Source organism: Orussus abietinus, unplaced genomic scaffold (genome assembly GCF_000612105.2).
Source record: "Orussus abietinus isolate OABI.00-Male unplaced genomic scaffold, Oabi_2.0 scaffold319, whole genome shotgun sequence".
Lineage (NCBI taxonomy): Eukaryota > Metazoa > Arthropoda > Insecta > Hymenoptera > Orussidae > Orussus > Orussus abietinus.
In genome coordinates, this window is record NW_019394474.1 from 1 (window position 1) to 103,481 (window position 103,481).

At 44.7% G+C, this 103,481-nt stretch overlaps 13 protein-coding genes and 1 non-coding gene across 37 annotated transcripts; 5 read left to right on the top strand and 9 right to left on the bottom strand.

The window, feature by feature from the left end:
• Positions 1-3,016: 3,016 nt before the first annotated feature.
• LOC105694834 (nuclear factor NF-kappa-B p100 subunit) lies at positions 3,017-8,848 on the bottom strand. 3 transcript variants are annotated; one of them, XM_012415886.1, is made up of 18 exons: positions 8,703-8,848; positions 7,902-8,045; positions 7,671-7,816; positions 7,365-7,531; positions 7,146-7,287; positions 6,561-6,702; positions 6,291-6,395; positions 6,092-6,203; positions 5,863-5,987; positions 5,526-5,735; positions 5,349-5,410; positions 5,007-5,243; positions 4,731-4,854; positions 4,422-4,663; positions 4,148-4,303; positions 3,945-4,043; positions 3,611-3,865; positions 3,017-3,465 (listed from the first exon to the last, which is right to left on the bottom strand). In XM_012415886.1, the coding sequence occupies exons 2-18, from the start codon at positions 8,032-8,034 to the stop codon at positions 3,358-3,360; spliced, it is 2,565 nt and encodes an 854-aa protein (XP_012271309.1). In that variant the 5' UTR covers positions 8,035-8,045; positions 8,703-8,848; the 3' UTR covers positions 3,017-3,357. The 3 variants fall into 3 exon arrangements, with proteins under 3 accessions (XP_012271309.1, XP_012271307.1, XP_012271308.1); XM_012415884.1 differs by lacking the exon at positions 8,703-8,848 and adding an exon at positions 8,436-8,689; XM_012415885.1 differs by lacking the exon at positions 8,703-8,848 and adding an exon at positions 8,296-8,323.
• Positions 8,849-8,931: 83 nt separating this feature from the next.
• On the bottom strand, positions 8,932-13,887 carry LOC105694835. 6 transcript variants are annotated; one of them, XM_012415888.1, is made up of 10 exons: positions 13,766-13,846; positions 13,298-13,401; positions 12,981-13,062; positions 12,557-12,766; positions 12,083-12,469; positions 11,824-11,984; positions 10,845-11,648; positions 10,151-10,763; positions 9,776-10,006; positions 8,932-9,701 (listed from the first exon to the last, which is right to left on the bottom strand). In XM_012415888.1, exons 3-10 carry the CDS (start codon positions 13,018-13,020, stop codon positions 9,574-9,576), a joined length of 2,574 nt encoding a protein of 857 aa, XP_012271311.1. In that variant the 5' UTR covers positions 13,021-13,062; positions 13,298-13,401; positions 13,766-13,846; the 3' UTR covers positions 8,932-9,573. The 6 variants fall into 6 exon arrangements, with proteins under 6 accessions (XP_012271311.1, XP_012271313.1, XP_012271310.1 ...); XM_012415890.1 differs by lacking the exon at positions 13,766-13,846 and having other exon boundaries at positions 11,872-11,984; positions 13,298-13,691; XM_012415887.1 differs by lacking the exon at positions 13,766-13,846 and having other exon boundaries at positions 13,298-13,691.
• Positions 13,808-16,169, top strand: LOC105694837 (lambda-crystallin homolog). Its single transcript, XM_012415892.1, has 6 exons — positions 13,808-13,942; positions 14,665-14,852; positions 15,062-15,270; positions 15,341-15,498; positions 15,633-15,775; positions 15,867-16,169. The coding sequence occupies exons 1-6, from the start codon at positions 13,905-13,907 to the stop codon at positions 16,079-16,081; spliced, it is 951 nt and encodes a 316-aa protein (XP_012271315.1). The 5' UTR covers positions 13,808-13,904; the 3' UTR covers positions 16,082-16,169.
• Positions 16,170-16,291: 122 nt separating this feature from the next.
• On the bottom strand, positions 16,292-17,595 carry LOC105694838 (60S ribosomal protein L24). The gene is made up of 5 exons (XM_012415894.2): positions 17,455-17,595; positions 17,251-17,326; positions 17,006-17,091; positions 16,731-16,892; positions 16,292-16,479 (listed from the first exon to the last, which is right to left on the bottom strand). The coding sequence occupies exons 1-5, from the start codon at positions 17,457-17,459 to the stop codon at positions 16,344-16,346; spliced, it is 465 nt and encodes a 154-aa protein (XP_012271317.1). The 5' UTR covers positions 17,460-17,595; the 3' UTR covers positions 16,292-16,343.
• On the bottom strand, positions 16,553-16,685 carry LOC111673985. Its single transcript, XR_002762204.1, has one exon. It is a non-coding gene; the product is annotated as a small nucleolar RNA SNORA79 (small nucleolar RNA).
• A 1,206-nt stretch (positions 17,596-18,801) lies between the features above and the next one.
• LOC105694874 (BRISC and BRCA1-A complex member 2-like) lies at positions 18,802-20,601 on the top strand. The gene is made up of 4 exons (XM_012415973.1): positions 18,802-19,055; positions 19,197-19,498; positions 19,711-20,091; positions 20,183-20,601. The coding sequence occupies exons 1-4, from the start codon at positions 18,968-18,970 to the stop codon at positions 20,555-20,557; spliced, it is 1,146 nt and encodes a 381-aa protein (XP_012271396.1). The 5' UTR covers positions 18,802-18,967; the 3' UTR covers positions 20,558-20,601.
• A 131-nt stretch (positions 20,602-20,732) lies between these two features.
• Positions 20,733-26,537, bottom strand: LOC105694873 (wings apart-like protein homolog). Its single transcript, XM_012415972.1, has 11 exons — positions 25,886-26,537; positions 24,131-25,797; positions 23,785-24,033; positions 23,318-23,566; positions 22,899-23,123; positions 22,598-22,820; positions 22,268-22,483; positions 21,997-22,176; positions 21,826-21,914; positions 21,652-21,753; positions 20,733-21,585 (listed from the first exon to the last, which is right to left on the bottom strand). Exons 1-11 carry the CDS (start codon positions 26,067-26,069, stop codon positions 21,436-21,438), a joined length of 3,534 nt encoding a protein of 1,177 aa, XP_012271395.1. The 5' UTR covers positions 26,070-26,537; the 3' UTR covers positions 20,733-21,435.
• Positions 26,538-26,996: 459 nt separating this feature from the next.
• LOC105694809 (cleft lip and palate transmembrane protein 1 homolog) lies at positions 26,997-30,576 on the top strand. Its single transcript, XM_012415828.1, has 6 exons — positions 26,997-27,371; positions 27,572-28,132; positions 28,193-28,310; positions 28,391-28,594; positions 28,675-28,812; positions 28,896-30,576. The coding sequence occupies exons 1-6, from the start codon at positions 27,249-27,251 to the stop codon at positions 29,648-29,650; spliced, it is 1,899 nt and encodes a 632-aa protein (XP_012271251.1). The 5' UTR covers positions 26,997-27,248; the 3' UTR covers positions 29,651-30,576.
• Positions 30,577-30,722: 146 nt separating this feature from the next.
• Positions 30,723-50,813, bottom strand: LOC105694808 (multidrug resistance-associated protein 1). 3 transcript variants are annotated; one of them, XM_012415826.2, is made up of 21 exons: positions 50,589-50,813; positions 49,769-50,068; positions 49,475-49,609; positions 49,272-49,385; positions 48,994-49,193; positions 48,401-48,586; positions 47,491-48,130; positions 47,209-47,355; positions 46,940-47,024; positions 46,559-46,758; positions 45,512-46,013; positions 44,474-44,651; positions 44,198-44,324; positions 43,907-44,126; positions 36,235-36,455; positions 34,347-34,527; positions 34,164-34,272; positions 33,878-34,004; positions 33,284-33,806; positions 32,966-33,212; positions 30,723-32,781 (listed from the first exon to the last, which is right to left on the bottom strand). In XM_012415826.2, exons 1-21 carry the CDS (start codon positions 50,631-50,633, stop codon positions 32,667-32,669), a joined length of 4,602 nt encoding a protein of 1,533 aa, XP_012271249.1. In that variant the 5' UTR covers positions 50,634-50,813; the 3' UTR covers positions 30,723-32,666. The 3 variants fall into 3 exon arrangements, with proteins under 3 accessions (XP_012271249.1, XP_012271250.1, XP_012271248.1); XM_012415827.2 differs by lacking the exon at positions 36,235-36,455 and adding an exon at positions 40,041-40,261 and having other exon boundaries at positions 50,589-50,633; XM_012415825.2 differs by lacking the exon at positions 36,235-36,455 and adding an exon at positions 41,260-41,480 and having other exon boundaries at positions 50,589-50,633.
• A 1,072-nt stretch (positions 50,814-51,885) lies between these two features.
• Positions 51,886-54,446, top strand: LOC105694850 (cleavage and polyadenylation specificity factor 73). The gene has a single exon (XM_012415931.1). The coding sequence runs from the start codon at positions 52,180-52,182 to the stop codon at positions 54,235-54,237; it is 2,058 nt and encodes a 685-aa protein (XP_012271354.1). The 5' UTR covers positions 51,886-52,179; the 3' UTR covers positions 54,238-54,446.
• Positions 54,349-63,199, bottom strand: LOC105694849 (DNA polymerase theta). Its single transcript, XM_012415930.1, has 22 exons — positions 63,109-63,199; positions 62,199-63,000; positions 61,903-62,133; positions 61,585-61,838; positions 61,390-61,522; positions 61,121-61,322; positions 60,821-61,016; positions 60,589-60,758; positions 60,253-60,520; positions 59,798-60,131; positions 59,563-59,704; positions 59,244-59,487; positions 59,041-59,182; positions 56,956-58,972; positions 56,681-56,889; positions 56,403-56,607; positions 56,154-56,335; positions 55,961-56,080; positions 55,547-55,882; positions 55,202-55,466; positions 54,899-55,125; positions 54,349-54,823 (listed from the first exon to the last, which is right to left on the bottom strand). The coding sequence occupies exons 2-22, from the start codon at positions 62,940-62,942 to the stop codon at positions 54,665-54,667; spliced, it is 6,780 nt and encodes a 2,259-aa protein (XP_012271353.1). The 5' UTR covers positions 62,943-63,000; positions 63,109-63,199; the 3' UTR covers positions 54,349-54,664.
• A 581-nt stretch (positions 63,200-63,780) lies between these two features.
• On the top strand, positions 63,781-69,625 carry LOC105694832. Of its 2 annotated transcripts, none has more exons than XM_012415881.1 (11): positions 63,781-64,367; positions 64,541-64,673; positions 64,741-64,896; positions 64,968-65,093; positions 65,174-65,331; positions 65,387-65,500; positions 65,580-65,640; positions 65,716-66,008; positions 66,072-66,203; positions 66,301-66,522; positions 66,600-69,625. In XM_012415881.1, exons 3-11 carry the CDS (start codon positions 64,775-64,777, stop codon positions 67,697-67,699), a joined length of 2,328 nt encoding a protein of 775 aa, XP_012271304.1. In that variant the 5' UTR covers positions 63,781-64,367; positions 64,541-64,673; positions 64,741-64,774; the 3' UTR covers positions 67,700-69,625. The 2 variants fall into 2 exon arrangements, with proteins under 2 accessions (XP_012271304.1, XP_012271305.1); XM_012415882.1 differs by having other exon boundaries at positions 64,359-64,427.
• Positions 69,626-72,413: 2,788 nt separating this feature from the next.
• Positions 72,414-86,835, bottom strand: LOC105694831 (cubilin). Of its 10 annotated transcripts, XM_012415876.1 has the most exons (19): positions 86,167-86,451; positions 84,750-84,810; positions 84,421-84,519; positions 82,911-83,003; positions 82,220-82,397; positions 81,852-81,878; positions 81,286-81,497; positions 80,929-81,136; positions 80,611-80,819; positions 80,268-80,499; positions 80,013-80,195; positions 79,688-79,933; positions 79,330-79,550; positions 79,077-79,259; positions 78,862-78,991; positions 78,522-78,706; positions 78,036-78,226; positions 77,482-77,621; positions 75,947-76,062 (listed from the first exon to the last, which is right to left on the bottom strand). In XM_012415876.1, the coding sequence occupies exons 3-19, from the start codon at positions 84,509-84,511 to the stop codon at positions 76,059-76,061; spliced, it is 2,733 nt and encodes a 910-aa protein (XP_012271299.1). In that variant the 5' UTR covers positions 84,512-84,519; positions 84,750-84,810; positions 86,167-86,451; the 3' UTR covers positions 75,947-76,058. The 10 variants fall into 10 exon arrangements, 9 of the variants coding, with proteins under 9 accessions (XP_012271297.1, XP_012271295.1, XP_012271296.1 ...); XM_012415878.1 differs by lacking the exon at positions 77,482-77,621 and having other exon boundaries at positions 75,856-76,062; XR_001103559.1 differs by lacking the exon at positions 78,036-78,226.
• Positions 86,836-91,323: 4,488 nt separating this feature from the next.
• On the bottom strand, positions 91,324-101,959 carry LOC111673984 (heterogeneous nuclear ribonucleoprotein Q-like). Of its 5 annotated transcripts, none has more exons than XR_002762203.1 (3): positions 97,832-98,705; positions 96,703-96,868; positions 91,324-94,702 (listed from the first exon to the last, which is right to left on the bottom strand). XR_002762203.1 is itself a non-coding variant. In XM_023432486.1 (3 exons), exons 1-3 carry the CDS (start codon positions 101,410-101,412, stop codon positions 94,464-94,466), a joined length of 558 nt encoding a protein of 185 aa, XP_023288254.1. In that variant the 5' UTR covers positions 101,413-101,959; the 3' UTR covers positions 91,324-94,463. The 5 variants fall into 5 exon arrangements, 4 of the variants coding, with proteins under 4 accessions (XP_023288254.1, XP_023288253.1, XP_023288252.1 ...); XM_023432486.1 differs by lacking the exon at positions 97,832-98,705 and adding an exon at positions 101,248-101,959 and having other exon boundaries at positions 91,324-94,699; positions 96,712-96,868; XM_023432485.1 differs by lacking the exon at positions 97,832-98,705 and adding an exon at positions 101,248-101,959 and having other exon boundaries at positions 96,712-96,868.
• Positions 101,960-103,481: the final 1,522 nt, after the last annotated feature.

The following is a 103,481-nucleotide window of genomic DNA, read 5'->3' on the forward strand; positions in this document are numbered from 1 at the left end:
ACACTACGGCACTCTACGGGACTCTATGGGACTCTACGGGACTCTACGGGACTCTATGGGACTCTACGGGACTCTACGGGCACTCTATGGGCCTCTACGGGACTCTACGGGCACTCTATGGGCCTCTACGGGACTCTACGGGCACTCTATGGGCCTCTACGGGACTCTACGGGCACTCTATGGGAATCTACGGGACTCTACGGGACTCTACGGGACTCTACGGGCACTCTACGGGACTCTGCGGTACTCTACGGGACTCTACGGGCACTCTATGTGACTCTACGGAACTCTACTGCACTTGACAACACTCAACGGCACTGTACAGCTTGCGATAAGGCTCGGAAACATTTGAAAAACGCTCGATGACGCTTGAGGAACGCTCGAAACCGCACCAAAAAACTCTAAAAGCGCTCCAAAACACTCGGAAAACACTCGAAAAGCACTCGAAAACGGTCGAAAACGCTCTGAAAATGATCGAGAAACGCTCGAAAACTGTTGATTAACGCTCGATAACGCTTGTAGGGAAATCTAAAAATCATGCCGCATGGTATTACCATCACGAGTACGTGAGCCACCAACGGCGACTGGTAGATGGTACCGCCATCGCGAGAGCGCGAGCTCCTAACAGAGGTTCGCAGAGTTGAGTTGGGATATTGTTCAGGGGCAGGGTTGCGCGATCGCATCCTATGCTGCCCTCTGATTTTATTCGTCAGCTTTCACCGTTTTTTGCCCCCAAGGGCGACGCAACGAATTTTTGGCAGGGGCTCGCGCACTCGGGATGACGGTGCCACCTACTAGTAGCCATTGGCGACTTACGTACTCGTGATGGCTTACCTACGCTTACCGACCCTGCTCGCTTTTGATGATAAGGGAAGAGCACTCGTGGCGCCCTCTTTGACTTTACCCTTCACTTACCTTATTTAAATTACGGGAAGGTGAAAAATTTTATCTTAATTAAATTCTACTTCACAGCTAGTTCCCATAAGGATGATACCGATCCCCCAGGTCCCGCCACGAGGAGGCCGCTGTGATTGGGACCCGCCTAAGCATAGGCACCTGGTTCCGTTGAGTTCCCAGCGTCCCAGGAACTCGCAGAACCAGGATTTCATTACCCATACAGTACACCATTCGCATACCATACGCATCATCCGTCCATACAACACACCACTCTCATACCATACTCATCCGTCCATGCAACGCTCGCCGCAGAATACAGGGTAAGTCGCCGAGTATATTGCCAGTTGGCATCGAATTACGGATATAATTTGCCGGAAGGGCATACTACTTCTAACGCGAACGATCCAGCAGCTTCCACCGTCACCGACGACTAACCCGGCTCAGCTGTCGGCCCGCGAATACGAGTTTCAGTCGACGGGCTTGTCCCGACTTACAGCAGGCAGAGCCCCCGCGGGATGCCGCCAGAGCGAAACAACGCATCGCGCTACCGACAACCTGAGCCAGGTAGCCTTGCACGCCGTAGTTTAACTACGACGTACTAGGTGCCGACGGAAGCTGCCGGATACACTAAAGGTACGGCAATGCCGTACCTGCAAAAATCTACTTCGGTTAGCACGCAATTCCGAAATTACTAGCTGCATGGAAATGTACCCGACTACGTCCTGTCCGCACTTTACAATCGCGCACGCACGCAATGAGTGCTTCCACTTTTAACTACGTTAAGCTACTGTCATACAAAAAAAAAAACGCTAAGTGGAATCACTCGCGCAGCTATTTGCGGACCGGGGGTTTTCAACGATAGTTGGAAACCACCGGTTCCCCAGGCTCACCACGTGGCGGTTACTGCGCACCGAAGCCCTTTACAAACGTAATAAATTAAGTTAAATATATTAAGAAAGGGAACGGAAGGGAGGGTGATGTCTCCCATAAGGCCCGGTTTCACAACCCAAGTTAACCGAAGTTTGATTTTTTACTGTTAGGTTTAACCGCAGGTTAAAACTGGGGTTAACCGTTAGATTTAACCGTAGGTTAAAACTGGGGTTAACTGTTAGACTTAACCGTAGGTTAAAACTGGGGTTAACCGTTAGATTTAACCGTAGGATAAAACTGGGGTTAAACCAGTTACGGTACAAGCAGGTAACCCGATGTTTACCCTTCGGAAGACCAAAGGGTACTGATACTCCGAGCGCGCGCTCGGCCTTATATAGGGTCCCCGACCCCGGCACGCGCATGCGCAGTTCCTTATAACACCTTTGTATATTCCAATTTCGGAATTTCTTTATAATAACGGAATTTCATGGCTATGGAACCCTTTTCTTTAGGGTCTTTATACTCACGTTATAAAATTTCAAACGATTAGGTACACCTAGTTTTGTGAAAAATTTCCTTATCAACCGACCCCTCGGTTGCCTCTTTCTCGTCACCTTCACGGAAAATCCGTAATTATAAGATGACGCAATGGGAGTACAAGGGTACCTTTTTCAGGTATCTGCGGTCAGGTGTCGACCCGGAGAAGCGACGGTACGGTAATTGAGGACTCCCGATTATCACAAAATTCTAATCACCATAAAATCCCCAAATTTTAATAATCAATTTTGAAATTTATTAATCAAGTATGTATTAGACATTTTTGACGATCATCCAGTTTTCCAATTCATTTTCATCCCAAGATCTCTCCGAGATCTCAATCATGTGTTAATATTCATTTAACCCTTTGCCCTACAACCACATGTAAGACTCGTGGTCAGGTATTCGGGCCTCACAAGTTTCGGCCAATTTCACCTTCCCGTAATTTAAATAAGGTAAGTGAAGGGTAAAGTCAAAGAGGACGCCACGAGTGTTCTTCCCTTACCATCAAAAGCGTCGGTAAGCGTAGGTAAGCCACCACCGTCAACAGCTGCATGGTATTACCATCACGAGTACCGCATGCCCTACGTCTGTCTTGTCCGTCATATTTGATACGTTTTCTCCTGGTTTTCTACGGTAAACTACTTGTTTACGTAATATACGTCAAAAACCTCGAAAACCGTGAAATTACCCAACCCTGGTAACAAGCTCGTTCGCTGAACTTTTGCTCTTTAATTTACATACTCTTACATAAGAGATACCTCAAGTATATACATGATCGTAGGCATTGAGAAAACCGCTCAACTGCATGAGTACTAATTATGACCCGCATAATTTTATAGACCTTAAAATTATAATTAATAAAATGATCGAGTCGAATAATATCAGTTTGGTCATCTCTAAGCATACAGTTGAGTTTTATAAATAGAATGAAAACGTAAAATCACTGCACTTTATAAAAATTGTTAATATACCGTTTCCATATGAACTCGATTGAATAGTTATTCTATTCATTAAGAAAGAATCAGTATCACTTTACATAAATAAAAAACATTACTGTCTTAGTATCGATAGCATCTCGCTCAACATATCTGCAGCTTCGTCTTCGTGTGTTTGTGTCAGCACATCTTCCAGTTGTTCTGCAGACAACTCATTAGGCACCTATTAAACGAAATATAGAATTTAAATCATTTTTATTCTCATGGTGAACGATTTAATCGCGCACTTTAAACACAAAGTGGAATTTGAAACTAATTCTCATGCATTTCAGATCAAACTTTGCCACACTTTCACCAATGATACTCACGAGGTAATTCAAGAGTACCAAAGAAGGACTGGCAATCTTCGGATTTAACTCTTTCAGCAAAAAGTCGTATTTGAGGTGTTTAATAATTTTCTTCCACCCACCAGTTTTGTCAAGTATACTTGCCAATGCTATGACATTGGCAGAATCTAAAAGGCAGTTTACATCGCTGTTCTGTTCGGTAACCTCCTGCTTAATTTCTATCTCGGAGGAACCCATATTGTCTCTGACAGCAGTCGGAGAAAATAAACGTAAAATCTGAAAGTTGACAAAGAAAAAAAACATTCTAGCGCCCATAAAATCATCGACATCTTATAAAATACAATAATTAATTTACCGCAGGTTTATTCGAAGCCAGATCGTACGAAGTTTGACCCTCTTCGTCATCGGAGGTGACTTCGCGTTTAATTCCAATTTCATCATCGTCGTCTTCCTCCTGTTATGGAAAAAATAATATTAATAAAATTAACGTGATATGCATCGATGTTTGCCAGTGTAATAAATAAATATGTCAGTGATTTCAATTTACAACGAACTTACTTTAGTGGACAGTCTGTTATTATTTGGAATGTGTGGATCTGCCTTGTATTGCAACAACAGTTTGCAAAGTTCTTCGGCCCGTTGTCCAGTATTCACCACCGCACTGTGCAATGCTGTATTTCCACTAAAGTTTCTCTTATTCACGTTTATGTTGGTCTGCAGAGTACAACATTACAATTTGCAAGAACTCAGATTAAAATTAAATACAGATCGAATAAATTAAGTCATCGTAGAGTATTTCACAATTGCATCACAAAAGATTGCAATTACTAACCTCCTTGAGCAGGTATTCGACAATATTCAAATGGCCTCCTTCTACAGCAATATGTAATGCAGTACGACCACACGAAGTGTCTGTACAGTTTACATCTGCACCTGCTTCGACAAGATATTTTACAGCTTCAGCGGAACCAGCTTCGGCAGCAAGTTGCAGAGGTGTCCATCCAATATCATCCGGTGCATCTATCTTGACGATGCCAGGCAAAAGAGCTTTTACGCATTTGCCCGCGTTAGGCACTAAACAAGCGTATTATAATACTTAACCTCACTCTTTTATTGACACAATAAGCTAATGATGACTTACATTTAACTGCTGAATGTAAAGCAGAAGATCCACGGTCATCGCAGATATTTGCATCGGCCCCCAGTTCAAGCAATGTGTTGGTTATTTGAGGTTGATTTTGCAAAACGGCATAATGCAACGGTGTCTAAAAAGACCAAGCAAATTCTTTAACTTTCAGCAAATAAGATACAAAGAGGAAATTTTTATGGAAAGCTATTTTTTTTAAGCAAGGATACAGAATGTCCACCGTAAAGTCTAAACACTTTTGCTGTAAGGAACAATTATTTTAGTATGTACCTTTCCTGAACTGTTCTGAATGTTGACGATATGCTTATAATCTGGATCACTACCAAGGATAAGCAAAATATATTGCACCACATAATATTGTTCCATGCGAAGAGCCCAATGAAGTGGAGAATCTCCATACTTTGTCCTTTGAGTGAGTAATGATGGAATCTTTTCTTTTAATTTCGATGGTTCGCTTCGCATTATCTTCGCAGCATCGGATACTACATTTAACGCGAAGTTGTCATCCTGTTGAATTATTAAAGATACAAAACTTAGGACATCTTACCAGAAAGGAATACAGAAACATAAATATGGATATTACAATTGATCGGTTGTTCCACTATAACTTACCTGTTCTGATTTGCCATCAATAGCCAACATATTGTCGCGTTCGTCGAATGTGGTCATGAACTCTAGATATTTAATAAAAAGAAATGTTAGTAGTTTTATGGGGAAAATAAAATCTAACAGCTAAAATCTGATGTGCAAAAAAAATGAGGGGCGGCAAATTTTTCACACTATACGTACTGTCTTCATCGAGCGAGGATAAAAATTTCTTAAAATCGTCTGATGCACACTGATCTAACTGCAGCAACTGTTCCAAATTGATGGAGGAACTGCGGCTTTCGGCCGTACTAATGCCATACGACCTTTCCGATGACAGATTTCTTATCGAAGTGTTCCTACACCGAGCCAATTCTGAGCTGCCTGAATATGACATCCGTATACGTTTGCGACCTGAAAGACAAAAAAAAGGGCATGTAAGTGATCCTTTTATTATTTTACTACTATTTATTTTTTATTATTATACCAAGGTAATGCGAGATCCTAAAAGCATTCTGAAATTTTCTATTCGAATGCTTACCCAATTTGTCACTTGGTTTGTAGGTGAACTTTATTGGCAGGGAACAATCACCATCGGTAGGTCGCTCCAACTGTATAAAGACATCCTTTGGCTCCGTGATTTCTAAATCTTTATAAGGAGGTGTGCTATGACAAATACAATGTGAAATTAAACGTGGCACGAACAGATAATAAATTGGAAACTAATTTCTTTAATGAAAAAATTACTTTTATATTTTTGGTACACTCACCGAAAGACTATAGCATACTGATGATGCACGTCCAATTCAGAGAAACGTGCATAGGCAGACCAAATTTCCTGGTCGTCTTCGTTCTGTTCGAAAAACTTAATTTTTATGTTTTCTGGAATAAAAGGAAACAGTTAATACACACAGAACATATGTGTTAAGACTTAGCTCCAAAGATTCAAACTTTTACAAAGCTACAGACTTTTTCCGACTTTCTCCACGAGTATAAATACTTCGTCGGATCCTTCGCAACATCCACTGGTTCTGTCTACTCGACATATTTTCAATTCTCCTGTAAGAGCGCTTTCTGTAATGTAAATAAAAATCATAAATATAAATCACTCATGCCACATCCAGATTCAGATATTTAAGATGTTCGTTCATAAATACGAGAATATTGAATTAATCATACTTCAGATTTCAGTAAATTCCTTCACAGGTTTTATAAACTTAATTAATGCAATTAACTTACTTAAATTATTTATTGGATGCGAGTAAACTGGCTCGGTAAGTGGCATCAGATAGCCTTTCTGATTCTCCACGAATCCTTGAAAACACAACGCGACGCTGTTAAGGTTCATATGCTTTTGAGCACTTTCGGCTTGCATTCGGACCTGTAACACAATCAACAATTTACGTCACAATAACAAACGGTTAGAAACCATTTTTGCCTAATTTGCATATGAGCACGTAGAAATCTTCTACAGAACTTATTGCCTCTCATTTATGCCAGCTGGATGGTAACTGAGAACACTAAACAGTTATATCAAAATTTTAAGCCACTTTAATGATAACCGATTGGAAGCCCTATCAAGTTTCCTTGGAAGTTTACATTACAGTGGAATGTAAACAAAAGAAAGGTAAGATTACAAAACATAGATAAATGAACTAATCATAGAGACTCATTCAGCATATGAATTCATTTCAATAAGTCTTTCCAGGTTTTTTAATGCACCACTTAAATGCGTTAATTTTTTCCTACCGAAATTATGAAAACATTCATATATTTTATAACAAATAAATTACAAGTCATATTAGGAAAGCCGTACAATTTTACCTGTGTTTCTTCTCGAACCCCCAATTGTGTGATATTCATATTTTTCTGCCTCAATTTCTCCACAGCATCGAATTTCAGTTTCCTTAATAGTTCTTCCTTAATGTATTTCCTAGCTGTGTGTATTATACCCATTCCTTGAAATCTGGAGAACATTTTTGATTTTCGAGGTTTCTGTATATTCATAACATTGAATCGATATTAATCTTCTAAAATACTTACACTGCGAGATATCCGTTTTGTGCAGTGACCACAATCTCATGTGGATCATCTTGCTCCGTATTGCCATCTCTCCGTACCAATCGATGAGCATGGGGCAGTCGTCGATCAGGACTTACGGTGACTAGTCTACACCTTACTATAGCTTTTTCTCCAGAGTAATTTCGAATCTGAAATATTTAACTTTAATGTTAATAATAAAGGATTGGTCTATGACAACAGAAATTGATTCATTGGTTTTCCTATATTTTAATGATATGAACCAAGATACACAAACAACATAAAGTTTAATGAAATACAATAACTTACTTCAACCGATGGTGCGTTCTTTCTGCGTCCTGTACCATTTATATTTCCCATCAAGGTTCCATGTGTTCCCATCATTTCAGATCTGTACCGAAATCTGAATCTTTCTATTGGTTGTACCACTATTTTCAGCTGAGGTTTTTCATTAACTGCCAAAATGAAAACCAAGGTTAGATCAGTATCATACTAATTAAACATTTTTAATAATTTAAAAATATTCAAATCATAACCTACACATATTATTGGCACTTAGAAAGTTATTTGAATGAATCTGTGGAGATAGTACAGATGCTGGAGACTGTTCCGAATTACTGCTTCGTGAATCTACAGAACTTTCACAGGGACTAAATCCCCGGATGTCATCCATTGTTCTGGAATCTAGAAAAAAAAAAAGCGAGAACATTAATTTAACCAAGGTGCCAAATGATTAAAAGTCAAGTTATTGCTGCCCTTAATCACTCGCTAACATAAAACATCGTATACGATTTCATTATATATTGTTAGAACAAAAGAACATGGTAGCAAACCTTGAATGCATTCCGTAAAATTAAGCCACCACAGAAACATTAGACCCTTCCTAAATAATTATCAAAATACTAATACATTACAACCATTTCTTGTTTCTTACCGCAATGACACATTATAAAAACAAAATATTAAAGGAATAAATTCTTCCGTGCCAACTATTCACCGATTATTTTAGAACCAGAAATTCATACATAACCTATAATCACAAACAGAACCCTACTCATCGACGCATTATATTACCATCGTTGAAGGTGTGATAATTCTGCTCGCCCGTGGCAACATTTTGTAGCACGGAAAAATTCTCAAAAACCGCTGGCATTTTTTCGCATAGAAGAATTGCGCGTAAATCGGTATAGATAATCGTAAACTACATAAGCATCGTATGCACTGGCAGATGAAGAGAGACACGCTGCACGTCAATGTGTAAATATCGTAATTAATCTTTTCTTTTCACTTATGCGATGTAACTGCCATTAGGTATCGCCGACGACTGTATCGTGAACAAACCTTATCTCTCTGCGAAAAGGAATTTAACCTTGCTCACGAAGACAGGTTCTTCCCCGCATTCGAAAATGACGAACCACGCGACGAAGTGGCCTTCTACTGTTCATCTGATTTCCCGACGTGACGTCATCCACTCCATGGCAGCGTAGTGCGATTCAAGCAATAACCAATAAAACGATTAAATTTTACTAAAATATTGGAAAAAGGGCAGAAAATTCGCTTTACTCATTGGTTGCTACTTGCGACTTACAATAAATTTTTAATATGTTCATTAAAATTATATAATCCAAGTAGGCACAATGGTTCGTCCTTATTTTAAAAAGTAGAAACAGGTGTTCGTAAACATAATTACATTAACTTCAAATTTATATAAAATGTAAATGGATGTGGTTTCATTGCATTACTAAATAAATACATGTTTATATGAAGTGAAATTCCTGGATTCATCCTTATTCCTTTCACGCTGATATTTTAATGCATAGTGATTATCAATAGCGGAAATACAAATTTAACGTTGGTTGCAGACGATAATGAGACAGTATCGTCCCTAACTGGATATAATAAATTCGTTATGAATGATTTCTCAGAAAAGAATCCTCTGAACTACACTCTGACATGTATTGTGCATTTTCTACATTTTTTAAATTTCTATTAGTGTTCTGATTGAGTATTAAAATTGATCTTTATTTATAGTGATTCCATCTTCCCAGTTTGTGACCAGGATCCTTTTGCCTTGTGCTCAAACTGTACGTCCTCTTCAAGGTTTTGCAGAAGGGTTACAGCGAGATTCTTTATCCTTTATTTCTGTTCCTTTACTGTAGCATCGTATTCATCGATGTATTTTAAATGATTATTATGTTAAATCATTGTTACGTTAAACTACAGCTTTGGTGATTTGTCGATGTTTCCAACAGAAAGTCGGAAAGTTTGGAACTTTCAATACTGGCATGTATTTGCACCACACATTGAAAATGACCAAGGATATGCATATTGCCATGACCACTAGAAAAGTAATATGTAGAATGGAGAAAGTAAAAGTAAAGTCTATTTGTAAAATAAATAAATTTTCTGTTCACCATAAAATATTGAAAGATGAACAAGCTGATAGGATTTATCGGGTTGACTTTCCTCTGGAGTAAAGTGATCCGTTAAAACCAAGGAACTTTGCAGCTTTTCAGATTCCTTTCTAATTTTATTGGCTGCCTTGCGCATGTAAATGATATTTGATTTTTCTTTCAGAAAACTGTTATCTAATAGTTTACTGCTACTGGCATCGTCATTTGGCCACCATGATTCATCGTAGCGATCTGCAAAATATAACAGATGCGCAAATAAAATATTCAATTATCATGGATTGACAGAAATTAGCTACAGTGAAGAGAGAGTTTGTTATTCGTTGTACAATTTGTTTCACTGAGGTTACTGTATTTGACGAAGCAAAATATTCGTACCAACTAGATTCCCTTCCCAACGAAATTGAGACGTAGAAGAATCTGGAGTTTCTATTTCCACTTCCACGATTTCTGGTAATTTTCTAATATTATGTTCCTCCAGTAAAAGAACAGCATCGTCGCTAGCTCCTCCATAATCAAATAAGGATTCTCGTCTTTTTCCAAAGTCTTCCTCTATTTCAGGGAACTCTTCTTGGCTTTCTTTGAAGTATCCGAGACTTCCAATAATGTAAACGTTTTCAGGAGATGTGATGTTTTTCTTCTCACTTACATTTGACCTCGAGGCATTTTTTACAATAGTTAAAACATCATTATCGAAGTTAGTTTTATTCAAAGAAGTCTGACTAAAGTTATTAATTTTCGTCCCCTTTTTCATGCTCTCCAAGAACGATCGAATGGACGATTCATTACCCGTAACTGTTTTACTTTCAGAAACGATTACTTTACTTTTGTACGATTCATTATTTTGATTTCGTAGGTCAGGTTGTAGATTTATTTCTGTAAGCGTGCTGCCATTTTCAGTTCCAAATGCAGATTTTACATCTACGTAGCAATCTGAACCTGCAGGACAGGATTCGTTTTCTTTTTTGGGAACCTTTGACGAAACAGTATTCTGAAATAAAGTATCATCGAGTGAAGACTTTATAATACCACGAAATGAAACATCTTGGAAAATTACGCCTCGTATACTTACATCGGTATTATGATTTTCAGAAAAGCTTGGAGACTCTTCGAAACGTTGCACACGTGAGTTCGTTGGACAGTCTTCAGATTTTAATTTAGTCGACAGTGTCGATAAGCCTGAATCGTTAACACGTTCATAAAAGGGCACGTTGAAGGTTGAAATAAAATTAATATCTTTTTCAATTTCTTCCTTTTTCTCAGGCTTCAAACATTGCTTTGTAGATGAATGTTCGCTGTCCAGTTGATCACCAGTTGACATAACCGTTTGCTGAGACGCTGATATTTTTTGATTAGAAGAGTCTTGTTTCCAAGGTTCAAAGATATGACCCAGTTGATGTATTTGATCCTCATTTTCCATCGTGGATGTCTCACCTTCCTTAATTTTGTTGACCTTTTGGCGTAATTTTGTCGAAGCCCTTACACTGAAGGGAATATCTATTTTTAATGGTGTCTCTCCGTCGAGTTCAGAGACCTTCTCCGACAATCCTGAAATGCCCTTTTTATTATCGAAGTTGTCGTCTGTATCGTTCATCTGCATTTCTTTCTTCATAGTAGATCTCTCTCTGAGCTCTCGATTCAAAGTCAAGGTGTCATCTTCTCTCAACCAATCCATCGTTTCAAACATCATCGATGTAGTATTTGTATTAGTTGCAGGAATTTCCCAAAGTTTTGACGTTTTCAAGGAATCATCTATTGTCGGTATTCTATTAGACGCGCTTTTAACAAAGGATGAAGTAGACATTGGTTCTGCGGTACTAGAACTTAAAACTTCCTCAAAAACTTCTAAATTAGTTTCATTTCCTAAATTTTTGTCCTGAAAAAAAGAAATACTGTTAGAAGCACGAGTATTTTTTAATAGAATGTGTGTTGATTTATCGACTAGTTTTGGCTAAATTTGTATAATTGCAATCTGCTAAAAATCAATCGATAAAGCAATACATTCATATCGCACTTAAAAAATATCTTTAAATAGGAATGCATAATAATACAGTAGTCATATTGTCTGTTCTCTGCTGTAGTTTCATTAAAATCGTTACTTCATTAATCTCTTCAGTGCTTGTTGAAAGAAATGACGCAAAATCTGGGAAAGAGGAGTTTTCTTGTACAGATTCCATGTTTGATATAGAAGCAGCAGGTGATCTATTGGAATCTGCGACACAATTATTTCATGTTTCACTTTTAATTACATCTTTGATAAATTATGAATAAAAAATATTCCTTGATTCGGTATTTTCTGAACTAACTTACCCAAATTCAGTGAAGAGATAACAGGTTCAGTATTATTTACAATATTGTTGCTTGATTCTCTTCCAGAATGAATAACTGATTTCGACAACAATGCTGATGACGTCTGTGGTCTCGTAACAACTGAAGAGCTGGAAAATGCATCCAACAATTTTACAAAATCACTGTCTTTCAATTCAAAATTATGTGATTTGATGTCCTGGGCTTGTAACAAATGGGAAACACTGGATGTTGCATTTGAGGTTGCACCGAGACTTTTCAAAGGCCTCGTCGTTGCTGATCTCAGCTTTCCATGGAAATCCTTGCGAGGAACTTTAGTCCGATGAAAATGCCTTTTAGATCGGGCTGAATCTGTAGTAACGTTCCTTGTCAAGTTTCCAAGATTCTGTCCTGCAAATTCCAAAATATTATCTGACAAAACGAACCTTGAAAAACATTAATTCTAGGTTAACATTGAATTGTAATTGAAATTCATACCAGGTGCAATAATGCTTAAAGCAGATAAAATCATCGGTGTCGACAATTCATTGACAGAGGTCATAGTTAATTCGCTGGTTCCATTGAGCTTTACCTCGTCATTCTTCTTTCTGTAATCACTAGCTATGACGGGCGGTTCAGGTTTTTTAATTGATGCATACTTGCTGCGAAGATCTCCTTTCATTTGGAGAGTCTCATTGACCAAAAATCCTACAATTATGAAAATCACTGTCAATCAATACAATATTTATTAAACTACCGAGGAATTCATCAAAGAGAGTTAATTTCAATGTGACTTTTTATGAGAACAAACATGGGAGAATCCTACCTTTCATTGATGACAATATAAATCATGAAAAGATTAAAGTATGATCATTAGAATTTCATTAATATTAGTAATAATAAAAGTTCAGTAAGAACAAACCTAGCAATATACAAATCAGATACCAAGGCTGAGATTCCATGTTAAGTTCTCCGAAGTCTGATTTGCCCGAAACCTTCAAGCACTATTGGAAAATTACGGTATTCCAAAAAGATACCGATATCAGCTTTGGATTACACTATAAAAGCATATTTCGGGCATAGTTGAAACGAAAAACATCATAAAATAAAGTTTGTTTATAAAACAAATGTTCTCGAGGAATAAATAATTGACACGCGTCCGCTAAGGCTGATTCGAGGACGAGCTGATCGCCTTGCATTTCTCGTTTCAACCTTCAATTATTATAATATAATGATTACCTAGCAAGAAATTCATTGCCACTTAATTCCCCTCATTCTCTCCACTTTTAAACGTAAGTCTTCAAAAGTGTCTTGAAGCAGAGAACTAAAAATGTGGATAAGTACTAAAAAACAAAAAGAAAAAACGGTTAAATGCTATCTATCGGAAGATAGTAGTATTTATTATTCTTATCACAGGCGTCAAGAACTTGCACTTTGACTCGTAATCCACAGGGAAATAATTTCCTTACAAACGTCTCAACCACATTCAGTAGACAACGCGAATAAATAAATAATGATTGAGAGAGAATTCATTTTCAGAAATGCGTGTTTAGAATGACCGATTTGACGAAACAGTTTGGGCAGCGCTTCGGAACATTCGTATTTGGCGCCAAACTCAGCTGGCGCAATAGGATTACGTGAATCTACGCAAGACCGGCAGCCTTTCAACGGCTACAATCTGCGAAGGCTGAATGGAGATACCGTTACCATGAGATATGAGAATGGGGGATAGTTTTACGATATATTTACGACGCGTTGTCGTCGGGCGGGAGCAGTTATAGAGAGCGCGAGAGACTTTCAACTGTAGAAATATTCTTCATTGACAAGTGTGCACTTCTCTCCGATCATGGCTGCAAGTGTGGAGAAAATTGGCATCGTTGGAAGGTGACAGTTTTACCTTCTCTACCTTTAACTTACACCTGAAAAATAAATTTGATAAGCTAAAAAAAATTAGGTATCAAACTTGAACTTAAATATTGCAAATTAGGCAACGTGCCGAACAAACTATACGGCATGAAATGTCAAACCTGTACTGGTTTCTTATTAAGTTGTCCATAAAATTATTCCCATTTTTACATTTCTTATTAAGTTGTCCATATAATTATTGCAATTTTTTATGTCTATAATTTGTTGCTTTGTTCTCTGATAAAATGGATTTTCCTTTACGTTCCTCTTTAACATGCAGACTTCGTTCTACGTTTTGATAACAATAATTGTGTTTTAAGTATAGTCGATGTCACGTCGCATAGCTGACCAAGGCCTGACTACCAATGATTACTACAACTTCCAATTAGCCCACATTTTCCAAACGATCTGAAGGAATTAAAAAAAACTTGTGTTCTGTGAATAGAGAAATACAGTGTTATCATGTATGAGATTCTTATGATAATATGAGATTTCTACTGTTGACCGTACCCAGTGGTGGCGTTGAACCAAATCGAGATAACGTCAATTTCCTTGATTTCAGTGGAGTTGCTTAACATAGTTTTCATAGGTTCTACGAAAAATCTTTATGCTAGAGTCATGAATTTTCAAATAGTGATTACTATTAATGAGTTAAAAATTCCTGCTTTGGTTTTTTTCTCAAGATTTTGTTTTTATTGCAGCGGTTTAATAGGCCGTAGTTGGGCGATGCTGTTCGCAAGTGCAGGGTACAGCGTAGTACTATTTGACATTGTGGAAGAACAAACGAAGACAGCCTTAGATGATATTCAGCAACAGTTAAAACGACTCGAGAAAGACGGACTTCTACGCGGGAAACTTACTGCTGATCAACAGTACAATCTTATCAGTGGCAAGTGTTACATCACAGTAGATATGAAAAATTTATTTTTTTCCCATTATCGTCATAAAAATGGTGCGACTCGATAATATTTTATCTTGTTAAAGGGGAAGTACCTTACAATATGCAATACTATTAGAAAAATAACACGAACCATATACAACGTATGATGTTACGATCGGTCAGTTAATTTTGCAATCTGTTTCCCTCCGGTCATACAGGGTCTTCGAACTTAGCAGAGACTGCTAAAGGTGCTACGCTTATTCAAGAATGTACCCCAGAGAACTTGACACTCAAGATAAATGTTTTCACTGAACTGGATGAGGTTGTTGATGACAAAGTGATCTTGTCATCGTCGACCTCTACCTTACGTCCATCTCTCTTCAGTGAGAAGCTTAAGCACCGCCAGCAAGTTGTCGTGTCCCATCCTGTAGGTATTTTTATTCTTTCTTTACTCCGAGAATTCAAATTAAATTGTACCATTTTCTGCATATGCCTAGGTGAATCCTCCATATTATGTACCTCTCGTTGAAATTGTACCAGCTCCTTGGACACGACCCGAGATACCAGCAAAAGTGAAAGAAATTATGCTCAAAACAGGCCAAGCTCCTGTTACATTAAGCAGAGAAATCGATGGTTTTGTACTCAACCGAATACAGTATGCAATTACTTTCTATTGCTTTATAGCATATACTATATCTGTTATTACAGTATTATCCGACTCTGTTGGGTATTCGTTTCTAAGAACTTCAAAAATGAAACCAGAGGTTGATTATCGTTGATGTTAATTAGATATGCAATCCTTTGCGAAGTATGGAATTTGGTAGCAGATGATGTTGTGGATGTGAAGGACATAGACGTAGTAATGAGTGAAGGATTAGGAATGCGCTATGCTTTTCTCGGTGCTCTGGAAACAGCTCATCTCAATGCGGAAGGTAAGCCATTTCCCTTACCATACTATCCTATCATTAGCATTACAATTACTGATTTACTAATCCTTATGAAATGTGTTCTTTCCTACTACAGGTTTCAAAAAATACTGTGAGGTATACGGAAAGTCAATCCGTGGGACCAGCCTAAAATTAGGACCTGTTCCGACATTCGACCAAAAAACTGTAGATAAAATCAGTGACCAGTTGAATGAGATTACTCCACTGGAAAAACTTCAGGAGAGGCGTGCGTGGAGAGACACAGCCTTGACAAAACTTTCACAGTTGAAAAAGGAAATGAAGAACGTATAAAATGTGTATTATTTGTAAGTTTACCGACCACAACTTGCACTGTTATATTGATAAAGATTGATAAATAAATAAACCAAAATACAGCTTACGATGTTTCAGTTTCTCACTAACCTTTCAAATGTGAAGAACTGTCATGAGTATATAAACTAAACCCTCTGATGCAATGTTAAAACTAATATTGGGCAAAAGTGAAAGTTTTTATGATAAAGATGATATTCACCTTCTAAATAATTAGAAATTTATTTGTAAAGTTACAGCAAACTTATCGCTTTCCTCCAACTCGTGGTGCAGATTTTTGCGTCACTTTTGTAGCTTTTTGTTTTGGTGCTGCCTTCGCCTTAGGTGGAGCTGCTGCTTTCTTCGTAGCTTTAGCTGCTTTCTTCTGTTCCTTTGCAGCCCTGAAAGAAGTGTCAAAGAATCATTACAAATATCGGTATATAAGTAGATATCAAAGAAATTATATTTATCTATAACTGTATGAACCCGCAAAACCGAACAATGTAAGTTTTTTGTTTACAATTCCGGGTGAAGCAGCTCATGTTTGATCTAAGACATTCTGAAATCTGATAGACAATGAACGATGCTATCAGAGGAACAGATGTCTAAACTCATGTTATTACATTGCGTGAAAAATTAGAGAGGTTCTCACTTAATAGCTTGGTCTCTTTGAGCTTTTCTGATTTCAGGCTTCATATTCCGCTTAGCTAATATGTCAGAGAGGGAAGCACCGACGATAGCCCTCTGGAATTTCTGAGCGCGCCGCGTCCTCTTCTTTGCCTGTTCTTCTTCCTGACCTTTCTTGTGCTTTCGTCTAATTAAACAAAAGAGAGGAATCGGGTTAACATTCTTATCATCGATTTTAAATCGGAAAGTAAACGACTTAAGAAAATTTGACCAAAACATGGGTTAAAAATATACATGTACCTGTAAAGGACAGTCCATGTCACTTTTCTTGGATTGCGCTTCATCAAATGGGCCGACTCGCATTTTGAATTGAGGAAAGTGAAAGTCTGAAATGATTAATTGGAGGTTGTTTATCCACTTTACTAAATGGTCGAAAATACGTTAAATTCCCGGTATAAAATTCAAATCAAACAAGCGCCAATAACAATACAATTTATGCGTTTATCAGTAAGCAAAACAATATGAATATTGAATATGAACATTACCTTTCCGTCAACTTTGACCATAGTCTTTCCATGGCCTGGATATATTTTATATCCGCTATACGCGCAAAGACCGATCCTGAAAATAATACCGCCATATTATTCTACTATGACTTGCAAGCACGTTTCAAGTTACACTTCAACAGAAACTTATACGATCGATGGCAAATATTCAGATCCTATTACCGCGCTCAGACGACCACTTACTTCATTGTCGGTTACAAAGGAACAAGAATCCTGTTCCTGCACACGTGAAAAACAAAAATGGCCGACGAAAGGCCGATATTCTACGACATGAAGTTATTCTTCATCAGATAGTAACGGAGAGTGTTCTTCCTTGTAGCTATCCAAGGCCCTGCAACCTAGCGGCCATGGTTTAAATTTAAACTATTCTCCTAAGCATGGATTTACTAAAGATGTAGTGGACATGTGGCACTTCCATTTCGGACACAAAAAAATCGTGGCGCCATCTTCAGGCGTGGTGAGTCGACTACACCCGTGGTCCCACTTTTTCTAATGAAATAATCTTCTAGGCGTTTATTACGTATATTTAACGATCATACGTCAAAAATGTCTAATACATAGCTGATTAATAAATTTCAAAATTTATTATTAGAATTTGGGGATTTTATGGTGATTAGGATTTTGTGATAATCGGGAGTCCTCAATTACCATACCGTCGCTTCTCCCGGTCGACACCTGACCGCAGATCATACGTCATACGTGATCATACGTCATATGATCATACGATCATACGATCATACGATCATACGATCATACGATCATACGATCATACGATCATACGATCATACGTCAAAAATGTCTAATACATAGTTGGTTAATAAATTTCAAAATTGGTTACCCGAGCGGCCATTCGCGAATCGATGCTTCTCTTGCATTTCATTTAGGTTGACGTTTTAGTGCTCCTAGACGGGCCTCATTGAGCGGCAACCTCCTCGTGGTGGGCCTGGGGAATCGATGATTCGATTTGCATGGAAATGCAAGAGAAGCATTGATTCGCGAATGGCCGCTCGGGTAACCAATTTTGAAATTTATTAACCAACTATGTATTAGACATTTTTGACGATCATCCAGTTTTCCAATTCATTTTGATCCCAAGATCTCTCCGAGATCTCAATTGTGTGTTAATATTCTTTTAACCCTTTGCCCTACAACCACATGTGAGACTCGTGGTCAGGTATTCGGGCCTCACAAGTTTCGGCCAAATTTCACCTTCCCGTAATTTATATAAGGTAAGTGAAGGGTAAAGTCAAAGAGGGCGCCACGAGTGCCTTCCCTTATCATCAAATGCGTCGGTAAGCGTAGGTAAGCCACCACCGTCAACACTCGCATGGTATTACCATCACGAGTACGTGAGCCGTCAACGGCTACTGGTAAATGGTATCGCCAACGCAAGTGCGCAAGCCCCTACCAGAAATTCGTTGCGCCGCCCTTGGGGCAAAAAACGGTGAAAGCTGATGTACGAAACCAGAGGGCAGCACAGGATGCGATCGCGCGACCCTGCCCGTGAGCAATCTCCCAACTCATCTCTGTTCATAGTTCCTACGTTGTATTGTATTTTTACGTCATAATTGTATTTTTGTAAACTATAAATATTATTAGTACTGCTCTGGGTGACATTTCAATGAGTATATGTTTAATGTACCCAACTTCCGTCACTTAATAAATTTAGCCACGTTTAGCAAGTAATCGCAGAAACATGTTGAATCAAAATCATCCAATTTTGAATACTATAGACACATATATTGAACCTGTTTTGAAGCGCGTTCTGCAATTTCAGAAGTTTGGTAAGATAATCATACCGTTGACTATCGCCGGCGTTTGACAACAAATAATATTATTACTGTTAATCACAAAATATGTGAAATTTGTATGCACAGCAGGAATCTTTTAATTGTAGTAGCAATTGTTAATTACTTTTTTTTTAGGCGTATGTTGCGGTAAAGTAGAATTGAATTTAATAATGTCCAGCTGTGGAAAGTCGAAAGGTGACCGTTTCAATCTGTCAATACCCTACGCTGGTCAGACACTTTCTTGGAACGTTCTGTTTGACTCTCAGTATCCTGAGTTAGGCCCAGATTTTTCATTTGGCGACGAGTTGTTCTTATTGGACCCAGATGTAGACATTTTAGCCACAGATGTACCTAGTCTTGTCAAATGGGACCCCATGGATCCCGATTCGCTTTTGACTGTCATTATTGAACTCGTCCTAACTTATAAAAAATATCAGGTAAATTACCAATTAATTCTTTACTTCTTTAATAATTATTACATAATTGTAGAGTGTAGAACATGCATTAGAAAGTAAATTAGGGATATTGAAAAAGTGACTTAAATCGTTAGATACGTGATTTTTCAATTCTTTCCTATTTCAATCTCATAGGTAGAAATAATTTGTACAGCAAGCGTTGCTTTTACAACGAATGTTTCAAATGTCAATAGATAGACCAACTTGCTAAACATGGTCAGCGTCTTCAATTGGAGTATTACAAGCTTATCAATGAAACCGAAGTATGTACGGAAGATGTGGAAGTGATATTGCTACCGTCGACCATTAAACCTAAGGAAGCGAGGTTTCTCATTCGAATGGCAATGGATTTTTCTAAATTACCAGCTCGGAGCAGTCGGCCACACAACGATGCAGCAATGTTACTCGTTACTTTCATCGGACCCGAATGGACTCGTAAAATTCCGCAATTATTTCTTTCTAAAAGTTTGGAGGAAGCATTTGGTGGATCGACTGCTCTTCACATCCCACCTTTCCCACCTGAAAAGTATTTGATGAGTTATGTTCTCGAAGTAAAAAAATTCATGAAAGAGAAGGTAAGGCTTCAATCAATTAATTAAATTATATAGAATTTCCAACGAATTTCTTGAACAAAAGTGTTGAATTCCATTGTGTCATTGCTTTCAGATAAACTTTTTGGCGCTGTGTTGTGACAGAAAAAAGAGTTTTATTTCATCGTTACTACTCCTACAGCATGGAAGTGTAATAGAGTACGATGCGATCGAGTTCACTCAGATCTCGATTCTTATGGAACATCGTGACTTCTACTTCATGATTCATTTCCACCTTCCTGCGAGGTTTCCGAAAGAACAGCCACAGATCACATTGCAGTCTATATACCACATGACGTCACAAGGAAAGTTGTACAGTGAATTAGTGGAAGACGTTCCATACAGTCCTCGATGGGAACCCATTCAGATGGTGACGAGAGCACTCTCACACATAATCGACAACGAGGTTCAAAAGTTTCAAGCAAACTCTGTCCGAAACAGTCACTTCTAATTTCTTGCTCTGTGATATCTACGGCTTGTTACACATGGCGTATAAACCGTTAATAATTTTCTACGGTAAACCGTTTTACCTCACTGTGCGTCCTTTCCCGTGACAAAGACCTTTTCAATATGAAAATCTCTACCGATGAATTGGGGTGGGTGGGTTCGCAATAATAGCCGATTCGTTGAACGAGGAGAATTCAATTGTTTAACTCGGTGTACGTAAGATACAATTATAATTTATAAATTTACATTTACAAGACTTACAGTGTAGATTTAATTTTAATATTAAAATAAACTTACACGGTCATAACACTTTATGAATATTCAATGGCCCGCATTCGACCCTCTTACTGCCAAACGACTCGATAACGAACGGATGTTGAACGTTGTCCGCCTACGATGGCTCGAACGACCCGTCATCGCCATTCGAGGGAAACGAAAGGGAGAAACGATCAGGCAAGCCATTCGTAAGGTAAAAGTAAATGTTTTCGAGCGACATCCATGAAAGTGTAGGACGAAAGGACAGCTGGATCAGCTGATCAACTTTTCGTCACCGCCAAGAACTGTTCGTACATCGTTTAATTTCACAGAATCTACTCGTACCGAGGACTTGGTCCACTCGCTACCTTACGTGGGGGAGAAAACATAAACCAGCTTATAATTTTAAACTATCCCGCACGAATTAACCTCCTCGCGCAAATCAAACGGGTAAATGGTGGAAAGTACAGCAATAAGTTACGTAAACGAATAAATATATATCAAAACGTCCGGTCAATATGAAACAGGTCCGTCCACTGTGCCGCGGCGAAGGGAATCTCGTTTGCAGGGTTCATCACGATTCCTCCAGAACGAATCTTCTATTCAGATGTACTCGTAATATGTCAATCAAGATGAGGTTATGTCGAGCATCATGCTGGGATCCTCCAAAGCAGGCAGTGGCAGCTCGTTCCTTTCTTCCTCGGCCCTGGCATCGGACATCTTTAGGAACTTGATCACCTTTTCCGTGGCTGCTATTCCACAGCTGCTTATTTCATTCTGTAAGAATAATAAAATCGATTAAAGTTGCGTCAGTCACCAGCTGCCACTCATCGAGAGACTCACCGATGCCGTAAGGTTCATGAAATTGAAGAACTTCTGAAGCACGGCCACCATCGTGATGAAATTGTTGTCCGGGAGTTTGCTACGCACCAACGACTCGTAATCCTAGAAACGTAAACTCGTATGCAGGAAACAATGACTGTATTCTTTTGTAATAACCATCGAACAAGTGCGTACCTTATTGTCGATGACTAAGTATCCCAGCAGAAGCACTACGTAGGCACCTATTAGAGTATGCTCCATGTGTTGTCCTGCTTTTTGCAATACTGGAAAGGAAAATCGAAAGTTGAGTGTAACCATTTACTTTCTTCGATGACATTTCTTAAATACACTCGGAGGGGTACGAACATTTAGTGACAGTCTCTTCGATGAACTCCTCCTGCGACTTGGTGGTTGTCGACACGGTTTCGGTTTGTTCGGCATCCTTCTTCCCGTCCAGAATTGCATTGGTCTTTTGCTCTTCGGCACGTGCTAGCTCCACTTGTTTGTAGAACAGATCGATCAATGCTTCAACGGCACTTTCATCAGCTGAAACAATTTTGAAATCGAAGCAGGGAAAACGGTTTAAAAATACTGTTCAAGCACGAGTAGGATTTTAATCGATATCTTAATTACTCACAGTCGAAGATATTTTCCGTACTCAGGGGCGCTTGACACTCGATAAGGATTTTCTTGTTGTCGTCACACTGCTCGACCAAGTTGATCAGCAAGATTAACGCTAACATCATAATGTCGAAACGCTTTTCTTCTGGGAGAGACTCCGGTATACGCAGAACCAATTGCAAGCTACCGCCGATAATTCCTGGCTGAGAACCCACAAATTTGCTTCCGAAAGCTGTTAAATAAAAAAATCAACAAATTAGTCCAAAAATGAATTGTACGCTCAAGCAAACACCATCAGCTTCTATGTTCTTTGACAATGAATAGTATAAATATAGGGACATCTTACATTGCCTATTGAAGCGATGAGTAAGATTAATAAGGACTTTAAGTATAGCAAAGAGGCACTCTCTAATGACAGCACCGGTAGAACTCTTGTCTCCCGAATCAATTGTTGGATATATTGGGATTTCTTGACCACACAGGTGATACAGACTGGCCAGGGTGCTCACGATAACTCCTTCCCCGTATTTCAACAAATATACTTGATTCTCTTCGTTCATATGTGTAACCTATTAGAAAGAAATTAAGTGATATTGGCAATTTTAAGGTTTGAATATCCCTAAAATAACTCAACATTTGATACATACATTTTCCAGGACTCGCAAGCATCGATCCACTTTACGTAACTTGTCCAATAATGGTTCGTTCCAGCCCGAACGAGTAATGTCACTGCCGGCAATGTGTCGGTGACAATCCCTAATGGTTTTCACGATATGTTCCAAGCCTCCTAACTCTCGAAGTTCTTCCTTGAACCACTCCCCAGCACGTTTCGATGTCAAACTAAGAAGCGTTTCCATCGCCAACTGTCCAACCTGTTACAAAAACAAAGCATGAGACATACAATTTTGCACCAGTCTATCGTTTAAAAAAGCTGCACCCCTTTTAAGGTATCCCCACCTTTTTATTAAATCATTTGAATATGATAACGGATGCTTTCGATTCAATAATAATTAACAATGAAATAACGGGACGATGCAAAGTATCACGAATAAAGCTGACAACTTACGGTGATATTGTCAAGATTAAGATGCTTGGCATGTCCTTGAGCTTGAATGTCAGCGCACAGCTGGCGAACTTTTTCCTTATTCTTCAAAAGTTCAGCACGACTCAAGCCACAGTCATCGAGAGCGTCTTTATGGCTGGCATCCGACTCTAATAAACTCAGCATTAATTCCAAACAGTCACGGTCCAAGTCCATCGCCAATCGGTCTTGACTCAAAACGAACATTACGGTCGCTGTACATAATCCGAGGCTCTGGGGACCAACATAAAAAAAAAGGTTAATTTCGTAACCTCTTTCTTTCACACAGAGCCAAAATCAAAAAGTGATAAATGCAGTTAAAGAACGTCAGAAGATGTCTTTCACAACAGATGCTATTCTGCAATAGCAATCTCGTTTCGAGCGAGACCAAAAGAGAATGTTTTAGCTCGATCCTCATCCCGCATTATAGGATATTAAAACAAATCTCTCACCTGGTCTTTCGTGGCATCGTGTAAAGCTTTAAAGAACTTGGCCACCGTCCCGTGAGCGCGAACATGCATTCGGAACGCCGGAGCCATGCACTTGCTAGCCAACCTTATCGCAGAGAGACAGCGAGTGGCATTCGGGTTGTTCTCTCTCAAAGTATCAAGGATATACTCTACGTCATCATTAAATTCCTGGAATTCACCGCTCTCCTGGATCTGATGAGCTTTCTTGACATTTTTCACCACGGTGTAAAACTACAATGGAGTAACAAAATTAATTAAATATGAACACAAACGTCGGGAGTAAATTAACAAGGATACTCATCGATCCGACAAATAATTAATTACTTACACCCTTCACCTTCTTGCCACAACGGACACTCGTAACAGCTTCGGTCTCGTCGGTGAAGTCAGCATCGGCCTCAGGATAAGTGACGACTCTGGTTAACTTGGAGGGTTCGAACTCCTCCTCGTAAACCATGGGTCCAGCAACCCCATGGGACCCTGAGGCTGTATCCGGAGTGACGTTCCCTGTAATAGCAGGCTCCGGAGTGCTGGCTTCCTTGTCACTATCACACCACTTGTGTTTATACAGAGCCCTGCGTTTATTGCCATTGGTGGCGCCGGTTGACCTGCTCTTGAAGATGCTGCCCTTCTTCGTGGTGGGCTTCGCGGTGGGATTTGCAGAGGTGGCCATAGGCTGAGACTCGGAGATGGGGCTCTGTGGATTGTTCGTCATGTCATTGTCGGCATTATTGCTGGCCCCTTCGCTGTCCTCGCTGCTGGAGAACCAGTCCTGGTCGACGAGGGTTTTGGCTGCCGCAGAGTCCTTGTCAGTGACGGACACGTCCATCTCCTGTTCCGCCTCTATCTCGGTCTCAGGTTCGACATCAGGTTCCGGTTCGACCTCGGGCTGAGGGTCCGGGTCAGGATCCGGTCGCGTGGGTACTGCATCAGCCATGGGCAGGTCGATGGAGCAGTGCTGCACCTCATCGGCAGGGTTCTCGAAACGAGTTTCCTTCTCTGCGGTCTCGACTTCCGGCCTGATCTGCATGGAGTCAGCGTCGCTGGAGAGAATGTCAATCAACTCCTGCGTCGTGGTGGGCAGTGGCTGATCTCGCCCTATCAGAGGTTCTATCGTCGGCTTGCACGAGTACGTGGGACTACAGTCAGTCTTGACAATGTCATAGTGAGATATGAGGGTGTTGTTGGAATCCGTTACGGATTTCCGTAGAGTAAGGGAGAGACCGGAGCCATGGGAGCTCGGCGTTGCAGGCGTGCTCGACGTCGCCGACGAAGGAGATGTGAGGTCCAGCTGCAGGTTTTTAGCCCGACTACGGGTGGTTCTTCGCATGTCCGAATTGTCCAAAGGTATAGAAACGGTGGTGACGACTGGCTGCTGGGAGGAGCGCGTCGACCTGAGGTCCGATTTCGGCGATATCTCCGGGCTGAAACTCTTCTGGTCCAGTTCCAGCTTATTTGGGCTGGCCAGGGGAGTGGAGATCCTGTAAGTGTCCGTCTCGGGCTCTGGATTGTCCTGCGTGTCACCGCAGACAAGACGCGCGGTGCCCTTGCATATTCTCAATACTATCGGTGGCTTCGACTCCTCCCTAACATGGGGAGGAGTCACAGGGGGAGCGGCAGGAGGTTCACTCACAGCAGCGTCTAAGCTCTCGGTGACTCTGCGTGCTGGAGCGTACGATGCCTTTGGCGTCGAAGCGGTCGACTGCTTCGAGGACTGGTGGGTCTGCTTCGAGGGACGACCACGTCCATACTGTGAATCAGGTACTTGTCTGTAGACCGATGCGTCTGGTCGGGGCTCCTCTATGGTTGCCGGGACGTTTCGGCTCTTGAAAAACTTCTTCGGCTTCACTACAGGTGGGGCCGCATCCGACTTTGCATCCGGGTCGGTATCGAATGAAAACGGATCCTTTCCAGCGGTCACTCGCGCGTTTTGGTTGCCGTAGTCGAGCTTCATCCTTTTCGAACTAAACGAGCTGTGTATGTCATCTCGCCTCCCTGAAGAAAGGGACATTTTCCCATATATTAATTAATAATGAAGTGAGACAAAGCTTATAGTGGTATAAATATTAACAGGATAAGTTACCATTGATATTGGTGCTCCGAATTGACGTAAACGAGGTGATGCCCCATTTTCCAACGGTGCCTGCAGACTTCGCGGCAGAGGGTCGATTGCTGTTCTCTCGAAAGAGCTTGTCGAATTGGATACTGGCCGGCGTGACGCTGGTCACCTTTCGGCTATAAGATTTAGTGTAGCTACGTGACGTCATGTTGGTAGTCCAACTGTTTCAGAAACACTCAGCATTCCAGGAGCCACGAGTGGCGATGTTCTCCTTCATTCTTTAGAGCTGCCAACAAGGATTTCATCCGAAAGAAGGGGCTCCGTCCGTGCTCGAGCCTGCACAGCGAACGCGTGCCGAGTCCCACGGCTGTGCGATATTCGCGAAAACGCTCACCGTTCGCCGTGGCTACAAATAAACGAAATCAACGGACTGGGCTTTCGGAACATATGAAAGAAACAAACGCCATGTTTCATTCGCTCCGTCCCTCGGTGCACGGGCCTGCGATGTCGATATTTCGCCGCCGATTAATAACTACCGCGTTTGCGATCATCCTCTTCGATTAACCAGTCTCCGCACTTGCTGCCGCGTACCAGATTTCATCTAATGCTCTATGAATTTAATTAGAAATATTAATCATAACATGGTCTTTGCCATCTGTCGATGTTTTTCGCTCGGGCTACCATACATACGTATGCCATCGAGAGGTGCACAACGATGTCACGGGAGGGCAGGTCCTCCGAAATCACGCAAGATGGCGCCATATATGCTAACTTGTCCAATTTTCATATAAAATCGCTTTCGTTTACAACCAATTTTACTCATACGCCAATTTTTATTTTAAAAAGTGGATTAATAATTTCCCAGCATTGTAATAATTGTCTTAAGTCCATTCCTTATAAAAGGGTTTAACTGATATAGACGGCATGCAGGGTTATGACATCATGTATCAACTGTCGTGTTTTCAAATCAAGGGGAACTATTGAGTCAATGAAAATAAATGCGTTTACACCGTCTAGTTAGTTCGGTATTAAATATAATCTGGAGGATGGAAACGTACTTAAAGTCGGATTTATCTAAACTGGTATTGAATAAATACCGATGGTGTAAACTTAGCATCTGTCTGCATGAACGAAGCTCGCGGCGAGTCACGGGGTTGCACGGGGTCTTCGAAGTTGAACTACCGTAATCGCTCGCCCGTTTGTCGTTGACCAAGTGAATCTGACCATTGTCGAGTGCATTCCGAGGATTTCGTGCACTGTCACGCTCAGCCTCCTTCGTTTACAGTGTATTTATTAACAACGCCGTTGTTGCGGAGTGAGGTTTTTTTCCAAGGGCGGTACAGAAATCCGCATTTGAGCGAGCTCTAGAAGAGAGCTCACCGTTTTAATGGCCATCGACGAGGATGAAGGTGTAGCCCGCTCCGATGGGGACTCCGTCGTGGAAAATACACAGGATACTCGGGAAAATGGCCAACTGGTCGTGGCGGACCAGGAAAACGGCGAGAGAGACGTGCGTTGGTGATTTTCCGCCTCACTTCACTTATTTTCAGTTAACAACCTCTGTAAAAATGATCCCAGCTTTTTGGCTATATTAAATACCGAGGGAAATAATGTCAGAATAATTTTTTTATCAATACGACACGGTACATTTAGATATTGCGTATTGCATTTAGGTAACTTAATGCCGATGGCTCTTTTCACCTTTTCTAGGTTAACGCGGAAATCGAGGAGCAAAGAAAGAAGTATCAGCCAACATATATGGAATCGTTTTTTGCCATTACTAAGTCTTTGATCCTCCGGGCGCTCGTTATTTATTTCATTAGTACCTTCTTCAGGAAAATGCAATCCACTCCTCCAAAAACCACCACCGATACCGGAGTTCGAATGCAAGCTATAAATATGTTCCAAAATGGAACACCATTTGATCTCAGCGTTTATTTGTCCGAGTCAGAAAACTTTCACTTCGACGAGCCCAATGCTCTGATATGGTCTGAACCTGGTTTAATATATGAGGATTGGTATAATTCTGAGAGAGTTCACGTGCACAAATTTAAGCCTTCGGATGGTCTTAAAAATAATGGGTCTATCTATCTTCACATCTACGTGACGAAAAGTGGGAAATCTCCAGATCCTTCTTCGGGAAAAGGCGTTTATGCAGGTAACCAGATGTCTTATGCTAGAAAAATGTTGAACAAGTTCAAACGGATCAAGTATCAAAGGAAGCATAATTTACTAACTGGAGAGACAAGCGCAAACGAAGAAGAGATTAAGGTAAAGATTCTCATTTCCCTTACAGATGGTCTTAGATTGTCAAAATTAATTTCATTTTAGAAAGCTGAATTGTTGGACCACGAGATCGTATCACACTGGCACCCAAACATGACCATCAATTTGGTGACGGATCAAACCAATTGGATACAAGGCCAAGTACCTCCACCACTTGACAAGTGTAAGCCAAAAATCCTAAACCATATTTAATCCATGTAATCTGATAACGGCATAGGCAAGTAGCAAATGCTTTTCTTCCAGACGTTCATTTTTTGGCCAGTGGAGCGGTGTACAAGCCTATCGTGTATTTAAATGACTTTTGGAACATGCAACGTGACTATCAGCCGTTAAACGATACAGTTAATGAACTGGAACTTCAATTAACCTTCCAGCCATTGTCATTGTTTAAATGGCAATTATATCTGGCCCAGTTAATGAGAAGCAAGTGGACTATATCCTTGCTTGGTAAATTTTTTTAAGATATTTATTAATCTTGTATCACGATAAAAAGGATAACACTATTTACTCTATTTTATGTACATCAGGCGATTCAGTGGACGAAGATGACGATAATCAAGATACCCTGAAGGAGATGTTAGTCGAGACGAATCCATACCTACTAGGACTGACCATCGTTGTATCTGTTCTTCACAGCGTGTTCGAGCTCTTAGCATTTAAGAACGGTAAGACTCCACCGTTTAACATAAAATATGTAATTGTGCCTTCGCTGTGACAGATTTGTAACATTATTAATATACACCCACAGATATCCAGTTTTGGAACAATCGACAGTCCCTGGAAGGGTTGTCAGTTCGGTCGATATTTTTCAACGTGTTCCAGTCCATGGTCGTCCTTCTCTATGTCCTAGACAACGAAACGAACGCAGTAGTGCTCATTAGTTGTGCGGTCAGACTGTGTATCGAGATCTGGAAGATAAACAAGGTGGTCGACATCCGAATCAACAGGGACTCAAAAGTGCTGAAAGTCTTCCCGAAGATAACATTCCATGACAAAGGATCGTACGTGGAGTCCTCGACGAAGGAGTACGACGGGCTCGCCTTCAAATACCTTTCCTGGGCCTTGTATCCCCTGCTTGGAGGATATGCGGTCTACTCTCTGATGTACCTAGAACACAAGGGCTGGTACTCGTGGATGCTCAACATGATGTACGGGTTCCTCCTTACATTTGGCTTCATAATGATGACGCCACAACTCTTCATCAACTACAAGCTAAAGAGTGTGGCGCACCTGCCCTGGCGCATGATGTCCTACAAATTTTTGAACACCTTCATCGACGACATCTTCGCGTTCGTCATCAAGATGCCAACGCTCTACAGACTAGGTTGCTTCAGGGACGACATTGTCTTCTTTATATTTTTGTACCAACGTTGGATCTACAAGACCGACCCGAAGAGGGTCAACGAGTTCGGCTTCTCCGCCGAGATGGAGGCCGAGTCGTCGGGTAGCGCCGAAAAGCGGGCAATCGGCCCTGCCGAGAGTGAGAACAAAAAAACTAAATGATCGCGAAAAACCGACTAGAGGCGTGGCTCTTCGCCGAGCCAAAAAGATAGGTTAGGTCACGGAACTTGCGATTGGTCGCAGCCCGAAGCGAGGAATTTTATCGGCATCGATGTCGATTTTAACTCTTTGCACTATGAGGTCACCTCTGGCGTGAACAAACTAGGAAAACAATTATAGTACAAAGGGCTAAAGTCCTTGCGTCACTAACCTCGAAATGGACCTTTCCTTTTAGGTTAACTCTAAGAGAAAGTTCTAGACGAGGCGCCCAACTGCCGAAACCTCGCAGCTACTAGTTAGGTTAATTTCCGTCTTTCGAGGGCTGCAACACTGGCGCAACTTCCGCTTCCTGGTGTATTAGATCCATGTATAGTCGACGCGTTTCCGAGCCGAGCGAAGAAAGATCGCTGTTAAAAGAAAAAAACGCGACCGACGACGCGCGTCGCGGTGCGACGTTTCTACTCGTCTGCATTCGTTATAGAATCACTAAGCACGCCGCCGAGGCGTGTGCGTTTTAAAGAATCCAAGTGGCTGGTTGTCCAACGCAACGATTACCTTGCAATAACAATAAATTCCTAACTGTGTTCCACGTTTGGTTTCCTGGGCCTATTTCCGCCTCGAAGGGACCTCGACCGTTTTTTTCTCGTTGAACTTCGACGTTCCGTTTAGTGTTAACTTCATTTTTAATACAAATTCCCTGCCAACTTCTACGCGTCCCGTTGAAGTTCACTTCGGTGTAGTGTTTGGAGAGAATTGTAAAACTCCAGTGCACCACCAGGAAGGACGGAACGGAGAGTCTTCGTTTTAAACAAACAGTGGATTTATTCACGCCCAGAGGATTCGCATCTCCCATAGTTCGGGCTCGAAATTCGATGTGTAAATCAGCGATGCTTGTACAAGACATCCAATGAAGTATCTACGACTACTAATACGCTACTTTTTATTTAGAAAAAGGTAATCGAAATGCATTTCATACCGCAACATCCCGCCTCTAGAAACCCTAGACCATTAGCAAACGCATTACTTACGGGCTAGTCCTGGAAAAGAGGTTATGTTAGCAGGTCGAACGTTCGCATATCTCTCCCTCTCTCGACACGTTTTATTCCTCAAAATAATGTATCGGTGCTCAGTAAAGCGTGCTACGTCTTCGTAAAACATGATTCTCGAAAGACGCCCGTGAGATACAATGGATATTCAAAACTACTTGATGTCCTCGGACCGTTCTAGGAAATACTTCAGACGAGTAACGAATTGCTAAGTAAGAAAACATAACACCTTTAATCTAAAATCCTATTAACAGAGTAATATATATATATATATATAATCATATATATACTTTCCGATACTTCCCTTTCCAGTTTGTACACGTTTCGTTTTGCCTATACTATTGGCACAATATACAGGGCGTCTCCAAGTTCACCGAATTTGTAAGTCGTTCCACTTAAGTAGCTCATTAAGGGGATGTGAAAGTGGCATCCGAGAGGTCAATCGTTCATGAAACTTTTCTCCGAACTGAGTATACAGAATCATTTCAAACTTTGCAACGTAAACCCGAAGACTACAAGGAAGGTTCCGACACCCGTGAAATTTGATCTTTAAAATTTTTAAAATACCTATAAACAAATTAAAAGAAAAAGAAAAATTGAAATCTCATGAGCGTCAGGGCTCTCCGTATACCCTCCACATTTGTACTGTAAAGTTTGACTCGATTCGGTACACCCAGCTTGAAGAAAAGTTCCATAAACGAGACCCCTTTGACGGCACTTTCGCGTGGCCTTAAATTAAATGTCGATCAACTTTTCGATACGAAGAACCTTCTCCGGATCGACCGAACTCCAAGACGCCCGCGTGGCTCAGATTGTGCGGAGAGATAAAAGCTAAACGGTTAAAATTCGATCCGCACCCCGAGAGAAACGAAAACGTGAAACTAGGGTTAGTAAGGTGTAGAGCCGACAAAGTGAAAATTTGACGACCCGTCGTCTACCTCGTTCCTCTTAAAACTGTGGGCCTATTCTTGAGCTCCGAACGATAGATATAGTTATCGTCGGTCCATTGAAATAACACGGTCTAAAGATAACGACACATGTCGTCCCGAGTTACGGAATAGGCCCCTTGGCGTCGAAACCAAGATATATCTAATAAGGGGTGCGACAAACGTTGAGTGCCATGCTAAGTAACTAACCGAGGTAAACGGAACCCGTTGCTTGAGAAGTACTTGCGGGGGGCGACGAATAATACTGCGCGTAGTACAGGACCGAATTCGCAGGCAGAGAGAGAGAGAGAGGAGACTCTCCTCTGCGAGCACGAGTATATATGTACATACATACATAGAAGTGCGCCTTTCAGCTCGCGTGCGCGTCGAGTAAGTCGATAGAATGGCAGTAGTTTGAGGGCTCGCCAACGAGACATTGTGAACGAGCCCTAATACGACACCCCAGTCTTGCGTGCAGGTTGGCCAACGTAGTGCCTAGTATCAAATCGAAATAACAGCCGTTTAAGTCGACAGCCACGTGCCTTATCGACTTACGTTAATATCGACGGTTCCCCCCTACGTCATAGAAACACTGGATTGACGAGAGGAGCGGTATGAAGTCTTTAAATATTAATATCAAGCATGTGATGTTGGCAAGGCATGTCGCTGCGACCCCGCGGCGTCTCTCGGAGCCTCGTAGGAGATGGCTTCGACGTTCCCTTCGCTGCTTCCTAACCAAGATGGCCGTTAAAATCGAGGCCTGGTTCGAGAGGTAGCGTTGGCGGACCCGGACGCAAAGACCCCGAGGTCGGAATCAAGGCGACTGGTCGCGAATCGAGAGTCCCGTGTACGAAACTCCGTTTTTGTTCGTGTGGTTTCTCGCAAAGACGCGAGAGGGCCTTAAGCACGTACACTATACAAAGTAGCTTCCCGTTACCGTGCCGCGCCCGACGTCGACGCGTCGTCGTTCCTCCGCTCGTCGGGCACCCCGACGTCCTCGAGGTGGCTGCTCGGCTGCGGGGCCACCTCTCCCTCGAGGGGATACGGTCACGCGACTATGCCCGCGTCCTTGGCCATGCTATAGAAAGCGCTCGACTTTTTCTGCAGGAGCGTTTCCGGCGGGTCAAACTCCACGATGCGTCCCTTGTCGAGGACGATCACCCTGGAAGGGAGAACGTAAGGTTTGGACAAAGTCGAGCGAGCAACACGTTGAATTTTAGATTCCCTGGTGTATGCAGGTTTTATAGATTTTTCTAGATTTGTAGCTCTTTTTTTTTATAGGTATCTTTAGGTTATCCAGGTTCTTCAAGATGACCTTAAGAGTCGCCTTCGCCCTTGAGACTCACCTGTCCGAGTCCAGGATCGTGTTCAGCCTGTGCGCTATCGTGAGGATCGTACAGTCCTTGAACTCTTCCCTGATGGTCCTTTGAATCAGGTCATCGGTCTCCAGGTCGACCGCTGCCGTAGCCTCGTCCAGGACGAGGATCTTCGTCTTCCTGAGAAGAGCCCTCGCCAGGCAGATGAGCTGCCTCTGGCCTATGCTCAGATTGTCACCGCCCTCTGATACCTCGTGCGAGAGTCCACTAGGTAAACCTGAAATGAAACCAGGTACACTCTTCGTTCCATGAAGCGATCACCAGGGCGCCGCGCAGCTTCCGACGAACCTTTTATGAAACCCTTCAGATGGGCGTTCTCCAAGGCTTTCCAGACCTGGTCGTCCGAGTAACGGTCGAAGGGGTCCAGATTAAGCCTCAGGGTTCCGGAGAACAGGACGGGATCCTGGGGTATAATCGTGAGTCTTGATCTCAGGGTGTGCAGGCCCAGCTTGGAGACGTCGACGTCGTCTATGAGGATCTTTCCGTTGGCCATTTCGATGATCCTAAAGAGCGAGAGGGTCAGCGAGGACTTCCCTGCCCCCGTTCTGCCGACGATCCCGACCTTTTCCCCGCCGTTGACCCTGAAGGTCAATCCGTTCAGGACCAGTTCCAAGCCCTCTCGGTAACGTACTTGGACGTCATTGAACTCAACGCGACCTTCAGAAGGCCAGTTCTCTGGGGGAGCATTATCTGGAAGCTCCCAGGGCGCTTCTTGCGTCGTTTCGCTGTATTCTTTTATCCTCTCCACGGCTACTATATTCGTCTCCACGTCCGAGGACATGCGCACCAGCCAATTCAAGGTTTGCGTGATCTGGATACAAAGTGGATCGATGTAGACCACCTTCTATCTTAAAACCGATATGCCGATGTTCTTTGACTCACCTGTAAGGCGTAGCTGAGCGACAGGCCAACGTTACCCGCGGTCATGTTATCCCTGTTGAACACCGCGAAGAGCGCCGCGAAGAAGATGATCATGTTGCCGACCATCTCCAGCCTGATGGCAAGCCACCTAAAATCCAGAAACGCATAAATGACCCGCAGGTTCATTGCACGGAGAAAAAGCAAATTTCATTTAACCAAAGAAAATTATGTTCTCAATGAGAAATATTTCTTTGGTTCAATGACAATTTTTTTTCTCAGTATTGTAGATAACCTCACTCGTACTCACCTGTTCGCAATGATGCTCGGATAGTAGCACACCTGGTTGAAGTCGACTCTGCTCTCCGACTCCTTGATGAACCTTTCCTGCACCCCAAAAGCTCTGATAGTTTGGGCACCTGTTAACCATAGTATCTCGGGATAGTATAAATTATCTCTTTCTACACGAATACAGAATTAATTCCTTACTTACCGGTCACCGATTCACCAAAGTGTGAGTATATGGGAGACCTGGATATGGACTCCATGCGTTTCAGCTGGCGCGACGTGGCGACGTAAAATCGCTGGATGAAGTAGTTGACCAACGCCAATGGGAATATCACAAGGGTGAACGTAGGAGTCATGATGCTGATCACCACAAGGGTCGCTATAACCTAAAAAAGAGGCTCGTTTCATCGTCCACGCGAGTGAGGTGTTCATCCCTTCCCCGATAACCGCATAGACTACTCACTTGGCGTGCAATGAATTAAATAACCGACCAATCAATTATTCATAACTCAGAGGTAGGGTGTTACTTAGCCATTGAAAGAAACAGGAAGGCGTAGAAAAAAAGGGGGGGCGACCTCGAGAACGGTCTGGATCAAATCTGGCCGGAAAAAGTTTCCTGAAGGATTTCAAAATGGCGGCCGGCGCAAGATTGTATCCAGAGGACGCCAAAAGATTCCAAGCGACAGGCGATACGAGCCAAAGAATTCATAAGCCTCCATAGAATTCCCAGAAGGATACGGACGTTTGATGCTCGATAAATAGTATGTTGTATATATAGCGGATTGCATTCTTTCTTTACCTTACACACAGTACTCGCCTTTCTATATGCATCCCTTTCTTCCATACGTAAGATACCTTTGGTTAACACATGCGATCTCTTTTTCACCCCCACTCCTGGTTTGTTAGTCAACTTTTAGAGCATCAAGCGCTGACACAGGATCTGGGCTTCTATGGAACTTCTGAATTCATTGTGCGAGCATTCAGGAACCATGCAGATCATCTCGAGGCTTTCAGGCAGGCCCGCTAGCGCCTCCTGATGCCAGGGACGGGAATTAAACGCGTGCAACACAATGGGACCACCAACGGTTACTTTCGCGCGGAGGAGAAAAATGAGTGCAAGATGCCGTTAAATGTCGTGCAAGGTGACGAGGGATCCTCGGCCGCTCTTCGGTTCCTCGAATCCCAAGCCAGCCTGAGTGTACGAAGGTATTACTCCAGTTAGGATGAGAATTTATCGCGGACACAATTATACAAACAGCGATTGGTCGCGTCTTGGGCCTTGGACGGCGAGTCGACTCTGCGAGGCGATTCCCTCGGGGTAATTATTCTCATTGTAAATTATATATCTGAAAAAAAAAAAAATGAAAAAAAAATGAATGGAACACCGATGAAAATCGCAGGTCGGATTCAAGAGAGTCGACTACCTTGGGGCAGTCCCGACTTATGCAATGAGGAATTACCAGAGCGTTACCTCTTCGTCTCGATTTCCTCGCTCATTGTCAGAATGCCTCGCCTTAAGGTCATACGAAAGTGCCATATACATACATGCCAAAAAGTCGAAATATAAAACTTTTCTCCGAACCGGGTGCACCGAATAATTTGAAACTTTAACACGTGATCATGTAGGTCCTAACGAAGGTCTCGAAACTCCCGAATTTCATTATTCGATAGAAAAATGTTGTATTTATCCCAGATAAGAACAAGAAAAGGGGGGCATTTATTTTGGAAATTGACATTTTCTGAATTTCGAGATCTTTATTAGGACCTCTATGATTACGTATTAAAGTTTCAGATTATCCGGTGCACCCAGTTTGGAGAAAAGTTTTAAAAATATCTTGACGTTATATATATATATATAATATATAAATAAAACCCTTCCGTATCACCTTAAGGGTGATATCACCATGAGGCGAAACAACGCAGCGACATCCCGGAACCTCCTACACCGAGAAACGAGCAGACCTCGCCGTCCAAGGCAACCAATGAACAAGTAAGTGACCTAGGTCACGGTCCACGTGGACATTTAGGATCTCGCGATTCGCCTCTAGGAGCCCTTCGCCGAGGAGACGCGCCAGGGCGTCGTAAGGAGTTACCTCGAACAAGCAATAGACGCAATCGGACGTTTGCTGGGGAAGAGATGTGTCCAGAACGTCGACGTCTTTAGCGAATCTGGAGATAATGCGACCGCTCGGGGTCGTGTCGAAGAAGGTCAACGGGGCGCGTATCACTCCACGCAGCATCACTAGGTGCATCACGCGAGCAGCCTGCCAACAGCCCAGCTGGGGGGCCAAATCGCAGAGAAAACTCGTCACCCCTACAACATCAGACAGATGGCCGGCTGTCACATATATCCGCCCCGAAGCAGGGTAAACATGGCCACCACGGATCGATTTCGCCCCTCCGTTTCCATCCTCCGGGTCGTCGACGTCGAAGCCCCTATCCCATCAACCATCTACACGGTCATCATCGCTGGGCCATTAGTTCGACCGCGCATCTACAGAGATAAGCGACAATATTCCCAACAATGCCGGTAAACGTTGCCTAACATCACCTGCCACGCATTGCAATCACTACGGACTAACGCGAGGATCGTCCTCAGTCGACACTTAAGGACGTACACTTAAACCAAAAAGAAGAAAAAAAAAACACAATGCATTGTACCAAAGAAATACATTCATACTCCAAAGAATAATTATATCCCCGTAACGAGTTGTCGCGACTCCGAAGAAACGTCGCATCCAATTAATTGGATTTTCACTAGGTCTAATAATTATTCCTCGGTTTGAGAAAATATTCCACAGGTTCAATGAAGTTTTCCTCATTCGGTGTATCGCCTCGCATATGCACGAATACAACCATGTACAGCTCTTTATATGGAATCTCTGATTTAATGGAAAACAAGGGGAGGGAGGAAATAATAAAGACGTAACGTTGAGAATTGAAATAAAGTGGAAATCAACGGCGACGAATACGAAGGAGGGCGATTACTTGCAGGCAGGCCAAACGGAGAGGATAAGGGGAAAATCGATTGACTTCCGTTAACGCGTGCCCTGGTTCGGAATTAATCTACCGAGCCGCGGGTGGAGGCGGAGGTTCCGCGCGGTTATCAGCGCGCGCGATAAGGCCGCGGATATCGGCGCGATCGAGGCTCGACGATGGCGCGAACGGACGCGTCCGTCAGTCGAGGGGGTGAAGTTTGCCCTGGCAATTGGCATGCTATCAGCAAACTCGCTCGAGGGGAAAGAAGAACAAGATGCAGTTCTCTAAAGTAGGCAAGGGGTTAGAGATGCGAGAAAGACGGGCCGCATCGGACGACAGAGACTGGGGTGAGTTAGAGAAACGGAGGAGACAAGGGGCCAAGAGCTGCTCAGGGTGGACCAGGACAGCCAACATGGACATAAGATGGACGTACCATTAATGTAATATGAAAGTCTTACATGTACATCCCAGGAAGTCAAAATGTTTACAAGAGATTTCTCCAAATTAGGCGCACCGAATCATTTGAAACTTCGTCACGTGACTGCGAAGGCCCTAAGGAAGAACGCGATGCTCGTGAAATTTCATTTTTCGAGGAAAAATCTTTATTCATCTCGGACATGAACTAAAGACGACATTTGTCATCGAAAGATGAAATTTCACGAGCGTCGCCTTCTGCCTTAGGGTTTCCGTAATCACGTGTTAAGGTTTCAGATGACTCGGTGCACCCTGTTTGAAAAAAAGTTTTATAAATGTTTTCACTTTTTGGTATGTATACATGACACTTTCATATCGCCTTAAGGGCCTGTTGCACCAACATTCAAATTGAAACCCTTAACACTAGAACTACCGGAGGATTTTTTTTTTTTGGCTGTGGTGGGCCATTTAAAACCAGTCATTTTTACTGGGCTTGACAGTCCTAATTTTATAGTTCTGTCCGATAGTTCTATCAATTCAAGATTAATTAACCATAGTTAAGAGATTTCACATTAACACTTCGAGTGCTATTCACGCCAATATAGGTGACGTAGCAGTCAAAGTGTTAATCACGGTGCAATTGGCCCTAAATGGACCCCGATTAACGATGCGACCGTGAAGACAAACCGAGACGAGAATGAAGGACACTTACTCTTTCTCTCCTTCCCTCTCAATTTAAAACAGCGGGATGAACCGATAAATATGTCCGGGTAAATTGACATACTCAATCATTGGTTATTTCGACGCCACGTGATATGCACTGAAATAAACATACCTTATCAAATTTCCCTTTCCCACGTGAAACTTCGATTACAAAGGGCGCAAAAAAAATCTCTGTAAATTCCCGTGGACATTTTATCAGTGTACGATTATCGTGGAGAGAGAGAGAAAGAGAGGAAGTATCCTCCGTTTCCGTCCTCTTCTCTGGTTGTACGGTCGCAAGAGTTGTTTGGGTGTCCCACGTCCATGTCTGCCATCCACCACGTGGTTCCTCCTTCAGGGTCCTGGTGCTCGCTCTAAGGACACTCCCAAAGGATTCCGCACCTGTGGAAGGTAGACGACGTTATCGACGATATCAGGGGTACAAGGAAAACGCCGAGTGCTCGAGTCTCAGGACTCTGTCTCGGGGATGGCGGAATGGCGTACCTGGGACGAACTAGGTGGCGAGTCATAGCAAACCGTAAGGAAATTAAACGCATTCCCAAGCACAGGCATAACAACTACAGCAAACGTTATTCGTATAATTGTGTCCGCAGTGCGATCCCACCGGTGTTAAGGGAGGGAAATCAAACGACCACATCTACCCAGACCACGGGGTCGACTCTTCGTGCGTTAGTTCTTACATTTCGGTAGGACAATTCACGCACACTCAGACACCCTAAATTAACACACAACGAGGTTAGTATCGACGCGCGGGAACGGACGCAGGAATCCGAATTAACGTCGGTCTCGTCGCCACGAAAAGAAAAAGAGAGGGAAAAAAAAAAAAGACGACGAAGCGAACGAGTGACGTCGCTTACGTTGCGTCTCATCCTGCGTCCGGACGTCTTAAATCGTTAGACGTTATTTTTTGAACGGCTTCCATTGTCGCAGGATAATCCCAGGATAACCACAGGACGACACCGAGTCTGCCGACACTCGCTCGTCCCCGCGTCGCGAGTGATTGAACGGAATGGCCTTCGTGCATCCAATGACGATGATTCGACGATGCAGGGAACGCCGACCACGAGGAGACCTCGAATCAACCCCTCTAAGGTCGACTTGTACTATCCACCGAGTGCAGGGAAACTAGCATCAGGGTCCCAGCAAAAGCAAAATACATGTCTAAGTCACTCAGTTCAGGTACCGAATCTAAAACACAACTTATTAGGACATTAAATCATTCCTGGCCGTAAATCGACGCGCCACGTGGATAAATCCGATGAATATAAATTCCTATCATAAGTGTATGTAATAATTTTAGTATTTACATACACTTTAGGCCGTGGGAGGATGCTAGTACAAGTCGACCTTAACAAGGCGAGGTTTCGTTCATGCGAGGTCTCCAGGTCGCGGCCCGACGACCTTAAGGCGATACAAAAGGGTCATTCTGTATATATACAAGACGTCAAAATATTAATAAAAAACCTCCAAACTGGATGCACCGAATAATTTGAAACTTCAGCCCGTGATTCATTTCAGCTCCAAGGAAGAATGCGGTGTTTTTATGAGATTTCATCTGTCGGAAAGAATTTTTTTATTTATCCCAGAACAGGACTATTTTTTTTTTTCATTCCTTCGAAAAATGAAATTTCACGTTCTTATTTAGAACGGAAGTGTTTCGCGTGAAGTTTGAGGTGATTCGGTGTATCCAGGTTGGAGAAGAGTTTTATATTTTGACGTTTCATGTATATCGAATGGCGCTTTCATAACGCCTTAACGGCCGCGTGGATGTCGCGGGTCTTACCCTAAGGAAGCAGGGTAACCACTGTGCGAGCGTCACGGGGAGTCTCAGGTCCATCGTGTCTACGTCGGCACTGAAACGGCTCAAGACACGGCCCACGGGCACGGTGTCGAAGAAGGACATGGGCCCGCGCATAACGTTGTGCAAAGCCTCTCGGAGCATCGCCGAGGCCGACCTCAGGGTACCGATGCTCATCGCGAGCGACGCGCCCACCACGGTCAGGACTGCAACACAACGATCCCGGGTTTTCAGGACCCTTGACACCTGGGGGGCGATCCTGCCGTCCGCCCTCCGATACCGAAGGAACGCCGACGAGTCGAGAGCGACGCTAACGAGAGGGTGGAGGATGAATCTCTTGGCCAGGTCGCGCATCAGAAACGCGACCAGGGAGCGACACGTGCTTCGCAGTGCGAAGTACTTGATAAATAAAATCCTCTTGATATAATGTGCCGACAAGTACACGAATAAATGCACCTAGAAGCACCTGCCGCGTGCCTCGTGTCCCCGATTTCCGTATGGACTTCTACCCGATGACGCTATCGCGGTTGGATGAGTGATGATCTCTCCAGTTCGCCAGAGTCAGAGATGTAAGAGGATCGCGACGCAGGGACGATCTGTCATCGACCAGGAAGAAGAGGTCGACGGACCTTGGCGCCTATCGCCAGCCTGGTTTCACAAGTACCGGACGATACCCTACAGCATTGGGTATCCGTCCGCTGATAAGCTCTCACCCGTTCTACATTTTTCCATGATTTACCCCCTTTCATCCACATTTTTTATCATCGTTTCATATCCTAACTAATGCAGCGACCTTGTAAATCCCGTGGCTTGATTTCATTTATCTCGGATATCACATGGATATATATCTGCTAGATGTACGTGCGAACGCTACGCTGTCCCCTGTACACCGATGGACATGGATGTCTCCTCCGTGTCCACGACCTCGCCAGGGCACGGAGAAGGCATTGTTGTTCATCATTGTACCTCGGGTACAAGGTATCGGACGGTTCTTCCCGGCACTTGTGGAACCAGGCTCGGTCTTCAGGGTCGTTTCTGCTCTACGTGTCGTTAGATCTCGGCACAAGACCGACGCCTCGAACGGGATCATTCTTCCAGCACCGTTTCCGAGATCTCGATTCGTCAAGGACCACCCTGCTTGGTCGTAGACGAGGCAGACCTAATTCACAGGGACGACCAGCTGCCGTCCAACGATCCCACGTACCGATGTCAGACAAAGCAGCCAAGACCTAAGGTTCTGCGGCAACGCGTTGTCGACAATGTCTACGTCCTTCCCGAACCGATTCAATATTCTCCCTGTTGGCGTGGTATCAAAGAATGAGACCGGGGATCGCAGCACTCCGGTCAATACCGCCGAGTGCAGCAGTCTGCTACTTCTCAGACAGCCAACGGCCAATGTTAGCTGCGCAAATAGCACGAAGCACGCTGAAACGATTCATCAGTGTTAGTCGGCTGTCGCGTCTTAAGTGTCTAGATTCATTTTGAACAAGCGTTTCGCGTCATCGCGCGTCTCCGCCCTTGCGATTTACAACCGGGGCAGGATCGTGCGTACATTCGGGGACGTCGACGCGGAAGTGCCGTTGCCAAAGCGAGGTGTTAATGGGCTCACTACGGGAACGTCAGAGGCTTGGGTCGGAATGACTCGTTGCAGGGGCTCCGTCCGATGCGCTGCTCGAGGGACCCTCCATAAACGACACGCAATCACATCTACCCAATTCTCCACGATTCATACCGCACCTCAATTAAGTCCCTCCAATTTTCCTGGATATTAAAATGAAGTAAATTATACTAAAAAGAAAATGAAAAAAAAAAAAAGAAAATAATCCTACATACAGTGGCGAACACGAAAGCCTCCCATGTAGATACGGCATCGCCTGTGCAGGATGGGAGGGCATTGATGTCTCCCAGTGTACAATGTGGACATGAATGCCTCCCCTCCAGGTACGACATCGCCTGTGCAGGATGGGAGGGCATTGATGTCTCCCAGTGTACATATCGAAACGTCGAAATATTTTTAAAAACCTTTCTCCAAATCGACTGCACCGAATAATTTCAAACTTTAAGGAATTCCGACCTTGCTGAAAGTCTCGATACTCGTGAAATTCAATTACTCGAAAGGAAATCGTCTTTTCTTTTGGATCCTCTCCGGGATAAATAAGAAATTCTTTTTTTCCTTTTGACAAATGAAATTTCGCGAGTGTTAAGACCTTCGTTAGGGCGTCCGTGATTACGTTATTGAGGTTTCAAATTATTCGGTGCACCCGGTTTGGCGAAAAGTTTTATATTTTGATCAAGAAACTCGTATTTTATATACGTTTATGACCCTTTCGTAACACCTTAAGAGAGTACATATATATATAATACATTAGCGAAGGTAGCAGTGTCGTGTAATTTATGGAGGGTACACGGTACAGAATTGCCGAATCCCGCGGTATAGAAATAAAGAGAGAAAGAGTCACTAGGAGCTCGTCCCTTTCAATGGGCACAATGGGTTCAAGGCGTAAACAATCAATCGGCAATTGTGTTCCTCGACGAGCTGGCGACCGAATCGCCGCTTCTCGGTCGTAGAAAGGATTGTTATTCCGCGAAGCGTTCGGAAAAAAAAAATAAAAATCGGCAAAAGCGAGTCGTTTCTATGCCTACCGACTACTTCGCTCTAAATCGCATGGCACGTGCGAGTACGACGGTACACAGAGAAAAAACGATAAAGAGATACTCCAAAGTTATAGCCTTATACCGAAGAGTTCCTTATCTTTCCAATTCTCAGTAGATAGCATCACTTTTCGAGTGCAGTCTCGACTCTGTCCGGTTAGAGTTCCGTATTTTAAGTGACTTAAAAAATTAAAAAAACATAAAAACTGCTAGGGGGGTTAGCTCGCGATCGGTGCTCGCGACCATTGTTAGTCACCATACCAGATACCAGTTCGACGTACAATTCCATTAATGATAGAAAACAGATTATAAATAATACACAATTAATAATAAGAACCTAGACTCTGAACCTCGGAGCAAGAGATTCCCCATAAACAAATACATCCGTGACAATCTACACGTTATGGACACACCTGCCGTACAAAGAAACCTGCATGCAAATGGTAACCGGAAGAAGGAGCATTGTCGAACGAGGCTCAACAACGTAAGGAACTCGAAAACCTCCCTCGTGGCCTTGGCCACCACCACTGTTGGACAGTTCCGCGAGTAGCGAGCACCGATTCTCCACTCCCATAGCATCCTCTACGGTGATACATGCACGACGAGAGGCACGGGGACACGCCGTACCTCTCCTTCTAAAAGGAGAATCAATGTCCTAACTCCCGTACGAGCGTCGAAAACCGGTGAAATTCTCCCACTAGGAGTCGTAGGTGCGCGTGCTAAGGGGTAAACCGTGTGCCGAGGTGATCAGCTCCGTGCGTGGTCGCTTCCTCGGGCTAACAAGGTACCAGAGAGAAAGATAGAAAGAGAGAGAGAGAGAGAGAGGGAGGAACGAATCTCGTCTAAAGGAGCGCCGGAACTAATAGAAGAACCGGCCTTTGGACATAGCAAACCACACTCCCTCGAACCGCGACCGGTGGGTCCGGTCGAGCGCTGGTCCCGGTCCCGACCTCGAGCCCGTTGCGCTCCTCATCGGGTACCTGGGACCCCGAGGTATGGGGAAGCCGACCTCTAGCCGACCCCAGCTTCCCCTTGGTCGGTCGTTCCTCGTTTCGCGGAGCCCCGAGACGCTCGATCGACCGGGTATCGTCGTCGCCTCGACGTCGGTTTCGTTCGGTATCGGCACTTTGGTCTCGCTCGGCGGCGCCTCGCGTTAAAGGATCGCCGGGGATCGGCTCTGGTTATCCTTGGGTACGTACCTTGGCCCAGACCGAGAACACCGTATACTCCAAGATACATATCTCGTTTCGATGTGTCCGCCGTCCCGTTCACCGCGGTCTCGTTGTCGTCCGACCACTTGCTCAGCCAGACGTTGGACCCGATGCTGAAGCCCTGGTAGATGGCGTTCAGGAAGATCGTCGATATAGACAGGAACCACCCGATCGACTTGAGGTAGTGCGCGTACACTCGCCATTTAACCTGGAACCTCGACAATTGAGGGACCCGTGCGTGTCCCGCTTATCGGGGAATTAGTTAATAAAGATACATACGCTCCCAGTTTCGGCTTTCTCCACCTCTATCAGCTTCTCCCCGACCTTCGGTTGGAGCAGCTCCTTCTCCTTCAGGCTGTTCACTCGGGCGAGGCTCCCGGAGTATTGACTATCCGTGGAGTGTTGTCTGAATGGCGCGGTAAATGTTGAACGGTCGACGAATGGAAACCGATAAAAAGAACCGAGTTAATGTCGGCGTTGCTTAGGATAATTGACGGATACTTTCCTCGCGGAAAAGAGAGAGAGAAGGATACCATAGTTGGCGTTATACTTTACCGGCACAGTGATCCGTTTAACGACTTTCGGTCGGTAAACGACCCCGACTCGCTGTGGCTCTCGGAGACTCTTGACCTAGCTCTTGACAATTTCTGCTGGAGCTCTTCCGCCCCAAGTGTCGACTCTAGCTGCTGCTTGATGTCGTTTAACTCGGTCTTTGAACCATCGCCAGGCTTAACTGTTAGAAATCGGTCGGATGATTCTTAAAGCGAAGAGTGGTCGTGGACAAGGTGGGAAAAAAAAAAAAAAAGATCGGAAAGAAGCAGAACAAGATGGACCGACATAACGAACGGGTTGGTCGGTGTCAATGTGCGAGGTAAAGAACCGGAGGCGATATCAAATACCTCCCTGGAGTGTGTCGACGAATAAGAAACTCGGTAGAGTTTCGCGCCAAATATATACATATACAGGCGGGAAATACAAGATTTATGAAAAGGAGAATAAAATACCGACGTCCTTTTTCGACACTCACGTGTCAGGATTGTACCGAGTGACCTGACCTGGGTATCGCTCGTCCGATAAGTCGAATTGAAACCGTCGTAACTTAATTGCAACTCATTCGCTACTCCAGGAAAGACGATCAGCCTCTTCTCTTTACATCGTACATTGCAGACAAACGAGCTGCCGGCCGACATACCGATACACCCACAGTCGAGGTCTCGTAATTACGTGCAAATTAAATCCAGCCATTCCGTGCAGGCAATACTGGCATGGTGCAAGTACTCTCAGGTGACCAGTGAGACTTCTTTAGTACCATCGGTTAATAAACCTCAGTCCCTCGGAGGAAAAAAAATAAAAATTGAAAAAAATAAAGAAGAGCTCACGTTCAACAAGACGTGTCGTTAAGAATAGCTAGCGTGCGGTTAGCGCATTTTAGTTGGCAACCGTACAACACTAATCAAAGAAGAAGTATAATTACTTTTGTCCATGACTTACAATTTCCAACTTAGGCCCATGAAAAAACACAACGTCGGTTAGTAAATCCAGTGTCGCGGCGAGTATTGACGTGGTTGAAACGTTCGCTGGTATAATAAATACCTTCTTGTAGATGTTGAATGAGAAACTCGGCGAAGGCGCCCCGTTTCTCCAGGAGCTGCTTGTACGTCCCGCACTCGGTAATCTCGCCGTCCTTAATCACGAGGATATTGTCCACCTCCGGCAAGTAGGCGATGCTGTGCGTCACGAGGATCCTCGTTTTCTTCCTCAGCAGGCCGCTCCAGCCGATTACGTTCTCGAAGATGTGCTTGCCGACGTGGGCGTCGACGGCGCTCAGGGGATCGTCCAGGAAGTAAATGTCCGAGTTGTTGTAGACTGCTCTGGCTAACGAGACTCTCTGTTTTTGCCCTCCTGACAGGTTGATTCCCTTCTCGCCTATCTCGGTCTGGTCTCCTGCCGGGAGCATTTTAAGATCCGGTCCTAGTGCGCACGCCTCGATAACTCGATTGTACAAGGCCTTGTCGAGGGGTTTCCCGAAGAGGACGTTGTCTTGCAAGGTCGCATTCTGGATCCAGGCCTGCTGAGAGACGTAGGCTATCGACCCCTGTTGGTTTTTCGTGAAATATTCGGTCATTTAATATTCTTCAGCATAATAGAATTAATAATGGCCTACTAGATATATCTATTTTCCATTTATTTCCTTTATAATATGTCATCGGTGGAAGCCATCCGATGCAAACCATCTCCGATACATCTTTCTCCAGTAGCCCGGATCAAACAGCTCCGAGTCTCTAAGTATCTAATTCCCTGCTCAAGTGTTACGTAACACTTGAACTAATTCAACCCAAATTGAAGCAATTGCTTTGTTAGCCTTCGATGGCATCAACAGTTATTTATGGAATAACACACGCTACATTTCTTTGTCACGCGTCAACGATATCCAGACATTATCACTAGCTGGCACACCATTGCCACATTTCTAGGGTATGATATCGGAAACACTCATTGGAGCAATCGCTTTAAAAGTGAGGCGATTTAGAGAACTATTTATGGAATATGTCTGTATCGTTCAAAGATGACCCTCCGTTAGAGATATCTCACTTGCAATGGAATTAAAAAAGCGTTTCGAAATACAATGACATCGATTACCTTTGTGTTGACTCTACCACTCAGTTTTTCCATCTCACCGAGCAGGGCCGAGATCAAAGAGCTTTTTCCTGAGCCCACAGTGCCAACGACAGCCACAAGTTGTCCCTGCTGCACTTGTAGATTGATATTCCTCAGTGTGGGTTTCTCGATGGAATCAGAGTCCCAGGCGAAGTTGCCGTTCTCAATAATCAATGGATTTACTAAAGCGTTTCAAAGAAAAATATCTCAAGTCCATGTCTCGATGCCTCCTCGAAGAGGTTTAAGTACACCGAAGAAAGGATATGTTAAATTACAAATTATTATTAGTCATTGATTTAATTTCGATTCCTCGATTCGAAGGAGCTAGGTGGAGGAATCGTTCTCTAATTGTGACAGACTTACCCTCGAACGAGTCATGTAACACGTTGTTGGGATCCAACTCTTCGGTGTTCATAAATGTGTTGATACGTTTTATGGAAACGGCGGCCTGTACGGAAATAAAATGGTCTGATTAAATCGAAGAGAGGTAAATTTCGAGGCCGAAGGAGGTTCCCCCGATCAAAACGCCCGTAAATAAAAAAAGTGGAGACGAATGAGGCGGCGTCGAACGTCCATCGGCGTTTTAAAATAGGAACGAGCTGATAGAGCCCAATGGCATCGAACATGCGTACCTGAACCATGTTGCTGATCATCATTGGCAACATGGAAAGGGGGAATCTTAAGATGTTAAACAAACTGAGCGAAACAAAAGCTTTGGTGCTGTCCAAAACGTTTTTCTCGTCTACGAGCACGTAGGTGGCAAACGAGACCAGAGACACCTAGATAAATGGTGTACAAATGCGTTAATATCGAGAGAACGTTCTAATGATTAAATTGCGATAAAGTGTATAACCAAAAGCGCGAGGCCTTTCGAAATTCTATCGAAACAGAGAGAAAGGTTTTGGAAGACCCACCAGAAAAGGTGCGCAGGACCAGATAAAGCTTGTTCCGGCATTCAGATAGGCTGCTTCCTTTAACACTCGAATCTCCTTACCCCTGATTTTTAATACTTGCTGCTGGAAGGACGTTTCCCATGCGTATAATTTCAACACCTTAATACCGTTAAGTATCTCGTTCATCAGTTTGACTCTCTGGTCTTTGCTCTTCATCTGCCTGATCTGCAGGGATCTCCCTTTGCTCGCTATCATGGCATTTACCGGCAGCAAGATAATCATCACGGCCAGACCGGCTAACACGGACGGCCCTAAGGTTTGCCACAGAAAATAAAGTGCGAGGGCTATCTGCAGTGGAGCTGACCACAACAGGTTCACGTAGGCGGTCACGTCCATAAATCGTTGCGCGTCCACGGACATCAGGTTCACGATTTCACCCACAGTTGACTCTTTTCTAGCGGAGTTCGACATCCTCAGGGCTTTCCGATAAATCGCCGCTATTAAGGCGGTCCGCATCCTCAATCCCACTAGGAACATCCTGGCGAAATACTGGGACAGGATGAGCGTCTGCACCGTCGCTGTCAGGAGAAGGAGAGCCGCGTAAACGCAGCCTTTCCATATCGGCTCCTTCGAGGAATTATTCACGAAGTTGATCAACAACCTGAAACGATGCAACGGTTATCAATCGCAAACCTGTAATCCGTTAACTTAAAATCGATATCGACGGTCAGTGAAACCCACTATTCACGGTGAGTCACGAGAGTACATGCAGTTATACAATGATTCAACTTCTCTACGGTTAACGGATCGGAGACACGAGTGCCGATTCGATGATATCACTTTTCTTTAGGCATTTAGAAAACAACACCCGGCCAATAACAGTGAGTATAGGTATGAGGATATTTTCTTGAGGTAAAGAAACGGTACTTACTCGAGGATTTGGGGACTGACGAAAGTTAAGATGTCTTGAAAGAGTTTCAGCAAAGATCCAAATATGAAGGTCGGTCCGAATGCTTTGCACAGAGGTGGAAGTACCGAAGCAACTTTTTTCTTCCGGCCACCGTTGAAATCTACCTGGCCCGATGACTTCCTGAATGAGGCCTTTGTACCCTGAACACTGTGAACAATTTAATTAGTCTTTAAATAAACAGGTTGTATATAAACATGCTTTTTGAGATGCATGCGACTAATCTGACAAACCAGCATTACGTCGACCTTACCTAAAGTAAGTCCAAAAAAGCCTTGTTAGCAAAAATAAACAAATGATGCGTTACTATTTTAATGAAGCTACTCGGAATTTATAAGAAAAAATTGGATTCCATAAGCAATTTTCTAGAAACAATTGCCATACCAAAAGTTATTAAAATTTATCGCCTTAGAAAAATCTCATTAAAGGGATTATAATTTACAACAGGAACGAGTGTGTTAATTGCAAAGCAAGATGTCAGCTTTTCAGACTCATAAATGCTGTATTTTTTCGGAAGCATAAAGGAACATCTGGATTTGTATTTCCGTGCCACTTACATTTCGGCAGCTTTCACACTCTTGTTCCAATATTTGTCAAATTTTGGCACAATTTCACTGGCAGTATCCTCCGGATTCATGGACCACAAATCGGTAGTTTCCAAAGGTTTCCTGGAACCTTTCCATGCCATTGCATCAAACCAGGCAAATAAAACTCTAGATGGAAATGAGGAACTTTGTTCTGGACATGGTCGCTCGCCCTATTAATATTAATATTCAAATTCATTTTATTCCTTTTAAGTTATTATAGAAAATTTAACTTAGATCAAATATCTTACTTGTGGAAACTCGGAATATCGAGGTTCGGCGTCGACCAAGAAATTCAAAAGGAGTAGAACCAGTATCACAGGATAATAAATCATGTATGAAACAAAAGAATACGATGACTCGGTCTAAACATAGAGAGGAAAAGTTAAAAAGATAATAGGATAACATGAATGCTTTGTTGACTCTGATAAAAATTCATGAAACGTGTATTTACCGAGTAATATTTCCTCAGTGAGCTCCTAAATTGAACAACACCGAACACAACTAGTAGGAACCAGAATTGAAAAAGAAGTCCTGAAGTACGCATGCCATATTTCCGGTTATAAACCAATATCACAGCAGCCAAAATCTGTATAGACGAAAACGAACACATTACTTTGTTACTTCATTTTCATTATCACAGGAAGGCCATCCGTTATCAAGCAAACATGAAAATTCTTTCATGTCTTCTTAGATATGTACTCATAAAGAATAAGCAGGTAAGCAGATAACGTCTATATGTACTTACGAAAGTAAATATCTTTATCAATGGCGTGTAGTAATCAACGTCATATACCACAGTATACGAACTATTATATATTGCCATTCCTAAATCGCAGATCGTAAGTACAATTAAGGTACAGTTAAGCACAAGTTTTGCTATAAATTTCCAGGTATACGGAATATTTTTCCTCTTGCTGTTTAAAAGGTAACAGGCCTCCACTGTCGAGAAGAGCCAAAGATATATAGAAGGAACCCATACTAAAACTGTCTTTTGAAAGCACTCCGTCAGATCGGGATCATCGGTATTCCAAGCCAAATCTAAGTCCTACAATATAAAAAATGATAAACCATTAACGCATTGTTCAGAAATTAGCTACTAAAACACCGCTAAGCAATAACGCCCAATTCTTAAGAGTAACCTAATACTAAACGTTTTATGAAAGTTGATCACGGTATCAGCGTCGCGTCGTTTGTATATTGTATCGAAAAACCCGCAGGACGTTTCTAGGTTATGTCCATTACCCTCGCCTTTCATCTATTTAGCAACACCCATTTTATGACTGAAGTTCCCGTCGGTTAAACTGGCAGCTGGTTTCTCGTTTCCCGAAGCTCAAGCCGAGCGATTGCAGCTACAGCAGTTCTCGGTAAAATGGAATAGTTCAAACCGAGTTTCAAACAAAGCAAACGGCCCGAGTCCCGAGAAACGAGAGCCGACCAGTCAAAGGCGACGCGTGGACATTACTCGGTCTTTGAAGCCGGAATTTCTAGGAAACGAGAGCCAAGCCGTTGAAAGTCCACATCGTGATCGCTGAGAAAAAGAGAAAGTCGAGAGTTCCGAGACTTACCCAAAATCTCGAGCCGCAAAACTGGTCCATCGTGTGGTTCTCCATTTTGAAGGTTAAGTCGCGAGGCGAATGTCTCGACGCAGTCGCCGAGGTTCAGCGAGTCCGAGTGAATTCGAACGCGCGAGACACCGTACTCGGTGAACGAGTCAGAACGAGTCGCGCGCGCATGCACTCGCGGCCTCGATCCGATTCCGACCGTCGTTGGTCGCGGCCGAGTGAGATCGTACAAAGCACGGATGCCGACGATCGCGGGTCACCTGCGCGGGAAGACGGGAAAGTGAGAGGGGCAACCGAGCACGCCGGGCGGCGACTCCCATGCCCCCCTCCGCCGCCAATGCGATGCGGATGATTACATAGCCGCTGCACAAAAATCAACCGAAATCGATGTCAATTAATGTCGAATATCGGGAATAACCGCGGAAGGTGTTGCCGATGATGACCACACAGGATCGCAAATTATCGGCAATGCCGATTGCTTCCCGAGAATTCGGAATTAATTGGATTACTCTCGGTGAAGTGGGAAAGCGTGTCGCGTCGATGACGACGCACCATTTTCGCTGACGCATCCTAGCGAGATGGAGATGAATTTTATAATTCCTGCATAACAACGTCCCGACTATAGTATCGGACCTAATTCTCCAAGAACGAAAAAAAAAAGACTATATACTTTTTCAACTCTCCGAAGAGAGACGAGTATAACAGAAATACAATTCATTGACGGATTACTAAATATCTTTTATTTTATGTTTTTCAAGATTTTACGGTTAATTCTTAGTGACGTCAGTTTTATCTGCTGAGTAATTTGGTAACGAGAAGTCGACGGGTTCCTGGATTACGGTATTACGTCATTTTCCTGTGATTTTATTTTATTTTCTTTTAATTAAATAGGATATTTTCCCGCGGTGGCGACGATGGCGCTAACTTTGGAAATGCCGAGGCAACGTCAAGTGAAAGCACTTTCCTCTCTTATCGACGGTCTTGGTAAAGTTGGAACCTTGGTTAGTACTTATCACCGAAGCTTTAATATTTATCGACTTAATTATAACACTTATCTGTCGAATTATTCCGTAAAGGATTATTTTGTAAGAAACCTATAGTTTTTTTCTCGGACGCAACTGCATATGCAGAATCGAGGTTGGCGATTTAACAAGACTGAGTAAACAAAGATAACAACTTCTGAAGGCATCTGGATAAGTGCATGAGTCGCCTGTATTCTCCACCGAGGGCAGCACAGAATGCGATTGTGCGACCCTGCTCCTGTGAGCAATCTCTCAACTCATCTGTGATAAAACTTGGATTTGCTTGGATTTTACGAGATGGTTTTATGAATTTGACATTTTAACGGCTAACGTTTATTGAATAAATGGCACAATTACTTTTGAAAGGCAAGAGGTGCCAAAAGAAGATTATTTACATGGGCTGACATGAAAATCCCGAAAGATGCTCGGAAACTTCAGTATATAATTGACATAGTACCGTCCTAACCTCGAACAGCCTGCGCTGAGAAGACCCGGTTATTTAGGATTGGATTTCAGTACACTGATGTATTGACCGATTTTAAATTAATCATTCAGGCAATATAAAATAAAAAATGTCAAAACGAAAGCCTGAATCGCAGATTCCGGCTGAGGAAAGTGACTTGCTGTCCATCCGACCTCTCGGTGCTGGCCAGGAGGTAGGCAGGTCTTGCATTATGCTGGAATTCAAAGGAAAAAAGATTATGTTGGATTGTGGCATTCATCCAGGCTTATCGGGTATGGATGCCCTTCCTTTTGTAGATTTAGTTGAAGCCGATGAAATAGATTTACTACTTATTTCCCATTTTCATCTCGATCATTGTGGAGCGCTGCCATGGTTTCTACAAAAGACGAGTTTTAAAGGACGGTGTTTTATGACCCATGCAACGAAAGCAATTTATCGGTGGCTCTTGTCCGATTATATCAAAGTGAGTAACATTGCCACTGAACAGATGCTTTATACCGAGTCCGATCTAGAGACAAGTATGGATAAAATAGAAACAATCAATTTCCATGAAGAGAAGGATGTTTTCGGTATTAAATTCTGGGCATACAATGCGGGACATGTATTAGGAGCAGCCATGTTCATGATAGAAATAGCAGGAGTTAAGATATTATATACCGGAGATTTTAGCCGGCAAGAGGATAGACATTTAATGGCTGCCGAAATACCTAATGTACATCCTGATGTTCTTATAACGGAATCTACTTATGGAACGCACATTCACGAGAAACGAGAGGACCGAGAAGGTAGATTCACGAATTTAGTTCACGAAATTGTAAACAGGGGTGGCCGATGTTTAATTCCTGTGTTTGCTTTGGGACGAGCACAGGAGCTCCTCTTGATACTGGATGAGTATTGGAGTCAGCATCCTGAACTGCACGAGATCCCTATTTATTATGCATCTTCCTTGGCGAAGAAATGCATGGCTGTTTACCAGACTTATGTCAATGCAATGAACGACAAGATACGGCGTCAAATTGCTATAAATAATCCCTTTGTCTTCAAGCATATTTCCAACCTGAAAGGCATCGATCATTTCGAAGATATCGGGCCTTGCGTGGTGATGGCTTCTCCTGGTATGATGCAGAGTGGATTGTCAAGAGAATTATTTGAATCCTGGTGTACAGACTCGAAGAACGGAGTAATTATCGCTGGTTACTGCGTTGAAGGGACGTTAGCTAAGACGGTCCTCTCGGAACCCGAGGAGATCACCACGATGTCTGGCCAGAAGTTACCTTTGAAGATGTCCGTTGATTATATCTCGTTTTCCGCACATACTGATTACCAACAGACTTCAGAATTCATTAGAATATTGAAGCCCCCGCATGTCGTTCTTGTTCATGGAGAACAGAATGAAATGGGAAGACTGAAAGCTGCCCTTCAAAGGGAGTACGAAGATGACCCGAGCACAACTATGGAAATACACAATCCAAGGAACACGGTTGCAGTAGAATTGTACTTTAGGGGAGAAAAGACGGCCAAAGTGATGGGAACATTGGCAATGGAGAATCCGAAACCTGGGCAGAAGCTGTCGGGTGTTTTAGTGAAGAGGAACTTTAATTACCACATGTTGGCGCCGTGTGACTTATCGAAGTACACCGACATGAGCATGAGTCAAGTGATTCAAAGGCAGAGTGTGTATTTCTCAGCTTCGTTACCAGTGCTGAAGCATCTTCTGACACAAATTGCTGGTACTATAGACATGGTTGATGATAAGAAGATGCGAGTATTCAAAAATGTCGACGTGACGGTCGATGGGAAAATTGTTACGATGGAGTGGGTTGCAACTCCTGTTAATGACATGTATGCTGACTCGGTATTAACTGCGTTGTTGCAAGCCGAGATGATGGACCAATCTCCGAAGGTACTACCAGCGCCAACCAAGATGGATAGGATGCACTTCAAGGAGTGCCTCATAGAAATGCTACAAGAAATGTTTGGTGAAGATTCCGTTCCCAAGATTTTTAAGGGGGAAAAATTATACGTGACGGTTGACGGGAAGAAAGCGCACATTGACCTGTTGAATCTGGAGGTAACGAGTAAGGACGATGAGACGTTCCAACAGATTGTGCAGACAGCTGTAACGAAGCTCCATCAGTCCTTGGCACCACCGAGTGATTCGATATGAAACAATTTCGTTAAACAGTGTGAATAAGTTACTTTCATCAGAGACTTTTTTACTCAATCATTAATTAGAATTATCATGGATCATTACAAGGAAATTAATACCGTGACGTAAGAAGTGTGGAAAATCGTGTATCTATCGCATGTACATTACATATAATGTTTAGTATATAATTGCGAATCGACGTAAATAAATGACTATGTTTCTTATGACGATGGAGAATAATTTATTCTAGAGCAATAGCGCTTAATTGTATATAAAAAGCTAGGCTTATCTTACAATTCATTGACATCGCAGAGGTAAAAAAATGTTGCCTGCGTTTAAATAATTGTGAGTATGTACAATTCATGAAAGCATAAAATCGGTGTGACATGCAATAGCAATATAAAAAAAATTGATTAAGACGAGGTACAAAGAACCTAGTAATAAGTTAGATTAGGCCTTGCTTTTCAGGGATCTTGTACTCGGTAAGGTCACCCCAGGCAGGACCAACTTTAATTTTTACTGGCAGTGGCACCAAAAGTTGATGCACTTGCTCCATTGATTCTTTCACGATTTTAGCTACTTTTTCTAGATCATCTCTGTTCACCTGAAAGGTAGATTACTCTCAGAATTACCTTCCTTTTCGTTGTTTACGTCTCAATTGCAATCGTTCATATTTTACCTCATATAACAATTCATCGTGGAGTTGCAAAGTCAAATAAGCACCTTTCGTCTGCGATTCTCTATTGTTACTCCGCAATCTCCATTTCGACTGAGTATTGCTAAGAACTGACAGTGAATTAGGAAACTGCTGGTGTACTCTCTCCTCTATCGTAACCATGGCTTTCTTAGCTATATCTGCTGCCGATCCCTGAATTTTGGTGTTAATGGCTTGTCTCTCCGATTGTGCTGAAAAACAGGGGAAAATGTTACGTGCTTTAAAAAAGAAAAACAACTCGAAGCTTTACGCATAGAAATAATTTACCTTTCTCCGATGGGTCCTTGCTGTACAGTCCAGGAAGTATCCGACGCCTGTGCATTAAAGTTGTAACGTAACCATCAACTCTTGCTTCTTCCACCGCACTGTGTAGCCAAGTTTTGATTGTTGGATAGGTTTTCATAAATGTGTCCAGAAATTCCTTGGCCTCTAGTTCGGTCACTGTCAGAAGCTCTGCTAGAGCTTTCGAACCCATGCCATAGATCATAGCGTAACACAGTTGCTTGGTCCGCTGTCTCATTGTGTCATCCACCTATCAACATTAAATGAGATTAATGGATTGTAAGTATAAATTATCCCTATATCTATTATAGTTTGATAAAGAGCTGTTACATTTTCCTCGGTTACATGGTTCCATTGAGCAGCGATGCTCTTGAAGACATCTCCATCCTTTTGCATGATATAACAGAGGACTGGATCTTTTGAGAAATGTGCCAATATTCTGAGCTCTAGCTGACAGTAATCAGCTGACAGCATGACATTTCCCATCGAAGGGACAAATGCCATTCGCACACTGATTACGAAGCTGTTATCCTCCGAGCTGAAATCTCTGGGAACGTTTTGCAAATTGGGCTCGTGCATGGACACTCGACCTGTCGCTGTATTAGTCACACAAATACCATGCACTCGAGAACCATCCTGTGCTAAGCTTATCAACGGAAGTACCATCTGCCACGAAAGTGAGGTGAAGTTTTAATAATTGGCAAATTAATTGAAAACTGTGCAAGATCGGAAAAATATGATTACTTTAGTTTGAGTCACGTTGAGTTTGCGCCATGAAATTATCAGTTTAGCGATGGGGTTGTCACTCTGCTCCAGCACTACCTTGTTCGTACTGACTTTTTTACCCTTGTACATTCCAAGTACCTGAAGAGACAGACATTTAGGCACTTTAAAGCAATAGAAACACTTAGAAAAAAAATTCTCGTTAAGAATTCACCTGCGCTACGTCTTTTGACGAGGAGAAATTGAACTTCCTGCCTGCCATGGCAAAGGATCGCTGCTCCAACGAAGCTGTTTCTTGCTGCAAAACTGCGAGTAGCTCTTGCAAAGATTTCAAACTCACTCCTAGCCCAGTCAATTCCATTCGTGCCAAAGTCGCGACTGCTCTCATCTCGACGTCTGAAAAACAGAAGGGTTAATATTTATTGGATCCTTTTTAAATAAAATTATGTATCCAGATGCATACCCCTGAAAGAACACATTATATCTGGAGACGATGCATTTAGCTTTTCAAGGACTGCATCCATAATGTGCCATGTGCACATCGCTTCCACCGATGATCTGCCTTCACTAGGCAGGGAGTTATTAATATTTAGACCTGGTCCAGTACCATGATAGCATATCCCAGCGTGGTGCATAAGTGGGAGTCCCGCTGGAAAGTACTCAGCAGTCTGACAAAAATATCAACGTTGCATTAATTAAAAATATACTTTCATAGTAATGCTGGGATTCGGTCTACCTTACCATTGCATTGAAGCTCCGTTCATAAGTATCAGAGTTCAGCATCCAATCAGCTGTTTTAGGGTCGATAAATTTGCATGTTGGTGTTATGCCGCAGCACTGGTGTAAAGTCTTGTATACTTCTTTGGCTGCGAAGCAGCGAACACTCATCGATGGAGTGGAGAGTACATCGAGCAACAGGCTCATGCACTCTTTAACCGATACCTTTGCCTCTGTGAAACAAATTTAATGAATACAGTGCTGATCCTTAATGCAACGTAATTTTTTATACAGCTTACCGTGATCTTTATAGAGTGGAATATAATAGATGACATTTCGTCCCCAAGAGATTGCAATTCCTCGCACTTTCGTGTCTCCATAAACGTAGTTGTCACTTCTCCTCGACTTCTTTTTCTTATCACTGTCAGGTACAGCAAGGATTCTCGTTCCTATGCTGACCGTAATGTTTGACACCTTTTCGCAAGCAGCTGCCAGGGCAAACTCAGATCTTTCCCTTATGTGACGTTTAAAGGTTTTGAAGATGGCTCTATCAGTGGTGACATTAACAATGTCCAGCATCGTGTAATTTATTGAAAGTGCAACATTATCTTTACCTTTCTCCTGGAGCTTTTCTAGTTTATTTTGTATCGTCTCCACTTTCACCTCGCTTGATTTAATTATCGACGAAGTGGTTTTCAGTTTTCGGAAGGTCTTTGACTTCTTCGTTGGCATGTCGTCATCAGAGTTTGACACAACACTGTCAGTACTGTAATTTATATTCGTTAGTGACCTTCTTATTGGGGTTTTGAACACAGTTGGAATAATCTCTGGCTCAATGTCATCTACCTTTGTTTTAAATTCTAAGAATGTTTTAGATTTCTGACAATTTTCTGCCTCGTTAGCTTCATTGTTAACTGTTCCTATTTTGCGCATTGCTTCCAATTTCAAGCAGTGGCGATTTTTATTTACTTTCATGTTTCTTTCGAAGCCCTGGGAAGGGCCTATCATGTCGTCTGAATCAGATTTATTCGACTCGATTGATAATCTCTTACTGTGAGGAAATGTTATCACGTTGGTAATGGGCGCCGCTGCTCTGCCAGTGAATAGATCTTTGTATTTTCGCTTTTGAGAAACAATTTGTGTACGCTGCGTACGAGATTTGGTTCTATGATTTTTTTCCTCTTCGAAGGACTGCGTTGGTAAGATTTCTTCGGTGTTAACTGAGACATTCTGAGGCTTCGCATCTTTAACTGCATTTGGCTTGTTCAATCCGGAAACCAGTTTCTTATCTATTTTAAAGATCCTGTCTGCAATTATTTTAGAATTGTTCCAGGAGTCGTCTTCCTGACCAAGATTCCAGGACAAGACGGAATTGACAACGGGGTCACTGATTTTTTTATCTGGGCTCTTCGACTTGGATTTTATATTTTCTTTGGGAGTATCTTTTTTAACTAATTTTGGATTAGATAAATTCGACATCTCGAAAGTAGACATGTCGAAAGAGCCAATTATATTTTGCTCCAGGATGTCGTATGCTTGGGTGTCTATGTTCAAACTGTCACCGAACAAACTAGGGCTATATGGGGTTGAGGGTTTCGATGTCTTATCTTCCGGTATACCTTGGTTTATGATCGGAAACATTGCATCTTGCTCCAAAGGCATGTTCACTTCTTTTTGCAACGGCGTACTCAATTGGCTCGTCGGAATCTTAATTGCTGAGAACGATTCATCAAAAATTCTCACGTCTGAAATTTCATGATTTTCCACTTGCAGCTGATTTTTTTCCTTTACATACACAAGCGACCTGCACGGTTTTTCCTCGTTGGAAGACTTATCCTGAATCTGATTTTCTTCAACTGCATCAACATTAATACTTGCATTCCTCTCATTACCTGTTTCTACATTATCTTCACTCTGCCTTAAACAATCAGCCACGTCGTTTCGAGGCCCACATTTGGATATTTCATTTCCTTCCCACGTGTCAAATTTTTCATCAAAGATCTCATTTGTAACTTGCTCTTTCTTATCTTGCAAACTCTTTTCGGTGTCAACTGAATTTTTTTTCGTAACATTTATCTCGTTCTGATGTTCAGGTAATTTTTCCGTTGTATCGTGTTGATTACTGTTGATATTTCCGGCATCATTTATCGAATTATTTTGTGTAATATCTACAGATGTATCTTTATCAGGTATTTCATTTTGTGCTGTCGATGACTCTTTAACTGGGTTTTCATTCGATGGATCTCTTAATTCTTCACTTGATTCCGACACTTCCTCTCGTCCCGTCCATTGCACGTTAACCATACCCAATTCATTCTACAATTATCAATGTAAAAGTATTATTAATGCTTAATTCTTTCATGAATGTATAAATAAATGCTTACTTGCACCAAAGTCCTTGCTTCGTGCACAAGCAAAATTGCTGCCAGCTGCGGAGTGAGCCCCTCTCGACCTGTCACAAATATAGTTCTCATCTTATTCCTCTTCACAGCTTCCATTTCATGTTCTCCCTCCTCTTCTTTCTCTCTGAAAATTAAGCGTTACTATTTAGCTTTAATCTTTTTAGATTTATTTAATTCTGCCGTACCTTTCGAAAGGTAACGCCTTGTACAATACACGCTCAACATCAAGAACATCAGCAACCGCTAATTCTGCAACCGTTGTGATTCCTTCCTTGTATAAACTTCTGGCTCGGAGACCATTCATCGATGGAAGTCGTAGAAGGTCTAATAATTCCCTGCACACTCCAAATTGCAAACGAGTTTGAAATTGTCCGACTAACAATTCTACACAGTCCCACCCTAATTGTTTGCAAAAATGTGTCACCATTCCTGGAAAAAAAGTGAATGTAAAGAAATTAATATCAAAGCCAATATTATTATTTTTATTTACCAATGCATTCATACCAGCAAACGTTGCAGCAGATTGTTGTAAACTTTGAAGCACCCCTCGACAACAACCGTACCTTTCACATACTTTTGACAGCGGAACCTCTCGGACCAAATCATGAAGTGCCAACGCAGTGAAAAACCTTCTATGGATATTTAGCTGGGAATTATGAAAATAAATATAATTAACAGCAAAACAGAAATAACAAAGTAGATAAGATTTTGACTAGTTGAAAATAATTCATTTTCGTACTGGCTTGCCAGGCTTGACAGTGCCTCGAATAGCTGACATTAAAAATCGTTCCTCGATTCCCACGAGATGCCCCACTCTGCGTTCACTTTCTGATAGTTTCTTCCATAACTCAAAAAAGATCATCCAGTCAATTTGTCCAATTTGACTTCCAGTGTTAAAAGGTGTCACAAGGTACACAATATGCAATTCGGTGTCCAATACGAAGCACTTCCTCGCCTTCTGTAACTCCTCGAAGAGGAATAATGCATCCCTTGGAGCTATCGAAGCAGCCAGACAAGCTTTCCCCAATGGCGTAGCCACCCATCGCTGGTCACCATTTTCATTTCCCTGTAATCTGATAAGTTTTTATATATCACAGTTTAATACATCACGTCTCAACAGTATACTAACAAAGTATACAGTCACATCTGTCTACTTTATGGTATAGTAAATTGCAAAAACAAACATGAACTCACAGGAAAAATTCATTGTCCACCAAGAATTGAATAGCTTCTTTCGTTGGACCCTCTACGTCATCATCTTCTGTCAAACTGACTAAAGTGCATTTCGTGTAAAGATCAAGATCAGCAGGAGTAAATGCAACCTCGCTAGCTACCGCCTCTAAAAGTGCTCTGATTAGAGGCCCTGAACCTTCCAGACAAGATTCTATCGGGTCCAGAGAAGCTGACAGTAAATGCTCTGCTGCTTGCCTTTCATTCGACTTACATATTAGTATGCTCTCTCCTATAAAGGAGTGTAGGTAACTTTAAATGTCATCGAGCAGTCATCAAAGAAAGAAAATTATTACATACCTTCGGTATCTTTTCCCATTCTACCGGCTCGTCCTATCATCTGCTTGTAACTTAGGATATCTAAAGGCTTGCCATGAAACATTACGGATCGAACAATGACTCGCCTTGCTGGCAAATTTACTCCACTGCTTAATGTGGAAGTTGCTGCCAAAACCCTTAAAGAACCCGCTCTGAAAATGTATGTTGTTTCATGTAATTAGTGATTTTTTTATTTTGGACAGTGAGAATATACCTGAAGGCACCTTCTATGATGTCACGTTCATCCATCGTCAGTCCTGCGTGATGAAATGCCACGCCGAATGAAACTGTATTTTTAAGCACTCCATCCAGACCGACAGGACTACGTTTAAGTTGTTCTAAAGTTTCAGTGATGGCTGTATAGTTCAGTTGCAATCTCAAAATTTGTCCTATAGGAGTATTGTCGCGACCTAAATCGTTAAAGTTATCAATTGCTATGTATATAAGTCTTAACAAATATTTTAATAAGACGAAAGTTTATAGTGATGAAGGAGACCATAAATGTTGACCTAACCTAGTTTGAAAAAGGAAGCAGCCATTTGGTGAGCTAACTTTTCGCACCAGTTTTTCGTAGGACAGAAAATTAATACGCTGTGACCATCTGCTATGGTTTCTATGCATAATTGTATGATGTTATCAGGATCTGATGACAAATCCGGGCTGGATGTCAGAACTTTTATCGGTTGAAGTTCTTTGTTGTATATAGTCGTACCGATCTGAAAAGTGACTCAACTGAGATGAACAATTCAGCTTACAAGTATCGATTCATAAGTAATTACATACTTTACAGTGTTCGTTCAATGGAACTGGTCTGAAGTCTGTTTTGTATAATTCTGCATCGAGCCATCTTGCCAGTAGAGACAGATTTGGGAGTGTAGCGGACATACCTATTAACTGCACTTTGACGCGATCATCCCTTCGAAAATGGAATAATTAAATTAGTGGACAACAAACGTAAAAATACTTTTAGATAGTTACCGAAACCCCATATATTTTAATTTGGTGAGGAGCAGCTCTAACAAGTAACCACGACTTGGATCACCCAAAAGATGCAACTCGTCAACTACGACAGCTCCTAGGGTATATAAATCACCTTCTTCCATTAAACGATTAATCAATGAATTTGCCTTCTCAATGGTTGCTATCGCAACATGAGTCATTGCAAATCCTCCAGGCGGTGCCAAACCTCCCATGAAACCTTCCACTCTGACTCCACTATTTGATAATAAGTCCTGAAGAGTAAAGATATTCTATATTTTGTTAATCACTGCATAAACCATTGAACGATAGACATACCTGAAAGTAAAACATCTTTTCTCGTACAACAGAGACGTATGGCAGTATAAAGAGAACTTTTTTTTGACGTTCCAGGATTGTCTTAATCATGAGAAGTTCTGCTACTAAGGTCTTCCCAGCAGATGTAGGAGCGGAGTACACAAGATTTCGATAATCCTCGATTACTCTGTGGTTGGATAAACATTCAACTTGCCATGGAAACATACTGGTTACCCCCCAGGATTCGTATCTCTAAAAAACGACTTTAATTGATTCTGTACACAATGTAACACAATCTGATATGAAAAATATTGTACCTCAAGAATGGAAGGCGGTAATCCCCAAGCACTTAATTTGCACTGGTCCTGGGTAGGTACTCGGAAAGGTAGACTTGAATTACTACATTGATGTGAAATTCTTGTCGAACCATTATTCATGGATTCTAATGGAGCGTTATCAACTTTTGAGCCATTTATAATTGATTCACCCTTTTCTGTACTTACTAAGTTAATAGACTTTGAACTGATATTCCTGATATCATTAAATTTATTTTGAATATTAAGTTTCTTATTGTTAACCTCTTCTTGTTGCTCATGATTTCTAACATTTGGTTTCTTTTTATTAATATTCGATATATTTAAATCTCCTTCACTAATTCTGCCTAGCTCTCTAACTGATTTTGAAAGCTTACACTTTTTTGCTATTGAACTATTCCTGTCATCGTTTCTATTTTCCTTAAAATCTTCTAGTACATCACCATTAATACATTTAAAGTTATTTGCAACATGATTCGTTTTGCCATTTTGTTTAGCAGTATCTAATATTAAGCTAAGCGCAGACTTATTTCTCTTGCTAGACTGGCTTCTTTTACTCCCATTTTCCCAAAACGTTACGCTATCCCTAAAATACTTTTCTAAGTCGCTTTCATCTTCTCTGGGAGGATGAGTTGCTGATGTTTGTTGACATTTTGAGGTGCTTCGTAAGACTCTCGAAGGCTTTTCCACAGGAACGCTTTCAGCATTTAAAAATGCACTGAGAGTACTGTTCCCCAAAGAATGCATCTTCACTTATTACATGTACCATTATTATAGGAATTTTCATAAATTAAACTGTTATTACCTGTAAGAAGATAAACAATCATTAGGTTGCTTGGAAATCAGTAGAAAAACTAAAAAAAATTGCTACTACTGATTTATACAGTAGAATTGTTTACAACCGATAACTTACGAATGGGAAATCTCCTTTTATCCATATTTTCAAAAAATAATTTTAATTACTATTCCATAACCTCAATATCAATGCAACGGCTAAAAGCCGCGCTTGACATTTGAATACAGTTGGCGCTGTAATCAAACCTCGTTCCGTTCAAGCTTCCATCCGCCATCTTTATTCCGTTGTACCAAGCAATGATACTAACGATACATGGGAATGATCAATCATATTAGTGAAGTACATTCTCTCTCTAATATGATTGGATGATCATACAAATCGACACTTTCATTGGTGAACGCTAACGGAAAGGACAGCGGAAATTTGAGCTGTGAGTAGCAGCTGTGCGTAGGCACCAGAGATGAGTTGGGAGATGGCTCTCCTCTGGTTTCGTACGTTAGCTTTCACCGTTTTTTGCCCCCAAGGGCGGCGCAACGAATTTCTGATAGGAGCTCGCGCACTTGCGATGGCGGTACCATCTACCAGTCGCCGTTGGCGGTTCACATACTCGTGATGGTAATACCGTGAGCCGCCAACGGCGACTGGTAGATGGTACCGCCATCGCAAGTGCGCGAGCTCCTATCAGAAATTCGTTGCGCCGCCCTTGGGGGCAAAAAACGGTGAAAGCTAACGTACGAAACCAGAGGGCAGCACAGGATGCGATCGCACGATCCTGCCCGTGAGCAATCTCCCAATTTATCTCTGACAGTGACGGTATTTTATTGACAATTAATTAATTCATAAAAATACAGATGTGAATATTTTTTGTACATACACTTCTCTGTGCGGGCACGATGTTGGCCATATTGGTTTGTTAAAAATATATATGATGCATCGCTGCGTATACACGCTCATCAGTGGAAGCGTGACGGAAAGTAGGAAATAGCTGGAGTACTTGTAATGTGTATCTTTTTACATAAAAGGTAGTACCGGACAGAGCACATTAATAACTAGATTGTTCCGAACATCCTACGCCCATGGGTGTCAATGGAATAGTAATGCCATCGGAAACATTTCTTTACGATACGGATAATACTACCCTGAGGCATCGAATACTGATCAAGTTCTCCACCTCGATCATCTCTGATATTTCACGAAAGGGGATGCATTCAAAATGTCACCAGCAGCTCGTGATGAATTTGTTCTGTTTATGCTCAGATTGAGGTTATGAAACTGAAGAACTGTGAAGAAACGGCTTGACAATAATTGTGTCGTCAGGCAGAGGCTCGTCACTGGTGATCGATCCATTACCTCAGGCTGAATCTTCCTAAGAACAGGTTCTTTTATTTCACACACTAATATTGAATAGTTGAAAGAGGCAACGAAAAGTTTTTAAGGTATACGACGACAGGAAGTGAATTTTATTTTTTTTCTTCGTGTTTCAAGCCAGTTGCATACTTCAGAAATTGAGAACAAGACAGATAACTAAAATGGATCGTGATCGTTCTAGGTAATTGGCCAGTGTACATCTGTATCATGATGATTATGTGCTGGGTAAAACCTTGATTAAGAACTTGTAGCGCAAGGCTAGGACAGCATGAGTCGATTAGCAATTGGTTGAGAACAGTTGCATTCTGTTTTGGGTATGTATAAACAGTTTATTTGTATTTAGTATATGTGAGTAGGCTAATATTTTTTTTATGTTTCAAGGTTTGCAATACAAGTTAGCCAGTAAACAGAGAACATGGTACATCCTTTCTTAGAAAATGACGTCTGGTGTTACTGGCTCGTTTCGGCCGGAGCATTGCTGTCTTTTGTCGGTCTCGTTGTAGCTTGTATCTGCAGCTGTCGAAGAAATGAGAATAAGTAAGTGTATTTTTCTTTTTTTCAAATTAACGGTGAGACAGTTGATTGTAATAGTATACTTGTTGCAACAGGAGCGAGTTTCTGGGGCTTGCAGGTATGGTAACGATCACCCATTCTGATAGTGAAGGTTTTAACAGGCTACCGACGTCGGATGTCTCCCAACTTGTTTCACAAGACTCCACAGATGCTGGAAAAAGGTTTGAAACATAGATCCGATATTCCTGCATGTCCATACTCCCAGTAAAATTTAAAAACTATTACTATAATTTGTTCTCAGATCAACAAGCAGCGCTAACAGAAGTCTTCCGGATATTCCTAAGGATAGAAGTGCCAATCAAGAAAACAGAATTACATCGAATCCTCAAGATGCCATTTATGAAGTGACAGAGACTGCTGGGGATCCATTAGAACTTTATGCTACGGTGAAAGAAAAAGGTACGTTCCAAACATAGAATATTTCATTTATATATTACTTACCATAATTTTGTAGGTGATGCACGGAAAACCGAGCAAGAAGCACAGGACACCTCCCAAGAAAGCACTCTGTTACAAAATGACAGCGTATCTCCTTACGCGAGGCTCAAGAGTCCTGACAGAAGCAATGGTGAGGTTTCGAATTCATAATATAATAAACAGTTCTAAAGCACCAGTATTTATATTCGATGATGATTTCCATATCCTAGATGAACATCCTTATGCACAACTTCAAAATATTCAAAAGACTGATGGTGATCAACCAACTAGGTAAAAATATTCTATCTAGTTTATATATCTTTTTATTTAAAAGTTCTAAGGAATTAAATCTTTTTACAACCACAGAAGTACTGCCACCCATGCAATGGATAGTAACAAGCCATCTACGTCAAATAGCCAGCCAAGTGTAAATCCAGTCGCTCCTCCAAGAACCCGAAAGTCATCGTCACAAAATTCACTACTAACAGTGGAACCTGTGTCCGATATTCAAGCTGCTACAGCTATCAGCGGAGGTGTCCATGCCAATCAAGATTTACCTTACATGACACCACCAATACTGATGCCTCTGCCTCAGCCTCCGCAGCCTCAACACGGTAGCAGTCCTCAGCAACATTTCAGCGGAGACTCTCAGGACTCAAGTACGTGTTCTGATTTTTCTTTCATAAATTAGAACCCTGGTTTTAAAAATCTTCGTTTCGCAGAGGGCTACACGAGTATCAGTGTAAGAGAACCTTTGGCAAATATACTAGCACAAACTAAAGCGGCACATCAGCAGCGACACGCAACACGAGCTCTCACCGATCCACATTATGCTACAGTATCGGATGACTCAGGTATATCTATTTAGTAATCCAAAGATAGTTCTTGGATTAAATACTAAATACTAATGTAATAGCACGTGATAGTAATAAATAATAACGTATTAATCAGACGAGATGTATGCTGCCATCGATGAACAAGAAAAGGTGTACACCAGTGGTAGTGAAACTTATGCTCAGATCCAACCAATGACAGCAGACCCAGTCCGAGTTGTCCAAACTGAACATCCAAGTACCAGCCAACCCCTACGAGTTGATGAATCCCATGTGGCTGCTCCTCAACCACCCAGTGTCGACAGTCTACGCCACGTAGCCCATGCTCACTCTAGACAAGGTGCGAACAGTGACATAGTCATGATGACATTCTGTGGAATAACCAGGACATTTTGAGAAAAAAATACCTATTCACAGCGTCATCTTCAAGTGCCACCAGCTCCGTAGCCAACCTGGGCTCCCCGAAGCCAGAGAAACGTCAAGCCAATTCTCCGTTACCACCACCTCCGGAGGGAACATCAGACATGTATGCTCTGATCGACAAGCGCAAAACCGACGACCGATCGCGATCTAGCGTCTCCTCGGGGAAGTCCCTGGAGGACATGTACGCGAAGGTCATCAAGAAGAAGAAGGAGCTGGAAGATGGAACCCTGGACGGCCAGACGAGCACTAGCACGACTTCCAGTACGGACGTGTCTTCCTTCCCCTGCAGGAAGCTCAGTCTCGTGGAAATCAGTCGCGCCTCCTGGAGCAGCCACGACTCCGTGGAGATCCAGAAAAGGGAGCCCGAGCCCCTGCAGCACTCCAACGCCCTGAGTTCCCAGGGTGTCGCCGGAGTGGAGGTCGTCGACCAGGACCAGCCAGCGGCCCCGAGGAAGTGTGACCTCACGGCTCGTCGCCTGAGCCTCGAGCTGGACCACGGATACGAGGCGGTGAGCTCGAGTCGCATGAGCATTCCCATAACCAGGTCCATTTCTAGGAACGATCCTAACTACGAGGTGCTACGGCCTCAGTACTCCAAGGACGAGCACCAGGTCGGCTCCTCCGCTGCCAGGAACGGCGATTTGCTGGCGATGTACTCGACCTCCTTGAAGCACCGCCAGACCAGCAACGCGAGCAGCGAGGACCCGGGTTACGAGAGGGTAAGGCTTCGCAGGAGAGTCGACCTGGACCTGGACACGGACTCGGAGCCGAACTACGAGAGCATGCCCCATGACCCTGGAGAGCCCAACTACGCCTCCGTGTGCCGACCTGGGGACAGCGATACGGACCCCAACTACGAGTCCGTCAGCCATGGGGATCCGAATTACGAGAGTGTCAAGTACATGAGTCTGGCGCAAACCGAGGATCCTCCTTACGAACAAGTCAATAGCTACAAACCCGATAACCCGGACGGCTACGAGAAGGTGAAACGAGCCAGGAACGTCGATCCTGATTACGAAAAGATCAATCGGAATTACGTCGAGAAAAAGGTCGACAATGGCGACACCGACGAGGAGCAGTACGTCCAGGTCTAGGGGGGCGAGTCTCACGTTATCGGTTATGTTTAGAATTGTCTATAAATTGAGAATTGGTTAAGGAAGCGCTCTAGGTATCTCGATACGTTAGGGACGCGTCAAATTGTGCCGAAGAGGAAGTGCGACTCTAGGTGTATCTTGATATGTCGAATTTTTTAAGACTTCCGGTGCGAAGTTTACGTTACCGCGAGACCGTTGAATCGCTTATTGTGCATTCGACATGTTCGACGTTCGCGGGGAGCTACGTTGTTGACGGGTACGGTTTAATTGGCCAAATGCATTTCTACCGAATTACGATAACACGAATAAGACTGAGAAACGTTTATTAACGAGGATAGTATACGAGAGCTGCGTTATGATTCGAATTATCGGACCTTGTTAGACCCGCCGATCGGTTATACTCGGTCGTAAGGTAGTATTAGACTCGGCTAATACTTCATGTTGACTACTCTCGACGAGTAGTATTGTAGGAAGGGATAGAGAGAGATTAATTTTAACGCCGTAAGTACCGCCGAGAGACTCCAGGAAATGATTTATCCGGCTCGGCCCACTTTGCAACGTCGCGTGAACGGAATATCGCTGCCACTGTAAATAACAATATATATACATATATATATACACGCGCATATTTATATATGTATATACTATATATATATTTTCTTTTTCGCAGCGTATATTTTGCGCGGATGTTGAGGCTAAGTTATTTTTTATTTATTTATTCGCGAGGCATTCCACGAGGGCGAGCTGACGAGAGCGTGGATGCGGAATGAGAGGAGACTCGAGTTTTACGATTTTTCTTTTTATTAAGGAAGTTAATGCAATCGGCGGGCCGTTTATACTCGGAATTTGAACTGTTGGGAACGCGAACTCGCAGACGCGTGTCGGCTCGAGGCTTTCCCCAGGACGGTTATCAGCTGGCCCGTGTTATCACGATCTAGCTTTACGAATTGGTGCAATTTTCGAGCGTGGGATCGCGCGGCTCGGCCGCGCGAGACCGAGGCTTGCGATTAGTATTTAAGTTGCCTTTAAGTACGAAATGAAATATTTTTCTACGCCACGGCATTTAGACAGTAAGACTGCAAGATGCGACGTAACGAGGGGAAGAGAGAGAGGGAGACGGGGGGGACCGGTGAAAAATAATTGCGTTCGGTACATCGAACTTTCCTTCTCAATTTCTATTTCTCACGCCTTTACCGAGGGCTTAGAAGAGACGTTAAAAAATAATCCATCCCTGGTAGGCGGTATTTTTTGTAACGAACTCGTGCTTTGATAACGCGGCGTATTTGTTGTTTATATCGCATGGATGTTAACTAACGCTGTTAGCCGTAGCTACCGAACCTGGTGATCGGACGTCGGTCCTGTGATAATGAGATGATAATTCGCCAGAGACTCGGATTAGTGTAAAAGTGCCAGGACGCCGTGTCGCGTGTCTCCAAATTCGAAATGTATCCAGGAATTGATCACGTATCGACGTTAAAAGTATTTACGGTAGTATGAAAAACTAATGAAATGTTTATAAACAAGTTGTAACAAAAAAATATGAAATTTCATGGGTGTCAGGACCTTTCTTAGGGCTTCTGTATTAACGTGGTGATGTTATAAATGATTCGGGATATCCAGCTCGGAATGAAAAACGTCACGCTGCCGTTTGTAGACGTAGGACTTGTATTTCGAATCTGGAGATTTATGGAGGTCGTCTACGAGGAAGCTTACGTGTCAAGCTGGTTCCACGGTGGCGAGGAATCGAAGATTTACGTTAATTATCCTCGACGTTCTGTATCCGAAGGGAGCCTGGAAAGTAATTAGGCGGGAGGATGTAGATACACGTTTCGGTAATGCGTTTTCCACCTAACTTGTCATTTATACGCACTGTCCACGTGTACATACCACGATATTTTATATCAATAGACCCATTGATACTGGCTACACGTTGTGTTTCCTTGAGCCCGAGTTTCTTAGAGAAGAGGGCGATTAGAACAATACGAATGTACAGGTACGTCGAAGTCAATGGACTCTTGTTTGATTAAAAAAATGTATTATTCTCGTTACCGAGGTTTCGTTCCATAGACACCACATAGACAAATCGCGCACAATGGTCTCTAGATTGATTAACAATGTGTGTAAATGCTATACTTACTACTTACATTAATTACATTACCTTACGCAGTGTGACAGGTTTCTTTAACCCGTAACTATTTAGGGAGCGAGAATTTTGCCCTTGTGTTAGCGATATATAAGAAACGTCCAGCCGATGCTTTCTACATCGGCAGGGACGTTTTGGCGAACCACTGTGTGGCTTTCAAGGGGATCAACGCCACCGAAAGTTATAGCTGAACCGAATTTCAGAACGCGAGCTGAGCGGACGGGTTAGAAGCACGGAATTTGTTATAACCGAGTAGCTGTATAATCTGTGCAGACATTTATTTCACCATCGACGGAGCAACTAAGTCCCAAGCCCGCGGTTGATTTTGCCGACCGATTGCTCGGAATCGCAGAAATCAACACCCTATCTCTCCAGGCCGTCTTTTATCTGACAGAAGGAAAGATCCCGAGGAACGTGGACGTCGGGATGAGACTGGCCTATGGAATCGAATCGACCCCAAGGCTTAATCCAATGAAATCGTTCTGAACTTATTTCGATAGCACCTTTTTCTTGACAAGAGCATTAAACAATTAATGGTATTTACAGTGTCCAACGAAACGACGGATGGAAATACCTCCAGAGGATCGGGCCACGCGGGTTTCGGAGAGTCGAAGGGAAAACGGAACGTCGCGGGGAACTCGAGGCGCGAGCCTTGCGAGGCCACGTCGGATGTATTTCCAAGGACTCGTCTCTCGATTACAAAAGTGCGTGTTTCCCGGTAATAGGTTTTTTTACCTTAAGTTTAGTGTGACACTACGGATATATTAAAATATTTGGTACGATTCCCACTTTATGTCTAGTCGCGTGCAGGCGGCGGCATTCTACGCTCGGTGTAGGTCACGTGGTGTTGGTCACGTGGGCATGGTCACGTGGTCTCGGCAGGTATAAAAGCAGCCAATGAGACCCGCGCGTCGTAAGGTAAGTACGTGAATTCTTTTTCCTACCTTTATAATTTAGTTTTCCTTTTTTTCTCTCTATTCTTTCTTTCGCTCTCCTTTTCGAAGACTCAATGCCGCGGCCTGCATACTTTCCACGAGCGTCGCGCGTGCCCTACGACTACGATGGGTGAGTACATGCGGCTACTTCCTCGGCTCTCATAAAATATCGTTACACTTCGAATTTCACCCCAGACTTGGCCCATCAGGAAACGTAGTTTTCTTGGTCTCTCCACGGATGCGTAATATTACACTAACGATGGTTTACTTTTTATACAGGACTGCAGACTTCGTCCGAGCTTCGTCCCGAAGGGATTCGATCGAGCGCTCGACTTATCGATTACAGGAGTTTCGGTACGCACCTTTTTCATGCCCTCGTTATAACGGAGTGTGAATAAATTAAAAGAGCGCGTCTTCGTTTCTTCAGCCGGACAATATCATTGCGAAGCCCAAAGAATTTTAGGGCTCCGATCGGAGACACCTGCAAATCGCAACTGGATAACCAGGACAGCAGTGGCGGAATCAAGTTTACACGTTTATTTTCTTAAAGAAAAATTTCTCTAGATGTAAATATATATATATGTATATATGTATATGGTGTTATGTATATTATGTATATTCGTTTCACCGCGTCCGGTAGTTAATCTCGTGAGTGCCCAAACGTGGTGGGCGAGATTTACATACAATGTATATTAAAATTATTAAAATTTCCGATCGAATCCCTCTCGGAAGACTCTTCTCTGTTTCGCGATCGAACGATTTCAGCGCGATTCACGGCCGAAAAGAAAAGACCGTCTTCACTTCTATCTCCCCTTCTTGATCTCATTCGAAGAGACATGCATAGATTGTAATATCGCATGTGTGTCTTACCTACGATGCACTGAATAAAGTTAATGGTATATGTCGCGTCGCCTGCGCTCATCCATTGAACCGGTACCCGTGTAAAGTGCATTGATCAAACGCTGTACATTGTTAATAACAATATCTCCCGCCGCTACGTTCTACGTAGCGGTTAGCAGCGATTTCGCGCGAATCGACGTCGCGAGTAAGGGAGAATATAAACGACGCGCCACGTGGAAAGATGAAAAGGAGGAAAGAAAAAAAAAAATTCAGGGCATTCTCTTGCGAATTTTAAGGTAACAATTAGATGTTCAATGCACGGAGAGGCGAAGGCTCGCGACATTCCGCGTGGGGAACGAGGCGAAAATTTAGACATTTTTACGACCGTGTCATCGTCGCCGAGGCTCGATCGGTTCGGGCGAAAGCGCTGCGACATTTTTCTCCTTTAACACCTTCTTCGAGTATGTCGAGAGTCGAAGCGGGTCAGACTGCAGTCGATAAAACAGCGAAAGCTGTGAACCTAATCGCCCGCGAGTACACCCTGGGATCGCTTCTTTCGCTCGTTTTAAACAAATTGAACACAGCGGTCCGACGTACGTGTAAACCCTACTAAATTACACTTGCGGTTACGTTCCTCCCACGTGGGAGCCTACAAAACGTAAAAATTGCGCTTAAGAAATACTGCGGAGTGCGACGAGCAACTTAATGCGTTATCACTTGTCTTCGGCACTATCGCTTCGAGAAGAATGTCCCTCCTTTCTTGTTTCTCTCTCTCTCTTTTTTTTCCTCTCTTATATTCCCTAGCTTTTCGCGCTCTTACGTCACATCAGTCACCCGCAATGCCGCCTCGGCCTGCGAGCGTTCCTTCGCAAGGAAATTCCTCCCAGAATTTCTATCCAGTGCACGATGTACAGTACGATTGTGTGTTTGTGTGTTTTTTTTTTTGTTTCTTTTCTTTTCTTTCGTTTACCTTTATAATAGTTTAGAATATACTTCGGTATAGCTCCATGGCAGCATTTAATGTGAAATATACATATATATATATATTATATATTTTGTGTGTTATTTAGTACTTATTAGCTAGAGACCGAGGAGGCCGGATTTTGGGCGACTTTCGGGCGACCGCTAAGCGAATCTGAGACAAATTGAAAATAGGTACTCGAATGTCGAGATCATGAATCAAGCAGCCAGCGTTGAGCTATTCATGAATATATATATATATATTTCTTTTTTTTCTTTCTCGGCGAATTATCATGGAAATTATTCATCACCAAACCAATCGACAGAACGATCGTCGAGAGCTGTTATCAAAAATGACCCAAAATCCAGCCCCCTTATCGTTATACTCGCCCTCGCATTTAGAATTTAGGAGATCGACAATCGATATCGTTCTTATCGCGAGACCTACTTCCCAGTGCCCTGGTAATTAGTTTCCGCTAATCTCGTAAGACTGACAACATGGAACTAAATATCGTTAAGTGATGTTTCTCGTAGCGAGGTCGCTCGCGTTTAGACGTACGAGGGGAAATGAAAAAAGGGAAGGAAAAACTCGAGATTCATTGGCAGGATCCCTAAAAAGCCAGATTCGTGAGGCGAGCTCTGACGCCCCTTATCACGGAGATAAAAGTGTCGATGATCTCGATGATCGATGATCGACCACCTACCGACGATCCGCCGAAAGCCCGAAACGTTAGCGAGGCCGAAACGATCTGCACGAATGAAAAAAAAAAAAAAAAAAAGAAGAAGAAGTCGAATCGCCTTGTCTCTCGCCGCCGACAAAACCAACGACGACGTTACCCGCAACGTCGCCGAAGAAAAATCCCCAGGAAGGGGAACGAAAATCGACCTCGTCGAAGAAGACTCCGGAGTGTCGACCGAGGAAGATATCGACGGATGGTTGTCTTCCAAGGCGAGTGTATTTCTTTTTTTTTTCTCTCCGGGGGATTCCCTTCTACGAGGTCAACTTTTTCCTCCTGGACGCGCTCAAGATCCACACCATCCCCACGTATGACGAAAATGGCGTACAAATGTCGAACTCCGAGACGTAGGGTTCCTCGAGTCTGGAAACCAGGTCGTAGAAATTAGGAAACCGTGCTGGTGGGAAAAAAAAAAAAATACATGCGTTGAGTCCCGACGCAGAGTATCGAATGATTAGCGCTCTTATATCGCCACATTGGTCGGCGATCGTTACCTCGCTTTAGACCCTTAGAGTTAGACCAACACTCATGCTTACGCCTATATCTGTCCTACTCTGATTCTGCGCGCTGACAGCGTCCGAAGGAAAGCGTGCATAGTGATAAGAAAAAAAAAATACACAATCGCCATGCCAGACGTTAAGGGGACATGAAAGTGGCATCCGAGGGGTAAATGGTTCATGATACTTTTCTTCAAACTGAATGTACGGAATTGTCTAAAACTTTACAATGATAAAAATCCAGGGTCTAAGAAAGGTCCTGAAACTGATGGAGTTTCAACTTTTTTTTAAATTTGTTCAGAGGTATTTTTTTAATTTGTTATAAAAAATGAAATTTCATGAGTGTCAGGACCTTCCTTACAGCCTCCACATTCGCGTTGTGAAGGTTTAATAGATTCGGTAAGGCCCAGTTTGTGGAAAAGTTTAACAAACGATAGACCTCTTGGATGCCAGTTTTTTGTCCCACCTTAGAACCTCGACCTCGCGTGGATAAGGCTCTTTAGAAAAGGCTCCCCTCGTTTGTTCTTTTTCTTTCCCCGCAAACGCGAGGTCTCATTAATTGCTCCTATCGTTAAATTAAAAATCCCCTCCTCGGCGTCGAGCCGCGCGTTTTAAAAAACGGATTACACATATCAGTCGACGCGTTTTCCAAGTCCTAGGTTACGAGCATCGAGTGAAGTTTGAGCTTGATCCGAGCCCGCCCATTCTCATCCAGAAGTCTGTGTACAAATATCAAAAGTCGGTGAAATTTCGTGTAAAAGCAAGGCCAAGAGTGCCGAGCACCGTCCCCGAGTCCCTTCGGATTTCCATACAATTTCCATATTCCATTCCCGAAACCTCCAGACCATTCAGCCGACTAGCAGCGAGGAAAACGGAATCGGAGCAAACTCGATCCGGTCTGTACAATCGTGGAGTGTCCCGAAATCCCGCCGTACGAAGGGAAAAAGAAATCCGTGACGTCTTCGAGACGCACCTCGAGACCTTCCTCAGGGTACATCGGTCGCTCGATTCCCTGACGAGTCCCTTGACGGTTGCAAAATCCACCCAGCTTCTTCAAGATCGCCCCTCTCTCGTTCCCGAAATATAAGTAGAAACAATCCTCGCAGAGCCTCGAGCACAAAGGAACAATTTCGAGGCTCCCCCCTCTCGGGTTTTCGAGCGTCCCCGAAGAAGCTCATACAATGAAACCCTTTAATTCGAGTTCCTGTACGACGAGGAGACGCTTCCCTCCACCTTAGGAGGCCTTGAGAGCGTAAAATCAGAGTAGCCCTAAAAATGACGATTCGAGTTCCTATACTAGTACGCATAGACTCGTGTAACGCCACACGAGATACGTCTCGCAGGGCTCGAGGTTCTCGAGAAATCGGATCTTGGCCACTCGAAGGAGGTGTCCACCAGGAGGTGGGACAACCGGGGCCTCTTCGGCTGCCCTCGATGGACAGCGATAACAACAACGACTTAGATAAGAGTCCTGGAAGGAACGCGGCGAAGAGTGGCGATGGACCCGCTGGATTCGATGGAGTCGTTGAGGCTTTTCCGATTAAAGGGACCAGTGGTACCAGCGGAACCACTAGAACCTCTATCAACAAGACCACTGTAACCAGTACAAGTAATATAATCAGTAGATCTATCGGAATCGGTGGAACCAGTAGGACCAGCGATACCAATGGAATCATGAACCGGATCATTAGAATCGGTACAAGCAATGGGATCATCGGAATCAGAGGAACCAGTAGTACCAGCGGTACCAATGGAACCATGGACCGGACCATTGGGACCGGTACAATCAATAGGATCATCGAATCCAGCGGAACCAGCGACACCTTCAAAGACAACCGCCAGGAAGACCGAGTCGATCTTAGAACCAGACACCACGGTCACACGCTGTCCGGGCTGCTGGCCTCGTCCTGTTCCTCCTGCTCGTCCTGCTCGTCCTGGTCGTCCCTTTCGTCCGCACAAACGTGCTCCACTTCCGACTCGCTGGGCGGGCTGGGCTGCTGCAGCTGGTACTGACTGAACCCATGGCTGTGCCCATGGTTGTGGCTCTGGTGATGGTGCAGCAGGCTGTGGTGGTGGTGGTAGCAGAGTCGGCGATCCTTTACCCGCTGCTCCAGGTCGTCGATCGGCACCTCGCGACCTCGTCTCCTCAACCTCTGGTGACACACCAGGCACAGGAGCACCACCATCAGGACGGCACCTGCCGCGCACCCCACGGGAACTGCGTAATTGTCCGGCGGAGCCACCATTTTACCTGTAATCAGTCGAGCACTTAGTTCATGCGGAATATCGACATTTGCCTATATCGTAAACGAACATTGAAAATACCCAGGGCTCATCTCCAGTGGAATTTCCGATTTCAAATGTCACTTATTTCAGGAATTTAAATTAATTCATTTTATATCAATATTTTATACGGCTCTTTAAATCTAAACCACCATAATTGCTTAATGAACTTCCTCGAATACTCGCTCGGGATTTCGGGATTGATTTTCAATTCGACTAAATTACTTATAAATTTGAGATCGTTTGTCTTATTTCGAAATCGGGTTCCTAGAGAGACCTCCGGAGGAAGGCCCTGTATTTGGAATTGATTCTTCATCCCGAGGGTTTGTTTTAATATTGAAGGGTGTACATAATACATATAGCAACTCGGAAACGGTAAATCTCCTTATCGATCACGAATCGAGATCGAGGTGACGCTGATCTATGCGCGACTCGATTAATATTATTCCTTAATCTTGTCGATATTTCTCGTTACTAATCATCCAAATTGCCTCTACAGCGTTTCTACGGTACTTGTAGCTGAGAAGGTAACTGGTAAGCTCGACCGGCGATTAAATCGGAGAACTCTCTTCTACTGCGAGACTTCTGACTAGCAGTGTGCCACGGAAATACGAAAAATATGCGGCAACTACTCGGCAACGCAATTTTCAGCAACGAATACTCGAAGTGTAAATCAATTACTGGTAACACACGGTTTGGTTAATAATGATTAATAAAAGGTTAGTCAACTCCCAACGGACCGATGACGACCACGTTAGATATTGGCATTAGTTGCACGCTCTCGGACAAGGTGCTCTTTTAAGGGACCACGAGGAAGCCCCTGAAGAAGGGGCGAAAGATCAGAAAATAGATACGTGGAGGTAAATAGAAAGATATAATCAGGGTCGAGAGTGACGTGTGGCAAGACCTGCACAAGAAGATTCGCATGCACTCATCAAAGATATATACGTAATACATGTATATGTATATATATCCAAATATATAGATATGTAATATAAAAGGCATATCACAAATCGCATTCGTCCTGTGTTCATGCACGTACGTATCCTCGAGGGTCTGAAGAAAGTGAATAGTCGTACCTACTGGCGTAGGTCAGTGCCGTCTACCGATACTTCTCACCCTGAAGACGACCTCTATGACTCGAATTCCTGGAATCGCCCAGCTGAGAGACCCTGAGGCCCTCTTCCCACGCTCTAAATAATCCCTTTTAACGACAAACACCATTACTTTTGGAATTTCCTTTAGGCCGACGCCGAAGAGGGTCTCTTCAGGGCATATTGCGCCGTGCTTAGTGATTCACCATTTCTTTTCCTCTTTCTCTCTTTCTAGTTTACTTTGGTACTCCCGCCTCGAATTTGCGCTGTTGGAAAATCGTGAGTGGACTCACTTGTTAAGGGAGATCATAACATGCCGGATCGTCGGGAGCCTCGAGAGGGGCTCAGATGGCCACGAACACAAAGCACAGAGAGAGAAGAAGCGTGGCAGAGACTCCTGTGAGTGCTGGTGCCAACGGGGCCGATGCTGCACCTGCGACACCACACAACCATTCACCCACCCAATCCTACCACTTTCTCTCTCTTCTACGCAGGCCTAGGATCTACCTGGATGCTACTTACCAAAAAGCTTCCCATCTTCAGGTCGACCTCAATCCAGGTCTCGAGTTCGTACGGATTTCATTCCCATACGAAAGGAAGGAAAATTTGCCAATCGTGCGAAGTCGCGTAATTGCCCAACATTTGGAAGTCTTATACGAGAAAGTCAATTCCACGTGCGAAAACTGATCGTACGAATTCGAGAACTGGGTCCCTGGTCTCGACCAGGGCGAACCACCTCGTAAAAAGGGAACGTCCGCACCAGGCGAGCCCAATGAGCCAGGTCGACCCTGAAGAGCTCATCCTAGAACCGGGCCGGGGCAAAATGAAAAGCTTCGGGAGGTCTTACCCAGAAGAAACGCATGCATCGTGCAGTATCTATGGTAAAAGTGGACTGCAAGCCGCTAACGCGCGTCTCTTCGTGGTTAATCCAAATGGTTAACGGAGGTGAAGCGGTTCCTCGAGGACTTGGCAAGGTAGTCTTCATGGTGGACCATGGAGAGAGTGTTGCGGAGGGACTTTGGAAAGTCGATATCTCGGCTGGACTTGAACATGGTATGGTCGGATTAGATGAAGAACCGAGTATGCATGTGTATGTGAGAATGCATATATGTATGTGTCGTTTTTTAATATATAAAAGATTATAGAGAGAAGTACCGCCAATTTCGATAAGATGGTGAACCGACCCGGAGGAGTGCATCGACGGTATGCAAGATTACAGCTAATATCAAAAGGCAAAGTATAGTAAAGGGTGGATTATCGCGACTAAAGTGGAAGCGAGGTGGAACATCGATACGTACTGATCTCGACGAGTGCACTTAACTTGGGCACTTACAGTTCTCCTCGTCGGACGTGTCTTCAGGGCCGCAATTGTCGATCGCGTTGCAGCGAAGTCTCTCCGATATGCAGTATTTGTTTCTGCTGCATAAAAACTGGCTCGGGCAATCTTCGCCGACGGTCACCTCCGTCCAGACAGCTCGGAAGCCTTGCTGACCGACCGCCTTGTCCGCCGAGATGAAGCTGAAGAGGAAGATGAAGAGGTAAATAAAAGGGCGCGCGAGGTAGAAATTAAGTACAGCTTAAAAGCTCCAGCCGTCCTTGCAGAGATGGGACCTTGAAGCAAGATACGAAGGAGATATAAAAGAAAAATAACGAAGAGGTACATGATGTCAAACCTAAGGCGCATGTTGTTGTCATCCGAGAGGTAGGTCCACTTGGTGTCGGGAGTCTTGACTCCACACAATTCGATTGGCGGATCCGACACTGAGGACCACATTCTTAGAACCGCAGCTGGACAGCCTCGGACTGGAAATAAAAATCCCAGGATGAGGAAATCTGCCTCGAGGTAGAAGAGGTACACGAAGAGGATCTAGAGAGCGGCTTTTCCTACCCGACTGTTCGCCCTCCACGGAGAAGAGCTCGAAGTTGAGCAAGATCTGGTGGTTCGGCTTGACGCTGATGAACCAGTTGCAGGTTTTACTGGCCAGATTTCGAGCAGGTCCGTCGTACTTGTTGGGGAAGTTGGGACTGGTGATCATCCCGTAGTCCAGGCTGCTGATATTGGCGCCGCAGTCTGGAGATAATTCCCATCGTCAGGCAAATTAATTCCCCAGAGGACTGTCGGATGAATCGAGGGGAGTTACCTCCGAAGATGGACTTGGCGACCTCGAAGGTGTAGCGAGCCTTGAAGCCGCTATACACCAGCTCGGAGTCCGAGTGTAAAATGACTTTCAAGCCCAGAGCTCCCAGGTTGGACTCGACAGGGCCAGGAGAAGTCATTCCACAGTACCTGCCGATCAGCTTCTCGGTGTTGTCGCGGTACATGTTGTAGATCTCGACCCAGTCGTCCTGGCAGAGTTGGGAGCTGAAGAGGAAGACGAAGCGATAATCCAAAAGAATTCAAATCCTGTCTTCGGCATGGAGTTACGGATTTTTCTCCAAATATCCAGAGACTGGAGAAACCTTTTAACGAGTAGAAAATATAGAAAAATCAAGGCTCACCCGTAAAAGCCAACGGTCAGGTTCGTGTTCCTCGTGCGGACCTTGAAGTGGTCGAAGACCAGGGTAACCTGCTCGTTGGGCGTCGCCAGGAAGAGGTAGGTGCAATCCGTGTCGCTGGGGTAATTACTAGGATATCTAGGGGAATTGAATTCCCCTTTCTTGCGCGAGGAACTGCGATAAGTGAAGAGGCAGCTGCCATCGGGAGCTGCCGTGCCAGGTATCCTGTATTCGGTCTCGAAGTTGTACCTGAAGGAAGTCAAACGGGGGGGATAAATATTTACTCCGAGGTTCCTTAAATAATCTAAACCGTCATCCAAGGACTCACCTCGCCTTGAAACCCCTGCCCTGCAACTCTCCGCTGCTGAAGACCATAACGAGCCGCGGCCCATCGCTAACTACATGGCTCGGAATACTGTTGCCGCAAAGTTCATAGTCGAATTTGTCGTAGGAATCCGTCGCCTCCTGGCCCTTCAAGTACAGCTTCAGGTACCCATCGGTGCAGGCCGAGCTGTGTATTAGGAAAGGAAGTACGGTACAAAATTCACCTTAAAGAGATCGATAGAGAAGAGTCTCCACTCACTCTCCCTTGGTCTCGCCCTTAGTTATCTCGAACTGAGTGAAGTTGAGCCGAACCCGCTCCAGGTGTTGAGAATCTTGCATCCCGTAGATGAAGTATCGACACACGACCTTTGGGACGTAAGGGTAGGGGAAATTCGGGCTGACCACAAACCCTGAGGACTCCTTTTTACTCAGGATCTTCTGGTCGCACTCGGATCCCCGGATGTGCTCGCCGTCATAGTTGACGATGAAGTCTGGAAACCGTAAAAATAAGCGAGTGACCAATCTAGATAGGCGAATAAATATACAATAAATCGCACAGCAATTGCAACAATAAATGCGTGCGGTACCACTAACAAACCCACCGAGCTTGACGAAGCTCTCCGAGAACTCGAAGATGCCCTTGAAGCCGCGGTTCTGTGTGTTGGCCGTGCGTTCCAGGGTGACGAATAAGACGAAGAGATTGGCCTCCGACGAGTAGAGCACGAGATTTCGTTGCTGGCCGCAATAAGTGCCGATTACGGCGGATGTATCGTTGGATCCATCGTAGACCTTGACGTAGTCGAAAGGACAGCTGCAAGGAAAGCATGCACTCCTTGTTACACGAGATCACGCCTAGTTTCGGATCAATTTTCTGATCTTAAATGAATAACTAGGTAGCAGTTAAATAGGGCACTTCTTACTGAGGTCCTCCGAAGAAGAGGTCGAAATCCCGAAATTCCAACCTGACTCTCTGACCAGGCTTCCCGATAAACTGATAGCTGCAGACGAGGTCCTTGGGATACGTCCCAGGATACGTCGGCGAGAGTATATTTCCGCTGCGTTTGTGTTCCGCATCTACCGTGAAGCTGCACGGCATGCTCGGCTCCGGTGTCCCGACTTCGTATTCGGCTGTGATAGAAAAAAATGTTTATTTATATATATGTATACACACGCATATGTAGAGAGAGTGATTTTCTCCCTCAGCGCGTCGGCTATTGTCGCTATCGGGGGACACTTTTTTTTTTAAAGGCTTAAGGGTGAGTCTTGATTCAGCTTACATGCATTGATGAAGGTGTAGCGACCCCCGAAGAGATCCGGCAGGGTGATGTTCTTATCGGAGTAGAAGCTAAGGGCGATTCCTTGATAGAGAGAGACTCGTCTTCGAGGTGGAATAGGGCCGCAGAAACGACCCCCGAATGGCGTCTCTATCAGCTTAGTCGTATTCTCCGATCGTATCTCCGTGTAAACGTCCATATATTCGTGGAAGCAACTGCCAATAAACGGGGAGATTAGAAACCGGAAGGGCCAGTTAGAGCAAAATGGCAGGTCGGAATCCCCGAAAATGGGCAAATGGTCGCGTTAAATATTTCCAAAGAATACAATCAACAGACAATCCGCACAATAGTGACACAGTAGATATCAATAATTCTTGACTTATCGCTTATCACTAGGAGGTGGAAAAAATGAGTAATCCCTCTCGTGGAACAAAATCTAATTTATGTACCGGAGCCATTAGTCTTAGAATTAATTCTCAAAGGTGTGAAGTACCAGCTTTCATATTCTTTTTATATACACTGATAAGGTATATTTACAATTTGACGGCGTTGATAACAAAGATACTTACGCGGGTAGCTCTCCAACGGCCGATCCACTGTGCCGATCAAAAGCAGCGGTCACAAAACACACACGAATTTTTATCGACTATACGACTCTTAGAAACATTTCCCCAGACAAGAGCCAAACGAAACCACCATTCGTAATCTTAATCTCCCGGCGTATTGTATTTATTAATTATAATAAACAATGGTCTCGTCGGGCTCGAGTTTGGGTGAGTGCGAAAGCGCACAAATCGGAGGTCTAAGCAACAACCGCCGAATCAAGAATGAAATAACGTTATCCCCAATTTTTTTTATATCTCAGGGTGAATTGTAACCCACGGTGGATAATTAATTCGTCAGGGTCGAGTACTTTATACGACGATGTCGAACTCACTCCGGCGGTGTTCCTCGAAGTCCGAAATTCGTGAAAACCAGCTCGACCCGTTCATGAGGCTGGGCCAGAAAAGTGTAAACGCACTGTCGAGGCTCCCTGTCTGGATTGATCAAAGTCGGGGCTTGGAAAGTTCCATTTTGCAGGCCATCGGGACTGCTCACGAATTTCTGGTCGCACTCTGAAGAGAAATCCAGGGTAATTAATATAAAAACGAGAGAGGGCCACGATTAAATCATCCTCATCGATCTCGTAAGCTCCCAGTTAAACGACAAGGTCCGATAATTAAATTCTATATTAAATATAAATTAAATACCCACAAAATAGAAATTAAATAGAAAAACGGTAGTCCTCATCGATCTCGAAAGCTCCCACTTAAACGGCAAGGTCCGACAATTAAATTATAAATTAAATAGAAATTAAGTAGAGACTAAATACGAAATTAAATAGAAAAACGATAGTCCTTATCGCAGGACTTGCGGAAGGTAAAAAGGGACATCGTTAGTCACTTTTCGACTCGACGGATTTAATTACACGTTTTCTTTTTTGTCGTTTAATTAAGAGACCCGAAGAAGCTCCACCTTGTGGAGCACCGAGGTAGGTCGCACCCTCGAACTCGAGCGATCTCATCTCCTGGGAGGTGAGAGCCTCCTCTCTAGAAGGTAACCGAAGGTAATTAAAGACATGGACGTACTTGGAGTTTTGGCAGTGGTGAATGGTCCCGGTGGTGGTGGCAGTGACGGAACGTAGTCCTGCTGTGGCAGTGGCACATTGACAACCTCATGGGCTGAATTCGGGGACGGTGACGATTCAAAGCACCCCAACAACATCCACCGCCACCGGGAACACACCGCACCACATTAACGGTTGCACTTACGACGTTAATTAACGATGCTCTGGTTAAGTCAACACTGTTGAAAACATCTCGAAATCCGGTGCACAATAGTCTCGCCAAAACTGCGCCCAGAGTTATAGAACTCGAATTTTCGAATTTGAACCCTCGCCGTCTTCGGCCATGAGATAGATTCTTACTCGAAATTCTTGGCGACTCCGAAACATTTTTAACAGTGTACAAAGCGAGGCAGCGTAAGTGGGACCTGCCTTGGAACTATACAAAAATTTCGACTAGACGACAAATTTTGAATGCATAATTTTTTTCTTTTTTTTTTTCTTAACATGTACAGGGAATCAGGCCGTAAGTTAGATTTAAACGGTGCAAAGACGTAAATCGTACGAGCAATTCATTTCCTTTGGTCGGCCAATATTGACGCGATAAAGATTTAGAGACTCTTTAATGTTTATATTTCGTTTTTTTTTTTTCAATTTGTGTTCAATTGCACCTGTCAATTGATCCGCACCTTGGCAAGTCCCACAAGGCTCGCGAGTTAAATATAAAAGCATCATCAATGGATCGGAAATATTGGGACACATTGTCGGGGATAGAATCCTATTAGGGGTGCTCCGAATAGTTGACGGTGAATTCAAACGATTACGCGGAATCGAGGTTAGGCTTAGCGCCAAAGCGCAATTTCGAGCGCGTTGCGAATCGAGCTTTGTCAAATCGTGCGCGAATCGCCGTACTTGTGTCAATATATCGAAATGAAAAGACCCGGGATAGTATTTCGGCAACCGGCTAACTTAATTCGATAGAGATTTTCGGCCTTATAAGTCAGACAAAGACAATGAAATTGTCTGACTTATATGACCATCAAGTGGAAGTGACTCCGAGAAGTATTTCACGGTCAAAGTTGTCTCCAGATATTGAAAGTATTAACGGAAGTTAGATAATTATTCGTTTCCTATCATAAAGTGTTTATTAACCCAGGTAATTTAATGCAAGATGTGAAAGATTCGGGGAATAAATATCACGTTTACGTTTATCCAATTTTCTCTTTTTTTTTTTTCTTTTCCAGTGCCGGGATTCTCGACTTAATGCTAAACCACCGGCGGGTCAAATTGACCGGTTCAAATGGTACTTGTAATGGAGGTATAAATCGTCGGTAGGTTTAGTGTTAAGTGTACACTTGTACTCGAGAATGTCCGAGGTATCGATACATTTTTAACCGTGTACGCGGGTTATCTTCGGTTTTATTATTAATCGAGATAAATATCGTAGTGACTGCAGAGCGTTGCGGAATCCTCCTCCGGGGTGCGGAAGGGAGAGGAGGGGGAGAATAAAAAATGAAACCACCGACATGGCTCACCTGTGGTGGTCCGTGGACAAAATAGCAGGAGAGCGAGGACGGCGAGTGAAACGAAACTACTCCCAGAGGCATGCCAGAGTGCTGAAGCCATACTGTGTCCTGGAAATAAATTCTCCTCTAAAGTTCCATAATATAATGTACCCGACCCCCCGGGGGGTCGAGGAGAAGAGCCGAACTCGAAATGACCAAAGAAAAAAAAAAAAGAGGGTGGAAGGTAGTCGAAAATTTCCCCGAATCGACATTTTCCGAGATACTGAAAAAGAAAAGTAAAAAAAAAGAAACAAACAAAGAAGAGAGAGAGAAATCAGAAAATGTTCCATCCCCCTTACCATATCGTCAGTGTCTGCTCCAGGCACAGGAAGAAGGAGTAAAGCTGATCCGAGAGATCATCTGAAAGTGGAAAAATCGATGGTCATTCGTCCCGGAATGTTCTCTCCTATTTCGTCCTTTCTTTCTTCCCTCCGCGAACAAATAAACGGCGTATCCAAGTGTACAAAAGGGTTCGCCGGCAAAGTGACGGTAATTCGGGCGAGAAAGGCTGTCACTAGGAAAGAACAAAACCAACGACCCTTGCAGAAAGTCGCTTCCGGCAGTGTCCTTTTCTTTTTTTTTTCTCTCCTTCCCCCCTCCATTCGGTCCGCGCATGGGTCTTCGTCAAATGTGGCGCCACATTGTACACGCATTTCGGGACGGAGCGACAGCTCTTGATGAGTTCTTCTTTTCCGCGTTTTCATACGTTCTTCTTCGGGTCTGCCGAGCACGAGAATCCGACAAACCCCCGAGTCTCCCCTTGGAAGTGGAAACCGCCGGCATATGAATTCGACGAGTAATGCAAAAAGTCAAGACCAAGACAAATTTCACTTATCGCCACCTCGGAGCAATGCGAAAAGCAAACGCAAAACCAAGCCTACAATGGTACTCTTATTTGGGCTTGCATTTCCCTTTGTAAAACATGGCTTACACTATGTTAAATTAGTAAACAATTCCACCGGAAGATCCGTGACGAGTCTTAAGGTCTGACTAAATCTCAAAGTCAGCGACTTTGCATAAAAGTATCGGTAGAAATAGTTTTACTCGCGTGTAAAAATTGACCCGTGCTGTCGGAACGAGTTACTCTTGTAACCCCTTCGTAGAAAGGGGTGCGAAGTAGCGAACTCGCAGAACCCTCTTTGCCACGCCCATGGTCCATGAGCGCGTCGCAAAGTGAATTCCGTCTACGCCGTCCCGAATCGAAATTCTCACCGTTCCACCCGCGACCTTCCCTTTAATATAAGGGAATCATCCTTTCCCTTTCTCCGCCCCGTAGTCGTCCATCCGCTTTATGCCCCCTTTTTTAGTCCGTCCAAAGGGAGGGCGAATCGCTCGGGCAATGGCGACCCGGCCTCGGGGGTGGTTTTCGTCGGAAGGCGCCAAAGGAAAATGCAAAGTGGCGAGCATCGCCACCCCCGGGGTGGGGTTGACAGGATCCGAACCGCGCCCATGCGCTCCCCAAGGATGGCTCGATGCCCGATACCCCAGCTTATAGTCCACCCATCCAATCCAGCGATAGGACGAATCGCAAGATCGCCTTTCCCCTAGATCCAGCTAATCGAGACCCCGAATTAAGGGAACCTCGATTACAGGACGCAACGACACCGAAGGGGCGACCTTGCGATCCATCCCATGGATAAAGTAAACATGACTGGTTCAAGTTCGTCCGGAGATCCCAGTGTAGTCGCATATTTAGTAGCAGTAGGTAATAGGCACCGTTCAGGGGCACTTTCCGCATCCAGTTGTCCGGAGTTCCGGTCGCGGCATCGACCGCAGAGTAATCGTGTCGCGTGCCTGAAGTAGCGAGGGTCCAAAACAAACGCCCTTCCACAAGCGGCCCTCGAGAGTCGAGGAGGGCTGACGTCCTCGAGGAACGCCGCTGGACCACGCCGCACAGGTGTGTCCTGGCACGCCTCGTAACAGGTGCGATCGATCCCCACCCGGGATCGGGGAGGCCTGGACCAGGTCGCGCCGCCCGCGCGGCGGTGCCGCAGCGGAGGAGGGTCGGTGGCGCAGCGCAGCGCGGGACCCGCGACCCCTGTGGACGATCCGCGCGGTAGCGCGCGACTGAGCGCTGCGCCTCGCGCGCCCCTATATATAGGCCCAGAGCCCGCGCGCCCCTATATATAGGCCCGGGGCCCGCGCGCCCACGCCCTCCTATTGGCTAGCGCTGCGCGCTCGCTGGGCGACTACTCGCCGAGTAGCTTGCTCTCACCACTCACCGTGAGACCCGCGAAGGGCGCGGAGGGTGGCGCCCTGGCTCCTCCGCTCGTCGCGTGTCCAGGCGTCGGCCTAGCGCATAGCGTCCGCGGCCGAGTCTCGCTTCGTCTCCCGTCGGCGATTGCGGGCGCGGCCAAGGGCTGGACCGATCCGCGTAACCGGCGACCGACGAGGGCCTCCCCTTAACCTCGGCCGGCCTCACTTCGACGGGGCGCGGCGTCGCGACGGCTACGGTATTGCGACACCATCACTGCTGCTGAGCGACGCGCAGGCCACGCAGTCGACTCCGCTCTCGCGTCCGCCCGACTCCGGCCTGCTCCGGCCTTTGGATTCGGCCGGGCCACCCCCGCCCTCCCACCCAGCACGCGCTACCGAATTCAGCCGTCCCTTCAGAGATGGCGCCACCGCCAAGCGGTGCCGCCTCGAACCAACGACCGCGCCGAATGGAATCTCTCAACATAGAAATAATGACCAAATTCTAGTTTCCATCAATATTCACTCTCTCAATTTCTTTAATAAACAATCTAAATTAGGGATTAATTTTCAGATAGTCGAAGAATGATTCCACGTGTCTTCGCTGGCGTGTCTCCCCTGCAATGGAACCGATTCTTCCGCCTAGATGGGATTTATTCGGTAATTATTTCTCAGAACTGTAAGTCCTAGATTCGCCTTAAAATTCGTAGTACTTCGAGCACGTTCCCAGCATGCCTCCCAGAAGCGAGAAGAATGCGGTACACAGGGCGAATGCATAATGCAGTCCGCCCATTTTCATGCGTACCTCGGAGACTTCATGAAAAATGCATCCTCCCGCCATGGACGCCGAGTGATACGAAAACTTGGATTCGCCCAAACTGGCGGGGGAAAAAAAAACACCTTGTACGCTCCGGAATCAGGCGAACAAAATGAACGTACTCCTTGCTGGCCATTATTCGATCTATATCCGAGGGATGAGATTACTTCCACTCGAGGTAAACTTGCATAATGTAAGTTGGTCGTACCTTTGCCCTCGGGCTTGGATGCATCCCTGGAGGTTTCCCGGTCGCACCCTCGCTAAGGAAGAGCTACGCTTCGGTGGAAAAATTAACCTCCCATCTTTTTTTTTCCTTCCAGAGGGAGGTAAACGTGAGGGGAAAAAAATGAGAAAAAAAATCCACAAATTCCACCCGCGTCGACAAACACTCGGGGGGTGCAAAGGTAAGATAATAAATTCGTAGCCGTTCTTAAGAAAGGTAATTCACATACAACTGTTTATTGAGACATGTAGAATACATCTGGTCATACACAAAAATCTTTGACACTTTAAATCAAGCTCCTAGCCCGGAAAAAAGGAACCATTTCCAATATTGTATCTCTTCTTTCTTTGAAATCCATCGTTATAATCGTTACGTTTAACTACGTTCACACTAAAATTAGGTTGGGGTGTTGGGGTTGGATCGGGTGTCGGGGGAAGGGGGGGCTTAGGGGGCTTGGGGGGAGGCAACTTTCAAGAATTGCGGGAAATCAAAGCGAGCAAAGCAATCGGCGGGTGAATAATTAAGAGACATAATAAGAAGAGGAAGAAGAAGTAGAGGACAAGGAAGAAGAAGTAGATGATAACCGAAAAGGGAAACGGAAGGAATCTGACGATACAATCAGCGAAGTATTCCGGCAATTTGGCTGCGATTTCGTGTGTGGTCGTTCTCTTGTGCCTCAATCTCTCCCGCTCTCCCTCTCTCTCTCTCTCTCTCTCTCTCGTTCTCTACCTGTCTCGCCGCGTCTCTCTTTCCCTCTCTCTCCCAGTCTGTCCGTCTATCTACCCTTTCCCTCCCTCTCTCAGCGGTAAAAAATCGGCTGGCAAAACGTAAAACATGAGCGCGCGCACTCTCGATCGGCCCTGTCGCCATTATCTCTTCGTCCCTATTTCTGTGTCTCTCTTTCTCTCTCTCTCACTTTCGCTCTCTCGCTTTCGCTCCCTCTCGTTCTCTCCCTCTCTCTCGCTACCGCTAAACAACGTCGCGTCACAAAAATGCATATCTGCAGGAATATAATATATAATATNTAAAATAGAAAGGAAGAAGAAAGAAGAAAAAAAAAACACGTCCCCGGGTCGCGGTGTCTAACGCGAATGTGGCCGGCCCGGGGATCACGCAACATCCGTCACCTGACGCCTGACGGGGGTGTTCGACCGTTAAGGCAGGGACCTGCGTCGAGGCGCGATGCACCTGCGATGCGCCGGGGCGCCCCCTGATTCGGTCGCCCCCTCCCCATGCCCGAAATCGGGACCCGCGAGGCGAGGGGCCGCTTACCCCGAATTTGGTAAAACTTGACAAATACCCTTAACAATTATCCCAAAACTTCCGCTAACATGGAACCCCCGCGGGTAAAGCCTTAACGAGAGGTCGGACACCTCACCTCCACCGAGGCCCGATTTCGCGTCCAGCCGAGGAATCCCCGGAAAGAAGGGGGGAAACAAGAGCGAGAAAACCGAAAAACGATTCCTTCTCGAAACCCTAAGCGAGTCGATAAGTCCTGCCGATGTTACGTACAAATGGCGTATATACTTTGTACATAAAATCGACAGGAGTCATGCAATTACCGGACACCTCCGCTAAGAATCGTCAGAACATTGAAAATCGAACGAAGCTCAGTTCTCCGCGTCCGGAAGAATGGGGAAGTCCTTTCATGACGCACCGTCGGCGTGGGGTAGGTCGCGACCCGGGCGAGGGGCACCCTGCGTTGCGACCCTTCGGCGGGTCCCGTGCAAGGAGCACCCTATGTCGCATCCTTCGACGGACCCCGGACAAGGGGCACCCTGCGTCGCCCCCTGCGTCGCACCCTTCGGCGGGTCCCGGGCAGGGCGGAAGGTTCGGGGCACTCGGCGGGCCGCTGCATCGCCAGCCCCAGTGGTGCATTATACTAAATGCGACCCCCGGCCTCGGGGCCGGGGCGCGCCCCCGCTCGCCGGTACAAAAGGGGGGCCGGGGGGCCAAATATCGTAACGCTAGTACACCTAGATCAGTCTAAAGTCTCGTCACCGGGGGGCTGCCACCTGCGCGGCGCCGTCGGAGCCGTTATCCTGCAGCGACGCGACGACTTCGAATACCGATCCACCTCGGGTTCCTCAAATTTCAAGTTAATGCCACCTCGAGTTTATAAGTAAAGATCGATGCCACGTAGAATTTGCAATTTAAGATCGATCCGCGAATCCTGTCCGGCGAAACGTCACAACACGCGCCTCGATGGCGAGATTCGATAACCGCGAATTAACGCGAACGGTGTCATCGAAACGCGGGTTGCGACGTTTTTTGTTGGAAGGTTTGGATTCCCCTTAATGCGGCTTCAACGATTATAGCGCGAATGTGAAGCGTTGGTATATCTTGATAATGGCAATTCTCGCCCTCGTTCGCATCGATAACTCGCGATACGCGAAAAGTGGTCCGATTTGACTCGAAGTATTCGCCTCGTCGCATCCCTGGTTTCCCACTTCCGGCGCTTCCTGCCCCCTTGCCTCGCTCGTCTATCTCTCTCTATCCACCTCTCGCTCGGTTCCCGATCTCCCTGTTCGCCTAGCCTCGCTTTCCTTCCTCGCTCTCCGCTCCTCCCCTTTACACGGGTCTTCGAGCTATCTCGGTTCTCCCCCATGCTCGCGCGTCCTGGACCGTTCCCTCGCATGCGTGTCGTGCTCGAGAGTCGATTCCGACATTCCCTCCACCGTCTCTCTCTCACTCTCTCTCCCTCTCGTCCTCACTCGCTCCATCTCTACACTCCGTCCCATTCTGCCTAAGTGCACATGCGCAGTGCGTCGGATTTAAACGCCCGCTCGCGATTGCTCGCCCCGTCGATCTCTCCCATAATCGTCCCTTAAGCAGGCTAAAAGTCGTAAAACCTCAAATCCTCCCTATCCAGGGTTAGCCAATCACGTTTCGGCTTCGTTTACCCCGACCACTTAGCGGTACTCGCATTAAACCCGCGGTTTTATTAAACCGCCGGTGTAAACGGCCGTGTACCGCCTTGGGACGGTACCCTCGAAAGGTGCCGACCGCGTCGCCTTGGCACATCACCGTTTCCACTGACAGTTTGACAAAACCACGCCCTAAATCCGCGTACCTTGCGATCGCGCCGCGTCTCTTAACTCGCACCCCCTCAAAAACTGAACGAAGACAATCTCGCAGACCGGCGCTTAAACCAGACACCCTGCGTCCACGGCGCACCCACACAGTCGCTCGTTTCACGATATCCACACACACACGTATGCACACATACACAGGGACGCATACGCGTACGTATGCATACGTTCACAATTTAATCTGAGACCAGAACACCATCGTAGTGGAAACGTTATCACGTCACAAAAACCCACTCAGCGTGATTAGCAATATCATCCTTATCATATTGTTAATATTAATATTATCATATCCTCGATATTATGCTTTTATAAATAGGGTAGGTAGGCGGTCGTTCGGTTGGGGGGTGAGGGTGGGGGTTGGGGGGCTCCGAGTAATACACTGTTAAAAATGTCCACTCGAATTGCGATGCACGTGTACCGAGGGACCTTTCACCCTCGGACGCGTATTTCAGGAATTTCGTATACAATTGCGTCGAAATCTAGCCTCCTTCTCTGTGGAACACTTTTACAACCTGAAGATATTTTGTGTGGACCTAATTTTCCATTCCTTTTTTTTTTTCATTGTGAAGCTGCATATTTCACGATTACTTGGATTTTGGGTGGAATTTGGCGTACATTTGTATTCGAAAAAATTCGAGGTACCGAGACATTTTTAACAGTGCGTGTTAACGCAGTGGGTAGCAGGTGGGTGTGGGTGGGTGGTAGGCTGGGCAGGTTATGTTTCGGGCTCGTGTAAATGGACAAAAGTGTAAGGACTCGCACGACGATCGTCCGACTCGAGGGCGGGGTAGTAAGCGTGTGGTAATCAGGGTATGTGGTGTGTTATCGTGTGGTGTCACGTGTCAAATGTGTCGAATGTGTCAGATGCGTGTCGGGGTGGGTTGGAAGGACGTCCTACCGAGGCACAGTAATCGTTATTATTACTATTAGATGCGTTGCACCCCTCGCCGCGCCCAGCGAGGGGGGAAGAAGAGAATTAAAGAGTTAAAGAGTAAAACATGAATAAAAATTAACAAAGTGCTCTCCATAAATAAAAGAGGGGGTTGCGAGCAATTGATCTTCGTCCAGACGTTCCTTCTCGCCGTATCTCTCCTCACTAGGTTTCTCGAGTTTTCGCCATTTTTCCTTTTTTTTTCGCGCTCGCGCGCTCGCGCGCGTTTTCCTTTTCCTCCATCGTCGTCAGAATCCCGTCGCGTCCGTCAGCAGAAGGTCGATCGTGGAATCACGCGGCGCGTCTGTCCCGTTTTATTTATATTTATTTATATATTCGATCCCTCGTGTGTCGCTTTTGTTTTCCCTCTCACCGTCTCGTCCTCCGATTCGCGTTTCCCGCGCCATCTTGGCCGCGCGTCACGTGACCGGTGCCACGTGATCGGAGCCACGTGACCAGCGTCACGTGACCCACCGGAATCGGCAGAAAGGAGTAAAATCAATCCCAATCGAAGTCGGCGTTTACATTTAAATCTCGCGGTGTGTCGATCGTCTAATCGTTGTCAAAATCGGAGACCGGATGTGCAGCAGTTCAATAAAATCACTACAAGTGATATCGCGGTTATCATCGTCGTCGCCGTCGCCGTCGTCGTCGCCGTAGTCGTCGTTGTGGTTGCGTATATTCTTTTTTTGCGTTTTCCATCCCTTCGTCTCCTATCCATCCTCCTAATCGTACGGTTTTTCGTTAATCCTCATTTGGGGGGGGTGCATGAATCGTATTATCGCGAACGGATCGTGTTTCTCATTCTCCGACTCTGTCTCACGCTCTCTCTCTCTCTCTCTGTCTCACCCTCGCATTCTCGTCCTCGTTCTCTCATACTCTCTCTCTCTTTCTCTCTTTCTATCCAATAATCTCCAGAACAGGGGGTGTCTGGGCTCCAGGGACAGGGACCAACTATACAGCCCGCACTTACAACTCTTACTAATTAACTAACAGGCTAACAATAACAACAAGTCAACACTCAAACAGTGTGTGCTGTATGTGTTCATGCATCACCGTATACACACTCGCATGCCTAACGTCGTCTCTCTCTTTTCTCCGCTCGTCGCCTCCACCGGTAGCCAGTCAATCGTTAAAAAGAGAAAAAAAAAAAGTAATAATAATAAAATACAGGGGGGGGGGAATAAGAAGAACGGAAGAAATTTCATCCGCGCCCTCCCTCAGCCGAATTCGCGATTTTGAAAAGTCCCTTCCTCTCTCTCTTTCTAGCTTCCTCTGTCGGTTCTTTCCCCGCGCGCATCTCTCTCTCTCCCTATCTCTCCATCTCTCCTCCGGTCTCCGCCGAGAAGGACGAGTCGCTCCCGAGGTCGGTCGGTCTCAGCGGATCTCAGAGTAGACCTCGAGTCTCCGTTTTCTCTCCGTCTCCCTCGGAGCGGCGAATTTAATGTACAAAATTGGGCGACGCGTTCTCTCTTCGCCTTAAAGTCCGACCCGGGGGGTGGGGTAGGGTGGGGTGGGGTGGTTTGCCTCTCGTCGGACTTTGCGAGGCGTTGACTGGCGGCGGCCTGGCGTTCCTTCCTCTCGTCCCCTACGTCGAGCTCGCGCGCGTCCTCGAAACCCTTTGCCTGACCCTTAATAGTAATAGTTTCACTGACTGTACACATTATAGACCAACAATAGAAGGTCTAGCGGCGCTTGGCGCGCTCCACGCACACATACACACACAGAGACACCCGCTCGTCCGGCATGGTTCCCGCCTCTCCGCCCATCTCCGCTGTCACTCACCCTCTCTCTCGCGCGCGCGGTCCCCAGGTACTCGCTCTCTCGCTCGCATTCGCATACCCGCGGGCCCACCCTCCCATCGGGCGGCGGTCGCGGCGCCGCGGCGGGCCGAGTGATTCGCGCGGGTCCCGCCAAGCGGCGCCACCGAGCGCCCCCTCCCTCTCGCTCGCACTCCCGTACGGTCCAATCGCTCCCTCTCACTCGCACTCGCGCGCACGCTTCCACGCACCCGCATCCCTTGCTCTCTTCTTTCTCTCTCTCTCTCTCCGTGTCTGTTCTCCGTCACGCCCTCTCGCTCTTTCTCGCGCGGACCCCTAGAGGGTCCTCGCCCGATAGGGTCCTCTCTCTCTCTCTCTCCCTCTCTTTCTCCCTTAACTACTTATACGAGCCGTCATCACAATCCCAATGTCAACATCGCTGATCCTCCTTCTCACTTGGCAGTAAACAATGTGACAATGTAGTAGTGGTACTTACGAGTAGGTATTATCATAATATATAATAAGAGTACGGGGTGGGTGGGTGGTCACACTCCAACGTGATAACATAGTCCCAGTGGCACATGACTGTACATAATCACAACAGCGGGCAATGGTGGTGGCGGCGCTGCCATCGCTCTCCTATACCTCTCACACTTCTCTACGCTTCTCTACCTTCCCTCTCTCTCTCTCGCTCCCATATAACCTCCTATCTCTCCATCTCTCTTTCCCTCGCTCTTTCCTATCCCATCTCTCCACCCTCGCTATTTCCAACCGAATATATCTCTTTACCTTTCCAAGCGACCTCTCCTCCCGAACGCGTTAGAGGTTAGGTTAATCGATTTATGCCCCGGGACGGCGGCGACTGGATGGACGGTCCCCGGTCCCCGTCGTGCTCGCGGCCGATCTCTGAGGATTGCGCTCGCCCGTTTCTTTTTAGCTCGGTTGCAAGTACCTACGCGGTGCCTGGTGCGGTGGATGACTCGCGCACCCGCCGAAGTTAGCTCCACGGCTGGTAGGAGTCCTGGTACCACTCGTCCTCGCCGCTGCCGCCACTTTCGCTTCCGCCACCTCCACCTCCACCTCCGCCACCTCCGCCGCCGCCGCCGTTCAGACTCGCCAATCCGTACGCATTGCCCAGTGGTTGTTGGGCGAGGGGTTGGTTTCCCCAGCTGCTCTGGAAGCGACGTTTAGATTCCCCCTGGTTCTGGTGACCCCCGTCAAACTTTCGTTTACCTGCTGCGAGAAAACAGAACGACGTCAGGTTTTGCGAGCACCGATGGCCCGCCTCGGCGCGGTTTCTTTCACCAAAGTCAGGACCGCCCGGTCGATCGGAGACGACGGGTGCAAGGTTAAATTGAAAAGGATTGAAAATTCTTTACGAAGGAATAAAGTAGACCTAATATATATATATGTATGAAATTTTCCGGGGGTCAGGACCTTCCTAAGGTGGTATGAAAGTGGCCTCGAAGAGGTCTCTCTCAAACGTTTCCCCGAACTCAGTGCATCGAATCGTTTCGAACTTTGCAAAGTGAATATGGAGGCTACAAGAAAGGTCCTGGCACTCGTGAAATTTCAATTTGTATAAACATTTTTTTTTTTTCATATCTATAAATTTGAAAAGGACAAAAATTAAAATTTTATGGAGGTCAGGACACCTTCCTTGGAGCCTCCGTATCCACGTTGTGGAGTTCCACACTACTCGGTACACCAAGCCGGAAGATTTGATAATTTTTGTTTTACTCATGGAAAATTAAAAAACAAAAACAAAAATTTGATCGGAAATTACTCAATCACTCCAATTGACCGGAGCGACCTGACTCGGCGTTCGCGCGTCACTTCTCGGTTTTACTTATCCTTTTAGAGCTAACCTACTGTTAGTAAATAGGGTGGGTTGGATACCGTAGGAGGTAGGGAGGGACTGATGCCAGTTACAGTGACTCCAGTTCTAAGCGAGCTCGTTCTCGAACGAAACTATGAGATATGGACACGCGAGAGTGGATTACCAAAAGAAATAAGAATACGGAACTATGGTGCGCCCAGAGTCTGACGCGGTGAATAATAAAGTGTCGGTTTATTTACTGGCAGTGACTGGTACACCGATGGACACGAATGCCTTCCCTGCGAATGGTGAGGCCAGGACGAGGAGGTAAGACATTCGTGTCCCTTACTGTACCGTAGAAAGATCAAGCGGCACTACGTGGATACTCTTTTGCGCTGCTGGCGAGAAAAATCAGTGGAAGCATTAGTGCGCTCCGAGTTACTCTTAACGTTAGCACATAAAGTCCTGCAGATAAGGAAAGGACTCCCCCACTCCGCCGAAGAATCTATCCGAAAATGTCCATCTTGCTAAAAAGGACTTAACAAACAAGTCGCGGTAACCGGTACGCTCGTTTAGGAATTCGCCGCCAAGATGGCGCCGCTTTGCAAGTCGTTACGACAACCCCTGAAGAGATTCCAAGGATTCTCCCCAAGGCCTTCGTGGACACAGGACGTAAGGATAACCTCAAGCAAGGCAGAAAGACCAGACGACCAAAATTGCAGAAATTTAAGTGCAAGAATTAATCCCAATTTCGGCAATTCCAGTACCCAGGCTCTTTCCGTCAGGCTTAAGTCTAAATTACCGGCCAGTCACTTGCGAAGGCGAGATTCCAGGCACTTACCCCGCGTTAACCATAAAACGGTGAACACAATCCATGAAACGGTATACACAGGAAGAGATATTAAATTTTCTGGTAAAAGATTCCCCACTTTCCCCTCATGACTATGTTCACCATTATTAGGTACGCGCGAAGGCCCGAGACTCAGACCGAGTCCACCCCGATCGCCCCGCGAACCAACCCCTGGTTTTACCAAATCACCAGAGTAAACGGTTCTGTCCTTCCTGGATACAATCCCCAGGAGCAGGGTGCATCACCTCGCGAAGGTACACCGCCGTTTACACCGGTAGTTTAACTAAACCAGGCCTTTGGCTCTAGAACTAGCAAACACGTAAAAATGACTGGTTTCAGCGGGAGAAAAAAAAATATCGCCAAAAAATTAGTATCCGGTATAAACTGGGTTTCGACAGCAGAGCGGCGCAATTCGTCACCCCGGCGAGGACAAGGACGAGGTCGAAGAAGAGCGGAGCGTGGGAGCGTCGGAGCTAAAATGACTAAAACAAAGAGAGGTGAGAAGGGGGCGGAGCGGTTAGTAAGAGAGACGTAGGATAAAAGACGATTCGTTGTGGAGATACAGACCATCCTCACCTGGTAAACTTCCCTTGGCGCGGACCCCCCCACGAGCGGCTGGCCGCTGGGCCCCACGGGCTACGGTAGTTGCGGGGTTGCGTGCCCCCCTGACTGGCCCACGTGCTTGGGTGCCACCGAGCCGGCCACGCGTTAGTACTCCACGCCCACGACCAGCCTGACCAAACAACACACACCCAATCGTTACCCCATCTGGCTCGACTGCGGCTTCGCCCGCGCCTGCCGCCTCTCCTCTCTACATCTAGGTATATATCTAGAGATCGTATGTATAAAAATATATAGAAGGACACATGTGCAGGCCCGCACACCTCTCTCTCTCTCTCTGATGATTAGGCCCTGACCGTGTGTCGGGAAACGAGCGTTCCCTGGCCATTTACTCCGAGGAAAGGGCGAGTCGCTTCGCTCGCCGACTCGCCGCAATGTGATAGCAGTGATTACCCTGTCACGTGAGATTCTGTTCGGGAGGGGAAGAAGGAGTTGGAATTTAGAGAAACAGGGGAAACGACTCGTGCCAGGGATGCAAAATGGCCGCCGCGGTCTCGAGTCAGAGGTTATGGGGCTCCCCTTGCCCTCTATTTTTCTGTTCTTTTTTTTTCCTCTCTTTTTTGAGCGTTCGGCTCGATGGGAATCGGTGGACACGTTAGGGTTATTTGTGAACAAGGTGGTTTGTAAAATGATGTCTTTTCGAGGGGTTTTAACAGCGAAGATGTTTATAGTTCGAGGGAAGTGGGGCATGGATCGGTGCGGTTTCGCCATCAAGGCATCCCTGGCCGACTTTGGGGTGATCGCGCACTCTTCGTGGGATTTTCCGTGAGAATGAGATCCCGTGGGAAGAAACGGCCCGTACAAAAGTTGCTCGTCAGGGTGCCCCGAACAAGTTTCGCAGGAGGCGTTTTCCTCCCGGGTTGCTCGATTCCGAGGGAAACGCGTCCGAAGCTGCGGCGTTCTGGGGTGATCCCGCGGAGGAGGACCTGGGGGAAGGGCGATAAGTGAGGAGAAAGACGCGAGATAGAAAGGACGAAAGACAGCGGAAAGAATGGAGGCATGTGTACGTGTGTGTCTGTGTGTGAGAACAGAGTGAGCGAGTGAGAGAGCTCACCTAAAACCAAGTCTTACTAACCAAATCTTTACATACAGCAGCAGAGTTAGCAGAGTTATCCAAAGTAGTAAAGTGTGAAAAGCGAACCGTATCGGTGGGCGAAGGAACTTTAAGCGACAACAACCTACTGCACTGGCAGCTAAAACAAAGTCAATTGAAAATCATGTAAGCGGCGCAGCAGCAGCAGCATCATAGCAGTAAATGGTTTAAGCGTAAAAGCGGACAGTATGTATATGCCGAAGCAAGCGAGAGCTGTGAGACGTGTCGCCGGTGCTACCATTTCTTTTTTTTTTTGTCGTATTCCTTTATACGCGAAAAAAGTCGCGATGACTCGTGCACACACACATACATATACATATATGTATATACACAAGTATGAACTAGCATTCACATTTGCGTATACACGTGTGCACGTCTATGTTCCCTCCTCTATCCATGGAGTACCTACGCGTTAACAAGGTTATCTCACGCGACGCATCAACACCGTACATGGGAACCGCTCTTCAGACTCTTCCGAGATGCAACTGGAATTATCCTCAAGTCCATTTCCCATAGAGCGGCGCGAGCGACTTTCCGTTGGACCGACTTTCCAGTAGCGCGCCCAGTGGCGACGCGGCGCACTAAACGGCAGCGACAGGAGACGCGCCCAAGCCCGGCATCCACAAACCAACTAATTACTCATACAAGATACATCTCGTCAACTCGATCGAGAAATCTATCGATCACTTATCGCAAACAGTCACCCAAGAGTTGTTTATCCACCCTGGTTAATGCTTCCGTCCTAACCCTGTCCTTAATTCCATAATCCTCATTTGATTTCAAATCCGACCCATAATCCATCAGGGCACATTCAAACCGCGCGCATGCGCTTCTTGAAATCTCTGGACAAGTTAGGACGAAAAATGGGTTGTCCTCGGAATTATAACGAAGGAATTGAGGTTAGGGGAGCATAAACGCTCCCCGTGAAATCTCCACTGTGAATAACCGAGTCGAGGGTTGAGTTAGGGTTAGAATGGAAGCATGAACCGGAGTTTATAATGCCTGATAAGGTATCTACCGAAATTATGGGATTCTGTACTCGAATGTATTACGAGGAGCCTCCTCGAGGCCGCGAGACCAAGTCGAGAGGGAAAGTCGCTCGCACCGGACGAGGTTATGTATCTTCTCTGTGCGCACATACGTCTAATATATGAATATATATATAAACATCTATATAAATATATCTAAAAAGAATTGCAAAGTCGTTAAATATACGATGTTCACAGGGCGGCCAATACTCCCGGTATTTTGGATAACCCTGCAACTTGACAATATATATATATATATAAAAAAAAGAGGTAACATCATATCCGAGCCACGAGACGCAACGTCGCTCTACGAGTGGGGCGTGCCGAGATTCGGCAAAAAACTAGAAACGCGAGGTGAAGGGAACGCCAGCGAGATACGATCATTCCACCCCGGAGTACGTGAAAGGTACCTTTTCATTAACGTCGATTTGACGCTGACCAAGAAAAAAAAAAAAAGAGAGATAAAAACCCCATAGCGAAACACAAAAATCGTCAACGCTCGTGCGTCGAAAATGTCCCTAGGACAAATGTACCGCACCGTCGAGCCCGTTTCCGAACGCTCGACGAGCTTCGATAGTTTTCGACCGGCGAAAGTTACTAGAAGTCCCTAGACCCCGTTCGAGCGTCCACTAGACGCCAATGAACCGGCACCTCGACACGCGCGACACATCCTGCGTTCCGGGACTTTCTCTCCTGAGGTTGGTAGTACGTGGTAGCGTTAGGGGACCCTGCAACACTGAAAACACGGGATAGCAGATATCCCTAGGGAAGCGTGAGACCCTAGTCCCTCCTCCGGGACGGCGATTCCGATGGGATGCGACGTGTAACGAGTCTCTCTTTCTCTCTCTCCCTCTCCCGACCAGGAGTCTGGTAATCTCTCATTGCAAATGCTTTTCCCGGCCTCTTCGCATACATTTGGCTGAAAATTTCGAATGGGTCTACCATGGCTCAGATATGATCTTGCAAGCAATTTGAAAGTGGCAATGTGTTCGAGTTTAAGGGGGGAGGGGGGGGGGGGTAAAAGTTAGTGACACTAGCTATGTAGAGTGCTGGAGAGAATGTCATTAGTCGGTGACTATAATCGGGGCCGTCTCGTCTCCTCGTTCTCTCGACTTCTGATCCATTTTATAAATCTTTCTTTGACTTTCTTTTTTTTTTCTTTCTTTCTTTCTTTAACTTTCTCGGTTACTTCCTTCAATTTTCTCTTCCCTCTCGAATTTCTCCTCCGATTTGCCAACTTTCCCCAGGTGAGGGAGACACGAACAAATGCAGTGCAGTCGCGCGCACTCCTCGACCTGTCCGCTCACCTGTGCATATGTGTATATACGTACATGTATGTACACTACGTCAGGGTTCGTCTCGTGCGGCGCTTCCTCGTCCTCGATCTCCGATCCCGAGGGGGCGACATCGACAACGACAACAGCGAACAACAGTGCCAACCAGAAAAAAAAAAAACAAGGAAAAAAAAAAGAAACAAAAGACAGCTCTTAAGATGGTCGCACGCGAGGCCGACGAATCGCCGTGATTACTTCATGCAAATTCAACTTGTCTCTCTTTCTCTCTGTTTCTTTTGAGAACTCGATCAAAACTGCACAGACAAGTCGCCACGATTTATCGTCACTCGTGCAGCCGCCTTTAGTCATCCGTTCCCTCTTTCTCTCTCTCTCCCTCCCTCTCTCCGCCAGGCCGGCCAGCGTGTCGCGAGTGCAGTGCATCGGGGAACAAAAAAGTAAAAAAAAAAGAGAAAAAAAAACAGAGAATCGATAGGAAAAGACCAAAAAAAAAAAGTGTGATTAAACGCCAAACTGGGACATCAGAGCTCGAGATATCTCGCACATCCCCGCGTGGACAGGTGTATTAGTTGGTTGTTAGACGAAACCGGCATAGCAAGTCGATTTTTAGCCACTTTGGTTAATGTACACGCACAGGCTCTTGGTTAGAGGGCGAGGTGTCTGGAGGCGACGAGTGGGTGGTAATACCAGATTTGTATAATAAACGTGTATACGTATACATGAAATACGTGGGTGTGAGTATAGACAGGTGCGCGGTTGCACGTGCACGGACACACCCTAGGTGGGTGCGCAGAGGTACGGGGGCGCACGTGGTAGTGCGCAGGTACGGGTGCGCGCGCACCTGGGTATACAGACACAGAGAGAGGTATATATACACAGAGGCAGAAACACAGACAGAGAGAAAAAAAGAAGGAATCCGCGAACACTGTGCCACAATCAAACTACCGCTAATGTCAAATTAACGGAGGTAAAAAAAAAAAAAAACGAGAAAAAAAAAATTCAAATAAAAAATAGATCGCAATTATATACGGTTCAGTAACGAAAACGACTTTTAAAACGATTAAAAAAGGCGACCCACCGGTTGAGGCTGCCTGCCTCTCCCTCTGGCAGGTGGCGGAGGCGGCGCGTAATCGAAATAGTAATCTTCGTATCGATAATAGTCATCGTAATATGGATCACTGTAGCCACCTCGATAATCCCCATAACCGTAATAGTCGTAATCATAATCTATAAAAACACACATTACAAATAGACCCAGGTTTAGCCACGATATATCCAATTGGCAACTTACTCAAGGTATAAAATACTCTCTTTACCGTCTATTTCTTTTTTTTCTTTTTCTTGTGTATGTCGTTACGGAAAAGGCATGCCGGGAAAAGATGTGAATAAAATTTTGATGCGCCAATTTAAGGAGGAGAAAAAAACAAAAACCGTACTGTCGCGGCAACGATTCAAGGGACTCTTCATTTATAACGATTACTCTAAACGGGGAAAAAGGACCTCGCGACGATCACCCTACCACCATCACATCCTGAAATTTAAATCATAATGCGTACCGCGCGAGGATCGTCGAAAATTCTCTATTATTATCATCGTCAATCTCGTTATTTCTTTTCTTGGCTTTTCTTTCCAGGCGTGAAAAATGACTAAGGGCATGAGGAATGACTTATGACCTCGAACTGTCGAATTGATGAGTTCGAGCCCACGACAGAGATGCGACGTGTAAAAATAGTGGACCTCCTCCTCGGACAGTGCATGATAATAGCTCCGATAATGTTAGTTACTCGATGGGGGTGAACATTTCTCGCCTTGACAACTTGTTTTTTTTTTTTTTTTTAAAATCGGCACCGATTAAATTCACAGAAATGGATCCTCATCGACGACCCCCCACTCGGTACGCATCCGACCCGGGAGATTCATAGTGAACTCAACTAAAAAGAGGGAGCACAATTTACAGATTACTACCAACAGAAATACTCTACAACGTCGCATTCGTCATTCAACGGCGCGGCTTACCTATGTCCTTGAGAGCTGTAAACAGATTTTTTCAATTGATGATGCATACACATTCGTAGTGGTCGCCACACGCATACACACGCTCGCAAGGAAGACAACGAGAGGAGAAAAGAAAACAGGAAGAAATAAAAAAAAAAAAATAAAAAACAAAAACCATGAACAATGAACGTCAAAACATGGAGACAGAAACAAAAATATGTGAAACGAGGGGGAACACTCCCCTCTAGCGATGGGCGCGTTAATTGTACACTTGTCACTCAGTATAATTACGGCCATAGGGCACCAAACGTAAGAAAACAAAACAAACAATACGCATGCACTCGTGGCTCGACTCTCCTCTGAGTCGTCTCGGCGAGAGAGAATGCAAAACAAGAACAAAAACAAATAAATAAATAAAGGGAAGAAAAAAAATTCATTAATAAGAACAGACACAGGTGTGACGACAGGAAGTGGTAGTGGTAAAAGTCGTTAAATATACGATGTTCACAGGGCGGCCAATACTCCCGGTATTTTGGATAACCCTGCAACTTGACAATATATATATATATATAAAAAAAAGAGGTAACATCATATCCGAGCCACGAGACGCAACGTCGCTCTACGAGTGGGGCGTGCCGAGATTCGGCAAAAAACTAGAAACGCGAGGTGAAGGGAACGCCAGCGAGATACGATCATTCCACCCCGGAGTACGTGAAAGGTACCTTTTCATTAACGTCGATTTGACGCTGACCAAGAAAAAAAAAAAAAGAGAGATAAAAACCCCATAGCGAAACACAAAAATCGTCAACGCTCGTGCGTCGAAAATGTCCCTAGGACAAATGTACCGCACCGTCGAGCCCGTTTCCGAACGCTCGACGAGCTTCGATAGTTTTCGACCGGCGAAAGTTACTAGAAGTCCCTAGACCCCGTTCGAGCGTCCACTAGACGCCAATGAACCGGCACCTCGACACGCGCGACACATCCTGCGTTCCGGGACTTTCTCTCCTGAGGTTGGTAGTACGTGGTAGCGTTAGGGGACCCTGCAACACTGAAAACACGGGATAGCAGATATCCCTAGGGAAGCGTGAGACCCTAGTCCCTCCTCCGGGACGGCGATTCCGATGGGATGCGACGTGTAACGAGTCTCTCTTTCTCTCTCTCCCTCTCCCGACCAGGAGTCTGGTAATCTCTCATTGCAAATGCTTTTCCCGGCCTCTTCGCATACATTTGGCTGAAAATTTCGAATGGGTCTACCATGGCTCAGATATGATCTTGCAAGCAATTTGAAAGTGGCAATGTGTTCGAGTTTAAGGGGGG

Excerpts from the sequence above, each read along its gene's own strand:
- LOC105694834 (XM_012415884.1), bottom strand. The coding sequence starts at position 8,514 with ATGCCAGCGGTTTTTGAGAATTTTTCCGTGCTACAAAATGTTGCCACG. Across the intron at positions 8,046-8,435 it reads TTATCACACCTTCAACGATG|ATTCCAGAACAATGGATGAC; the intron begins GTAATATAATGC and ends TTTTTTTTCTAG. Across the intron at positions 4,664-4,730 it reads TTTACATTCAGCAGTTAAAT|TGCCTAACGCGGGCAAATGC; the intron begins GTAAGTCATCAT and ends ACGCTTGTTTAG.
- LOC105694838 (XM_012415894.2), bottom strand. Across the intron at positions 16,893-17,005 it reads ACATGGACTGTCCTTTACAG|ACGAAAGCACAAGAAAGGTC; the intron begins GTACATGTATAT and ends TTGTTTAATTAG. Across the intron at positions 16,480-16,730 it reads CAAAGAGACCAAGCTATTAA|GGCTGCAAAGGAACAGAAGA; the intron begins GTGAGAACCTCT and ends CACTTCTTTCAG.
- LOC105694837 (XM_012415892.1), top strand. The coding sequence starts at position 13,905 with ATGGCTGCAAGTGTGGAGAAAATTGGCATCGTTGGAAG. Across the intron at positions 15,499-15,632 it reads TTTGTACTCAACCGAATACA|ATATGCAATCCTTTGCGAAG; the intron begins GTATGCAATTAC and ends GATGTTAATTAG. Across the intron at positions 15,776-15,866 it reads AGCTCATCTCAATGCGGAAG|GTTTCAAAAAATACTGTGAG; the intron begins GTAAGCCATTTC and ends TTCCTACTACAG.
- LOC105694832 (XM_012415881.1), top strand. The coding sequence starts at position 64,775 with ATGGTACATCCTTTCTTAGAAAATGACGTCTGGTGTTACTGGCTCGTT. Across the intron at positions 65,332-65,386 it reads TGCTACGGTGAAAGAAAAAG|GTGATGCACGGAAAACCGAG; the intron begins GTACGTTCCAAA and ends ATAATTTTGTAG. Across the intron at positions 66,009-66,071 it reads CGGAGACTCTCAGGACTCAA|AGGGCTACACGAGTATCAGT; the intron begins GTACGTGTTCTG and ends TTCGTTTCGCAG.
- LOC105694873 (XM_012415972.1), bottom strand. The coding sequence starts at position 26,069 with ATGACGTCACGTAGCTACACTAAATCTTATAGCCGAAAGGTGACCAGC. Across the intron at positions 25,798-25,885 it reads TCGGAGCACCAATATCAATG|GGAGGCGAGATGACATACAC; the intron begins GTAACTTATCCT and ends CCCTTTCTTCAG. Across the intron at positions 23,567-23,784 it reads ACGATGCCACGAAAGACCAG|AGCCTCGGATTATGTACAGC; the intron begins GTGAGAGATTTG and ends GTTGGTCCCCAG.
- LOC105694850 (XM_012415931.1), top strand. The coding sequence starts at position 52,180 with ATGTCAAAACGAAAGCCTGAATCGCAGATTCCGGCTGAGGAAAGTGAC.
- LOC105694849 (XM_012415930.1), bottom strand. The coding sequence starts at position 62,942 with ATGCATTCTTTGGGGAACAGTACTCTCAGTGCATTTTTAAATGCTGAA. Across the intron at positions 60,521-60,588 it reads AATGGGAAAAGATACCGAAG|GAGAGAGCATACTAATATGT; the intron begins GTATGTAATAAT and ends ACTCCTTTATAG. Across the intron at positions 59,183-59,243 it reads AAGGCGTTACCTTTCGAAAG|AGAGAAAGAAGAGGAGGGAG; the intron begins GTACGGCAGAAT and ends CTTAATTTTCAG.
- LOC105694831 (XM_012415872.1), bottom strand. The coding sequence starts at position 84,511 with ATGGCTTCAGCACTCTGGCATGCCTCTGGGAGTAGTTTCGTTTCACTC. Across the intron at positions 81,879-82,219 it reads CTTCGAGGAACACCGCCGGA|TGGATCGGCCGTTGGAGAGC; the intron begins GTGAGTTCGACA and ends TGATCGGCACAG. Across the intron at positions 80,500-80,610 it reads GGAGAGCTTCGTCAAGCTCG|ACTTCATCGTCAACTATGAC; the intron begins GTGGGTTTGTTA and ends TACGGTTTCCAG.
- LOC105694809 (XM_012415828.1), top strand. The coding sequence starts at position 27,249 with ATGGCCATCGACGAGGATGAAGGTGTAGCCCGCTCCGATGGGGACTCC. Across the intron at positions 28,311-28,390 it reads ACCTCCACCACTTGACAAGT|ACGTTCATTTTTTGGCCAGT; the intron begins GTAAGCCAAAAA and ends CTTTTCTTCCAG. Across the intron at positions 28,813-28,895 it reads GCTCTTAGCATTTAAGAACG|ATATCCAGTTTTGGAACAAT; the intron begins GTAAGACTCCAC and ends ATACACCCACAG.
- LOC105694874 (XM_012415973.1), top strand. The coding sequence starts at position 18,968 with ATGTTGAATCAAAATCATCCAATTTTGAATACTATAGACACATATATT. Across the intron at positions 19,499-19,710 it reads TAACTTATAAAAAATATCAG|ATAGACCAACTTGCTAAACA; the intron begins GTAAATTACCAA and ends AAATGTCAATAG. Across the intron at positions 20,092-20,182 it reads AAAAATTCATGAAAGAGAAG|ATAAACTTTTTGGCGCTGTG; the intron begins GTAAGGCTTCAA and ends CATTGCTTTCAG.
- LOC111673984 (XM_023432483.1), bottom strand. The coding sequence starts at position 101,412 with ATGTGTGTTTTTATAGATTATGATTACGACTATTACGGTTATGGGGAT. Across the intron at positions 96,869-101,247 it reads GAGGCAGGCAGCCTCAACCG|GCTGGTCGTGGGCGTGGAGT; the intron begins GTGGGTCGCCTT and ends TTGTTTGGTCAG. Across the intron at positions 94,703-96,702 it reads AAGTTTACCAGGTGAGGATG|CAGGTAAACGAAAGTTTGAC; the intron begins GTCTGTATCTCC and ends GTTTTCTCGCAG.
- LOC105694835 (XM_012415888.1), bottom strand. The coding sequence starts at position 13,020 with ATGGAATCTCAGCCTTGGTATCTGATTTGTATATTGCTAG. Across the intron at positions 11,985-12,082 it reads TATCTCTTCACTGAATTTGG|ATTCCAATAGATCACCTGCT; the intron begins GTAAGTTAGTTC and ends ATTGTGTCGCAG. Across the intron at positions 10,007-10,150 it reads TTGGGAAGGGAATCTAGTTG|ATCGCTACGATGAATCATGG; the intron begins GTACGAATATTT and ends TATATTTTGCAG.
- LOC105694808 (XM_012415826.2), bottom strand. The coding sequence starts at position 50,633 with ATGGAGAACCACACGATGGACCAGTTTTGCGGCTCGAGATTTTGG. Across the intron at positions 48,131-48,400 it reads GTCAGTCCCCAAATCCTCGA|GTTGTTGATCAACTTCGTGA; the intron begins GTAAGTACCGTT and ends GCATCGTTTCAG. Across the intron at positions 34,528-36,234 it reads GCGTCTATTGCTTGTTCGAG|GTTATAGCGACCCTTGTGGT; the intron begins GTAACTCCTTAC and ends CCTCTTTTTTAG.